Below are 142,988 nucleotides of genomic sequence, written 5' to 3'. Positions count from 1 at the left end.
GCATCATCCTTTTGTATCACACCAATGATTTGTTTGATAACTTAAAAGTCTTAAAATATTTTCTGTGATGGTGGGCTAAACTTGCAAGTCTCCAGTACAGAAGACAAGAGAATTTGAAGTGGTTTAGATGTGAAGTTTTAAGAAGCAAAACTTATACTTTAACAAAACAAAATCTTATGTCAATCAACTTGCTTGCATTGATTCTTATGCCTATATATGAACCATTAAAACTTCTGTGCTTTTATTTTCTGCTTGCTTGGCAAGACACAAATATGCATAGAATAACCTCAGTTGATTTTCTACCACAATCATAATCTAGCCTGGGAATTTCAAAGACTATTGAAAAGCTGGCATAAAATAACACTTGTATACCATCACTTCGTCACAAATATAATCGAGATCCAACATTCATTATGGCAGTATGGCAAAAGGATTATATACCTTCGGTAACAGTAGGCATATGGAGGATGCCATGGCCTGCATCACATCCATTGCTGAACAAATAGCCTCCTTCAAATTCAGTAGATCTATCTGTAGCAAAATACAGTGGTTTCATGTTAATCCCCAGATATGCTAATAGCTAATAGCAATTGAATTACTAAATGTCACTGACTAACTAAAATAATTAAGAAATAAAGCAATAAACAGGAAGAGAAAAGAAAAATACCTTGGCACCACCAAAAACAGGAAGACGTAGGGTGCTGGCCTTTAGCGCTTCGGTCGCTCCTGAGAGGGAACCAGAGTACACCCGATCCAGAATAGCCCAATCTTCCAAATAGATCATCTGAGTAAAATAGTTTCTATTAAGAACTTACTATGAAAGCTGAACATAAAGTCAATGTAACCATATTCACCTTATCTACAACTGCAAGTAAATACCTCAAGCATGTATGAAAAAAGAAAAGGATAGTATGTATACATTTTGGCACAGTTTCAATTTGACAAAAATATTCCCAGTAACCTCTATCAGAGAACAAAACCGCACAAATGAGCAAAGCTAATGTGCCCAGTAATGATACAAATGGACAAGTAACAAAACTATCTACATGAAGCCAAATGCCATGGAATGATTGTTGCTCTATGAAGGAGAAAATGACACAAATATCTAAATAATGGAGAAATGATGAAAAATCATATCAAATCAAAACTAAAAATACAACAGCAAATTCAGCACATGTAGCTAAGGATCATACTTGCTCATTCAGGATGGATAATAGCTTTAAATGTTGCTTCAGCAACTGTAACTTTATTCTTTTGGCTGCAACAGATTCACGTAGTTTCGATGTAGCTACCCAAGCACCATAGAGGCTTTTCTGATACAAGAAAGAATATTAGGAAAAAAATAAATATGTAAAAAAATAAACCAACCAGACAACCAAAATGGAAAACAAAACATAAATTGATAAGTTGTATATAAGATCCTATATATGAATTGATCTTCACAATAATTTAACTCTCAGTCAAAAAGATAAAAAAGGTAACTAAAACTAGAATCATAACAAAATACATTCACTGTCTTTCTCTTAACTTCAAATCAACATGAGACCCAATACAGCCAAAGTTTTAAATAATGTCAACAATATCAAGGACAAGGATGTAACTACAACTGCACTGATGTAACTATGACTGCACTGCGATGTTCGCTACAATTTAAATTAAAACCTTAAATACAACTTCAAAGAGTAATGCACATGCCAGTAGAATATTAATAGCATAACTAACATTAAAATTCAAACCAAATAGCAAAAAATAAATAAACATAGAAATGTTCTCTGCTAAAATGGAACTAAAATCTATTAACTATCTTTCCATTAACATCCATACAATCCACACGAAACTCAACACAAAATCAAAGAGTAACTCCCAAGCAATCACAACATTAATAACATAACATTTAAATACAAAACCAAATTTGAAATTTGAAAAAGAAAATATACCTCAGAATTCAGTGTCTGCACAGAAAGGGAAGCATCTGCTCTAGCGTTCACAAAATGCCATTGCATAAGCCTGTTATGTAGGAGTCTCAATGAATGCGCGTCAATTACCCTGTTCTCTCCAATTTTCCCCCTTGGAACATCAACGGCAAAACTCAAAACAGAAGGCTCATTAACAAATCTACTACTCAAACTACTAGCAACACCGTTTCTTCCACGGCAAGGACTCACACCGCGCGAAGGGGACCTCGGTGATGGCATCCCTAGCTTACTTGGAGAAGCAGGACGAACTGCAGAACGAATTGGCGAACCTTGCAACCGATTATTCAAAATTCCTCGTGGAGACGATGCAGGACTATCGAACACTGATTTTTTCGGCACCAAAAGCTTCGGAGGAACTGTTGATCTGTTTCCAATTCCACCGTTTCTCGAAGATGGATTAGTAGCCTCTTGCAAGAACCTCGCCGGAACAACAATCGCTCGAGCTGATCGTTGCGGTTTTCCACCTCCAAACTCCTGTACTCCAGAAGAACTACCAGAAGTAACACTTTCATTATCAGAAGGAACAAGTTCAGGTTCAATTACCTGCTCAGATCCACCATTTTTGTTGCTTTCTGATCTCAATGTAGCACCATCGTGAGAAACTCGAGGATCCAATAACGAATTCCGCAATGACCTAACCACATTGCTTCCAAATCCATTCGAATTTCTCAACAAAACACCACAATCCAAGCTTCTATTCATGAAATTAGCTTGATTCTGTTGTGATTTCGCCGGCCACCGGTGCTGATCCACTGACCTAGAAATCGAATTTTCTGTTTGATCAGAATTTCCGTTCACTCTTCCTCTTCCAATTGTCGGTGTTGTAACCGTCGCCGGAACCTTCCTCCTCTCCGGTGTACTTTTCCTCAAACTCTGCACCGTCGCTGGCGGCGGTTTCGCTTTACTCACCGGCATCGAAAACGATTCTCCCTGAAACGAAACGGATAAACTCCTCGCCGAAGTAAACAACATTTTCTGAGCAACCGGAGTCTCACCATTAGGCCGAGGAGTACCTTGCCGTTGCCTCTGCCGCTCCGTCGACTGAGATCGTTTCACCGACGGCGTAACTGTCACCGGCGTCGTCAATTTCTGTCTCGTCGAATTCACCGTTCTATTCACCAATGGCGAGTTAGTTCTTTTCGGCGGTGACGAAAACGACGAAGACGAAGACGAAGAAGATGAATACATGTAACGAGAAGTAACTTCTCGTGCTTTCGGTTTTCGTACAATTGCATTGTCCGATTCAGAAGGTAACAACGGTGGCCTCGTTGGTGTTGATGCTCTCTTCGTGTTTTTCGTCGTCGTGGTTGTTGAAATCGCAGTAACCATTTTTTTTTCTTTCAAAAATCTAACACGAAATGTACGAAACGATATTCATCACTAATCACGCTAGAACCATTACCAACCCTAGAAATTTAACGTTGAGAGTAATGTAGCAGAGAAAAAATTGCGAGCGTGATTTTTTGGGTATGAATTAATGAAGAGGTTGAAAAATGAGAGCGAAAATTTGACCGTTACGTTGTTATGAAGGTGTGAAGAGAAGAGTGTAACTGTCGTTCGTATTAGTGTGACTGTGAGAGTCACACGCAGCGTGATTGTGATTGTGATTGTGGTTTTGGATTTGGGAAAAATTAACACCGAAAATGTGAAGGTGGAAGGTGAGGTACCAGAAAGAGTGACGTCAAAATTGCTATACACGTACGCGCGTTGTTGAAGAGAATTAATGCACTCGCCGTGACTTCAGTTCTTCTTCTTTTTCTAGGGCCCAACAAGTTATTAAGGTTGAAGAGAGGGCCTATTAAGTTTTTAATTATTGTAAATCTTAAAGCTATTTTTTTGTCATCAAAGCAAATTTTAATGTGTGTGACTTTTTTATCTGAATATTTGTCATTTTTCGTTGTTTGGTGTTAAGTTGGTGGAGGTAAATTCTCAAAAAAGAAGAAGTTGGAGGAGGTAAATAAAATATGGTGAATAACTATTTACATAGAAATTGAATTTAGATTCTGATAAAGGATTTGTCTTATTGAAAGTTCGATAATCATTTGATTCAGTCACTTGTTTGTATATTTGTCGTTTTCGTTTATATGAAAACTAATGATAAATAAATTTCTGATTATAGATTTAAAGTTAAGACTTTTGTCTATTTCTAACTCATGCGTATGAAAAATTATTTGAGGGATGATGTCAACTTCTTAAATTAATTTAAATTTTTTCGTGAGGATTAGTATCTTTATTCTTTAGTTACATCTTAGTTCGGTTCAATAAGAACATTCGGTATAACTTACGTTAAGGTCATACTAGGTCAATTTTTTAAAAGATCAAACTCAAAGTAAAAGTAAATGTGTTAGAATTTACGGACCTATAGACCTTAAACTTCTTGAGAAAGCTAGGTCTTGTAAAATCTCACTTGGTCGGTCGATCCCTCTATCTCCATTAGAAATGAATTGGAGAAGGGTAGTTTGGTAATTTCAAACACGTTTACGTCATTTTGTTGTGGATTCGTGGGGCTTGAGGCTTGTGCCTTAGTTGACACGCAATTTTTTTATTATGATAGAATAAAAATAAGTGTAGCAAACGATGAAAACGACGTCGAAGAAGAGTGAAGGAGTATAAAGAACAAACCTTGAAGTTGGAAATGGGTTATTTGCGCTTTGCCGAGGGAATGAATCTTCGGTGAGAGACGTTACGCAAACGACACTGCTTGTGAATTTTGTAAAATCGTCGTTTATGAGAAAAAATCAAAAGTAGCCGTTTCGCTTTTGATAATGGATCAATGTGCAAAAGTTAGAATGAACTTCATATTTTTTTTCTCAATAATAATAATACTATAGTCTCCAACATTACTTTATGATTATTAATTGAGTTTTGGAGCTTGCACGATTTTAAGGTTGCTTTGACACTTGTTGATTTTTAACTCTCAAAACTGGCGGTCCGTTTTTTAAATTTAATATTTTATAGGGTCTTTTAACTAGTGTTCTTAGTAGGGATGATAAAAAAATCCATATCTGTGGATATTTGCGGATGAAGGTAGTTAAAATATCCGTTTATTTTATCTATGATATACGGAGCGGATAGCTTAATAGATATCATAGATAAAATAAACGGATATTTTAACTACCCGCTTATTAATGGATATGGATGTAAGTTTAATGGTATCTACATCCGCAAATATCTATACCCTTTATTAAATCGAGTAAATTACGTGAATAACATTAATATATTTTAACTTCCTAAGCAAAAAACCTCGGCACTATGAGTGTTATTAGTTATCACACGACTGTTTAAATATGTATTACAATCCTTTAAAGGAAGTGAAAGTGGTCGGGATTGTTGAAACAAGAAGCTTTGTTTTGTTGAATATGATCATCTTTATTTATGCTTTTGTCAAATAAAAAACTTTATTTTTCTTAAATGTAATGAAATTTATTTATGTTTTTGTTGAGTCAATGATCTTTCTTGTTATTTTATTTTTTAAAAGAATCTTTGTTATTTTTGTAATGTATAGATATTATGTTTTGCAAAAAAGAAAAGAAAATACATGAGAAAGAACTTTTGTTTTTACGTTTCAACTAAAAACAATTAACACATTTTTTTTTATAAATGATATTCATGGATATTTGTATAAACTTGCGGATACCTCAAAATCTTTGGATTACCCACTAAACAACGGATATCCGCATGAATACGGATAGAGGACAAATTTCATATTTATCCAATGGAGCAGACACATATATCACACTATCCGCATCCATAGATATCCATTTACATTCCTAGTTCTCAGAACAATGGTTAAATAATCTATATTTGTGGTTGTGACCACATTGACCACACACAAGAATTGCTCTAAATTTTGACTTTTGAGTAAATAATATTAAATCACTTTTTCTAAAATATTATTTAGTTTAGTTACTTAACCAATGTCACAAAGACACCGGTTAACATTCTCCTATTTTATATAGCCCATATGCTCCGAGAATTGCAAATAACTTTTTTTCTTGACTTTGTGCCAACAATAACATTAGAAGTTTTTTATATATTATACTCCCTCCGGTCCTTGTTATAAGAAACAATTGACTTTTTTGGTTCATAGAATAATTAATGTATCTTGTTATAAATATAGACTAGATACATCACTTACACAATGAACCTAAAAAGTCAACTTTTTCTTATAATAAGGACCGGAGGGAGTATAAAAATAGTATAAGTATTAGTAGAAGTTAAACTAAGCGTGTGTTTGGTTTCCCGTTTGCAACACACAAAATCATGTTTCTACGTTGTCCAATGCATTTTTGTTGTGATTTTTAAAAGTTCTAAATACTGACTTTTACGCTAAAGTGAATTTTTGTCGTGATCTCCATCAATCCTTTTTGCAAACGCAATACCAAACAGACACTAAGTGATAAGTGAGAAAACCAGATAATCCTGATTATCGAATCATATTTGGATTACTTAGAGAATGCAATTGCATTCAATAAGTACTGAAGTGGATATAAAAATTCCCTGTGATTCTCAATTAAAAATATGGCTTTGATAGTTTCGTGCACTTGATAAATTCTTCATTAGAAGCTCTTTCTATTAACAACACAACCAAATATTTACCAAGATTATGTGTCTCCCTAAAACCACACAAATGCCCCAAGTGTTTCTGAGACGCATGATTGACATTCTTAGAGAAAAAAATGTCATTTTCTTCACTACTCGCCTCTTTGTCAGACAATTTGCGAAAAAACTCAAGAATTATATTAACATCAGGTGCAAATCATCGTCAAACATCAGGTGCGGCACCATATGGTCTATCTGTAGTTCGGCATTTTATTCGTAATAACTAACTGATATCTATCTTATCAGTTAGTTATTTTTTCCGAAATGAATTATAAGTAAACATAAATTAAAGTTTATTTTTCTTCAAAAAAATTAAATTAAATTTTTATATTTACAATGAATCAATTTTTTAGTTAAAGAGAAAAATTTAAACAGGAGACAGTTTTTTTATTGGGATTATATAATTATTTTTATGAATACATGTAATTTGGTTGAATTTTGTTTATAGTTTAGGCTTAAATGCGGGTTTAGTCCTCAATTTTTCTAAAACCGCAATTTCGATACTTTTATTTTTAATTGTACAATTTTGATTTCTCAATTTATAAATTTTGACCAATCCATAACTTGACTATACAATTTAACAAGGCGACAATAAATTAGGTGATCTGACATGAAAACAAAACAAGTAATTGTTGAGGTTCTTCAAAAGTAGTGTGTTAAATTGAGTTGAGACCAAACATTTAAAGTCAAAAGAAGTTCAATTAAAGTATAAGGAGTGAGAGTAATCAATTTATTGTCTTGTCGTTAAGGTGTATGGTCAAAATTATGCGTTGTCAAATATTTTAAAATGAGCTACTAAAATCACACAATTAAAAATATGGGGAGTAAAATTGTGATTGAAAAATGATAAATACAGCGAAGAAACCAAACACAAAGAATACGGAATAGCTGCGATTGGCTACCAATCACCACTACCGGGTGATTTTCATAAATTCCAGGAATTAAGTCATTTAATCCGTTTTGTTTCAAACACACGCTCACGAGATTTCACAAAAACTAATTTGGTATCCGGTATATAGCAACAATGCTCTTTCGCTAAAATAGGAGACCAAAACTGCATTTAAGCATATATCTTGTTTAAAAGGGAGTATGTTTCTTCTATCTCCGTGTATGTTATACCACTTTTTGTGTAAGGTTTCGCACAGGGTAAAACGAAGGCCCTACATGGATGTTGGTTATGGGGGTGGGATAGCATGGGAGACACTTAAATTTACAGAAATATTATGGACAGCTAGCTACACATGCATGCATTCACTTTTAACGCAAAAGATATGTAAGAGCTAGCATGTATAATCTTTAGGACCACCCAAAAGCAAACTTCCTTCTTATGCACTCAATTTCATTATGGTTCATATCTTTTCCTTTGTACAAATTGACCAAAATAGAATAAAAAATGCCGAAATTGTTAGGCCGGATGCCATGACTGGGGTTCGAACCCCGGTACCTCCACTTGTGTGTGTGAGTTTATAATGGCTTTGTCATTTCGTCTATCTACCAAAAAAAAAAAGAATAAAAAAATCGTCAAGAAAATAATTTAATTCCCATAAATCATTGTAGATTCTAGTTAATAAAAACTCGTCATTTCCAATTATCTAGTTATAAACGAAAATAAAGAGAAATTGCATATTATTATTTCTATATGTTTGTCATCAATCAAATGTTTTTTTATTAGTGACCTGGGCATGTCAGGGTTATTAAGTATTAATTTGTTTTGGTAAAAAAAAAAAAAGAACTCATTTCAGAAATTAGAATACAATTTGTTTGTGCTGGTTGTAAACTTTTTTTTTTAATTGACAAATGTTAATAGTTAGTTTGTTATATTATATTATATTTTACTCATTCGTCTTAGTTCGAACATGGGATCTCCAACTCATATTCTCTTAGTTCAAACGCAATGCTCTACATTAAGGAAATTAACGCCGATATATTGATGGTCATTTATTGAAATCAAACAATCCATATTTTACTGTAGAAGTTATTTTTTTTAAAATTAAGATATCAATTATAAAATATGAATCATCCGACCATGCATAATCCAATATAACAAATACGTGAATGCAAGAATTTTTCAACTGCAAACAATCCGAGAATTCTTCGTTTCACTGACATTTTTTAAGGTCATAGATAATCACTGACTATTTTTTAAGGTCATAGATAATTGATGTTTTTTTCAATTAGCAAAACTTATTGATCAACATTGTTCTAAGCAAGATATGCAAAGAATACAACAAAAAGAGTACAACCATAATACAATCTCAGAAGGATAATTGACGACTATGAATTTATTATTGATAAAAAAAAAATAAAAATAGGACTGGTGGGTAAAGTTGGTCATTCTCTACCCACAGAGGGCCATCATCTCCATGAGAAGAGTATTAATTTGAGATGAAGACAGCTTTCTAGAATGTTTTGTACAAAATAATCATTTTGTGGATAGAGTAGTGAGAGAACAAGGAAAACAAATCTCCCAAAATAAAAGATATACCTGCGGCTAAGATGGAAAAATGATGGAGAATTTAGCTTTGTTAATTCTAATTCTGTACTAAATTCTAGCTATTTGTCTAATGAGAATTTTTTTTTTTTTGGTACAAGTCTAATGAGAATGTTAATGATGGTGTTATCACTGTTTTATTGCAAATACAACAATCATTGTTTAACATGAATTGCGATTCTATTATGATCTTTATCCCAACAGAAAGAAGGAATAAGGTTTATTTGATATGATTTTGCTAGCTAATCAAAAAGCATCACTTTTTAGGATGCTCCTACATGTAGTGTCTTTGTCATGCACTTCTTTAAGTAGTAGGAATGTACAGCACAGTCTCTTCTAATTTACCACCCATTCACCTAGTTTGGATCCTTTATGCCCAGGGGCCAGGGTTGTCCTAAGGTCCGAATAAGTAGGGTAAGGGCCTTATACCACCCTTTTACTTAATATTCTTAACTGTGTTTTCCCCTCTAAAAAAAATTAAAAGAAAATAATGCCTCTTATATAACTTATGAGTTCTGTGAAAGAGAAAGAAAAAAAACTTATGTTAGAGACATCATAGAGACCATTAGTTCATAACAAGAAAAGTATCTTTAGCTGAAAACACTAACCATGTTGGATGCTTCCAATTGTATTCAACAATTTTTTCTAGAAACAATTATTTGTTTTTTTACCAATACAATTTTTTATTATAAATTTTTACTATATTAATATATATACATATGATAATACCATAAATAATATTTTGCTAAAACAAAGCATAAATATTTTTTTTGACAAGACAATATCATAATGAATAAAATTTGAGGATAATTTTCAAAGACCAACTAGTGTCGTCTATGCGTTCTCTATGACTAACGAAGATTGCACCATTGGTTGGAAATGTCCTCATGAGAGATGTGTTATACTCAATTGTGATGGGGCGTGCAAAGAGAATTTGGAAATTGTGCGGGTTGTGGTGGTCTTCTTCGCGACACTAATGACAGATGACTCAAAGGATTTGTACGCAAGATTGGAGTTTGTGATGCTCTTCATGCAGAAATATGAGGTTTGTATTTAGGTTTGGAGCTAGCTTGAAGTGATGGAATTTCACATCTCTATGTGGAAAGTGATTCAAAATTGCTTATTGACATGGTTACAAATAATTGCAAGACTAATGGGACGACCCCTTCGTTGATTTGACGTATCAGAAATATCTTGGACGTTGAGGTTCATATCATACTTGACGGGAAGACAACAAAATTGATGATTAGCTTGCTAATTTCAGCCTTACCATGAATTCTTGGAATTTTGGAGACCCCTCCTAGTGAGCTTAATAATCTATTCTTTGATGATATTTCTGAGGTTTGCATGCTTAGGAATGTTCGTTTAGTTGTTTTTTTTTTTCTTCTGGACTTTTGACCTCTTTTGTGTGTGTGTGTATATATACATATACTACTCCTCTCACCCTCTTTAATGAGTCCTCTCACCCTCTCACAATAACTACTACTCTCATTTGATACATCCCATATATATATATATATATAAGATTTGCAACTTGCCCTCTTTTGCAAAAAAAAAAAAAAATATACATATAATAATAGCATAAATAATATAATAATATTTTTGACAAGAGAATATCATAATTAAAATAATAAGAATATCATAATTAAAAAATATTTTAGATGTAAAATATAAAATATAAATGGGGACAATATATATATATATATATATATATATATATATATATATATATATATATATATGCACAAAAAAAAAATATACATATGATAATAGCATAAATAATATAATAAGAATATCACAATTAAAAAAATATTTTAGACAAGAGAATATCATAATTAAAATAATAAGAATATCACAATTAAAAAAATATTTTAAATTTGAAATATAAAAAAATATACATATGATAATAGCATAAATAATATAATAAGAATATCACAATTAAAAAAATATTTTAGACAAGAGAATATCATAATTAAAATAATAAGAATATCACAGTTAAAAAAATATTTTAAATTTAAAATATAAAAAATATTTTAAATTTAAAATATAAATGGCCCATTAAAATATAAAATATTATAAAATATATAAAATATAAAATATTATAAAATATAAATGGCCCATTAAAAAATATAAATTTAAAATATAAAATATAAATGGCCCATTAAAATATAAAATATATAAAATATAAAATATTATAAAATATAAATGGCCCATTAAAAAATATAAATGGCCCATGCAGGCCTCAAACCTGCGACCTTCGCGTTATTAGCACGACACTCTAACCAACTGAGCTAATGGGCCATGTATTACTTTATTATTATTTTCAATTACTTATGTTTTTAAAATAATTTTAAATTTGAGATTTATACTATTTTCAATCAATTTTAAATAATCACACTTTGATCGATTTGATTTTGTTAGTACAATCAATTTAATGACTAGAGAATGTCGTATGGATTGGATCATAAGGGGGATGAAATTTCTAAATACTGCCAGCCAACTATGGTATTATCAATTAACAAAAGCAGATAAACTTTCCATAAAGTACTAATATAATTTTCTCCTACACTTATCACCGATTCAAGTATAAATTTTAGTTTAAGCAACACATCACTTTGCCGCTTTCATAAACTTTGTCAGCTTGAAGGCATATCAATATAAAATATGACTAGATTTCTAATTAACGAGAAAGTGAGTAGAATTGACTAGGACAACGAGTTTGAACACATTTTAAGAAAAGGTAGTACAAAATCACAAAAGAAAGAAAAGTGTAATGTTTATGCGGAATAGTGGGTTAAGTGGTCCGTTTAAAGCATGTGTTATGATTAGTTAAAATCAATAACCGAACAACCCGTACATGACTGAAATTACATTATTATTTTAGATAGATTACATGATATGGAAGCATCATCACTTGACAAACACTTCAAACATTGATTTTTAGTCCTTATATATATTCAAAGTAGTTTTTTTTTTTTTTTCCTTTCAGAAAAGATGCAAAGAGCATCACTTCAATAGATAAACAAAAAAGAAGTCCAAGATAGAAAAGGGGGATCAGACTACAACCTTCTCCGTAAGAGATAAACCTAAAACTGAGCATTCCCATCCTATTCTTAATGTACTCCTCCCTGATGAAGGCAGGGATAATATCAGAACAAAACATATCTACAGTTGTCAAAGTTAAACCATAGTTAGCAAGACCATCAGCACAAACATTACTCTCCCTATAAATATGAGAAATATTCAAGTAGCTTTCCATTGACCTTAACGAACTATTCTTTACCACTTAAATTGATGGGTCTAGGGTAAGGGGCAAGACTACTACAATGTAGTGAATTAAATTCGAATCCAATTGCGAAAGACATGTATATTTAGTGTCTGACACGCTTTCAACCGCATTGTTTCAGATTGAGGAATTTTTTTAAAGCAAATATAAATAAATTAAAGGGTTACGAAGCTTCAACAAATGATGCTTTATTTGGTCCCATTGTTAATTTGTTATGAAATGGATAAGATGGCATAGGATAGTTAGGCTTGGAACGACGAGCTCCCTAAAACTTTATATTATATCTTAAGAAGACCAACTCAACAAGACCTATAGAGAAAGAGAAAAGCTAATGATAAAAAGAAAAAAAAGAGGAACATTAAGGTTGAAGTAGATTGATGGTGTTGGGTGGGTCACTCCTCAATTTACCCCAGTGGCTCCACACTAGCTTAATTAAAAAACAAGAAGTGTTTTCATCCCCCAATTTTTCTATAGCTAAATTTATTCTTTTTGGATTAAGTTTTGAGGACATTCACTACAAGAAACCTAGCGATTTATTAGGGCAAAATCCCTGGCAAACGCGTTAAAAGCCCTGACAAAACGACGTTTGATAGGGATTTTGTGAGGGATGAAATCTTTGGCAAAGCAGCTCGTCGCAAAATTAAAGCTAGGAGCTTAACCCCTGAAAAATTTGCGAGGGGCGGATCCCTGGCAAAACCCCTGATAAAACCCCTATCACTTGTTCTAGTTGATTGCATTTGTCATGGACTTTGCGAGGGACATGCCTGTGTCAAACCGTTTTTTTTCATAAAAAAATATTTAAAAATTTAATAAAAAGTTTCATATTAAATAATTTGATTTAAAAATTTGAATTATTTTTTAAATTCATTTATAAAAATTAAAACACAATTAATATTTTATTTCAAAAAAGAATTTTATATATAAAAATATATTTTCACAGCCATAATAATTCTAAAAATAGAAACATAAGTAGCAAGTGTCAAAATAATCTACCATTGCACAAATTAACTTCAACAAAGTAGAAATACAAACCAGTGAAACCACAATAAGATATAAACAATCGGTATAACATCAATCAATCATATATAAAACAAATTACGGATAGTGGAGATATCATAAATATTCAAATCTTCTTATAAGATTACTACAACACAAATATAAGGGGACTATAGGACTCCCTTGGTAAATAACAAATTTTGTTTAATCAGTGAAACCACAATAAGATATAAACAATCGGTATAACATCAATCAATCATATATAAAACAAATTACGGATAGTGGAGATATCATAAATATTCAAATCTTCTTATAAGATTACTACAACACAAATATAAGGGGACTATAGGACTCCCTTGGTAAATAACAAATTTTGTTTAATAATTGAAATAGCTACATGAAAATGAAGAAAATATTAACCCAAAATCCTTGAAAATTCTTGCCTTTGGATGCTTAGTAAATCAAGTGCTTCAATTCTTCGTGAGTATTAGATGATGCTGATATTAATTCAAACTTGAGAAGTTTTGTATATAGTTATCTAATCCTGGTGTGAAAGTAGTTTATGTTTCTCTCATTATTCAAGAATAATACTTAACCAAACATATGCTTCTCAACAAGCAGATAAGAGTCTATGTATTTGTTTGGACTTAGAAGAACAACAATTATCAACCACCAAATCGAAAGTAGATGGTTGAGATTAAAAAATTTCATTTAAACACATGGATCTCTTCCCGGTTTATTGTTTCTCATAAACTCATTTTGCATTTTTATCTCAAATCCACAATCATCTCCAACATGTTTTCACAAAACACTTGAATCACCATTAAAAAATCTAGAGAATAATCTTGCAAACAAATTCAACAAACACCAGACACTTCAAATCCAAAACAACCATTTTCTCATTTCTTCACAAACTTAAACACAAAACTATGTATTTGTTTGTGACATTCAGAATAGAACATTGAGAAAAAGAACAATATCACACATCATAATTGCTACAATCACAAGGGCGATGTTCAAATCAACCATATTGGTTCACCATATTAAAATGGAATTGTGAAATTTCGATTTGGAATTTGCAAACATGTTTTTTCAAATGGAACTATTTGAGTCCGAACATATTCTCTATTTTGTATTGAAACACAATTTCTGCACTCTAATCTTTAGCTTATTCTGAGCTACGAAATTCAACTCATCTAATTTGTAACTTACAATACCTCTTTTTTTTTTTTGGTGTTTACAATACCTCTTTTTTTTTTTTGAGTAAATCACACTTCCCTCCCCTCTTACGTTAAAATATACATTCCCCTCCATTGCAAAGTAAAATTTATACTCCCCTCCCTTATAAGATGCTTGAATTACAACCTCATCTCTAAATAATTAAATATGCACTACACTTTAATCTATTTTAACATAAATAAATATTTTTATGATATAAATTAATTTTGAACCACCATTTAAGAAAAATTAATTCATTTCTTTATAATTTAAATGTCAATGATAATTATATTTAAATATTTTGCTATTGATTTTATAATTTTGAGTATAAAATTAACTTTTAAATAACCATACTTTATTGTCTTTAGTAATTTGTCACATATTTTAATTTTATTTTGGGTTGTTTCATATTTTATAATAGGGTTTAAAACTACATGTTAATGAAATTGTAAATAAAAAATAGCGAAAAATATGTATTCAATTTTTTATTATATTAAAATAGACCCACAATACTATTTTTTTCGAAGTGTGTTAGATTTTTTTTTTTAGATTATTAGAAATAAAAAAATATTGAGGGAGTAAAGTGTAGATTTTAACCTAAGAGGGGAGGGGAATGTAATTTAAGCTTCTCTTAGGGGAGGGGAGTGAAAAAATTTATAATATATTTTGAATAAGAGGGGAGGGGGTGTATATTTTAACATAAGAGGGGAGGAGAGTGTAATTTAAGCATCTTCAAAGGGAGGAGAGTGTAATTTACTCTTTATTTTTTAATTTTTTTTCAATTTTTTTTGTGTGAGTTTTTTTTTTTTGGAAAGAAGCTAACAAAAAGAAAAGAACAAAACAGCTACAAATTAGTTTTGCCATTAAAGTAAGGGCGCGTTTGTTTCAGCTTTAAAAAAAAAATAGATTTTGTGTCAAAAGAATCTAGAGATTTTTTTTTTAGAGATTTTAAAAAAAACCTGAAGTTATTTGTGTTTACCTACTATCCATAAAAATCCATTTTGTTAAAAAAATGAGTTCTAACATGCACATGTGTTATCTCCTTGTTGTTGAAAAAAAATAGATTTTGAGAAAAGCTGATCCTAATAGCTTTTCATTTTAGGGTCAAAATAAATTTTTTTCATAAAATGATTTTTCTAAAAATCCTAAACAAACACTTAAAAATGAAAAAAGTGATTTTTTTAAGGGAAAAAATAGATTTTTTTTGAAAAAAATCTAAAACAAACGGACCCTAATAGATACAAAATAAAGAAAGAAATGGTTAAAAATCAACAGGAAATATCATATTGAGAAAATAAAAAATTAAAAACAGTTTATCTCGTTATGGAACATGAAATTAACAAGAAAAGAGAGAAATATATAGGTCCGTTTGTTTCAGATTTTTTCCAAAAAAAATCCATTTTTTCCCTTAAAAAAATCATTTTTTTCATTTTTAAGTGTTTGTTTAGGATTTTTAGAAAAATCATTTTATCAAAAAAAATCTATTTTGACCCTAAAATGAAAAGCTAGGATTAGCTTTTCTCAAAATCTATTTTTTTAACAATAAGGAGATAACACATCTGCATGTTAGAACTCATTTAAAAAAAAAAAGGATTTTTATGGATAGTAGGCAAACACAAATAACTTCAGATTTTTTTTAAAATCTCTAGAAAAAAATCTCTAAATTCTTTTGACACAAAATCTATTTTTTTAAAAGCTGAAACAAACGCACCCACACATAGATAGATAGATAGATAGATAGCAAAGGTTTTAGGAAAAATAAAGAAATAAAAAAATTGATGAGAACAGAAAAGGAAGCGAAATAGGATTAGAAGGAGAAAGATTGTGGTAATTTTGAAATCAGCAATGATAACTACTAAACACAGAATTTATGGCGATGAAATGAGGGTATTTGTTGATTCATTGGCGATCGGTTCAATTCAATTCCTAAAACCTGAATTGTGTGCTGCTTCTGTTGCGCTGCAATTCAATTCCTAAAACAATGCTTTTTTCCGTCGTGCCGATTTGGATTGCGACGGTCGTATCAGCGGCGTTGAAGCCGTCTCCTTCTTCCAAGGTTCCGGTTTGCCCCAACAAATCCTTGCTCAGGTTTCTCTCTCTCTCTCTCTTTCCTTACTAATCAATCTTAACTTCATTCATTCTTTCATTCACACTAGTGTAATATTAACAGTAGTAGTAGTAGTTATAGACTTATTATTAGTATATAGCTATCTGTCTAAATCAATCGCAAATTCAGATTTTGAAATTCGCAAACAAAAATCAAAGTGGTTTCTTAGGTCGTGAAGAGTTCTACAATGCACCTAAACTTGTCACGGTTGCACAGAACAAGCACGACCTCACTCCTGAAATAGTCTACAGTGCATTGTATGGTACAGCTGCATCTATGATTCCTGCTCCTCAGATCAATTTCCCTGCCACTGTTACTCCCCCGCCATCCGCACCTGTTGGACCATTTCCAAATCAAAACTACTTTCCTGCTGTTGCTGGACTTCGCCCTGCAACTTCCTCCGCCTTGCCTGCTTATGGCAACATGGCTGGAGGAGGACCTCTCCAACGACCACACGTTAGAGGAACTAGTCCTACTGCTTCAACTCAGGAGGAGTTTGGTTTTGCAATTACATCATCTGCTTTAACTGTTGCACCCCCCACATGGCCTACACAATCACAATATCCTACCTCTGTCAATGGTATTGTTGCTTCTGATTCATTTTTCAGAGGAGGGGATTTTTTCTCAGCCACCTCATCTCAGCCCAACCAAGATTCTTCTCCACGAGGATTTTCATCTGCCATTCTTCCTGTATCTGGAGGGAACCAGAGTTCTATTAGGACCACCACCTCTGATTCTTTGCAGAGCTCACTTGCTACTCACTCTGTTCAGCAGAACCAGCATGCCTCCATTCAGGCACCTAATATGCACAGTTTGCCTGGACTTTCAGTCAGATTGCAGGATTCTGCGTCAGGTCAGCCCCAATCTCCGTGGCCAAGAATGACTCAGAAATATATGAATATATTCATGGAAGTAGACAAGGATAGAGATGGGAAAATCACAAGGGAACAGGCGATGGACATGTTTCTTAGTTGGGCATTACCAAGAGGTATATTATCTACTTCATTTCCTTTTGTTTGGACCATGGTTAAAAATTTTGCTCTGTTTTTCTACTTCTCTAGTGTTCTGCTCGTAACTTTCAATGCCTAGCTAATTCACTGATCATTTTTTGCATGCCATGTTTTATGTTTTCCAGAGATTTTGAAGCAGGTCTGGGACCTATCCGATCAAGATAATGATAGCATGCTTTCTCTCAATGAGTTTTGTATTGCATTGCACCTAATGGAGCGACACAGGGAGGGACATGCTCTTCCAGCCGTACTTCCAAATAACATTCTTCTTGATTTACTGACTAGTGATCAACCTGCCAATCTCCTTAGTCCTTTAACTTGGGGAAATCAGTCAGGTTTGTACCGAAGAACTAACTACCATGCTTTTTTGGGTTATTTTGGAAACTATTTTGTTCTATAATTTCTTATCTCTTCCTCCTTTTATCTTCGAAAGGTGTTCAACATCAGCAAGTGATGACTGGATCTGGGGCTCGACATGTCAACCCTACTGCAGGTCGGCCACCAAGGACGGCTGCTGTCCCTCCATCTGACGAAGGACCTCAGAACAAGCAGCAGAAATCCAAAATTCCAGTCATGGAGAAGCATCTCATAAATCAACTGAGTTCAGATGAGCAAACTTCAATTAACTCGAAGTTTCAAGAAGCAACAGAAGCCGATAAGAAGGTAACTACTGTATATTTATCTCTTTGCGACATTACGTTGTGCCTTAAATATGCCAAATTCAATCACTTAATTTTATTATTGGGGTACATTAGGAGGTTCTAGCGCCTTTGTTGAGGATTGAACCTCCCTCTGACAAAATCGCCGTACTCAATCTTAAAAGACTTAGGATAGTGACAGTCAAGCTATAGCCTAGCAGTACCACCTCAATGGATGACATGTTTATTTGTTCATCTTTTTCCGCTAACATAGCTGCTGGTTTTTGTTTTATTCTGATTGTAAATCTCACATATTTACATGTGTTTCCTAAACGGTTTTGCTTATCTATTGGCTAACTGCCAAATACTACTTTGATTGGTTTGAAGTTTCATAGTAAGCAACTCTTTTTGGGGTCATATATGCCATCTACATACTTTGTATGGTCATCTTTTAAAGTTGATTAGTTTGAGGATATGGTGGAACGTCAGTGTAAGTTGTATTTGGTTTCATTAGTTTGAGGATATGGTGGAACATCAGTGTAAGTTGTATTTGGTTTCAATAGGAAGTACGATTGTTCTCTTTATACATTATGCCGCTGACTGAAACTTGCATATGAAAATTGTTAGCTGTTACTTGTATCTATAAAGATTGCATGGAAAGTTCATATTCTAGATTGCAGTTTGTGCAATGTACTGATATAGCTAGTAATTGAAATGTAATTTGGGAGACAGATTGTCTACTATTGGGATTTATTGTACTTGTGAAAGAATGGATCTTGGTCAAAACTTTTACTATGTGATTTGATTTATTGAGCTTTAAGGATGCAAAATGTATGTACCTAGGAACCACTGGCCCAGAAGAGCGATGCCTACGAAATAGATTTCTTCTATTGTGAACCCAGGCTGGACTCTTTTGTGTATTTATACAATAGAATCGTGGATACCTAGAAGAGAAAAATACATAAAAGCTGCCTTTCATGCGCTGCATATGCTTAAAAATGTCGTGTCAATACTCCTTTTTCTTTTATTTTCTTTTTTAAATAAATTTCTAGTTTTCTGCCTGCAAAAGGTTATATACAAGAGCAGATGCGACGATCGTCTTAACGAGACCACAAAAAGGATATATGCTGATAAACATTGCATATATCCTTATTAGACCTATAACGTTAAGTCTTAACTTTTATAATTGGCTCAATATATGAATTCCAGGTAGAGATTCTAGCAAAGAAATATGAAGATAAATATAAGCAAGTTGGAGATGTATCATCCAAGTTGATAACCGAGGAAGCCACATTCCCTGACATACAGGTCCAATAACATATGGCTTATTCTTTAACTCATAGAACATATGCTGACACATTTTTTTTCCCGAATTTTGCATCGCTATATCACATTATTTTATTGTATGTATAGGAAAAAAAATTGAATTATATCTAGGGATTGTCAAGTTGGAACATGATGTAAATACTGATGACACAGTACAGGTGTGTTTGAATATGACCTGTTCTGCACATCCATCATGATTTCTTTTTCCATATCTAATATAGCCAAATACAATTTTCAGGTCCGTGCTGATCAAATCAATTCTATCCTTGATGAACTGGTGAAATCTCTAAATGAACTGTGCAAGAAGTATGGATTACGTGCAAAACCCACGACATTAGTAGAGCTACCTTTTGGTAATTTCAAATTTATAGTTGCTATATCCTTTCAAGCGTTTTCTATTTACTATTCCTTTCAAGTGTTATCAAGTCTTTTCATGTCTTCTACTTTATTATATGATATTTGTTGCATTAGTGTTGTTGATATTTAGTTTGAGGAAGTAGCCTTCAATTGCTGAACTACAGGTTTTGTATCAGCATTAAAACTTTTTGAGCCAGCACAACTTGATATTAGTTGCCTGATCAAGTGGCATGGCATTTAACACATGCAGTTTAATGATTTTCTTATGTAACCTTTGAACTACTTTGCGGCACAATTCTGTATGGAAAGGCTCTATATAATATTATATAACTATTGTTGCTGCTTATCACAAATGTTTTCTCATGGCACTATTTTTTGAAGAGTCCATTTAAAGCAAAATATGATAATGGATTGCGATTGACACTAAATTAGCTATATGGTTCTTCGTAATAGGGACTACTATAATTGTTATCAAATGTTGTATTAGTGATTTGGTTGTATGAAAAGATATGAAACTGGTCGATGTTTCTGAGAATAGTGTACAAGATAAACTACATATTTGATCCAAATAAAAATCCTTTTGCTGCATTTGACATTTTTCTACTTTTATTTTAATTAAGCTCAGAAAACTCTTCCTTGACTACAAATTGACTCTTCATTTTTTGCTAAATGGATCTGCTTTATTGTTTTTCACATGCTACGTTCATTGTTGGCCTCTTGATTCAGTTATCACCTTCTCTTATTTTGCTTGTTTTAGTTGTGTCATGCCATTTCTCTTTGCTTTGATGTACCCTGCTCACGAGTCTCATGAGTCATGTGCTCCCCTCCAATATATTTTTTATATTTAATAATGTAATTGTTACATCATTACTTATATATATACATATATATATATATATATATATATATATATATTGTATTATACGACCTCACTCAAATTAATCCTTTAGGCTGGCAACCTGGTATCCAAGAAGGAGCTGCTGATTGGGATGAGGATTGGGACAAGCTTGAAGATAAAGGTAAACAAAATAACACTAATTAGATCTGATATTCTATTAAATATTAATTACTAAAAACAAAAAACAAATGATATGCAAATTGTGTGGTATCTGCCATAAATTTTGAGGATTTTTTGCAAAAGGATATGAAACCACATTGACATGGACGCTTGGATAATTATCATTTTATCTGGGCGATTAGTTGATATATGACTCTCATATTGGATGACGTAGCACCTATAGTAGAAAAGATGGTGGAAACTGGGCTTAAGTGGTTTGGGCATGTAGAGAGAAGACCTGTAGATGTTTTAGTAAGGAGAGTAGATCAGATGGAGGATAGTCAGATCATTAGAGGCAGAAGTAGAGATTAATGAGTTGGATCGAAATAAGATTTATTATAGAACATTATGGCATAATTTGATCCATGTAGCGAACCCCACTTAGTGAGATAAGGCTTGGTGGTTGTTGTTGCATTTTTGTTTCGATAAGAATATTCTATCACTACTCTTATAATTTAGGCAGCACGGTTTATCTTAAAACAAAACTCGTCTGTGAAGTATTAAAGTGTGCATTTTTTTTTTTTTTTGTTTAGTTCGCTTAGTATATTTTTATTTTTCCTAGCTGTATTTGCCCCTCTCTATTAGGATTGAATGCGTATGTACATGTGATGCACAATTTAAGGCTTTGTCAATTATTATCATCAATTGACATATACATATAAGGAAACAATATGTGGAAGACTGAATTTCAAGCCATGCCTGCTTACTCACGACACATGCATTTTTATCAGCTGAAAATGATAATAATAGAAGACTAAGATCTTTAAGGATATCATTATTCTTATCTATATGCTCAGTTCCTAGCTTTTCTTACTTACCCTGCCTGCATATACACCTCTCTTGCATCTGTAGTTCTGTATTTCTTTTACACACCACTTCGCCAGCTGTTGAACTATACTTTTTTGTGCTATAGTATGTAATCATTTTCTAAGCTTACCTGTTTGTCTAATGTAAGAGTTTGATCATTTTGAATAGTTATATGGTTTAGGAGAAATGATATTATATGATATTGGTGAGATTAAAATTATGGGTAACTGAAATTTCTTTATTTTATGGTCCCTATCCGTTCTCTTTTGGATAATGTTGGAAATATATGGATAATTTCTTGGTTATTTACCATGCTTTCTTTCTTCTAGCAGAATTTGCTCCTGTCAAAGAATACACTCTTGACGTGCAAAGCACCATAGCACCTCCAAAACAAAAGCAACCAAAGGTTGTGAACACAAAAGCTTTGGATATTGACAGTCCAAAATTTGTAGCGTCGCCTAAGAGTGATGATAAGTCAGAAAAACCTCAGACTACAAATGAACAAGGAGTAGGCAACGGATCTGTTTTTAATAAAAGCGATGATGGGTCTGCAAAAAGTGCTCCTAACCGTCCATTTGCAAGCAGTACTATCGGAAGTCCACATAGGGGCTTTGTTCATTCTGACATTCGAAAGACTTCTGGTGAAGATAGCTCACCCCGTAATCAAGATGACACCCAAGAAACCCAAAGGTATGGATTTTAAGATTTGCACACTAGTTTTTCCTAATCATGGTCGAGTTGCTCATTTGGATTTTACTGATCATCTATATTCTCTGTGCCCTTTTGAAGTTTGTGGGGATCATAATGATTGTCATTGCATAAAATGGTGATTATTTGTATTGGAAATGGATCCCCTCCTGCCTTTTATTATCCTGCGAAGTCTCCTTTGCAATTATGTGCCGTTGGATTAATCCAACAGTTTAGTGATAAAAAGAGATAAATGTCATAATCAAAGGAGAGAGAGAGAAGTATCTACAGTTCACTTTCTTCATTTTCATGGGTTTTCTTCTTCACATGTTGTTGTTCTGTTGAGTTTTTTACAGTACAAAAATGGTGATTTCAGTCACCCAAAATACAAATAAATCGAACCAATCTTTACCACTGTCAGACAAAACCTAGAAACAATATCTGAACCATTTTTTCTGTCAACAAAAATAGTAAAGGAAAAGAACAAGAGAGGAGAAACAAGCTGGACATACCTAGAAAACTTAAATAGCCACAAAGTATATTATGAACTGGTTATAGTATGCATTAAAAACTCTTTGACGGATTAGAAAATAGTGTTAGATTAGATTGATGTAACTTTTACAAGCATGTGCATGATATAGAGTTGAGGTTTGGTTGTTATTGTTATGCATGATAAGGAATTTTATTCCCAACTGTTGATTGGAAAGGTTATTTATTTGTTTGAAATTGGTTTTGGTTCACGGTTACCAACATATGCTTCATTTTTTATTTTTTTTGGTATTGGATAGATCTTGTGATCTTGTAAAATAATTGTTTGGTATATAATCTTGCATATGCAGTGATCATGGTGGTGAGAAGTCTGTGTTTTCTGAAGAACGAGTTTTTGATGAACCTAATTGGGGAACCTTCGACACAAATGATGATATCGATTCAGTTTGGGGATTCAATGCCAGTAGCAAAGAGGTATGCAAGCTCTTGCGTGTAAAGTATTGTTTCAGTAAAATCCTTTCTTTTGAAGGACACACATCTATTTAAATTTCTCCTGCTATATTCACTTGTCAGCACCAATGTTGGTGGTTTAATTACTGCATTTCTCCTGCTTTATTGTAACTTGATAGATATATTATTGTAATATTTTGGAAACACTAACCTGATAGTAGTCTAGCACACCACACCTATGTATACCAGTGGTCTAGGAAAAGTCGCCAAACTAGTACCATTACTCAATATGATAAGACTCCTAACAGAAAAATGATAATATGATATTCTAACCTCAAATTGAAGAATTACCAAGGTCTCAGCTTGTTATAAATTTTTGTCAAGAAAAAGCTAGTTACAAATAAACCCACACGACAACAAAAAAAACACAATTTAAAAACTTAGTAACTTTAAGATAACAAAAAATACAATTTTAATAGCCTTCCCAAAAAAGGGCTGTCAAATAATGTTTTCAAAAAAGAGCACTGTTAGAGCCAACACTGTGTCGGATGGTTGGGATGATTCACATGTAGAGGATTTAATCAAAGCATTCATAGCTATTGGCAAAAAGACAATGTTGGACTGATGCTTACCAGGAATAGGTCACCGATCAGATCTGTCAGCACCATGGCTGTCTTATCTAGTTGATTCATAGGCTTGTATGAGTTGAAGACTCTAGTTATCACAGTTGGGTTAACTCGCGGGTTAGAGGGACGATTGAGCAAGTCTACAACAAATCAACTATTTTTGCAAAAATGCCTAAAATGACAGTGGTGCCGTGTTTTTTTTTTTTCCCTTTTCAATTCCACATATGCAGCTGATATCCCAATATTCAATTCCACATATGCAGCTGATATCCCAATACTAGCTAATCTGCAAAGGAGGTGATCGATGTTGTATTGAGTCTCAACTCCTTTTGTAAGGTTCAAGAGACCTCGATAGTTATACACGATACTTATGACTGATACGAATTCATGGTTATTTGGTTTTTAAGAATTAATAGCTGTTATAAGGTTTTATGATTGTGCCTGGTATCAAAGGGTTAAATGCCATTCTCTTATACTCTTAGCAGTCTACTGATTGCTTTTGGAAATTTGCTTATAGTTTTTACAGGAGAGAGAGCTGGATGGAGCTGGAGACAACTATTTCTTTAGTTCTGGAGACCTGGGCCACAACCCCATTAAAACATCTTCACCACAGGCTGGTGATCTCTTCCTGAAGACCAGTGGTTTCAGTTTTGATGATTCTGTTCCAAGCACCCCACTTTTCAGCTCAAGCAGTTCCCCGCAAAGGCCTAGAGACTGGTTGGAGAACACTTTTGACTTTTCAAGATTTGATTCATTTAGCACACACGATAATGTATCTTTACCTGCTCGGGAAGCACAACCACCAGTAAGTTTTGATTCTGTCCGCAGTAGTGCGAATTTTGATCATGGTTTTCTTGCTTTTGATGACTCGGATCTCTTTGGCTCTGGGCCTTTTAGGACTTCATTAGAGAGTCAAACTCCTAGAAAAGGATCTGATAATTGGAGTGCTTTTTAGTTTTGTAACTAACATCTCTTTGTGTTGCGATTAGGTGTAGTTGGTTAGAAATTTGATGTAAATACTTGGTGTGACTAGTTCTATATAAATTCTATTTCGTTATATCAATTTCTATTCTCACAATACTTTGTCGATTTGGAATTCAAAATTGATCTTTTGGTTAGGGAGTGCTAGACATAGGCTTGTTTGTTATTCAAAGGACATGGAATAAGGACATTTGTAGATGTTAGTTGTGAGACATCAAGTTAGGTGTACAATCTCACACACACAAACACAATATTGGAACATATTGCTATTCTATCACCTAACTGATCGAGACATCATAAGAGAGAGGATATAATAGATTTCTCATTATCTACGAGATATCGAGATGTTCGAAAGACGATATGTGAAGGCATAATTGAGATATGAGGAGTTGTAATCGATCAAGGAATGAAATTGGCAGACTAACTAACAAAGCTTAACCCCATCACAACTTTACATCCAATAGTCTTTACCCCCTTTTATAATTTGTCAATCAATCAACCATATGTATAAAACCGTAACTTTTAACACACAAATAGTTGAATGTTCATTGTCCAATTCTCTATGGATCGATAATTATAAATAGTTTGATACTATAAATCGCATTTATTGTGCAACTTTCCAGCTTTCTCTCTTCTACCTTTTTTGTTTGACGCGTTTCTGAGCCTCTTCTCCCCTTTCTTTTATGTCCCTTTGGTAATTTTCTCGGGGAAATTTTGTCCCTTCAAGGAAATAATTGTTCCTTTAGTTTAAGAATGGTCCTAGTATTCCATTTGAGTGGTCATAACACTATTGTCTCTTTGGTTTAAGAATGATCATAATATCATATTGCAGTGGTTCTAGTATTATATTAGTGTGATCATGACATCATACAAGAGTAGTCTTAGTCTCATATTGAAAGATTTTAACATCATATTTCAAGGTGTATTTTTAGAACGAATCATGTAGTTCAATAGGAGTTCGATACAATTATAGTTGTGTCGTTTTATCCCAAAGACGTCGTGGTTGATAATCTACTTGCATAATTATGGATAGAGCTATGAATTGTTTTAAAGAGAGTTGCCTAATCCATGATTCATCCCAATAACCTTTTCGGTTGTTGAAAAATAATTTTTAAGCAACGTTTAATTATTGTTCCAACAAATATCTAAAGTAGACTTCACTCCCCCTTTGGTATTTGTGACCATAATCTATGTCCGTGTAGTTTGGCATTTTATTCGTAGCTTTTTTGTAAATTACATGCAAATATGCAATTATATTTTTACAAATTTACGGATACTTTTTTTGTTGGCAGTGTTCATAAATTTCATCCCCCTTATATATATATATATATATATATATATATATATATATATATATATATATATATATATATATATATTGTACAAGAGGGCAAAATCTCATAAGAAAAAAAAAACTAATCGAACATTTCTAGGCATTTAAGCCTAGGAGATTATCAAAACTAAATTCCAAGAATTCATGGTAAGACTGAAATTAGCAAGCCAATCAGCACTTATGTTAGTGGTGGAAGCTCCATTCTCAGAGGCATACTTTTATGAGTCATGTGCAACCAAAAAGTAGAAACTTTTTCTTAAGTTTTGTGCATTCAATTAATCAAAAGTAAAAATATTAAATTCAAATGCATTAATTACAATTAAATATTTTTACATTTGACTCATTAACTTGTGCCCTAAGGCACAAGTTAACATTTCCCTATTTTTATTGATATTAAAAATGAAAAAATTGTTGACTGTCAAAAAAATGAAAAAATTATTCAATACTTTGAGACCATAAAAATTCATAGGAATCAAAGATTTTGGTATGAATGGCATAAGAGTTTCTTGTTCAATTGGTCCAGCATGAGCATTCTTTGCATCACCTAGCGATGGATCAATTGGATTGTAACCTAACGATGTTCAATTGGTCCTGAATGAGTTTTCGCAACACCTGGTGCATGTTCACCTGAACTGTAATCATCAAGACTTACCCGATTTATAATACTATGAACATTTTCCTGAAAATTCAAGGAAAGGAACCCTTACAAAAATACAATTTCATTAAAAAAAAAAAATACTTGGTTATCTAGTTAATGAAGCACTAACACTTACACGAAACTAGTAATAATTTATGAAATTGAAATAATAGAATGTAACTACATGTGTTGGTATTGATTCAAGAGGAAGAGAATGAATTTTAAAAAACATTCATACCTTCAATTTCCTGCTTTCTGCAATTGGTGTGGTTGTACCAGCCAAATCTGATCAGTTGGCAACAAAAAAGTGTGTTTAGTTGAATATATACATGAAAGTTTCATATAAAATACTTGTATAATTTCAAAACCTTAAGTTTTGAGGGAAATTATCAAGTCTCAACTATGATTGATGTTAGAATCAAACTCGGAATTATGTTTTCAAATGAAATTGCAATCCAATATAGAAGTTACAACTGCAATTGCAGCTGTAACAATATGATGCAGGGACAAAAAAATCTTTACATTGTTGTCAAAATTATAGTACAGATGCCTTTTTTATAATCTTGTCATGAGCCAAGGATTAAGTTTACGTAACTGCCACATTATATCAAGGTTCATTAATGTCTTACATCGGTAGAGATGATCTGAATAAATGTTTATAAATGCGGGCAATTTTTACCTCATAAAGTGATTTTGTTGGGTTGTATTAAACCTAACCATATTTGAATAGACAGGAAATTTGACAAAAATAATACAATGTCATTTTAATATTTAAACCTCTAAAGTGTAGCTAGTACAAAAAACATGATGCAATCCAAATATAAAGAAGTCTCTACAAAAACAATGCAACCTCAATTTCTATGGGAACAAATTTCTTTAATATACTCCCTCCGTTTAAAAATGAGTGTCGCTTTAGCCAATTGCACACATATTAAGGAATGCAATAAAATAGTCAAATGTCATAGCAATTTTACCAAATTATCCTAATAAACTATTGGTTTGTTTTTCAGTAAAGAAAAAATAATACTTTAGAAGTAGTGTAACATAGTATTAATTGAAGGGTACAATTGAAAAGAAAAAGTTGTTATTGCATTGAAAACCAAAAGTGACATTCATTTTGAAACAATTTTTTTTGGCTAAAGCGACACTCATTTTGAAACGGAGGGGGTATTAAGTTCATGTATGCAATTGCATGCATAAGTAACCACGTGATTTGAAAACCATGGCACAAAGCCATGAACAAAAAAGGAATTAATGCATGTAAGAAAAAACATCCAATGCTATTTTTTAACAAAAAAAAAAAACTGGTTCTTATAATAGCACAACAACACATTTTACAAAAAAAAAAAATCATTATTGCAAGAGATTTTCTCAAAATAAATGAATACCAATAAATAATAAAGGGGTAGAAGATTTACCTGGAAATTTAGAGGCGTCTGTGGTATTCAAGAAGCTAAAAAACATAAAAGTTGTCACAACCATCAAGAACAAAGCACAAGAAACCTTCATGGTGTTGGAACTCAAATGAACCCCCTAATGAAAAGGTAGGTAGGTTATTTGAGTCTTTGGTTGCTGGTTCTCGAACCGAGTTTCTCAAAAGAGAGAAACTCTCAACCAAGTGACTTCTCGGAAGACAAGTAGTTTATTTGAAAGCTCTGAGCCCTTATAAAGAAAATACTAGATAATGGTTGGCTCTAAATCTGCTAGGATGAAGAATTAGTTATGCAATTTTAGGAAAAGGGACATAGAGGTTTGTGGATGCGCTGAAAATATGACCAAATATGCTGGTAAAATATAAATATGACCTTTTCTCTGCTTATTTTGACAAAACATCATGCTATATACTCCATGGTAAAGATTTAATTTGGAAAATGCATATCACCCCTGAGATCAGATGCATCACAAACTTGTGTCCTTGTTGGGCAAAACTAAACATGTTATTCAAGAAATAGCAAAGTTAGTCATGTTATTTAAGAAAAACAGGGTAACCACCTATGTTGGAAGATTAAGAAAGTAAAATTAATTTCTTATTGAGAATGCATAAGTTAAATGTGATCAATTATTTTTATTAATAATATGTGTAATTTGGCCAAATTGTGTTTATATTTTATTTTAAAGTGTTAGTTTTGGTTTTCTAAACTTTTGTATTTGAATTTTTCAAATTTCATTTTAAAAGAGAATATCTATCGAAGTTGGTTACTAGGTTGAGTCACGACCAGATCGCTCTCTTTAAAATGTTTTGTGGCATTGTCCAAATTTGCACAATACAGACTATCAATCACGCTGCCTCCAGGATAGAACAAGACCAGCTACAACTGTGCGATTAAATACTAAAATATAGAAATAAGAACAAGAATGGAGAGAAGGAGAGGAAGAGAGAGAAGAATTATATTATTATCTTATGATCTCCAATTAGGTTATATGTGAGCTCTATTTATACAGAAAACAATGACTTGAGAAACAAACATCAATGACTTTGGGAACAAACATAATAGTATATATGACCTAGTAGTATGCTTTTATAATATTTATAACAAAATCTTTATTGTTTGTCTTCATAAGATTATCAATGTGGTGCGACTACTTAAATTCAAGGCTAATGTTAACTTGTGCCCTCAAGGCACGTGTTAAGATACTCATTATAGAAATACACATATCAAAAGGCGTGCATTCAACTTCTTAAAAGTTGTTATATTGTGTTTTCCAATGCAAAATTGCTCTATTTAGGTTGCTTAACATGTGCCCTAAGGGCACAAGTTAACATGACCCTAAATTCAAATTCATTTAATGTACTCCCATTGTCTCTAATTATAAAATCATTTTCAAACTTTTCTTCGTCCCTTAATATATAAGACAGCTTAGTGGGGAGAACTACTTCCCGAACCTCAACATGCATTCCTCCACGGTGATAGAGGTGAGTCTCTGCGACCTCCACCGCGATAATCACATCTTTTAAAACACATAATATTAATTTTACCATTGAAATCAACACAATCAATCATTTCCTTAAAAATCGTACGCAAATTCTAAACGACTATTATTTTGACATTTCCCTAATATATTTTTCTCTTGTACCATCTTCAGAGAGTTATGACATTTAGTTCGTGCTTGGATTGGTGTTTATGGGGCTGACCCGATTAGCACTGATGACCATTTCCTTCAATTTACTCATTCATCAGGGGGTTCGGTCACCAGAAGATCTTTTATGCAACTCATTTGGCTCGTTTGTGTTTGAGTTTTATGGAACAAACGTAATAATAGGCTATTTAGTAACAAGGAAACCCATATGTCTAACCTGTTGGAAAAAGTTAAAATCCCCTCGTATTGGTGGATGAAGGCGGCAATTGTTGTTTATGTTTCAGATGTTCACAGTTGGTTAGTATGACCGCTCGATTGTTTGGGCATTGGCTAACCATGTCGGTTTTCTGTTTGAACTTTGTGAACTTTAGTCGTCTCTTTGGAATGTCTTGTGCTGAGGAGGCAACCCTGTTTGGTGTTAATATATACTCCCTCCGGTCCTATTTACAAGAGAAAGTTGACTTTTTAGATACATTGAACAATGTATGTATCTAGTCAATAACATAAACCAAATACATAAATTATTTAATGTATCTAAAAAGAAAATTGTTTCTTGTAAATAGGACCGGAGGGAGTATTTCATTTTTGCCGATTAAAAAAAATATTCTTCTTTCTTTTTGACAAAAAATTAATTACAAGAAATTTGCATGAAATGATCAAAACTACTTATAATTTGGGAGAAGAATCTTTCAAAAAAAAAAAATAATTTGGGAGAAGAAATATCTTAAAAATCATTACTCCCTCCGTCCCGGAATAACTGACTCATTTTCTAAAAAAAAAGTGTCCCAAAATAACTGACCCATTTCAATTTTCAATACAACTTTCATCATTCCCAATACAATATAACACTAAATAATACTACTTTTATCATTCCCAATACAATATATTCAACTTTCCCCTTTATTTATACACTTTTCTTAATCTGTGTGAAAAACCAAAGTAGGTCAATTATACCGGGACGGAGGTAGTAATTGTTTGTGATTTGTGCTACTACTATTTAGGACAAAAAACGGGATAGTTACATTGGTGGTGATAACGATGATCCGACATTTAAAATAAATTCATCGGTAAACATTTTTTTATCGGAACTATAAAAGTGCAGTAAATGTTTGTATGGTAATTTGTAGTAATAACTTTTCACTTCAGCTAGATGAACATTGGAGGGAATGATGCTAGTAACAAAACGGTAAATTAATGCCTTGAACTTACAAGTATCCAAAGAAAAGAAGGATTAAAAGAAAAGATGAAGAAAAAAAAATCATTGCTGAAGTAGTATTAAAAACAGCATGGAGTAATTTTTTTTAGAGAAAAGTACTTGTAAAAATTAACGAGCATACAATACATTACATACATTGGCCCCTCTATAAGATGCGAAATAACAAATTATCCTGATAATATTGGTTTGAGACTAAAATATGTTACTTTCAAGTCTCATATTCGTGTTAATTTGTGTGAGATACTTTAACTTAAAAAAAAAAAAAAGACAAATAATTAGTAGCACTATATTATTTTTCACAACCATAACACACATGAGAAACCAAAGACAGAATAACCATGAGATATTGTACAACAACCTATGCAAACTAAAGACAACATACACACGGTCTTCACTTTGAGCATGAGAAATGCCACCCAACATACTCTTTTGAAGACTCTTTTTAACCCAACAACAATACATAAAGTGTTAAATAGTGTTCAAACTAATAGTACTACTACATTAGTAGCATCATTATTACAATCTTTAGCATTGCTTCTAGTAGCATAATTAAAGAGAATTAAGAACAAGTTGTTCCTAATTATAATCGTCTTGACCATGACTAGGAGGTGGAGGTTTTGGTATGTATGGATTAAGAGGAGTTCCATGTTCAATTGGTCCTGGATTCACATTCTTTGCACCAGAATCAGGTGATGGATCAATTGGACCGTAATCATCAAGACCTACATCAAGTTTTCTTTTGATACTATGAAAATTTTCCTGAAAATTCAAGGAATGGAACACTTAAATGATACAATTCGACCACAAAAAAATAAAATAATGATTTGGCCGTTTAGTTTATGAAGCACTAACACGCACATGACACAGGTAATAATTTGTGAAATTAAATTAAATATAACTACATGTGTGGGTATTGAATCCAGAGATGAAGAGTATGAATTTTGAAAAACATCCATACCTTCAATTTCCTGCTTACTGCCATTGGTGTTGATTTATCACCACATCTTGTACCAACAAAATCTGAGGTGACATCAAAAAGTTATGCTGAATTGAATATATACATGAAGGGTTCACATAAAATACTTGTACAATTTCAAAACATTCAAGTTTTGAGGGACATAAAAAAAAAATTGGGCACACTCACACAAATGACTTTTTTTTTTATGAGAAAATGATTTAATAATGTGACTATGATTGATGTGAGAATCAATACAATAATAACAAATACCAATGTTTTAAAACGCGATTGCAACTATTGCAAAAATTGTAATCAAATATAGTTGATGCAGAGTCATAAAAAAACCTGAACATTGTTGTCAAAGTTGTGGTAGACAGACACAATTTTTGAAATCTTGGCATGAACCAACTAATTTTTTTGTTAACTAATGAACCAAAGTTTAATCGTAGCTGCAACATGCAACATCAAGGTTTATCATGTGCATGTTTGTATTTGAGTTTGATAAAATTTTAGTCGCCCCGAAGTTTTAAAGTGTTTGTCAAAAACGCATTGACACAAACTCAATGTCAATCTAAAACATACACCAAGTCTCTACGAAAGCTTTAGGACCACAATTTCCGTGGCGACCACGATTTCTTTAATATCACTAGGTTATCACAGCCGTTGCATGCACAAAAACAATTTAAAACCATGACACAAAGCCAATGAAAAATTAATCAATCTAAAAGGAATTAAACAATAGAAGGAAGAACTTGTTAAAAAAAATCTTAAGAGATTGTGAACTGGAAGCTTTCATCACCAATGCATGCACCCTGCTCTTCTCAAAGATAACATGAAAAGAAAAACCATCTAAGCCAAAACAATATTCAAAACATACAATCCTATTTTTGAACCAAAAACAACTTGTTCTTATAATAAAACAACAACACATTTGACAAAAAGTTAAAAGAGGGTCTGAAAATAAATGAATGAATAACAATAAACAATAAGGGATACTAGAAAATTTACCTGGAAACCAAGGGGGAGCTGTGGTACTTTTGAAGCTAAAAAAGGTAAAAGCTGCCACAACCATCAAGAACAAAGTACATAAGCCAGAAACCTTCATGATGTCACTAAACCTTAAAATATCCTCAAAATGACCCTTCTTTCTAAACCCTAAACCAGAAAAAGATACTAAGATGTTCAAGAGAGGAGGAAGACAACGAGGTTCCCCCTAAATAAACAAAAAAGCACTTATGGTATGGTTATGTGTTTTTAGTTTATTTTATGTGTATATTTACCAACTTTTGTTGAGTTGCTTTATTTGTGTCAGGAGTAATAACGTGCTTTGGGGCTCGCATTCCACTACAAATGCATTTAAGACTTGATCAGAAGTGTCTTCATTGTTGTGTCTGCATGATCAATTAACACTTATACAGACAGTCATAGCAATGAATGAGAATGAAACTCCCATGCCACACCCTTAAATACTTGTACTTACCACATTCATTCATATAATTGAGGAACGTGCTCTCTAATCCTACCTTGTTCTCTGTTTATAAACTTCTTTCACACTTTTTACATAGATTTAACAAAGTTGTTAACAAAGAGGAAAGATTAATTTGGATTAAGAGAAGCACAAATGATTTGGACAGTAAGAGCATAAAAAGGAAAGATTTACAACAATAATAATAAATTATTTTTTTATTTTTTTTATTTTTTTATCATTTGTATGCGTTTAAGTCCAAATTTATTTGTGTTTGAGTAGATAGAAGTCTTGCTCTATAATTAATGTGCACTCCCAATGGAAAAAAATAATTGATTTTTGTTTTAATAATGTGTTCAATATTGACTTTAACATGTGCTAATAAAGTTATAAAGGAATAAAAAAAATACACTCTCCATCCCACAATATAATTGATCTATTTCACACGAATTAATAAACAAAATTGTATAAATTGAAGAGAGAATAATACTTTTTGCATCATTGCTTTTATCAAGTAGTATTTGTGTATTAAATAGATTATATAATTAAAAATTGAAAAATGCTAACTAGTTATATAAATTTAAAGTGTCAAGTACTATAATTTTGGAACAACCGTTTTTCTTCATATGTGAATTATTGTAAGTCTGTGATTTTTTTTTTTTTTGTCTTGAAAATAACAATGTTAGACTTTTAAAAATCAAATACATGATTTTCTCCTTGAAAAAAACATGATTTTCAATACAATATTTTTATATTTGATTCTTTAACAAGTGTCTCAAACTTAGAGCTCTTATTAAAATTTGTTTTAAACTTAGATTTATGAAACACTTTTTGCTTTTCTATAAAAATAAACTTTCATACTTCATACTTACAATTAGTTTAAAATTGTTTTGAAAAAATATAGATTTTTTCCTAGAGATTTTTTTAAAAAAAATTAACACTATTTATGTTTGTTTACTACCCTTAAAATATTTTTTTAAAAAAAAGAAATGATTTCTAATAGGTTATACGTTACCTTCTTGTTTTTTTAAATAAATAAAAAACTTCCATACTTCATACTCACAATTAGTTTATTTTTGCTATGTAACCAAAAAAAAAATACTCGCAATTAGTTTAAAATTGTGTTGAAAAATATAGATTTTTTTTAAAAAAAAATTAAAGTTATTTATGTTTTTTTTAATGGAGAGGAAATTAGGTTATTTATGTTTGTTTACTACCCATGAAAATAACTTTTTTTTATTTCAAATAGTTTATACATTACCTCCTTGTTTATTCAAAAAAAAAAAAGATGTTCGGAAAAGCTAATCCTAACAACTTTACATTTTTAGAGTCAAAAATGATTTTTTGATAAAATATTTTCAAAAATCCTAATCAAACACTTAAAAATTAAATAAAGTGATTTTTATATTAATAAAAAGTTTTTTCCCAAAAAAATCTAAAACAAACACCATAAAAATAGCTTTTCGTTTAAAGCAGATTTAGATTATTTTTAAATTCTCATTTTTTTCCTTTCAAACTTGCAACAATCGGGTGAAAATTCCTAAAAGTGACTATTTTGTTTAAAAAGGTTATTTTTTTCATTAAAAAAGTTGTAGCAATAGGACTTGTAGATGTTTTATTTTTACAAGATTGTTTATAATTGAGTATTTATACTCAATGCATTAAAAATTAGAATTTATAAAACAACTAATGATAAAAATATGGGTATTTTGTTGCAAATATATTGAGTAAATATATATCCTAAACTATCCAAGAATGTGAAGTAGTTTTATTTATGTTATATTTGAAATATGTGGGATTACTCTATTTTCAACTACTTTTTATTTGTTAGTTTTTTTTTTTAAACATCTTTTTATTTGTTAGTTAAAATTTAAATTAGTCATATTCTTTTGTCAATAAATTTTACTAAGGCCTTCCAAAAAAATAAATCTTATTAAATTATATGCATCTCACATAATTTTGATTTGAGAACTTTTTTGTGTTAAAATATCATTGTTGGCACAAATGGTTAACATGCTCCATCAAAAAGACGAATCATTCGGGATAAATCAATTTCAATTTGTATGTTAACAATTCTTGATCATATATTTTACTTATCTCCTAACCGAACTTCAAATTATTAGCACCCCTTTCATAGAAACTACAACTTTAACAACAGAAAGAAAAGAAAAAGAAAACAACATAAATGACTCATTGATTTTTTTTTTAAAGGATAAATTACTCATTGATGAACAACATATAAATTGGAATAAATTTTTGTGTTAAAATATCATATTTTATTTGTCCCTAATTATATGATCCTTATGATTGTTTTTAAGGATGATCCTTATGAAATATTTGTTTGTCCCTTAATATAAGATTATTTACAGATTTTGAAATACAATTCATTTTTTTTCTTCCAAATATACCCCTTGTTAATACTATCAATTTACTTTAAATATGAAAAATGACGATTAAATATATTTACATAGAAGGATAATATTTTTTTTTTGAAATAAGGATAATAAGGTCATCATACAGACACAAATTTTACATATTAATCACACTACTAATTTTTATTACTATACATAAATAAAAAGTGTTAAAGAGTTGTGTAAGTAAGTAGGATGAAGCATATTGTGACAAAGATAAGTACGGATTATTAAGGATTTATTGAAGTTTGATTAGAACATTGGAATTGTCCATATTTTCCTTGGGGGGTAATCAGCACTTTGCCAACTTCCTTGCTAAACTTGGCTTCATCAGTGAAGATAAGTTTGAATCTTTTGGAGGCAGATACGTTTATGGTTGGGCTCTTGAGACACTATTAGTAGTTTTGCTCCTCTTTGGTATATTTTGTTTTCTTTTTGTTTGTGTTTTCGTAGTGTATCAAAAACAAACATTTAAAGCCTAGTTCAAAACAACAACTACCAAATAATACCTGATTTAATACCTACATTTGCTAATTGCCAAGTGGATGAATTATGTGGCAATCTCCTAAATTGACACATGATGCCAATTTAATAACGTTGATATGGATTTAAAATAGGTGCTATTCATAGCCAAGTTGATAAAAAAGTGATAATCAAGCCTTAAATAACATCTGACATATATAGGGATCCAAAGGTTAAACAAGTCAACACATTCTAGGTATACAAATTTTACACTCTTTCCACCTATTTTCTGCTCGATTTGTGAGTCTCTACCAGTGTTCTTTCCTCTTTCATTTCAATTGTTTGTCAAATTAACGACATAAACTCGGTTACTCAAATGGCCATTTCTCGAGCTTCCGTACCGGCCAAACAAACACTAAAATGCCAAAAGAACTAGTTTAGTACACTTCAAATAGCTTAGACCTTTTAGTCATGTGGTTAATGGCGTATCGGGTGCTAACAAATGTTTTGATTACCCTAAGAATAAATAAAATGAATTTATGTTCAAAATATAATTTTTAGACTTTCAAGCTCTGTTTGGATTGATGGAAGAGAACATAGCGGAATAGAATCGAACATAATGTAATGGAATGGAATGGAACAGAGCAGTTTCATTCCGTTGTTTGAAAAGTGGATGAAACGGAACATGTTATAATTTTTTTATTTCATTTTTACCCTTATTATCTTTTATCAAAATGATTAAAATGTTATTACTTCTATAACAGCAATTGTCGGAAAAAAAAATTATACCCTAATTTAAATATAACTATAATAATTACCAAAGAAAATCAATATTATATTGAGCCATAGAATTCTATTATTGAAGTATGCCTCCAACCACAAACTTATAGAACTTTTTCATAATTGACTGCAAAGAATTTGGGTAATACTTGGGTGACATTGGAGTGTCAATGTCATGTGATATTGGTCAATTACAATGTCACAAGTGTACAAGAAAACAAAAAAGCATTGTGTGTGAGAGAGAAGAAAACCATTTGTGATATTGTGGTTGGTCGATGTCACATGACATTGGCACCCATTGTTACCCAAATGCTACCCAAAAATTTAGGGAAACGAAAAAAATTTTAAAAAAAAAAAATCACAATCGCAATTAGTTATTGATATATGCAGAAATGATCAGGGAAACGAAAAAACATGAAGCACAGTGTAGAAAATATCTTAATAGTTTGGTTTATCAACAAATGACCATTTGTACTTGTAAGTATTATAGAAAGAAATTGATCTGAATAAGAAAAAACGTAAACACAAGAGGTAGAAGAAGAAATGCTACATTTATGTGAAATAAAAAATTAGGGTAAAAAGATAATCATGTATTTTTTTTTTTTGAGAGAAAGATAATCATGTATTAACAGGTTTCATTCCATCTCATACACCTCAAATTGGGAGGGAAGAAAAATAAGAGAGAATGATGAAATGGGATGGAATGTATTTCATCATGTCCCACTCCATTCCATCCATATTTTAACAATTCAAACAACGAAACCTCATTACATACCCTTCATTCTGCTCCATTCCATTGGATTCCACCAATCCAAACAGAACCTCAAACGGTGAAAAATTAATTTTTAGTAACTTTTAGAATCTTAATGGATGGATAACTAGGTGGAATTTAGCATGGGTAATTCTTAAGGGAGGAGCCTAATTATAGAGCAAAAAGTAAATACCTATATAGAAGGATGGTCAAGGGAGGAGCCTCTTAAAGGTCCAGTTGGACTAGGGCCCATAAAAACAACATTTTCCTGTTCCAAAACATTTCAAAATGTTGTCTAAAATATTTGTTTATTTTAGGCAACATTTTATGTCACAAAAATTAAGAATTTTATTTACCTTTAGTTTCTATTTGCATTTTATAGGAACTATTTTGGAGTACTATAATTATCTTTTTTTGTAAACAAAATTTTAAACAAGGACTATTCTTACAAACTACAATATTATAATTTTATAGAGACTAAACTTAAAAACTCATAATTTTGTAGGGATTAAAAACATATTTAACCTTTTTTTTACACTGATTTATACATTTTACCGATCCTATAAATCAGACATGTCAGTCATACTAATTCTAAAATTCAAACATGAAATCAACACAATTAAAACCTCCAATTTTCATTGAAAATTGTTTTTCCACACTTCACTCAATGCTAAGAAACATCAGAAAATGACAAATTTAACCTCAAATTTCATTGGCGGTTAACTACCCCAAGGCCCAAATCCTTCGTTATCTCAAGGCTAAATCCCAGCAATTTTCGAATTCAAGCATTGATGGGCGTCATTTGTAACGGCCACTCCATCAATCTCCAACGGCTCATCTTCATCGTCTATTAACATAATCCTTCACAACAAAGTAAGATGCACATTCTTTTTAACCAAAACTTCTTAGTTTTTGCTTTCGTAATGACTTGAGCATTAGAGTATTGCACCCACGGACATGTATACACCCATGGACATGTATACACGAGGAATGGTATGGCTATAGCCACACCTAAATTAAAAAAAAAAATCTGACACTAATAGAAATTTCATTTTTAATGACAGAAATTTTGGCCGTTCAAGCATAAAAATTGGTCGCTAATACGTTTAGAGATTGAAATAAAGATTGAATTTTCGGTCTCTCAGATGCATACTATGGAAAATGAGATGATACTCAGAATCAAATGCAAGGACTTGATGTGTCTCCAATTGTATATGATTTCAAAAGCCTCCCCCCAATTGTACTTGAAGAATTAAAATATGAAATATTAGCATCACATCACATCACATTTGATTGAAAGTCGTAAGGCAATTATAGGTTACAAGATTGATACCAGAGGCCAAAGGGACAACATGCAATTAGAAACAGGAAAAGGTTAGTGTAACTGGGAACACTTATTCATTGCGAGTACCTTTTGGGACTAACAATTGAATTTTGAGAAAATGGTTTTCAAAGTATGAGTGTGTGGCCTTATCTAGACACATATTCTGCTTCGTCTAATTGCATTTATGGTTTGTGGAATATGAATGTCTTACTCTATATAGGAATATAGGATGCATCAAAAAAAAAGAAATCGTTTCTGATTGACAAAGATTGCCTGATCTAATTATTGCAACTACAATGGTGGAAATCTTGTGCAACCTCATTATCTTCTAAGGTAGGAATTGTTATACCTGATGCGTTAGTAATATTGATTTGAACGATAACATCAACCACAACTTTAATTAAAAATAACAAGGAAGCAACCGTAACTTCAAATAACGAAGCAACCACAACTTCAAATAACAACAAACCAGATTATGCAAGATGAACTAGAAAGTAAACCTGCAGCAAAATTGAACACGTTCGTATTAACCTGAGGCATCACGAAGACTGTCCTTGAAATTTATCCGCCTCAATGTGCGCAAACTCCTTAGAGTACTTCTCCTAGTTATGGAGGTAACAACACAACAAGAATCACAAATTTTTACCAGGCATATGTTTATCGGAAGTAAAACGGAGGAGAATAAAACAATTTTTTTTGTTTTGTTTTGAGGAACTGTGTATTTTCATGTTCTGTTTCTTGTGTTACTGATTGCAAGAATATATAGTTGTGACCATATTTTTCAAAGAGAAAAATAAGGATGACATGTTACTTGATGAGTTAGTGGTAATTCCCACTTTTAAGAACGAAAGACATGTGCATAATATATTATAGGCCTTAATAGATGCCACATAACTCTTTAACCAAGTAAACAAATTAATCACTTAACACAAAAATAATTTTGAAATAAAAATTGTCAAAAATTACAACAGGAATCACACATGCTGTGATGATACTTTTTACATCAACTCGTTATCATGTAATACAAAGATCAATTAACTTATATATGCATAAGTAAGACTGAACCATCTTGCGAGATTCTCTTCAAGCATTACTCCTGTTTTTAGTAGAATCAAAATCTTAGAGATTGGAGACATCTTTCAAATTGTAGAAGGAGGAAGTTCATGTAGTTTATATAAAATTACTTGATTTAGATTTAAATATACTGATTTCGTTTCATGTAATTGTGTTATGTGACAGAGGAAGTAACAAGTCATTTTGCGATGTGAATTTACATTTAGAGGAAGTAAGACTCTCCGTATAAGGGACCAAAAATTTTAGTCTCACTAGTAATTTGTTCATGGATCCGCCCAGTGGCGGAGCCAAAATAAAAAGTTTGGGTGGACCACTAAAATTAACCGTTGAAAAATTGTTTAAAGTCTCGCAAAATAGATCTATAATTGAATTATTTAAATTTTTCGGGTGGATCACTACACCACTTTGCAGGAATTTGGATCAATCGAAATCTGAAACCGACATAAAATTTGTATAAAATCTCGCAAAATAGATCTATAATTGAATTATTTAAATTTTTCGGGTGGCCACTACACCACTTTGCGGGAATTTGAATCAACCGAAACCTAAAACCGACACAAAATTATATAGAATCTCGCAAAATAGACTTATAATCGTTAATTTTTTAACATCTCCGATATCCACCTGAACGAGACGTCGTTGATCAAGTTCTACAAATCACTCTTATCACTAATGTGGTTGTGAAAGATACACAATGTTGAGTGGCATTAAGACATTCACTGTTCTCCATTCTTTTTATTGTGGACTGGTGTGTGCATCTCATTTCTTCTATAGGAGTCTTGTTTTTCACTTTTTCTTATGTTTTCTTTTCATTTCAGTATTGTATGATCACAGATCTCACGGAACGCCGGCATACGAGACCTCTTTTATGCGCTTTTCCGTTACGGCACGTCGGTGACTCATTCATCCGTGTATTATACAATGGGACCCACACTACCCTACCCAAAACCAAAAGGTTATCCAAAGATAAAGTTGCAACAATTTTTATACTATTTTATTTTTATTTTTTATGTCAGTCTTATTATAAGTAAATAAAAAAATTAAGATCTAAAATCATTTGAATGAAATAATAAAATATCTTTTCAAAAAGTTTATCAAATTAATGTGTTCAAATACATGAATACATCGATGTTGGATGTCTTAAACGAGAGTTTGTCATTTAACGTAAAAAAAAATGGGCCATAATAACTAGTTTTCTAACGAGATAAAAGAATAAAGTAAACTTATTTGAGTTGATCTTCTGACTTAGAGGGATGTATTGGATTAGGATTCTAAGGGATTTTAAAAGACTTTTTAATTATGAAAAAGTCTTGTGTTATTCAATCAAGACTCTTTGCAATTTAAAAAAAGTTTTGTGGTATTCAATCAAGATTCTTTGTCATTTTAAAAAAGTCTTGAGTTATTCAATTAAGACTTTTCATCACTTAAAAAAAGTCTCATGGTATTCAAAATCATTCAAATTTCAAAGGATTGTTTAATAAATTAGATTTTGATGGATTTTGTGAGATTGTCTAGTGAAATTTTAACAAAAAAAAATGTTTCATGAAGACATAAGATTTCTTGGAATTGTTTTTCTTTAAAAGTTTTTACTATCTCTTTCTTATCTCTTCTTCCTTCTCTCTTCTCCTTTCCCTCTCCCCTCTCTTTTCTCCCTCCTCTCTCTCTCTCTCTCTCTCTCTCTCTCTCTCTCTCTATCTCTCCCTTCTCTCTTCGTCTCTCTCTCTCTCTCTCACACTCTCTCTCTCTCTCTCTCTCTCTCTCTCTCTCTCTCTCTCTCTCTCTCTCTCTCTCTTCTCCCTATATATATATATATATATATATCTTCTCCCTCAATCTCCTCTCTTTTCTCCCCTCTCTTCCCCCTCTCTATCTCTCATAAAAGTAAAGTAAAAAATAAGAGTATGTATTCAAAATATTATGATAGAGAGTGTGTTGTAAACTTGTAATCATTTCTTTTCAATAAGTCCTTAAAATTCATAAAATCTTTTGAAATCTTATAAATCCATAAAATCGTTTAAAATCTTATGATGTAAATCCATTGAAATCCAAATTGAAAATCCTGATTGTCTTTTAAAATCATGTAAGTCATTACAATCATACAAAATCTTTTAAAATCTTAGAGACTTTTTTAAGCAAAAATTGTCCTTCTAAATCCTAATCCAATACACCTCCTTAGTTTAAAAGTTGAACCGTGCTTTTCTCATTGTCTCAAATTCGAGCCTCCTTTATATCTATTTTGTGGATTAGTTTGTTTTTTTAATAAAAAAATAAATAAGTAATTAAAAGTAAGTTTCAAAAAATAAATAAACGTTTTATGTTTTTCATTTATTATTTTTTTTGTTTTTGTGATTTGATGGTCTTTGTGTTACATTATTGCCTTTATTCTTTGTATTGATTTCTTATCTCGTGAATGATCATTTGAGTTAGATTAACAAATCAACTTTAATTAATTACTAATTCAATCTAACACATTATTCCATTTTTTTAGGTACATTCCATAATTGAATGTTGAATTTATGTATGTTTTCAACTCTCATTGAATCAATTTGATCATAAAAATAAGATTATTTTTTCTAAAAACAAAATGTGCGTAACTATTCCAAAGCATAAAGCAAAAAACCCCGCAGAATATGCTTTACTCTGTCTATACAGAAAGTTTATCCCTTCCTCTTTTTTCTCACATCTTTTTCTTCTGTTCCTTCCTTCTAATCATTTCCTTCCTAAATTCTCCCTCCACCTTTTAACTCTTCCTTCTCACTTTACATTTCATTTAGATTTTGATTTCACTGACAAAAATAGAAGAAATTCCAAAGTGTTATGGAGCTTAAAACCTTTATGGATCTTTACCTCACTGCAATTATAACACTTCTTGTTTCTTACATCGTTGCAAAACTTGTTTCCTTAGCAACCACCGACACTCAAACAACTACCAAACATCATGTCCACCACCAACCGCTCGGTCCGGTCCTTCAACAATTCACGGCTCAAACACCTCAAACCGAAAGCCGAGTCGGTTTTATTAAACCGGTTCAAGTTACTACAACAACAACAAATATAGAAACAGAACATAACACAACCGATGCTACAGTTGTTTCTGATTCCAACGTCGCCGCCGAGTCGCCACCGACAAACTCAGACGTTGCAGTAGCAGATGCTGAGGTTGAATACTGTTCCAAATTTGTTGAGGAAACCGTTGCAAAAAGTGATGATTCTGTGGAACAGAGGAACGAGGAGTGTGTGGAAGAAATCATTGAAGAAAGCTTAACGGAGAAGTTGGTTTCTGTGAAGGAGGATGAAGAGAAGAGTGATGAAGAATGGGAATGGGAAGGAATAGAGAGAAGTGAGGTGGAGAAGAAGTTTATGGCGGCTACAGAATATGTTGGTGAGAAAGGGTATATTGGTAATTGTGATGATGATTTGGAGATGGAGTTGTATGGACTCCATAAGGTTGCTATGGAAGGACCCTGTCGTGAATCTCAACCTATGCCGCTTAAACTCGCCGCACGTGCGAAATGGTATCAATTTATCAACATTTTTATGTGTTAGAAATTTATGCTTTGTTTAATTGTTTAACTAACCTGCATTGTTGTTGTTTTGAACTATGTTGCTTTGAATATAACAATGCTATATAAATTTAGTAGTACTTAAATATTGTCACATGATTAGGATAATTAGAGAGGATTATTAATAATACGGTGAAGTGAAATGTATGTTAGATGTCATTGTAGTAGTAACTCTTTACCCTGCTTGCATTGATTCTCATTGTGGTATGTTTGGATATGCAGCTTGATTGAGCACTCTATGATATGAAAATTTATGTAGAAGCTGTTTCTATAATTGAATAGGAAATGAGGTTGGATAATTAGCTTAATTGAGCCCTTTTTGTATGAAAACTATGTATAGGGTGTTTCTAGATTTGAGTAGGAAATGAAAGTAGGTTCTGCATAAGTTCAAAACAGCTTATGGTAAAAGCTACTTGAGGGGAAAATATAAAAATAATTCAAAACAACCTTTTTTTAGATAGGCAAATTGTTAGTAATTATGGTTAGTATTTTCCTTCTTCACCAAGGTTCAAACTTTCTTAACGCAAACTCGTTGAGCTACCCCCAATAAGGCAAAACAACTTAGAAATATATCGTAAGACAATTTATAAGTTTTTCCATACACTTATGTATTTATGACATAAGAGAAGCTCAAGTGAGTTCTTCCAAACACCCCCTTTAATCATGTTCATTCATGCAACTTTTATCAAATTTCATACACAATAGAGTTTTCCTTTTAAATAAAGTAAGAAATTGGGCATATCAGGGACCCACCATATGATTGGTTATAGGATCCCTTTCATAGTAAGTCATAGTACTTGGGGAAAGCTGGAAATTCTTACAATCTAATCACTACCAAATTTGTTTAGGTACAAAGATGAAAATTTGTCATTTTATTATTAAGGTTTAGAGGATAAGATTGAATCACAAGCAAGTACATGGAATAAAACCGAATAGGATAAACTAGTCCATAAATAGTAGTTAGGCTATAATGTTATCAAGAATAGTCTCCAAGACCATTGTAAAGCTCAATATTGTCCCGCTAGGTAGCTCGATTGGTGAGCTAAAGGGCGTTGAATGAGATTTAAGGAAGTCCCGTGTTCGATCCCGGAAACTAACATTTCCCCCTCCCTCCAACAATACTAACAACTAACATTTGCCTATAAAAAAAGTAGTAGTCTCTCGGTCGTTCTACGTGATTGGTATTCCTCGAGAAGTAATATACACAAAATATAGACTAATAATGAGCCAATCAATAAAATGAAAACACAGGTATTATTCATGAAAGAAAAAAGGTGTCAAATGAGACATGTAGGTTGGTCCGGTTGGTAAGAATTCAACTCCGATCTCACAAGGAGCTGAGTTTTGAATCTCGCTGCCGATGCGAGGACCTCATTGGGGGTAATATGTAAGTACCTCTATGATCATTCTTTGAGCCTTGAGGCTTTCCCTGATCCTGGGGAAATCCCGGGACCCAACTCGTCTAAAACTTATTCCTACAAAAAAAAAAGGGTGTCAAATGCTCAAACTTGATGAGTAAATGTAAGCAACACATACCGATGTGCTGTACTAGTTGCACGGTATAGCTTGACTGCTAGTTAATAATAACGGGGTTGAGAGCTGCTTTTTATGAATGATCGACAGTACTGATTCCGTTGTGCAAGGAATGCTTGGCAAAAGCTGGGGAACATGAGTCCAGAAGTTGCTATGGAGCGATATATCAGCCTTCTTTCAGATAAAGTTCCGGGATGGATGAAAGATACTTCTGCTGTGAGTTTGTACTCTTGGAAGAGTTTTGTGTTTTAATAACTTAAATTGCATGAGCAATGGAATTGAGGCAATTTTTTTTTGCAGGGAATGACTGAAGCTGAACCCATAGGATCGGAAGTTTCTGAGTCTGCTGCTCCTGATTTGAGCTCAGCTATGTCTCATCAACCAATTATCTTAACTGAAAGGTAGTGCTTTTAACTTATATCATCATACCTCTGATGTGATCAAGGGCATATTTGAACATGGTTTTGTAAATTTGATTTATAATTGTGGTGGTACCGCCGCATCCTAAGGCTCTCCACCTCGGAAGCTAGAGCTTCATTTCGATTCAAAACACGCTCTTAGTTAAAGTTGAGATTGAAGTATATTGATTTATGTTTTGACTGTTTTCACTCTAAAGGTAAGTTGATGTAAATATGAATATGTTTTTTCAATGCGAAAAATACTTTTATATCAATTTTAGTCAAATGAAGTAAAATCAGTTCTCATACGAAGTAGTCAAACATATCAAAAGCATGCTTGTTCAAACTTCAAATTAAAATCAAATTTCATATCTCCCACTGTCATCCAAACATGCACTTACCTTTTTGGTCAATATTGTTAGACTCAAATTTTGCTTGGCTTGTCTTCTCACTCATTTGTATGTCTTATTTTACGGTGTCTGTCTCTTGCAGGGAACTTGTTCAAGAGTCTAGTGCCCAGGAACATATCCCACATACAGTGTCAGATTTGGAAAACAATGTAAGATTTTGAAATCATTCAGAATGATGATACATTCTATGCTGTGTTTCTTTATTTCCTTTTCAATGACGGCTTGCAGTAGAATTTGATGTTTGAAACTAGTAAATAATAATATCATCATTTTAGGAATGAAAATATATTCGATGTTTGCTTCCATGCCATATATTTATATTACCTCCGTCTTCTCGATGTTATGGTTAGAACTTAGAATTAATTCAGTAACTGAAATCGTTAATAAATTGCATACACATAAATTAACTAGTATCGAATTTTTCAGGTTCAGAAATGATGACGTCTCTCTGCTTATACTCTGCGCCATGGGACAGTTTCCTACATTCTTTTCAGCAAAAAGAAGACTGATTCCAAGAATATAAGTTCTTTTCTTATTGAAGAATATAAATTCTTGGGCTGTTTGTTTTCTCCTTTGTTCCTTAAATCAAGTGTTGATTGTGACGTCTTTTTCAGTATAAAACCGTTAAATGTTAATAGATATTTGATGTAGATAAATAAATGCGTGTAAATATGATCTAATGTGCAGTCCAAGGTTAATAATTCCTGTTTGTTAAAACTAATTTACTGTTCTTATGTCACTCCTGTGGCCGTTTTAAATGTTACTATTGCAATGTCCCAATTTGATCAATGAGTTCAATTCAGTTCAATTCAAAGTGTCTAAGGTAATGTCTGGCTTTTCAACAGTACTATATTTTGATTTAACATTTTTGTTTATTTGTAGAGTTGTAGTTTGCTATTGAATACATATGTACTGCATTGAATTGCGTATGTATATACCTCTATCAATGCTTTGCAATATTAAACACTAGTCATAAAAATGGAATATAGTACTACTCCCTCCGTCCCGGAATAACTGACCCATTTTCTAAAAAAAAGTGTCCCAAAATAACTGACTCATTTCAATTTTCAATACAACTTTCATCATTCCCAATACAATATAACACTAAATAATACTACTTTTATCATTCCCAATACAATATATTCCATTTTTCCCTTCATTTATACACTTTTCTTAATCTATGTGAAAAACCAAAGTAGGTCAATTATACCGGGACGGAGGGAGTAACATTTACTTAGAAAATCCAAGCTTGAGCATACACAATAGACAAGTAGAGTGAAAGTTCGACATTGCATTAATGCAAACTACAGGCTAAGGAATAATTTTTATAGGTTCATCTGAACTTGAGTGTAATTGTCAACTCAACAATGCATGTGAAATGGAAAATCAGACCTAGGTTTGGTCTCAGGGACCACTCCAATATAGATCCAAACCATAGAACATAATCAAACTATTGTGCATAGCATTTATTCATCACGTAAGACAGTATCTTTTAGCTCCAGCTCCAATAATGACAAACAGCACAAATTTTGACTTAATTTTGTTTGATTATTTGTTTTCAGTTTTAATTTTTCTAAGAATAGAAATTAGCTTTAGATTTTTGTGATTGCTATTTTAAAAGCTGTCACAACACTATAATTTGCTCTCTTTTTTCCCCTCTATCAAACACTGTAATTTACTCGACAATCTAAGTGTGTGTTTTGATGAGCCGTGAATTTGACAAAATAGTAAAATCACATTGGAAGGTATAGCTTTTGTAAAAATTGGTGTTCTCTGTATTTTTGTCAATATCTCGTCGAATTCAAACACACACTTAATCCAACACTCTTGGTGTAATAGTAGAGCTTGAGTGTTTTTTTTTAGAGAAACTTGAGAACAACTTATGACATATTTAAAAATTGTTTTCAACTTTTTTCTTTAGCTCTTAAGATAGATTACAGAAATAACTTAATATGAAAACAATTTGACTTTATAAGTGTTTAATTATTTTGCTTATTCTAGTAAGTCCTAAATCTAGATATCATGCGAGACTTTAAAACTATTGATCTAGTTATTATAGAGGCTATAAAACTTAAAAAGTATTGCAGTGGAGTTTGACTCTCAACTTGCTTTAAAATTTCTTTAGGGGTTCTCCTTGAATCCTTGTTATGGTGCCATAGCTTGGCCTAAGGTCTTGACATTTTAGAGAAGCCAGCTTAGTGGTTAAATTGTTGGCAGCATATGATACTTCGATGGGTCTCGACTTTTTATTTTTATTTTTATAAGAAGTGCTAGAGTGAAGCAAAGTTAAATCATGCACATGTACCGTACACCAAAAAGATAACAAGAAAAACCATTACAAGAAATTAAAGGGATTGAGCCATCACATGTGGTAGTCAAAAGCAAAGTTATTGTAATTCCCTTTCAACCATCCAAAAGATAGTGCATTTATGTTGTCAAGCAAGTGATGAATATTATCATTTTTGCTCTTGAAAATTATGGCATATCATTCTTTCCATAACACTAAAACTGACGAAACAGAGTAACCATGAAGAAGTCTAACCAATCGAAAACAACAATCCAGATTTGACGGAAAAAGTCACAGGGACGAAAAAAGATGAGCCGCGTCCTCTAGGTTACCACACCCTCCCATACAAGATTGAGAGGTAGCCGGAATCACTTATCACTTGAACAAATTATCATTTGTTGGAAGACGATTGAGAAGAAGATGCAACACAAAAAGATTGACTTTGAGAGGGACATCTTTATGCCAAAATACCAGATTGTCAACTTCAATGTTTTGTTGATGATCGTTGAAGAAAATTATAAGTATTGTTAACCGTGTAATTTTTTGAAGAATGCAAATTCTACCTCCAACTGTCATGAACATTATTCTGCAAAATAATAGAGTTCAACATATCACTACACTCCCTCGCTCGCTCCTCCCCCCACGCCCATCACCTCTTAAACAATTTTCAAGCCTCACCACCCTCACCTAACCTAGATGCTCCTTCTCAACCACCATAGTCATCTTGTTACCAGAAAGCTCAAATAGGTGGTTGAATATATCTTTCAAAGATACTCCTTCCAACAAAGGATCCCACCAAAATAAAATGGAAGTATCATCCCCTAACTCACATAAAATTATCATCAACCCACCTTCCTACATATGTACATGATCAAACATTAGCCCAACTCTTGACTCCCAACAAGAGGGTGTCTCAGCAAATTGTAAGTGAGAGACTGAGATGCCACCTAAGCGGCCGATTAAGTAACTAGTGAAGAGACCAACCTCTATTCTAGATTTCATAAGGGCATTAAGACCTTCAACAACAATTTAAAAAAAAAATGTGACAAATGATTGCCTTATCGAAGTCCTCTTTTAAATTTGAACTCATTAGAGAGGATATTTGACTCTTAAGTTGAGATATTTGATGTTGTTTTTTATTTTTCTTATCCTATTCTACTGAAAAATTATTATTAGAGAGGATATTATAGAAGTTTTGAGATATTATAGAAGCTTTTTTTAGGATATTATAGAAGTTTTTTGAGAGGATATTATAGAAGTTTTTAAAATATATTAAAAAAATTGAATATTTCTAAAAATTATAAAAAAAAATGTCAAAACATTGTTTTAAAAGCATTCTCTCTTGTTAGCTTCCATATTTTCTCTAGCAAAAATACAAATAATCTATAGCCACCTACATGCAAAATAAGATGCCGTTTACTTTGAGAAAATATCTCTATTTTAAAATCATATTAATTTTACTTGCTAACAAAGCTCTAAAGTGTGTTCCTTGCCAAATATGTGTAGTGTTTTGAATTTGAAATTCAATCATTTAATATAATTGATTTTTTCTCCATTTGTGATTGACCTAGTGGTTGACTTGAGATCTTGAAATGTGTTTCTTTCAAGGTCTCATTCTGATTCTCACTACTGTCAATTTCAGTGGATAAGTTCATACATGGCTTTGCTCTGACTTTAAACAGGACCATCCGCAAGATGACGATGGGGTTGATCCCCTCGAATTAATCGGTTCTTAGATCGGATACCAAGTTTTCAAAACAAAAATATATATAATTGATTTTTTTTTATTCTCTTTTTTAGATTGGTTTTTATTTAAATGGATTAACGTATTCACACCCTATTCTTAATTTGTTTCACCAAAAAAGATAATGCTTCGATGGAAAATTCGTATGAGACAAATACTTATGAATTATTTATTATTCATTATTTTTTTTGTCAAGATAGTCCAGTGGGAATTTCATCTTTTTAAGATAGATAAATGAGGTGTCCAGAGTTCGAACTCTGGTCATATACATATATTATGGTACAATGTTGTTCCTATCAACTGAGCAAAACTCACTATGACTATTTAGGGGTGACAAAAAAATCTGTACCCGCGGGTATCCGCGGATAAAATCCGTCATGGGTACGGGTTGGATATTTAAACGGGTATTTAACTACCCGTTACTTTATGGACACGGAGACTAGGGGTGGCAAAACGGAGCCGGCCCGTTGAGCCAGCCCGTTAAACCCGTCATTTTAGGCGGGATGGGGTGAGATTTTGAGCCCATCTCTCTAGTTGGTCTGCCCCTGTTAAGCCTGTTAAAAAAGCAGGCCATAGCGGGGTGGGACGGGCTGGCCCGCAGGCTTATTAAACTTTTTTTTTACTATTAGTGACCGAATTTTTAATTTACATCCTCGGTCTGAGTCAGATTTGCTCTGATTCACTTGGGTTTAAGGTAAGCTTTGTTGCTCATTTATCTTAGTTGTTGTTTGTGTTGAGTGAACTTAGGGTCCGTTTGTTACGGATTAAAATAAAAGTGATTTTGACATAAAATAATTTAGAGATTATTTTTTAGAGATTTTATGAAAAATCAGAATCTATTTTGCGTTTGTTTACCGTATTAAAAATCACTTTTTTTAAAAAATAATTTAGTTTGTTTGGATACATCTATATAAAAGCGATTTTTTTGTTACAAAATTAGTTCAATCTTTAGATCCATATTTTCTCTCTCCTCTAAAAAAATTCTATTTTTTGAGAAGCTGCTCTCAACAGCTTCTCATTTTTTTTTTTTTTGGTTTGAAGTTGTTTTTAGATTTTTTTTAGATTCTGATTTTTTTAAAAATCTATAACAAGCGGATGCAATATTCTTAAAAGTGATTATTTTCTTAAAAAAAGTGATTTTTTCCTTAAAAAAGCTTTAACAAACGGGCTCTTAATGTTTGCGTTGATCTGCTAATTTCTTCCTTTCTTCTTTTTTAAAGCCATGATATGTTACAGTTGGTTTCTTTCTTGTCTTAATTTTTAAAAACAAAGGTTTCTATTTAAATATCCTTAAAATGGGTAAAATTGAACAAATTTTAGTTTAGAGGGACATTGTTCAATGTATGGTGGATTTATTTTGAGATTTGTTTAATGTTAGAGTCTTTATATTGAATTTATTGTTTTTATAATAGCAGCATATTTGTTAATAACAATTGTCAAAAAAATATTTTAAAAAAATAGACGGGTCAGCCCGCCAACCCCGTTAGTCCGCCTTAAGGTGGGACAAAGTGTGAGTTTGAGCCCACCCCCTTCAAGTTGGTCCGCCCCGCCCCACCCCGTTTTTGGCGGGCTAATAGTGGGTTGGGCCTAATATTAGTAAACTTTAATGTTGTTATTTAATTTATGATATATTATATAGAATTAATAATCTGTTTGATTAACACCTATTTGATCATAATTAATTCAAAGATGCATGTGAGATGTTTCTTTCTTGTCACAACGTCTCCTTACTTTTGTATCTTTTTTTAAATTTTTGGTTGATGAAAACACCCGTTGTCTTGTATCAAACGATAGGGTCACCCTCTTGCTATGGTTGCATCATTTGAATTTTGAAGATACTGATGACAAATATAGCATGCAAACGTGAATGTAACTGTTTTTGGGTCGATATGCATATGAAATTAATTCTTTTCAATTATGTTCTGGCGATATATTATAATCCATGCAGTTAAAGCTTTTGTTGGATGTCAATTCTATTAAGAAGAATGAACGTCATCATTCAACCATAGATGACTTTATACAAAGAGTAGTGATATTTTGACAACCATTTTGGTACAACCTTTGAGACAACTTTGTTGTTCTCTCTTCTCATTTGTCAAAAACAATAGAGAGAGAAAAAGGAAGAGAGAGAATAAAAACATAATGTGAGTATGAGAGAGAAAGTTGTATAAAAGTTGTACCAAAATGGTTGTACAAATATCATTTCTCTTATACAAATGGTTCCAAATTGATTTTGTCCTTTTTTTCTGGTGTGAGATTGTGACTTGTTAGCTACCATATATGAAATTAGATTGTGTATTAACTATTAAGTAGACTATCATATCTTAGTTAATCACTGTATCTAATAGGATTAGAAATTTAGAACTACTAAAAAAATAAAATTAGAAAGACAATTTTAACGTTGTGTTTTGATAAAAGACAATTTTACCGTTTCTTGTTTGAAAAAAAGTAATACATTCATATGTTAATGAATCAAGAAAATGTTTTTTCTCTTCAAACTTCTTACTAGTACACCGTAAATTAATTAGAAACCATCATTTATATGACTTTTAAGTTAAATTAAATATGATAAAAGTTAAACTGGTTTTAACGATTGGACAATTACGATGGAATGAAAATGTGAAAAATCTTTACACGGTTAGTATATATGAACTGAATCATACAAATTTTGATTGGTTGGATACATCTACTAAGGGTTAGCTATTTTAAAAAAAATATTTTGTAGTTTGTATGATGAATTCTCTTTTTAATAGGAGTAATGATATTTTGACATCCATTTGATGACAACTTTGTTGACAACCTTATTTTTCTCACTTCTTATTGGTCAAAAACAATGGAGAGAGAAAAAGGAAGAGAGAGAATAACAACATTATGTGAGTATGAGAGAGAAAGTTGTCCAAAAGTTGTCAAAAAGTGGTTGTTAAAATATCATTTCTCTATTTTTTTTAGGGGTAGTTGTACTATATTTGATCATTTAATTGTTAATGATGTGGAATGAGTTTTCTGTCAAAAATGGAAGAAAATATGATTTCCTCAAAGTATAAGTGATACATTTATTATTGGAGAACGAATGCTATGCTGGTACAAGTAGGACCAAGTTGAATTGTTTATCCATGGTCATGAAAATCAAGTCTTGTGAATACAAAAATATTAGTATTAGAATGAGAGATCTTACTAAAACTGATTAATCAAATTTTTTATGATAGAGATTAGTCATAAACAAAATCCAGTATACTTCTCATCTATGACATACTAGTTAGTAACCAAAAATATTACTAGTAATATTCACCTTAAGTCATAGATTTATTGTTTGAAATTTAAGTACTCCTGAAATTTTGTTCCTAGAACAAAGCCATTTTTCTTGATGGATGTGTTATGTGTATGCCTTAGTATAGAGACCTCAACGACAACGACAGGACCGATCCAACACATATTAAAGCCTATGACGAATTTTAAGATGAGGTTCTTTTGAAATTCATAATAGTATTTGAGGAAAATTGGTAGAATACGAGGCCTTTATCAAGTAAACTTTAGATAATATGAGGTATTTTTTTTCAAATATTTTTTGAGGTTTAAGACGATTGCTTTGGTGCTGACTCTACTCAAAACAAAATCTCCTACAACTATTGGCCCCTCTACGAAGAGATATCATAGTTGAAAAAATAATGTGGGGAAAAAGGTCCAAACGTTCCCACTATTATCTCACTCATTAGTGTTTGCTTCTCGAACGATGCTGACCTCCCAATAAATCCAGGATGGTAAATAATTGTCTGAATTTTACTTTACAGAGAATTTGTTGTTAACCTTAATGATTAAAGTGCCTAAACTTTGATTGTATGGTACTCCCTCCGGTCCTATATATAAGAAAAGATTCTTTTTTTAGATAACTTGAATAACTAATGTATCTTGTTTACAATGAAGACTAGATACATTAATTATTAAATGTATCTAAAAAAAGAATCTTCTCTTATATATAAGACCGGAGGGAGTATTTTGCAAAGAGGACCTAACTGTTATTGTTTATTCCAATAATTGGGGACCCAAAGGTATTTTTTTATAGATTTTTTTTTTATGTGAATTGAGTCATAGGGATTTACGGGAGCTAGAGAAAGTCTCAAGGTCCGGAAAGTAGCACTTATAGTAACATTTATATATTATTCATCAACAAGATTCTCACATCAACGATGAAATTTTAACACAATCAAAGTTGAACACGACCCAATGATTTTATTATGTTTTGTAAAGAAGATCTAATTGTTAGAAAAAAGTTTAGAGGAATTGAGTCATGGTGACTCACTAAAAGTCTGGTTGGATTGACGAAGTCTCACCCGACGCACGTTTTCACGTTTTTTTTTCTTAACGCCCATCCAAACACGTACGTAGTATGGAAAAAGTTTCAAGACTCAAAAAGTGCTTAAAGAAATTGTTCGTATAAAGTCTCTTGCGAATAATCCAATAAAGCTAAAGCTCATATTCCTCAAAGACAAGCGTCGTGAAGGTGCACAAAAAGCCTTATGTGTATCGCCGCATAGGATCAATCCCAACCGTCAAAATCTTATCCAACGGCTTTCCAGGATTCACGCCGCAAAACCGAGATGTAGTTATTGACCTCTTCAACTATACAAGGGTGACTCAGCACCACGCAAGATATATTCTCATTCACCCAATTCTCGCACACAATCCACCTCTTTCAAATACTGACTCGAGCATGGAAGTACTAACATGTCTGCATACACATTCTCCTTCGTGGACGAAATTGCTTTTCTCCATGCCGAAACACCATGAACCACCGCGACAACAACCATGCTTACAGAAGAACCACCACCAAATTTCTTTGATCTTCACCACACAAATAAAAGATAATTATATATTATTCACCAACGAATTCTTCACATTACAACAAGATTCAAATTCATATTCTTTTTGGAATCTGAGTTCAATCTTTAACGATTGGACCAACACCAATCTAAGGTTTGCGGACGCAATGGTATCTTTATTTGGATGAGACGTGTTCAAATGAAAGCAGAATAACGCATTACGTAAATTGCTTTTGCCTTCCAATAATTGTAGTAGTTCTTGTTTCAAACCACGACATTGTTCATTTGTTTTCAGACTTGACTTCAAGCCATAACATTATTAAGTATATTAAGTACATAAAGCAAGTTGGTTAACTTATAGTGGTTAGCATTAAGAAATGGTAGGTCCATTCTTCCAGCTATTTGACAGAAATAATGGCATAGCAAACAACTTTACTACTAGTTGGAGAAGCTATCCCTCAAACGTCTCAAATCTCAATTATTGGACCATTTTATTTCTTGTCTATTCAGAAATCTATCTTCTTCTTGTTAACTTTTAACTACTAATGACTATTATGAACAGTGTCTTAGCAACTCTGATTTAACAGTTTATAGGTTACAAATTTACAATCTTGCACAGTTCTTGACGGATATACAGGATGACACAATATGAAACTTGATTATCTTTCCATTTTTGGACAAAGAGAATTTTGCAATTTATTCAATCCAATGAGCATGATTTTAAATTGTGATATTTAGTTGCAATTGCGATTCGCTGCGGCAATATCTTTTGTCTTACAAGAGCACAACATTAGTTCACAATTTTTTCGATTTTGGGAGAAATAAGATATCCCGACAGAAATCATATTACAATGTAATAGATATTCATTTAGTAGAATCAACATCTTTCACAATATATTTTTCTATACACATCGTCCACGAATCAAACTTCTGACCACAATATATAATTTTCACAATATCAATAATTACACGATTTAATTGCAACTACGATTGTGATCACAATTTTTTTAAGGAAAATACGACACAAAGATATCACTGTAGGGCAAGAAATCCCAACTATTTTACTTATATAAAACCTTTTCAACAACTGTTTTTTTAATAAAAAAACCTATGCAGATTGGTAATGTCTCTGTTCTGTTGTTGGATGACCTTATCTTGCTTATATTATAACTATTTAAAAATTTCCAGGAATGAGCTTTTTCTTGAAGACTTCTTTTGAGAGCAAAATGAGTGAATTGTAGGTACAAAATGCATATATAAATAGTATTTGTCTTAGCTTGTCCTTGTTGTTTCTCCTTTACCTAGTTAAATAATTGAAAGAGTCATATAGTCATCATTTCACACGCCCAACATAACCATACTTCTCAAAAAGCAAAAGAATCACTCGTTTTTTTCTCTTTGATTGAGTGCAGTGTACCACTAAATTTTCTTTATCCAAATGGTTCTTAATTCCAAAGAATAATATATGGATGAGATCTTTTTTTTATGTACAATGGCTGTCTAGTCATTCTACATTACTATTTATATAAGACCAAGTGAAGATGCCAACTGAATGAAAAAATAAAGGGTCAATTATTTAAAAATGGTGATAGATTTTGTCTATATATTGTCGTAAATAGCCCTATATTTTTGTAGCAATACCATGGCACCTGAAAATTGCATTCTGTCTCATTGGCTCAGTTTAGATAAATTCTGCAAGTTACTGATAAAATTTCTTCTTAAAGACGTTTAATTTAAGAATGGGAAATATAACATGAGAAGTTTATCCATGCTATAGCATTTTGATTACTTGCTTACTCGTTCAAACCTCTTAATAGGTCCAAAATATGAAATCAGTCACATTAATTCTGCTGGTAAGGTATTAAGGACTACATGACAAATAATTTAAAATGAAATTATTTTTTTCTTTATAAAAAGTAGAAACAAGTACTACAATGATATCCTACCTCCAATTATTTGCAGCCGCATGTATAGTAGTTATCATTAAACATCAAATTTTTTGAAAAAGAAGGCAAAGAAAGTAGCAACACTACTTTACTGGTTGTCCCTCCCAGACATTGACCACCTATAATTGCTCCACTTCAGCAAAAATAAAAAAATCCTTACTTTTTATAATTTGTTACATTTTCCAACTGAAATTAATTGTTTAATGAGCTCTAATTACCGATGAATTGTTCAGAAGAATTCGAGTTGAAACTCTGAATCGATAAAACAAAACAAAATTGTCTTTTCTTAAAAAATCACTATACTATATTTTTTGCTGCTAAAAGAATCTTCATCAATCATACACACTCAACAGTTCCAATCCACAGGTTCCAAATCATCAATAAATACCACACAACACATACATTCTCATATCCCAGAATCAAAACCAAAAAAAGCCATAGACTCAAAACACTGTCTCAATAACAATATCATTCACAGAACTTTGGTGACAACCTAAAGATGCAGATTCTCAAGTCTCTTCAAATTGTTCTGCTGCTAGTATTCTGCAGCAGATACACCACCGCACAAACCAAAACAGCACAAACCAAAAACACATACATAATTCACATGGACAAATCCACCATGCCAGAAACATTCACTGATCACCTTAACTGGTTCGACACATCGCTAAAATCAGTATCAGAAACAGCAGAGATTCTATACACATACAAACACATAGCTCATGGATACTCCACAAGACTAACTAACCAAGAAGCTGAAACACTTTCAAAACAGCCGGGAATTCTCGATGTTATACCTGAACTCAGATACCAACTTCACACAACAAGAACACCACAGTTCCTTGGTTTGCCAAAAACAAACACTCTTTTACCTCACTCTAGACAACAAAGTCAAGTAATTATTGGTATTCTTGACACTGGTATATGGCCAGAGCTAAAAAGCTTAGATGACACAGGACTTGGTCCAATACCAAGTAATTGGAAAGGTGTATGTGAAACCGGTAACAACATGAATTCATCACACTGCAACAGAAAACTCATAGGTGCAAGGTTTTTCTTAAAAGGGTATGAAGCAGCACTTGGTCCAATAGATGAAACAACAGAATCAAGATCAGCTAGAGATGATGATGGACATGGAAGTCACACATTAACAACAGCAGCAGGTTCTGTTGTAGCAGAAGCTAGCTTATTTGGTTTAGCTTCTGGTACAGCAAGAGGCATGGCTACAGAAGCGCGTGTCGCGGCTTACAAAGTGTGCTGGCTTAGCGGTTGTTTCACTTCAGACATAGCCGCTGGAATGGATAAAGCTATAGAAGACGGTGTTAACATCTTATCGATGTCCATCGGTGGGAGCATAATGGATTACTACAGAGACATCATTGCAATTGGTGCTTTCACAGCAATGTCTCATGGAATTCTAGTTTCATCTTCAGCAGGAAATGGTGGACCAAGTGCTGAAAGCTTGTCAAATGTAGCACCATGGATAACAACCGTTGGTGCCGGAACAATTGACCGCGATTTTCCTAGTTATATAACACTTGGAAATGGAAAAACTTACACTGGTGCATCACTTTACAGTGGAAAGCCTTTAACTGATTCATTGCTACCACTTGTTTATGCAGGTAATGTTAGTGATTCCTCAGTTGGGTATCTTTGTATACCTGATTCTTTAACAAGTTCAAAAGTTATAGGTAAAATTGTGATATGTGAAAGAGGTGGAAACTCAAGAGTTGAAAAGGGTCTTGTTGTAAAAAAAGCTGGTGGAATTGGAATGATTTTGGTAAACAATGAAGCATATGGTGAAGAGTTAATTGCTGATTCTCATCTTCTACCAGCAGCAGCATTGGGTCAAAAATCAAGCACTGTTTTAAAAGACTACGTTTTTACTACGAAAAATCCAAGAGCTAAACTTGTTTTTGGGGGCACACACTTACAAGTTCAACCTTCACCAGTGGTAGCAGCATTCAGTTCAAGAGGACCAAATAGTTTAACACCGAAGATTCTTAAACCGGATTTAATAGCTCCCGGTGTAAACATTTTAGCCGGTTGGACTGGTGCGGTTGGTCCAACCGGCTTAGCTCTTGATAAGAGGCACGTGAATTTCAACATTATATCAGGAACATCCATGTCATGTCCTCACGCGAGTGGTTTAGCTGCTATAGTTAAAGGTGCTTACCCCGAATGGAGCCCTGCTGCTATACGGTCAGCACTAATGACCACAGCATACACCTCGTACAAAAACGGACAAACAATTGTAGATGTTGCAACCGGGAAACCAGCTACTCCCTTTGATTTTGGATCAGGTCACGTGGATCCTGTATCTGCCCTTGATCCTGGTCTTGTTTATGACATCAACGTCGATGACTATCTTGGATTTTTCTGTGCCTTAAACTACACTTCGTATCAGATCAAACTTGCTGCGAGGAGAGAGTTTACTTGTGATGCAAGGAAGAAATACAGGGTTGAAGATTTTAACTATCCTTCTTTTGCTGTTGCTTTGGAAACTGCTTCGGGAATTGGTGGTGGTTCTGATAAACCGATAATTGTTGAATACAATAGGGTTCTTACAAACGTGGGAACTCCGGGAACTTATAATGCTTCAGTGGTGTTGTCATCGGTGGATTCTTTGTCGGTGAAGGTTGTGGTGGAACCGGAGACTATTAGTTTTAAGGAGGTGTATGAGAAGAAGGTTTATAAAGTGAGGTTTATTTGTGGCTCAATGCCTTCTGGAACTAAGAGTTTTGGCTATTTGGAATGGAATGATGGGAAGCATAAGGTTGGGAGTCCAATTGCATTTAGTTGGACTTGAGATTTGTGATGTTGTTTATGGGCTAAAACTAACTATTGATGGGCTTTGGAATACTTGCAAATACAACCCATGAAAGTTGCTCTTGTAAAGCTATTATTTTCCTCACCTATGAGTTTCTCGCGTGCCTTAATTGGATTCTAAAATCCAAACTGCATAGGGCGCGCGAGAAATCAATAGGGTGGGAAAATAATGAGTCCTCTTGTAATGCTTTGCTTTTAGGCCCAACAAATTGAGTGGAACAAAGCAGAGGTAAATGGCTTGTGAAAATGTTATGTGTCTCTTTGCTGTTTCTGTTTGTTATTAGGCAAAAGGTTGAAGTGAACACTGATAAGGAATTATAATTCTTGTACATGAACAAAACTGTGTAAATGTGTAATGGCTCATCTTCAGTGTAATAGTTGCTTTGAATTGCGTATTCTATCTTCTCATGCAATTATATAGTCCTATTTTTACTGTGTTATATCCTCTGTTGACTCATCTAACTTTTGCATGATTTGTTACTAGTAAAGAAAAATCAAGTGAGTAAAGCTGACCTTCTGAAAAGAAAGTTATGTATAGCTGACCAAAACTTAATATTTACAAATATATTTTTCTGTATTGGGTTTTAATTGCCTGTACGGATCAAACTTCGAATCAAATGGTTAAATAACTGAATATCTACCAATTTTTCTTAAAAAGAAAAAACATTAATCATAGAAACAAGGATTCAACACCTTATGCCAATATTGCAAGTTGCATTGGTATTGTAAATGAAACATAAATTCTTGTAAATGAAAAACTGCTTATGAGTTGTGATAACGACAGACAGGGCAGTCCCTATGAAATTAAAGGCCCGGCTCTCTTAATATAAATAGGCCCCTAAAAAAATACAATTTTTTTAAAAGAAAAAAAACTATAATATTTTTATTTTATTTAATTTTCTTAGAAATAATTATAATGTTTGTTGTTAGAGCTTTGTGATTTTATACGACAAGTATATGTCAAAAATTATAGGTACTATAAAAAAATTAATATTATACTTTTATTTGTAAGTAAGTAATTAGAAGGAGAAGAGAAAATATTGATGAAATATAGACATCAATTCCAATAAAATTAGCCCAAAAAAGACCCTTCTGGAACAAAATACAACTTAAAAAAATAAATAAAATAAAAATGCCATCCCTGGGAGTTGAACAAATATTGATGAAATGTAGACATCAATTCCAATAAAATTAGCCCAAAAAAGACCCTGCTGGAACAAAATACAACTTAAAAAAATAAATAAAATAAAAATGTCATCCCTAGGAGTTGAAAATATAAATCTGGAACAAAATACAACTTAAAAAAATAAATAAAATAAAAATGCCATCCCTGGGAGTTGAACTGTGGCCACTAAGCATCACTCTACCGAATATACCACTGGGCCACACACTTTTTATTGTCAATACCAATACTACGTTTATATATTATTATTTTCAGAGTATTATATATTAAAAAAAAAAAATTGGGCCCCAAAATTGGGGAGGTCCAGCTCCATTGAGCTGTTTGCACCTCCCCAGGGACGGCCCTGACGACAGAATCATTTATCAATACCTTATCCCTTCAAAAAATTATTATCCAAATCTTATGATTTTTTTTTCCTAAGGCAAATACCTTATGAATTATTAATTGATCAATATTATTATAAAATAATTCTTATATGATAACTAAAAACTCCTCTAAAAAAAACAAAAAAGCTACCATGATTAAAATTAAAATGTAGAATATATATGCTGTCTTTTTCACTCACCCCTAAAACCCGAACCTTCCCCAATTGGCCCTAATGAAAAATACAAAATAGAGCAGGATGATGAGGCAGTACATTATTGACCACATGTGACATTGTGATCATTGATCCATTATTTCCCTTCCACTTGAGAAAATCTCGTTGACTTCAACACCCAATAAATAAACATAAAAATAAAAGGCAAATGTTAACTTGTGCCCCCAAAGGCACATGTTAAGGAACTTACTTATTAAAGAAATTTACACATAAAAAGTCGTGCATTCAACTTCTTAAAAGATACTACCTCCGTCCCTAATTATAAGACCCTTTTGAGAATTTTTTTTGTCCCTTTTTATAAGACCCCTTTGCTATTTCCAACTACATTAATTATTTTTTTACACACATGCCCCTATTTATTATACATCATTTTCTTCAATAAGCAATAAATAACATGTTGAAAACATAAACCAACCCTCTCTCTCAAAGGATAAAATTGTAAAACCAATAGTAATTACAAACATATTTAATACAAATATCCACTATCTTAATTCCCGTTATTTTTTCAAAAGGGTCCTATAATTAGGGACGGAGGTAGTAATATATTATGTTTTCCAATGCAAAGTTGCCCTTTTTGGATTGCTTAACATGTGCCCTTAGGACACAAGTTAATATGACCCAAAATAAAATGGTGGCAAATAAATAAATAAAAACATTAAACAAACAACAACCTTAATCCTATTATACCCGCTTCATTCTCAAAACCAACAAACTAACCAGAACTCTTCTCTCGGATCTATTGATGATTTGATTCCATTTTATTTTTGTTTTCAATTAACGACCCACCAACTTAATGTTATTCAATTTTATCATTCATTGGTGATTTCAACAGAGATTTTCTCAATTAGGGTTTATATTTCGTTCATTATTGTTCTTAATTTTAAGCCAAATTTTCATCAATTTTCAAAATTTCAAGCGACCCATTTTAATTCATGGCGTCAAGTCTTGATCGGTGGGAAAAAGATCCATTTTTTAATGCTGCCGAAGAAGTTCAGGAATCTGCAGATAGGTACCAATTTTCATTCTTATTATTAGATTCTTTCAATTAGCTTTTCTTTTTTATTTAAATTGTTATTTATTTGATTTCGAATAAGAAAATTTTGATATAGAAATTGAATTTTTGGTACTCTGTATTTTTTTATATTTTTTTACTTTGTTGGATATTGAATTCATGAAAATCTTGAGGTTTGAGATTTTGAAGTTCATCTTTGTGCATAAAATTATCATGTGCAATTCACTAATGCTTGAAATTTATGGTTATTATTGATATGTGTTTATTGTATTGTTGAAGGATGGAATCTACATATAGGACATGGATACATGCCACCAAAAATACTTCCAGCATGTGGAACCCTAATGAACTTAGAAGAGATTTACTTACTACCCTTGGCACTGCTAAATGGCAGGTAAATTTTATTCTTGCTGAATGACCTTGCTAAATATGTATGTAGTTTGTTTGAGATATTTGATGAGGATATGGTTTGATTGTTTTTTTGGTGGGATATGCAGTTAGAGGAATTTGAACGCGAAGTTAGGTTAAGTTATAACAGAGACTTGGGCGATGATGCAAGAACTAGGCATCGAGATTTTATCACTGCTATTGAGGAGAAGATAAAAAAAGTTGAGCATGCGTTAGATGAAACGAACCCTCCAGGTAGAAAGGCATCTCAGACATGGGTGGTTTTGGACGAAGGAGAAAAAGACGAGCTTGCTTTGTTTCTTTCGGGAATGCCGGCAGCTGAAAGCAACAACCCACGATTATATAATAAAAATTCAGTTGCATCTGGTGTTGGGGAAGAAAAGGAGGAGGTATCACGTGGGCATCGTAGGGCAGCTAGCGCTAGTGCTGATATTGGTTTTTGGAAAATTTCAGTTTCTGATGATCCGCAGCAGTCTAGTTCCTCCAGCGGTTCTTCTGGTCCAAATCCAATGCATAAGGTGCCAAGTTTATCAGGATTTCTTAGTTCCGTGGAATCAATTTCGAAATTGAAGTGGCCGAGGAATGGTTATAGAAAACTGAAAACAGTGGATCATCATAAAGAAACTGATGGTGCACTAATTCCAATGGCTGAATTGAACAGGGTGAGTCCTTATTCTGCTTTTGTTGTTTTGCTCATCGTTGAAACGTCGTTGTGTGGTTTTTATTGCATTTGTTGAATTACTAACATTGTGTTTCTTTATTTTATTTTTTATTGAAAAAAGGGAAACAATGCATGCTACGAAAGAAGTAAAAGTAGCCTCGATAGTTCTGATGAATGCTATGACAAGCATCTCTATGGATGGTGTGGTGCTATTCAGAGACAGCTTCAAAGATCTCAATACCAAATGCAATACAGTCGGCCTGTTCGAATAATTGTTTCAATTGTTTTTCTCCTTTGCTTGATTGGTAAGTCGGTATTGTAATTTATTCATATACACCGACACACTTGCATTTACTTGCATGTTGTAAAATTTCTTATGAACAACTTACTACTTTAGAAATTGAGGGATTTTGCCTTATTACATTAGCAGTGTCGCCGTTATCTCAAAGGTCTTGTTTATTGTTCTGTTGTTTTTCTCTTTTCCCACTCACTATTCATCCATGCTTTTTCTAAGTTTTTGTACTTCATAACTTTGCAGTAATGTATTGTGGCTTATACTTATTGGTGTCTCTGCAGTTTTAATTACACGTCACACGAGGTAGAAGGAAGATTTACGATATGTGATATATTATCATCAACTTGTAGCTTGCTGCAGCATTAGGATCAGACAAGTTTTATATTCAAGTTCATAAAACCTAGGTTAGTGTCCTATTTCTTAACCTATGTGATAACCATAGGAAGTGTACCATAGAATTTCCTCAATTTTTCGTTGTTTGCTACTCAAAATATTTGCAAATAGCTTTGTTGTACTACATAGTAAGGTGAAGTTGATAAAGGGGAATGACTTATAAAATGTTGTAAACTTGTATACATATCATACATGTCTTTTGCAGCTAGATTTGTGTATCTGTTCCGATTCCAAAGCTGTTAGTTTAGCATGTTCAAATTGAAGATGATGTTTCATTATTCTTTCTGCTCAGCTCTTATTAACGGACTACTTATGCAAGATGAACACTAATGGGGATTGATGTCTATCTACCATCTAATCAACTTATGGACACATTAACTCGCCCAAAAATGATAAGGTGTCAGAATGTACAAAGATAAAAACTGTAGAGAGAAAAAATGATGTGATAAAAGAGGGATAAAGAGAAAGGAGATATGAAGAAAATATAAAAAAACTCAAACTCATTTCTCAACTATAGCAGAGAAGAGAAGACAGAAACGGAAGCATTCCTACAAGAGCACATAACATAATGTAAACATACCAAATAACTAATAGAAGGGAATAACTTAATTCTGTTTTTGAAATTGTTGGGTTGAGCATTTTTAGTTCTTAGAATTATGGTAGTTTCAAAATAATTTCTGAAATTCTTGATTCATATTAGTCGTTTAAAAATAATTTGATGTACTAAATTTTCCTATTCAAAAAGAGTAGCGAGATCAAATATTATGAGTTTTTCATCTTTTCAATGCTTTGTCCTTAGTTGACTTTAATTTCAACAAAATTCAAAGAACAGAGACTCTTACACTGTTACACATTGGTTCTTGCAACAAATATGTGTAGAAGAAAGAGGACAAAGAGATAGATGCTCTGTCCGTCTCTCAAGTTGCTCAAAAGCCTCTCAGGTTTATGAGTTCTTACTCCTATCACACTAATTACGGAGGTTACATCCCGATCGTTGTTTTTAGATCGGGTTGTAACTCTTGATCGATTTATTTTCAAAGGCTTAGTAACTTCGAGGGCGGAAAATATGAAGTGGGAGAATATGTAAATGATGAAATCCATTTGAGTTCTTAAAGTAGTTTACCGTTGCAGCAAAATTTATCACAATTCGCAGTAGTGATATGGTTAATTATGATCTACTGAAAATGAGGTAAGAATCCAATGTCAATTTTAACATTGGGATGCTCTAAGATTTCAAGGACTAAAATATTGATTTACTCCTGGTTCAGAGTCCATACATGATACATCATCACAACATAATCTTGTAAGCTCTTGTCTTGTCTATCCAACTTTCTTTTTAAAACTAAAAATAGCATGCAAAAAGCAATTCTATGAACCAATTTACTTCAACTATGTTAGCAGCAATCATTTGCATTATCTATACAACTTATGAACGAATTCAAAGAATTCCTAAGTTCCAAGAACCCATGTTCCTTTGGTTCTGTTCATACTATCCAGCATGACCTCTACTTTCATCATAACTACCACAACTAACCAGTTGCTAACATCTTCAAGCTTAGTGGTTTAGCTCATTCTCTCTCACGATATCTTCCCACACGTCACTCTTATCCTTCACATTATCTTTCCATCTGAAAAAAGTATTAAATAACTATTTAGTAAGTACATTAACACACTCAGGTGCAACAAATTAAGAATATGAGTCTAATCTAAGTATATCTTGGAAGTATACAGCAAGTAAAGTCAAATGCATAATCAATGGCTCAATAAAAGGCATCACCCTTAATTTTCATTTGTTTGCCAGTTTTGCTATATCATTTAACTTATTAATTTCAATTGATTAATTACTCCTTTTATAATGGTCAAAATACCATGGTTCCCACACGGTTACCTTATTTTGTTAAAAATATTTTTCTCACGCAAAACCAAATTTAATTCATTCACTTTTCATTTAAGGAAATCAATAGTTAGATAAATTGGAGTGGTTTGGAGTCAGTTTTATTCCATCCAAAACAATATCCATCCACAAGAGGAAAATAAAATAATTATTCATAGTTCATACTTACACTATGACAAAATTTACTGCTTCAGTTGTTTTGGTTCTTCTTGTTGTGGGGATTTTGAATGGCTATAGTGCTGAGGGTGCAGGAAGAGGTAATCAACTCGAAAAAGATGACCAATGTTTATGAATCCCAAAAGGTGTTCTCGCCGCCGCCGATGCCAGGTTGTTCGTTGTGGCAAAACATCTGTTTATTTTTTCCTGACGATTGTCCTCCAGGCTACCATCAGCACTGTCCTCCTCAACCTAATAAGGATCTCCAATCCACCACAGCTAAAAGTGGTAATCCCAATATTGAAATCCTTCCGTGATGAGAGATTGTGGCCGTGGTTTTTGTTATTGATATCTATCAATCTATCTATCTATATGTATCAGTTTGTTGTGCGAGCGTGAAAGTGCTATGGTATCAAAATTATATGTTTAAATAACCTTTATCAGGCTTTACTGGTTATGTCCAGTGATGAAAATATATATTATTTGTGTGCTATATGTATTTTGTATTGTCCCATGTTATATGGTTATACAGATATATGCAAATTGAAATAAAATTCACGTGTTTCTTGTGTCTCAGAACATCACAATACGTAGCATCTTTTATTTTTCTTTTCTTGAAGCATATAATGTAACTCAGAAATTACTTAGATGTCATTTGAAGTTTGATTTGTGTCATTTGAAGTTTGATTTGTGTATTTGTTCCAAAGTTGTTTGCCTAGAATATAATATACAAATTTCAATAGTATTTAAGTACTTCATTATTCTTTCCGTCCATTTCTTATTAACCAGCTACTTTAAGCAAGACAAGGACCATGGGAGTAAATGGGGATAGACATGTTTATCTACCATCTTATATGTAATTTAGATGGTTAAAACCACCAATTCACTCTATATAATATAATCTCTTTTGAAAATGAGTAGAGGTGTAAAGAATTTGAGAGAATACCACACAAGAAACATAGAAAATTTGTTCACCAAAGGAAAAATACGACAAACATAGAAATCATAACATTCCTTGCTCAAGAGCAGTGAGCAGTGGTTTTTTCATACATCGACCATGGTATTTATAAAAGAAAGCCACAACATTATTACAGAAAGAGCAAAAACCATAAAACATAGAAAAGTAAAAAAATTGCTCTTTCCACCCCACCATGGGACTTTATTTACCACAATCCAGAGCTGAAATTAATCATCATGGCACAATCTTGTAAGCTTTTGTCTTGTCAATCCAACTAATGAACGAATTCTTAGAATTCCTAAATCCCTGGAATCCATGTTCCTTAGCTTTGTTCATAGAATCCAACACACCCTCCAGTCTCAAACTAAAATCTGCAAACCACCAATCTCCAACTTCTTCAAGCTTGGTGTGCAACAATTCATTTTCCCTCACAATCTCTTCCCACACACCACCCTTATCCTTCATCATCTCCGATAACCTCAACTCCGACCCCTCCTCAAATCCATAATCATCGATCTCAAACCGTTCTGCTAACACCTTCCACAAATGTTTCCACTTGAATACATCGCCATTGGTGCAGTTGAAGGCTTCATTCTTTGCATTAGGATCCACTGCACCCCAAATATGTTGTTCGGCTATTAAATTAGCATCTGAAGCTGATGAATAACACTCCCATGCACCTTTTGAGCCAGGAAACCTTAAAGGAAGACCCTCATGCTTGCAAATTGCGGCGTAAACACAAAGCGTGCCAATGACGTTCATCATGCTGTAAGGTGAAAATCCAAAGATAGGGTGTGGTCGATTAATGAACCATGTCGTTCCTTTTTTCTTACCCACCTGAACAAATGTATTGATATTTATATGATCATATGAGTTTAGTATTTGTTTCGAATTCAAAACTAAACTTATTTGTTTACTTTATATAATCTTTTGTTGTAAAGACATTTTTTTAGAAAGTCTAGTTTGCAATAATTTTATGTACCAACCTCTTCTAGCAAGATATCCTCTTGTGTGTAATAGAAATTGGGTGTGACAAGGCGTGGCACATCCTCCGTGAAGGGGGACTCATGGGCCTTGATCTTACCGATCGTTTCGAAGGATCCTAGGTAGTGCTTAGTTCCTGTTTGAAGGGACACGTGGCAAAGATTCAGAGTATTTGGGATGAGGGCTCGAAGGACGTTCCTTAACATTGAACCGTTAACTTCGCAGTTTTGAGCCTCTGTGGGCATGCTGGTCCACGAGACATAGAAAATATGTGTCACATCAGTTAAGGGAGCGAGCTTCAATTCGACGTCTTTTTGGTCGAAGACATCGCATTGAATGTAGTGAACATACTTATCAGCGTTCCACGTTGGTTGTGGACGGCGAGCCACGCCATAAACCTTCCATGGACCACCTGGTGTGTCGTCAAGAGGAAGAATCTCTGCTAGGCTATTTCCCACAATTCCCGTCACGCCTATAATCAATGCTACATTTTGGAAGCTTTGTGGTGCTTCCTTGAATTCTGTAATCTGCACAGGCACAAGAGAGTGAGTAAAATCTCATTAGTTGAAAATAAAAAATAAAGGGGGAGGATATTGAAAAACATAGAACAATGGTTAAATAACTTGCTTTGCCAGTGCCAGATGCTTTAGCTAACCAGCAGTTCATTTTTTTTTCGTTTCAAAGATAGTGTGATGTTGAATTATGATGTTTGTGTATTATAGTTGACATGCTATTAAAAGCTGTATTGCTTGAGACAGTGAGTGGCATAAGCCCATGACATCCTCGTTTTTATTATATGCGTGACTTAACTAACGCTGCGTGAGTTAACTCACGCTAGTACAACTTGAAATGTACAGTTTGGATTGAAATGTTGAGCCACTCATTTCTTTCATACGGATAGTGTGTGTGCTGACTTGGCTGCAATATATGTATGGCTTTTATGATATCTCATTGGATAGGAACTCCCTGGTTGACCTTTTTCCTATCAATTTCAAAATTCTGCTGCAAAAATATCATTTCTTTAGTTGGTTGTGGTTAATTTCATTATATTACTATACTATTCTAATTAATTACTTGTCACACAGAGATCTAATGTGCTCGCTTGGGAACCTCTTACCTGGAGTACATTCACGAAAACAGCTCAGCATAATTTATTAAGTATCTCAAGACTCAAATAACTTCACCAATGATTATAATCCAACCCCAAGTTGAGTATAATACTCTCGCTCATGATGACAAGAGGTGTGATAGGATTACCATCAAGGTGGATGCAGTATATTGTAATTCAACTATGATACCACGGTTGACATAATTGTAGGAGATAATTTCAAAGAAAGAAAAAACAAACAAGTTTGAGTATTGGCGACTCACGTGGGGGGTAACACCTGCGTGAGTTAACTCATGCGGCGTGACTTAAGTCACGCATGTGTAAAACAACGTAATTTTAAGTCGATTTCTGCTCTTCCCCCCAGCACATTTTGCTCGCGCCCAGCATGATTTCCAAATATGCCCCTGCGTGAGTTAAGTCACGCTGCGTGACTTAACTCACGCACCTTATAAGCTCTGCGTGAGTTAAGTCAAGCACCACAGAGCCTTTGCACGAGTTAACTCACGCAAGTTGGCCGGTGGTCAGAACTGAAGAACAAACGTTTTTTCTCTCACTTTGGTCAGGTTTTTAACATTCAATTTACACGTTTTTAACTACTTTTACACGTTTTTTTTACCACATTTATGGTAGATACAAACTAGGTTATCATTCCTACCTATAAATACCCTCACAAACTTCCTCTTTTCCTCACATTATCTCCTCCCACTCTCTCCCCCTCTTTCTCTTCTTCTTTTTTGCTTCTATAGTCTCTAGGCTCTTTATACCACTTTAGGTATATAGTAGTAGCTCTTGGGGGAAATAGTGGTCAGTCGAGTTGGGGAAAAAGACATCATACCTTGAGGTAAAATTAGGTTTGCTTCCTTTTACTCCCAAATTTTTTTTACCATGGGTAAAAAGAATCATCATGGGGCTATAAAAGGAACCAAATTTAAATTTACCTCAAGGAATCTTGATGTCTTTTTCCCCAACAGGACTGATCACTATTTTCCCCAAGAGCTATTGCTATATACCGAAGAGGGTAAAAATAACTTTTTACCCCAAGAGGGTAAAAAGATAATAAGTAGATTAGTGAATTCAAATAAAATATATGTATTGATTATTGTAATGTTTGAATGATATTAATAAAACGAGAGTTATATTTATTAATTTTGTTTTTTATTTGTATTTATATTTGCATTTATTTTATGTTTATGATTATGTATTGAATAAATAAATATTGAATAAATAAAATTGAATTTATTTTCTAATTTCAAATTTATTTTAAGTGCATAAATAAATTAGAATTTATTTTCTAATTTCGAATTTATTTTAAGTGCATAAATAAATTATAATATAGCAAATAAATAATTTAGAATAAAGTGAACAAATAACTTAGAAAATAAATAATTTAGAATAAAGTGAACAAATAATTTAGAATAAAGTAAATAAAATATTTTAGAATACAGTAAATAAAATAATTTGAAAATAGTAAATAAATTAAAAAAAAAAAAGTAGCCACTCTGCGCCACTTAACTCACGCTACTTAACTTAACTTGCGCATTATTTTACACTTGCGCTAGTTAACTAGCACATGGGCGTTTTGGGCATGGCTGCAGGGCGCGAGTGTTTTGTGCTGGGGGAAGAGCATATTTCTTTTAAGTCATGTTAATTTTACACTTGCGTTAGTTAACTAACGCATGAGTATTTTGGTCAGTTTGACTGAGTGGGAGCGAAACTTGTTGGGAGAAGAGCAGAAATCCTTTATTATCTGCACAAAAAACAACCACGCCTATTTTATTTCAAAATAGGTCAAATATCTCCCGCGGTCCTTTAAGTGATATATTTATAACATATTAGTCCTAAGATTTTTTTGTTACCAATTGGTTTTAAGTTATTTTTTGTTACAAATTGATCATTTAAGTCATAGAATATTTACACTGTCATCCATCTTTTCAGCCAACTTCGTTAAAAAGTGCTTATAGACCATTTAACATGAAGATAGTAGGTTCAGAAGTGCTTATGACATCAAACATGATTACTTATACACATTTTCTCCTTCTTGTTTTTGAATTTCAAGGCTAATTTTACAAATAAATATTTGATTAACAATTTATAAATCAAGTAATCGGTCAATTTTGTTTTGAATCATGACCGAATAACACTCCTATGAGCTCTAGTTTTGAGAGCAATGAATTTGGGCAAACCAACTTAACTTTAAACATCCACATAAACACTTTTTGATTAAGTTTGATGAAATTATAGGATAATGGTGCAAATATTTTATGACTTAATAGACCAATTTATAACAAAAAAAAAAAAACTTATTCTAATATATTTTATTTACTTTATTCTAAATTATTTTATTTACTGTATTCTAAAATAAAATGAACCACATCCGTAACAAAAACTATCATTACAGTAAAAAAAAAATAAAAAATTGTATGTGACACGATATGAAGCCATGAAAAAGGTTTGAATCTGTATGCAAACATAGGAGCCAACAGGATCGTACAAGTTAACAACGGCAACCTTTTTTCTCCTTAACCCTCGGTTTTTAGGAAAATGAAGTTCTGATTATTTGAAATTCAGTCGGAGTGTTAATGAAAAAATCTAAAATTTTGATCGACAAATAATTGCTATGCCACACCATGGTGAAGAAATTAAGAAAATAATTCAACAGTTGGTAGACATATGAAAGAAAAGTTGGTACACTAAGCACCACATTGAACAAAGTTTGAAAATAGTTGACAAGAAGGAAGTTGACGCCGATAAGAGAGTGTAGACGACGTGACGCATATTAAACTGCAAATGGAAGCAGGCAAGATTTATGGTCCGACGAAGATAGTACTAAAAGATTGCTTGTCATACGTTGTAAACAAGGTTGAATTGAATACTTACATTTTGAACCCTAATTGTAAACTGAAAACGAATTCAAGCTATAAGAATATAAGTGTATCTTCCATGCTTATTTTTCTTTAAATTTTAACAATGTAGTCACATTTCAATTCTAAGTTATTTTCCTTTCCATCTTACCTGAAAAGGATGTTCAAAGTTCAGATGACTCGTTCAAACCGATGACTTAAATCAATCTAACATGTATTTACCAGAATTCCATTTAAGTTTGGATCTAACCCAAACCAATCCGTTCGATTTCAAAATGGTTTGGTTTGGATAATGAGTTTGTGATTCCAAACGTGTGAGCTCGGTCTCTTAAAATAAAATTGTGATTTTTATTTTGTGTTATATTGTATATTATTTATTTTGCTCATCATTAGATTGGGTAAACCCTTAATCTGCTTTTGTTCCTCTGCTCATCATCTAGTTGGGTTGACAAGGAAAAACACTGATTTTTACCCAACTTAAACCAAAAGAATTTGATTGGATCGGATAACAAGTTTAACCAAAACCGATCTAACCTGTCTTGTGAAAAACATTACTCGCATATCACCCACTTCATCAAAAATCCAGAAACCAGTAGTCCTCACCATCTTCAAACTTAGTGGGTTGTTGTAATCCATTATCCTTCTCAATCTCTTTCCATCTGCAAAAGGAAAGAAACGACAAATTAGTAATTACATTCACACACTCACTTTGCAAAAAATTAGGAATATAACTATACAAGTCTATGACTTAAAATGTACCAATGCAGAAATATAATGAACAACCACTTGCGGCAAGTGAAGACAGAATGCATAATCAATGAGTCAAAAAAGTTATCACCCTAAAATTTCATTTGTTAGCCAGTTTTGCTATAGCACATAATTAATTCACTTGTAAAATTGATTATTCCTTCTATAATAATCAACTTGGCCAACCTTCATATTTAATACCATGGTTCCCACACGGTTACCCTAATTTGTGAAATATTTTTTTCATGACAAGGCAAAGTTAATTCATTCACTTCTCATTTAAGGAAATCATATAGTTCTATAAATTGGAGTGGTTTGGAGACAATTTTATTCCATTGCAATACAATATCCATCAACAAGAGGAAAATAAAATACTCATTCATACTTGCACTATGGCAAAATCTACTGCTTCACTTGTTTTGGTTCTCCTTGTTGTGGCGATTTTGAATGGCTATAGTGTTGAGGGTGCGGGAAGAGTTAATCAGCTCGAAAAAGATGACCATGTTTACGAATCTCAAAAGTTGATTTCGGCTGAGCCAGATCCGGATCCAGATTGTTCGGGGTTGTATAATATGTGTTTGAATGACCCTAACATGTGTGGCTACTACAGTAGTGTGTGTCCTCTCCCTCCTCTGTCTAGCAAAGATCTCCAATCCACCGCAGCTAAAAATGGTAATCCTACAATTGAAATCCTTCCATGATGAGAGATTGTGGCCATGATTTGTGTGTTATTATTGATATCTATATGTATCAGTTTTTTGTGACTGTGAGTGTGTTATGGTATCAAAATTTTATATTTAAATAACCTTTATCAGGCTTTACTGGTTATGTCCAGTGAAAGATATATATTATTTGTGTGCTATATATTTTGTATTATTGTCCCATGTTATATGCTTATACTGGTATATGCAGATTGAAATAAAATTCACATGTGTTTCTTGTGTCTGAGACCATCACAATACGTAGCATCTTTTATTTTTCCTTGAACCATATTCCTTTTAGTTCCTATATATGTTACAATATGCACGCAGGAAGCTTTAGTGCATCAGGCTGCCCATATATCCCTCTTTTCTTCACAAATTAGGGGTGGGGAAATTAGTGTAACTCAAAAATTACTAATATGTCATTTGCAGTTTGATTTGTGTATTTCTTCCAAAGTTGTTTGTCTAGCATATAATGTACAAATTTCAATAGCTCTTAAGTATTTCATTATTCTTTCTGTCCATTTCATATTAACCAACTACTTTAAGCAAGATAAGGAGTAAATGGGGATATACGTCATGTATATCTACCATCTTATATATTTTTTGAAACGGCAAAATATTATTAACGCCATCCTCGCAAGACGCAACGGATGGACGAAAGGAGAGTACTAAAGGCGCCGCAATAATTTAGTTTTTGTTTTTGGCAGAATAATTTAGATAGATAAAACCACCAATTCACTTTCATATGATATAAAACTCTTGAAAATGAGCAGAGGTGTAAAGAAGTTAAGAGAATTAAGAACTAGTGAAAGTGAGAAAATTACCAACAGGTGAACATTATTACAGAAAGAGCAAAAACCATAAAACATAGAAAAGTAAAAAAAATTGCTCTTTCCACCCCACCATGGGACTTTATTTAGCACAATCCAGAGCTGAGAGCTCAAATTAATCATCATGGCACAATCTTGTAAGCTTTAGTCATATCTATCCAACTTATGAATGAATTCATAGAATTCCTAAATCCTAAGAAACCATGTTCTTTAGCCTTGTTCATACTATCCAACACACCCTCCAGTCTAAACATAAAATCTGCAAACCACCAATCTCCAACTTCTTCAAGCTTGGTGTGCAACAATTCATTCTCCCTCACAATCTCTTCCCACACACCACCCTTATCCTTCATCATCTCCGACAACCTCAATTCCGACCCCTCCTCAAATCCATAATCATCGATCTCAAACCGTTCTGCTAACACCTTCCACAAATGTTTCCACTTGAAAACATCACCATTACTACAGTTGAATGCTTCATTCTTTGCATTAGGATCCACTGCACCCCAAATATGTTGTTCGGCTATTAAATTAGCATCTGAAGCTGTAGAATAACACTCCCATGCACCTTTTGTGCCAGGAAACCTTAAAGGAAGACCCTCATGCTTGCAAATTGCGGCGTAAACACAAAGCGTGCCAATGAGGTTAAATACGCTGTAAGGTGAAAATCCAAAGATAACACGTGGTCGATTAATGAACCATGTCATTCCTTTTTTCTTAACCACCTGAATAAAAATATAATTCATCTGATTATATACATAATGTATGCTGTGATACTAATTCTATTATGTGCAGTTCTAATTGCATGTGTATGATGAGTGACGTATTTTATTGAGAATAATTTGTTTGTTTAGTTTAATCTACCAACCTCTTCTAGCAAGATATCCTCTTGTGTGTGATAGAAATTCGATGTGACAAGGCGTGGCACATCCTCCGTGAAAGGGGACTCATGGGGCTTGATCTTACCGATTACTTCGAAAGATCCAAGGTAGTGCTTAGTTCCCGTCTGAAGGGACACATGACAAAGATTCAGAGCATTTGGAATGAGGGCTCGAAGGACATTCCTTAGCATTGAACCGTTTACTTGGCAGTTTTGAGCCTCTGTGGGCATGCTGGTCCACGAGACATAGAAAATATGTGTCACGTCAGTTAAGGGCGCAAGCTTCAATTCGACGTCTTTTTGGTCAGAGACATCGCATTGAATGTAGTGAACATGCTTATCAGCGTTCCACGTTGGTTGTGGACGGCGAGCCACGCCATAAACCTTCCATGGACCACCTGGAATGTCGTCAAGGGGAAGAATCTCTGCTAGGTTATTTCCCACAATTCCCGTCACGCCTATAATCAATGCTACATTTTGGAAGCTTCGTGGTGCTTCCTTGAATTCTGTAATCTGCACAGGCACAAGAGAGTGAGTAAAATCTCATTAGTTGAAAATAAAAATTAAAAGGGGGAGGATATTGAAAAACATAGAACAATGGTTAAATAACTTGCTTTGCCAGTGCCAGATGCTTTAGCTAACCACCAGTTCATTTTTTTTTCGTTTCAAAGATAGTGTGATGTTGAATTATGATGTTTGTGTATTATAAGTGACATGCTATTAAAAGCTGTATTCCTTGAGACAGTGATTCCCATTATGCCATAAGCCCATGACATCCTCGTTTTTATTATATTAATATTATTTCGGAAATGCCGACGAGTGCCCCTGGGGAACTCATGACCTTAAAAGTAAGTCTTCATAAAAGTTTATGTATTCAATGTATCGGAAATTGTGATATATGACTTTTTTATAAGAATTTTTTCTTAATGTAAAATGTTTAAAGAGTGTCTCGGATGCACTCGTTAACAAAACAACTATTATTTTCACTATTGCTATTCAGTTTAAGGGTCGCTTACCCTGGTCCAATTGTCCACCCTTACTATTGGACTGGCTCAAAAAGATCCACATCCACTTTATTATCTACACAATAAACAACCACGTCTACTTTATTTCAAAATAAAATGAACCACATCCATAACAAAAACTATCATTGTACTAAAAAAAGTGTATGTGACACACAATATGAAGCCATGAAAAAGGTTTGAATCTGTATGCAAACAGAGGGGCCAACAAGATCGTACGAGTTAACAACGCCAACCTTTTTTTCTCTCTTACCCCCGGTTTTCAGGAAAATGAAGTTCTGATGATTTGAAATTCAGTCGGAGTGTTAATGAAAAAATCTAAAATTTGGATCGACAAATAATTGCTATGCCACACCATGGTGAAGAAATTAAGAAAATAATTCAACAGTTGGTAGACATATGAAAGAAAAGTTGGTACACATTGAACAAAGTTTGAAAATAATTGACAAGAAGGAAGTTGACACCGATAAGAGTGTAGACGACGCATATTAAACTGCAAATGGAAGCAAACAAGATTTATGGTCCAACGAAGATAGTACTAAAAGATTGCTTGTCATATGTTGTAAAGAAGGTTGAATACTTACATTTTGAACCCTAATCGTAAACTGAAAATGAATTCAAGCTATAAGAATATAAGTGTATCTTCCATGCTTATTTTTCTTTAAATTTCAACAATGTAGTCACATTTCAATTCTAAGTTATTTTCTTTTCCGTCTTCGTTTCTTAGCAAATTTTGTTAGGTTCTGAGGGGAATCATGTGGTTCCCTATTTGTGACCGGATTCAATTCTTTGATTGATAGTGAAGGAGTTGCTCTTCTTGGAGAAGTAGTCCATCTTTTTGGGACTGAACTCCGTAATCAATCTTGTACTCACAATTCTCTTCATCTCTTTCTTGTTAATTTCTGCTATGTCAATTAGGGCTCCCTTGCATTTAATTTTTGCATGTTTCTGTTTCAGCTAGAAAATATGTTTCTGCATACTCTGTTACTGCATTGCTGCGTTTATGCATTAACGCAGATAACACATTTCTGGTGTGAACGTTTCCGCTGCTGTGTTTTTGTTTCTGCGCTTTCTGCTAAATCTGGATAATCGCATTTTGTGAGTGTTTCTGCATTGCGCGCTGTTCTGAAGTGTTCTTGTTCAGGTTAAAAACGTGAAAATCAATATTTGTCCTTAAAATTGTAAAGGTTGATCAATTTAATCTCTCACATGTATTAAATAACAAATTAGTCTATTTAATTAATAAACAAATTTTGTTCCTCCGTCAAAATATCTCTATAGTAGCAATCTAATGAAAGACATACATATCGACTTGAATAGTCTTTTGCAACATCTTTTAAAATATAGTGTTAAACTTAGAAAGAAAGAAAAAACTACTAAATTGATTGATGTTGTCAAATTTAAAGGTCTAAATTGCTATTTCACAAATTTGAGGGACTAACACCTCTGGACTGAAACTTCATATTATTGTCCTTTTAGAATAAAAATTAATTACAAAAAATAATGGATTGCGTAGGTTTTTTCTGCCTTCAAGTAGTGTGTTATTCCCTTAAAAAATTCCATAAAACAAACTACAACATTATTACAAAAGAGCAAACACCAAGAAAATAGAACAGTAAATAATAACTCTTCCCACCTCATCATGGGACTTATTGGACCTAAGTTTTTTGTTTTTAAATGTACCGGTTAGTAAAACTTTAAGTTTATATCAAACTTAGTTTAAATATTTGCTTTGTGAGAGTGTGGTTGTATTGGGGAATTGGGGTGAGAGTGGTTTACACAAGGGTCGTGGTTTTTTCTCCAGTTTTAAAGTTTTCACATTATATTCTTGTGTTATGATTGTGTTTATTTTTCTTCTTCAACTATGTTATTTCCTTACAAGTAACAAGCACCTCATTGTCAATATTTGGTCAAAGTCTGACTAGAGGACTATGAATTCAGAAAGGGGGCAAAGTAGGGGGCCGAAATCGCACATTTGAAACTAAGGAGTTAATATTACACAATTGATAAACCATGAGGGTTGGAAACTACAATTAAGCATTTTACTCATCGGTGAATTGAGTGAACCCATAATATGCTTTTGTTGTTTGGTCATCATCTAGTTAGATTAGTTTGGAGTTGATTGAAATATACTGGTTTTCAACCCAACTAAAACCAATAAAATTTGATTAAATCGGGTAACGACTTTAACCAAAATGGAACCACTCATTATAAAATCCGCAAACCAATAGTCTGCAACCTATTCAAGCTTAGTGGGATTTAACCCATTAGCCCTCACAATCTCTTCACCCACCCTTATCCTTCACAATCTCTTTCCAATATGAAAAAAAAGAAAGAAACAACAAATTAATAATTACATTCACACACTCACTTGCAACAAATTAAGAATACAAGTCTATGACTAGAAAATATATCAGTGCAGAAATAGAATCATCAACCACTTCAGTGTGGCTTGGAGGCATGCAGCAAGCGAAGACAAAATGCATAATCAATGAGTCAAAAAAGTTATCACACTAAAATTTCATTTGTTAGCCAGTTTTGCTATAGTATTTAATTAATTCACCTGTCTTAATTAATTATTCCTTCTATAATAATCAATTGGTCAACCTTCATATTTAACACCATGGTTCCCACACGGTTACCCTAATTTTGTGAAAATATTTTTCCCATGCAAAGGCAAAGTTAATTCATTCACTTCTCATTTAAGGAAATCATGTAGTTCTATAAATTGGAGTGGTTTGGAGTCGATTTTATTCCATGCAAAACAAATATCCATCGACAAGAGGAAAATAAAATAATCATTCATACATACAATATGGCAAAAATTACTGCTCTACTTATTTTGATTCTCCTTGTTGTGGTGATTTTGAATGGCTATAGTGCTGAGAGTGCAGGAAGAGTTAATCAGCTCGAAAAAGATGACCATGTTTATGAATCTCAAAAGTTGATTTCGACTGAGCCGGGTCTGGGTCCAGATTGTTCATTGTTGTATAATATGTGTTTGAATGATCCTCCTAACTGGTGTCCCATCTACCGTAGTTTGTGTCCTCTCGCTCCTAAGTCTAGCAAAGATCTTCGATCCACCGCAGCTAAAAATGGTAATCCTGCAATTGAAATCCTTCCATGATGAGAGATTGTGGCCATGCTTTGTGTGTTATTATTGATATATTTATATATATATATATATATATATATATATATATATATATATATATATATCATTTTGTGAGTGTGTGAAAGTATTATATGATATATAAAAATTATATAGCTAAATAACTCTATCGGCCTTTACTGGTTGTGCCTTATCTAAGATATATATAACTAGCTAGCTTCTATGTGCTATGCATTTTGTATCATTGTGCCATGTTATATGGTTATATTATATATATGCAGATTGAAATAAAATTCACATGTGTGTCTTGTGTCTCGGAGCATAACAATACTTATAGCAAAATTGTTTATTTTTTCTTGAAGCATATTCCTTTTAGTTCACATGCATAATATGAACTCAAATCATTTGAAAATGAGCAGAGGTGTCAATGAGTCGTAAAGAAGTTAAAAAAAATTAAGAAATTGAGAAAGTGGATTTTTTTTTTTTCGAAATGCTAGATACTGCTGGAAGCCATTTCGTGAGGAGTTGTGCTAAATGGTGCGACACACCACATGCACGAATGGAGCACGAATTGTTAAAACACGTTATGCATGAATTTTATTTAGCTTGTGTGAATTTTTTAAAATAAAATAAATAAATAAAAATCAATGTATCGGACAAAAATACAATATCCCACCTCCATGATCTCCACTCCTGATCTCATCTTTTGTCACAAACTGCCACCACCGCACCGCTTCAGCTAGTGCAACCCATCACCTCAGTGAACTCAATTAATCAATAGCTTCTTTCTTTCACTAGTTAGTTGATTTGCAAACAAAATTAGTTGGATGCTTCAATTTTTGCCAATGGATTGATTTTTTGTTTGTTTATGTTTTAATAATCATGTGTGAACAGGGTGTATTTGTGTCAGCGATGATATTATCTACCTCAACATGCCAAAACATCATATGATAAGTCATATTATATGTTAAAAGTACTGGATGCTATATCGCTTGAATCAAAGGCAAGAAGAGAGTATGGAATATTGCATATTTTCTGTGTCAAAGGCATTCGTGTGCTTTACGCGAATTTTTCTTTCGCACAAAAAAGCATTTTCCTTTCGTGAGTGGTTCCCAAATTTGTTGTCAAGTTAATAGCCATTGGATTTCATATTAATTTGACTGCTTCATAATAAAATATAGAAAATAAAAACCTGACCCCATGTTTTGCAGCCTCCATTGGCTGGATTGCAAATCGTGATTCCTTCACTATAAACACCTTCGGGATATAAAGTATTGCTCTTTTTTTTTTAGCAATAGGTGATAAGAACATATCATCTTGCCATGACCTCAATTATGTGAGAGGTCTACAATGCTACATCATTTTCAAGCGATAAAGAGAAATGTAAAAAGGAGGATGTATCAAATTAATATGATAGAAAAGAAATATAAAAATAACTATAATATGTTAGTACATAACGCACATAGAAACTACAACTTTCCCTACTCTAAGAGTGTGTTTGGATGAGGTAATTTGGAAATTTTAAAGAATTTAAAATTCTAGGCAATTTACCTCTAAGTATTTGAATTCCCTCGTAACATTACATTTCCTCAACATTACATTACATTCCCCTATCCAAACAATGGAATAATTCACCTCAAAGTATTTGAATTCTCTCATAACATTACATTCCCTCAAAACATTCCTTCATCCAAACACACTCTAAGTGTTTATTGATCACAACATTCCTCATCTTAAACTTTTTTCATACAAAAGCCACAACATTATTACAAAGGAGCAAACACCATAAACATAGAAAAGTAAAATATAACTCTTCCTACCCACTTTATTTACCACAACAAAAAGTTTATGACAATTCAAAACCCAAACTATCATGGCACAATCTTGTAAGCTTTTGTCTTGTCAATCCAACTAATGAACGAATTCTTAGAATTCCTAAATCCTAAGAATCCATGTTCCTTAGCCTTGTTCATACTATCCAACACACCCTCCACTCTCAACATAAAATCAGCAAACCACCAATCTCCAACCTCTTCAAGCTTTGTGTGCAATAACCCATTCTCCCTCACAATTTCTTCCCACACCCCACTCTTATTCTTCATCATCTCCGACAACCTTAACTCTGACCCCTCCTCAAATCCATAATCATCGATCTCAAACCGTTCTGCTAACACCTTCCACAAATGTTTCCATTTGAAAACATCACCATTGCTGCAGTTGAAGGCTTCATTCTTTGCATTAGGATCCACTGCACCCCAAATATGTTGTTCGGCTATTAAATTAGCATCTGAAGCTGTCGAATAACACTCCCATGCACCTTTTGTGCCAGGAAACCTTAAAGGAAGACCCTCATGCTTGCAAATTGCGGCGTAAACACAAAGCGTGCCAATGACGTTCATCATGCTGTAAGGTGAAAATCCAAAGATAACTTGTGGTCGATTAATGAACCATGTCGTTCCTTTTTTCTTACCCACCTGAATAAAATAGTTGAACAAATAATTGATTTAATTATATAACAATATAATGCCAGTTATATTAATTGTTGCTTAGGTGACTAAATCTAAATATAAGCTCCAAGATTAATTTAACCAACCAAATATTATTCCAAGCCTATTGTACAATTTCAACAAGTTAGAAACAGATTGGAAAAAGGTTTAATTGATTTGAGATTTCAACTATTTGTTTAGTATAGTATGTCTTTTAAATTCAATACTAAACTTGATCTGTTTGCTTGATATAATTTTGTCTTTGGACTTTATTTTTCATAAAGACTAATTAACTTATCTTAAAATCTAGGTTGCGATAACTTCAAATAATTATTCTTATAGGGCTAATTCAAGAGAATTATATTGGTTAAAGCTCAAGTATTGCATTGAAGAAATATAGATTTGAAAATTGTTTATAAAGATTGACATATTTTCCCCTGCAAGCCGATTATATAAGAATGAGTTAGATGCACTATTAAAATATAATCACTATATTATCAGGCATGCCTAATGCTTTATTAACAAAATTCCCACAAAAAAATGTATTTAACAAAGATAATTTAATGGAAAGTATAATAGCATTAGTTCTAAAACTTATGATGTGTAATTCTAAGAGCAGCTTTAGCCCTAGTTGCTTATACATAAACAACTTTGCTTATTTTTTGTGTGTTGGGGCTTGATTACTTAGCATAGTTAATTGCTTAAAATTAAGCAATGTACTTTATTTCAGCAACATACAAAGAAGATTCCATATTATTAGAAAAGCAAAATTTCAAGTTCAATGTCATCTAAAATGAAAGAAAAAAAGTGTACAAATGTGAGCTTCTTAGGGTATTTTGTATATTACCATTGAAATAAAAAGCTAATGAATTATTTAAGGATTGTTTATGGATGATGTGAAATTGTAAGTCTTACCCACTTAGTGGGGTAAAACTCAGTTGTTGTTGTTGTTGTTGTTATTGCATACAATTATCACTGAGAATAATGTGTAATGAACTAACCTCTTCGAACAAGATATCCTCTAATGTATAATAGAAATTGGGTGTGTCGAGGCGTGGCACATCCTCTATGAAGGGAGACTCGTGAGGTTTGATCTTACCGATCATTTCAAAGGGTCCTACATAGTGCTTGGCACCAGTCTGAAGAGACACATGGCAAAGATTTGGAGCATTTGGGATTAGGGCTTGAAGGACGTTCCTCAACATGACACCATTCACCTCGCAATTTTGAGCCTCTGTGGGCCTGCTGGTCCACGAGACATAGAATATATGGGTCACGTCTGTTAAAGGGGATAGCTTCAATTCAACATCGTTTTGGTTGGAAACATCACACTGAATATAGTGAACAGGGTTATCAACATTCCACATTGGTCGTGGACGGCGAGCCACACCATAAACCTTCCATGGACCACCTGGTGTATCTTTGAGAGGTAGGATCTCTGCTAGACTATTTCCCACAATTCCTGTCACGCCTATAATCAATGCTACATTTTGGACATTTCGTGGTGCTTCCTCGAATTTTGTGATCTGTACTTGCATGAATGAATGAATTCACATTAGTTGAAAAGAAAAAATAATAGAGGATAATTATGAAACATCGTTTTGGTATGTATTCATTTATAGATTTATTTTTAGGCTTGATTTTTCATTTTCTGAAAATCTGGTATGACATGTTAGTCACTTAAAAGTCTAATCATATGAACATATTTTCCTTCAAAAAATATGAACATATTTAAATAAGTAATTTGATATGTTTGGTGTTTAGGTGAGATTGTTAGAATCATAGTGAGCCACTGTTATTTTGTAAAGTTACACTCTATTTTAAAAAAATTATGGTGGATCACTGTAATTCCGTCAAACTCACATGAATCTAAACATACGCCAAATCAGTTGTCCTGTGATTATTGTTAGTAATCATGGAATCTCAGGGATAAAGGTCATAGTGATCAGCTAGAAAGAGAGCATAAGAGTATTTATGTGGGAGATATCCATAGAGACTCATAGTATGATGAATTAGATTGATAAAAGATATTGAATGAGTACAATAAAGTGAGGTATTTATAGAGTAACTAGGAGTAACTAACTCCCTAACTAACTAACCTACTAACTCTAGTTTACCTATCAACTAACTATAGTTGATTACTCATACTGAAATAATTATGTTAAGACCTCAAAGATTTTGTAAAAAAAACACGGGTCTAACCCAACCCTTGCAAAATCAATCTGTAAGCGTAAAATGTATTAGACTTAACTTTTTTTTTCGCTCAGAGCCCAGTGTTTATTCGTCATTCATAATAGATATATCAAATTCATTGGCATTATAAGGGAAGGAAAAAAAGGGGAGATGAGGAAATTAAAATGAAAAACATAGAACAAATTTAGTTCGATGGTGTATGACGATCGTAAGAACTTGCCTTGCCAGGACCACCAGTTGCTCTAGCCAACCACCAGTTCATTTTTTTTCTCACTATATACTATGTCTGTGATGCTATTAAGATTTGTGATGCTAATACAAGGATGTATGTGTTGCTTGAAAGAATGAATCCTATTTATATTTATTTCTGTGTGTGAGTGTGTGGCACTAGGGTTGAGAGAAGAATGGCATACATGCATGCATGCTTTGAATGATTTTCACCAGATGACAAAAGCAAATACGTAGTTTATGTGGACAACATACCATTGACAACATTCATATCTATGCAAATATTTTTTTTTATATGTGATTCTGTTTTTTTATTAAAGTTCTCTCACAGATTCACGCTAATAGTTTTCAAATTTACCACGTCTAATAATTTTCAACCCATTATAAAGGCGGCTATGAATATTATTAGCTTGAAGGGAAGAAAATGTTGTTTCAAGTTGAACCAAGAGAAATGGACGCTTTTACTTTTTTAGTAATATTTATTTATCCAATTTCCATTGAAAAACATAATAACATACTATAGAAGATGAGATTTAATAATATATCTGAGCCGGACTATGAACCAAGATTCAACGAAACCAAAATTCAACGAATTTGGTGATATTATTCAAACAGACAATTTGATATGATTGTTTCTTGTACCATCGGGAGACTTGGAATGACCATGCTAATTTTGATGGACTAGTTTAACTTTAAAAAAAATATGGTTGTTTTTTTTTTGTTGGTCAAACAGCCTAGTGGAAGCTCACACAATTAAATGTGAAGAAGTGGGGTGTCTGAGGTTCGAACCCCGACCCTGCATAAAATATGCATTGTCCCTACCAACTGAGCTTAAGCTCATGAGGACTCTCTTTTTCTAACAAAGTTAATATGATCAAGTCTTCTTCTTTATATTGTTTGAAAAAATATTAAGAGGAAAAGAATAGAAAATTGTAGAAGAAAATATGTTAACTGGAGTTGCGTTTTGGAGGAAAACAGAGGCGGATACTATCATTACTAGAAAAAAGTTTAAATGTTTGGTAAAGAAAAAAGTTTAAATAACGGCAACAATTTAGAAATAAAAAAAAAATGCAATATTGGTCCCTAAGTGTTAGAGAATTTTTTTTTTGTCCTCCATGAGCTCGAAACTTGGACACCACCAAAAAAAAAAAACCGAGACTTTTTTTTTGGAAATGAAGTGTTAGAGATGTTAACATTAGTGATTGATTTTATTTTTTTCCGTTTTAAATTTCGTTATTTCCACTTTTTGTAGTAATCATTTCTAAATATAGTATCTAAATTTCAATATTTGATGGCAGCAAATGTGTGCATCTAGTCTAAGATTATAAGAGAATGTTCAAGTAATTGATGGAATTGGCACAGACGAGAGCATTCTAGTAAGTGAAATCCATTGTTTTGGATGGGAAGATTATCCGGAAGAAATTACTGTGTTGGATGGCTCTGGCCATTAATCTAGCTTTGGTCCAAAACACACCAAATATTTACTCTTTTCTCATACTTTTTATTTTTTAATAAATAAAAAAGGCTTTGAATTCTACCAAAAAATAAAGTTTGGAAAATTGGGATGCTGGATGGTCTGCCTAAACATGGACTTAGAGGAAACCTACCTACTTGCAAAAGCTATAAAGCTAATCATCAATACCAAACATACTCACTTACATTCAAAGACTTTTCAACTTATTTGAATAATTTTCTAAAATAGTAACTTGTAAATAAACACTTAATAAATTTCTTTAAAATTTCCCTCAAAAATTTCTTTACAATTATTTATTAAATTTACAAAATAAAGCCTTAATCAAAGAGAGTGAACATCTCAAGCATGTTGAAAGCCTCATGATTCATATTCGGTGTTAGCGGCGCACATGGGACATAAGGGACAGACTAATTATTATATCCAACGGCACGAGGAAAAAACTATCATCAACATTACAAGAAATGTCATAAGCTCATAATAGATTTAAATTTGAATAGTTTTCTTTTCCTAATAAAAAAAATAAGAAAAATATAGTTCTAATCTAACAGTGCACAAAAGCATAAAGATCCTAGTTCTGTGAACAATTTAGCTCCTACTTACTCTGGCTACTTGGTTTACAATTCATAATAAAAACTAGCATTATATACATTCAAATATTCTTCAACAGTTTTATCAAAGATGGAGAATTTTCCTGAAATTACCATCACCAAACCAATATTAGTGCCTTGAAACCAAAGCCAAAATTTTCCAGCAACGAAAACTAGGTTATACTGATCTAGTGATCTTGAAACATCATGGTAGAATGCTTTCGCAATTCACATATTAAGAAACATCAACAGGAGTTATAACTTATAAAACAATCAGCAGATTCCCAATTTCACACTATAGGAAAAGATGTGGAAAAAACATTAACCTTGATGTACATAATCGTCCACCAAAAACCTAGAGTAATAGAAATCATTTTTCAGAATCTGTAAGATTGTAACTGATCAGTTCTATTTACAAATTTGATGAACCCTGCTGCAATCTTTACCGTTTTACCTGCAGTAATTTGTCATCCCGTGAACCAAATGGCCCTTAAATAAAGCTACAACAATTAGGCTAATTCAGAAACTTGGTCTTTGCTAAACATCCACTGTCCAGTTAATGTTATTCGTATTGCTTTCGTGTGATTTTTGGAACTGCGCAACTTTGGCCTGGTATGCAGCAGTAGCCGCAGCGCTCTTTACCCTCTGACCATGAGGAAGCTCAGAAGCTTCACTTATAGAAGCAAATCGCAGCTCTGATGGAGGAATGAAACAGTCTATGGAAAGGCCAGGGACATTGAACGCAACCTCCTCAATCGTCCATGCTTCTTCCATCCTGGTTTTAGTATGGCTCATTGCTGTTTCTCCAAACCTGAAAAGTGTCACTACAGATCGACCCGAGTGAGCAATCATAATCCCTTCAACAGGCCTGTAGTCGTCAAGAAATGAATTTATCGTGGTCTCCCAATAAACTGCATCGCCTCCATTGTTCTGAATGCGGGTCAAATGGGAATCTTCCAAATGGACAAGAAGTCCTGTTTTCTGACTAAAGTATCCGAACAAAACGTGCCTTATGATCTCTGCTGGACCTTCGCTCCTGGCTTTTAATGTCGACGGATCTGCACAAAGCTTGAGGATGAAACAATCCTCTTCATTTATCTTCTTCTCCCCAATGCATCTTGCATTGATAAACATGCTAGCAGTAGTTCTTGGATCAAGACCCTATACATAGAAACAAGTCTAAATTATAATTCAACAAGTCTAAATTGATAAACATGGTAGCAGTTGTTCTTGGGTCATATCATTGAGCAATTAATTGAACAAAAGATTACTAATGACAGATTATTTATTTATAAGATGAACGAAGCCCAATATCCCTTAACAAACTATAACAGAAATAAAACTAACTTATGAATGATAAGGAGAAAAGGTTATCAAGAAACTACTACTTATCTAATAACAAGAGGCATATATGTTAATTTAGGAGTGAACATCACAGTTAAAAATTCACCTGAAGCGCGCGTCGAAGAGGCCTCACCGGCCCTTTTGCAGCATGTGCACCAAGCCAAGGTGTGTGGCGCCACACGAGCTTCCCATTGCAACCAGCATGAACTTTACTACCACCAAGAGCAAGCTCCACATACCACATATCCGGATTCATCTGCCACAAGACAAATCCACCAGACTCTGCAGCTTTGGAGGAATTCCGGCTACGGGTGACTTTGTTAGCAGTCTCAAACTCGGAGGCTATCATCCTCACCTTTCCCATGGCATAAGCATTGTTAATTGAATTTTGAATCTTCAAACCACCCGAAGAGGCAATGTATTGCTGCAATATGTACTGAGCAGAAGAAGTTTCCTGCAACAACAGCAAATTATATCACCACAACACTACATTGCATTACTCATACCAAATGTAGAAAAAGAGAAACCATTATAGCATCAAAAGTAACTAACACAAATCCCAATATCCCTCTTCCCCTCCCCAGTTCTATCTCTCCTGCACACACCCGAATATCATCCAATAGACCATGAGAGCACAAAACCCAACTTGGATCCTTTGCAGTATCTCCAGCCAAATTTCGGTATCGGGAGTTGGATTAATCTAACGACCCAATGTGTATATCTTGGCTGTTAGATTAATCCAACAACCGAGGTTTGGCTGACAAGATACAGAAAATCAGAGTAGCACAAAACCACAAACCATGTATTAAACACGAATACAATTAATTTTAACATGTTTGGGTGATGCGTGAAGAATTTGATTTTGCCTACAGAGTTAATTCTAACTTGAAGCTAGGATTATAGCTTTGGACTCCAAACATGATTTTCACACTCAAATTTATCGTTCAAATCACTTTTACATGAACCTTTCTAAACATAAATCACATCACATTCAATTCGCTTTTTCACTAAAATCATTTCATTTAACAATTTTTGACATCCAGAACCAAACACACACATAGTATAGCAAAACAGAACACTTTTTTGCAGATTTTTCAATTGCATTTAAGCAACTTCACCTAGTCTTGCCAAGTTACTCAAAAGTCAAAACCCCATTAATTTCCTAGCTACCAATCAAAACACAGAACAAAAAAAACAGAAAAAGGAAACAAATTAATAAAGAACCTATGATGTTTCACCTAATTAGCCTATTAGATTTTCAAACATAACAACATAAACAAAACTGTGACATCATAGATAAACAACTTAATCAATTGATTTAGCTTAAGTGGTTAATGAGATCCCTTAGCACGAATCATTCGAGACAACCCGAGAACCTGAGTTCGATTAATGTGTTGAACAATTATTGATCAAGCTTTCATAACTCCCTCTGGTCTCAAATATAAACAAAGATTCTAATTTCATATTCATTGAATAATTGATCTATCTGACTTATAAATATAAGTTATTCGATGAAACTAAAAAAATAATTTTTGCTTATATTTGAGACCAGAGAATAACAGATTCCCTGATAACCGGAGGATTAACAGGAAAAAAATAAAGTGAGTGAGAGATAGAAAAACTAACAATGGGAATGTCTTTGATGCTGAGATGAGGAAAAGGATCAGTAGTACAAACATGAACAGGTGCAAGAGGAGCACCCAAAACACCAAGAAGCAATCTCAGATCAGATTTTTTGGATGCTGAAGAAGAAGAAGAACTCGAAGAAGAAACGGAAGGTGCTCTAGCTAATTGACCCTTCATCCAATGACCCCATTTTCCTTCACCTCTGTTACCAACATCTTCACCGTCGGTTCCATCAGGACCTTCTTTCAACGGTGATAAAGCTTCTACCGGTCTTAAACTTCCCGATCTCGTCATAAACAACTCCGGCGGAATACCTTGGTTTTTTCTCCGGCGACGGAGAAGTCCTGACATAGGAGAAGCACTTCTCGCCGGAGATTTTGCACGTGACCTCGCCGGTGAAAGTCCTCTTACTACTTCGTCTTTAAGGGATGAAAAGAAGCCTTGTTTTCGCTCCATTTTACAACTTTGCCACTGTGGAGAGAGAGAAAGGGAAAGAGAGTGTGTGTGAAATTGAAGATTGCTGTTGTTGTGTTGAAACGGAAATTGGTTTGTTACAACAAATGAAACGTTAAGCAAAGTGCAAAGTGAGTTGTTGTTGTTAGTTTGTTTGGGACAGAAATGTATTGCCGCCAGACAGGTTAACTGTGGTCTATACACTACTGCTCTACCAACGTTGCTTCTTCCTTTCTTCCTATCTTATATAACTACTATTTCTTTTTCATCAAAAAAGATTTAAGAAAATAAATACTTCCTCGTCTCAAATTATAAGGAAAAAAAATCATATTTATTAAGAAAATTAAAACATAAGAATTTGGATTATGGTTTTTTGTGTTTTTTTTTGAAAAAAGTTTTATAGGAAAATGTAAAAACAATTTTCATTGGCTATTGGTTATGGAAAAAATGAAAGAGAGAGAAAATTGAATGTAATTTGCATTTAATTTTATGAGAATAAACAAAAGTTTTGTTTGGAAAAGAGATTTTTTTTAAAAAAAGATTAAATAGGATAAAAGTTTGTCTTTTTTACTTATATTTTGGGACAAAGAAAATGATTTTTTTTTGCTTATATTATGGGACAGAGGGAGTATCTAGTTAACAAATGCTCTCAAACACTTTTACAATTTTAAAATAAGAAAAATTATTATGGTATCAAAAAAAATTATAAAAAAAATCAAATATCTTAATTTTTAATATGTTGAATACATTAATTAAAATTCCTAAAGGTGTCTAGAGCATTCGTTAGTATTTTTATTTATTTGTCGAAACTTGTAAAGTACATTCATAATTAAAAAAATTGATGTCCTCGTGAGCTTAGCTCAGTTGGTAAAGACAGTGCATAATATATGCAAGATCCGAGATTCAAACCTCGGCCACCACAAAAAAATAATGATTATTTTAAAAAAAAAAAAAAAAGATGTTGTAGTGGTTTGGTTTCTAGTGATACACTTTGATGAGCACGGTTCGACTCCTATATCCATCCATTTTTTCCTAAAAAAAAAATTGATTGTTTTTAAAAGTGACTTATAGTTTCTTTTTTTTTTGGAAAATAATTTATATCATTTCATGAAACATTAAATTAGTAATAAATGCTGGAATCTCATCAAAGATACGAAAGTTATGAAGAAATGTGATTGTCTTAGCTAACGGAAACCTCATTTGTTTGAGTTCTAATAGACTTAACATGAGAGTTTGTTAAAAATAACTCGTAGATTCTTGTAGACATGATTAGTGATAGTTGCAAGTTTAGTGGGACTATTTTTAGGTTGGTTCGGCGTATTTGAAAGTTTTTTAAGTTGAGTTGGACTGTCCAAGTTAACCCTATAACGTGTGAAGGTAACATACGTGCAGATTGGCTTGCTAATTTTAACATTTCGATGGATTTTATGAATTTTAATATTTTGGAGACCCCTTTTAATGAGTTTTAGAGTCTTTTATTTGATTATCTTTTTTAGCTTCCATAAGTAGGAACATCATGTTAGTTTTTTAATTTCTTTTTACATTAGGATTTGTTCTTGTACCAAAAAAATTGATTGTTTTAATTTTATTTTATTTTGTTTCCATTTTTTCTAATTTAAATAATGGCATCTTTCAATTTTTAAATTGCAGCAGAGTTAAAACTTTTAAAAGAATTTAGCCGTTTAAGTAGGGTTTTTTTTTTTACAATGTTTTTGCAGTTTTTAAATAATACTCCCTCCGTTTCAAAATACATGTCCAATTTTTGCAATGTGCACTATTCACATGACTTACTTTGACCATATTTTTTAACTAATCTATAAATACAAATATTAGCATGTAAGATGTTGTTTGATTTGTCTCGACCAATATTTTCAAAATATTAAATTTTTATAATTTTTTACTTTAGATAATTAAAGATATTAACAGTCAAAATTGTGCATTGGCATGTGTGAAGTGGTTGACTTGGACATGTATTTTAAAACGGATGGAGTAATTGTATTTGAAGCTTTTTTTAGTGGCCGAGGTTTGAACATTAAGAAGTGTGAAATTTAAAGTTCAAATTTGTAGATCAATGTCTATAAAGCTACAACCCAGTTGCAATTGCACTATTTTAAAAACTTTAACTTAATTAATTATGTATCTCTTTTTTCGGTGGCTTGTTGTTTAGGGGAATGGATATGGAGTACACGACTACAGTAGTGAGGAAAAAATTAAGGAAACGGATTGGGCATATGGGAAGCAGATGGAGGACCACGAAAATTGATTGGTAAGGTGATCTTTTTATGATATACATTTTGGAATTCTCTCAAAAAAATTCTTTCAAGATCAGAAAATAGAAATGAGTGCATTTTATGAATACACATTTTATAAAAGAATAATATTATACTTTTTAGTTTACTTAATTTATGTATTTAGAAAATAGATTCTCTCAAAACAACAATATTATACTATTTAGTTTCCTTCGTCTCATTTTTCTTTGAGAAGATTTCCTTCGTCTCATATTAAACACTACAAACAATTGACTATTTCATGCAGCAAAATTTTTTATTTTAATATCTATTAATAAAAATTATAAAATGTTAACGTTTTAAAAATATTTACGAGACAAGTCCGATAAAAACATCTTGTATCTTATTATTTGTCTTTAAACTAATATGAAAATGGACTAACAAGGATCATCATTTGAAAAAAGATAATACTTTAAATTAATCGGTGCAAACCCATGATGACAGACATCTTCAAAACATCACCTACCACGGCATGCGCTTCAAAATTATAGTTGCCTACAAATTAATATGTGTTTATTAACTAATAGCTTCTTTTTATATGGCTACATAAAAATATGTGTCAACTAAGTATATTTATATTATATTTTGAATAAAAGAGAATATTATTAGTGTCTAAACAAACTTGTTGTATATGCGAACATATCTCAATTAATATAATAGACATTTTATAATTATATTGTGATAGTGGTTCGAACCTCAGATTATCTATTTATTTATTTATTTTTAAAAGTGAAATTCTAGTCATGTTACCTGATAAAAAATAATCTAAACCGTCTCAAATCCATTAGAAATTTGGAAACGATACAATTGGGGTGTAGTGTTTATGGTTGTCGTTGGGCCTCTAAATCAGCCAAATGAGTCACCCAGTAGTCGATTTTCATTCGCAAACTCGATTACTCTCACACAACTATAGAAATTTGAATTCGTACTCAGATCACACATCAGATCTAACAATTTTGGTATTTTTGTTCTTTGATCTAAGATTTGTGAACTAGTATCAACATATTTTGAGGTTCAATCAGAGTTTTCTTTAGAATGTATATAATAGTTCATTTACGTTTTTGAAAATGGCAAAAAAGTTATATAGATCAATATGTTCAAACTTTAAATCGGTGGCACTTAAACTTATTTTTTTGTTAAATAGTTTTGTAGCTAAAATTTCACCTTTTAAAGTGAATAAACCAGGTATCTAGTTTATATTCATACCACTAATAAAAAGAAGGGAAATGCTAACCGGGGCACTGGTTAAAGATATGAAAAAGGAAATTATATAGTAGTTAATGCATTGAAATTGTGTAATTAATTTATAATAAAGTCAAAAACAGTTTCCTTTTATGGTAATAATTCTCTTTTATGGTATGTTTAACCAGTGCCCGAAGGCACCGGTTTGCAGGACCCTAAAAAGAATACATAAGTTTTTTAAGGAAGTCTATTTTCAATATACTTAAATTAAAAGCAAATATATTAATTATGATCCAGTCTATGTTAATTCTCCTTTATTGGACTTGTAAAAAAAAACATCATTTATCTACTTAAAAAAACTCTCATTTGTTAGTCCTAAATTTAAATAGCAGCAAATGCCAGATATCCAAAAGAAATTATATTTGTGCAACAATTCATAAGATAACTTTTAGGACAATATTTTTTCTCCTTTTTTTTGAAACAAAAACAACATAGAGAGAATTAGAAATATAGATTGAGTAAAAACACAATGTTTATACGGGAGAGAATTGTCTTAAAAGTAGTTTCAAAAATAACTCTACAAATATATTTTTCAATATCCAATTAATCATATCAATAAAAATGTGTCGGTTTTGACCTAATAATTTACATTTGTCTGATTTGATATATTAATATTAGGTCTAAAATGTGTTAACTTGATTTTTCTTTTCCATGTACAAATTTGGATAAATTTGCTCCTTTTAACCGGTTCAAGCCATGTCGAAGTCATGTAACCATCAACCATTCACCAATTCACCAACTGCATCGAAATTACGTAGTTAGGTATTGGTAGGTCACTGAGCTATGTTAAGAAAACGTAAACCGAAGATATATTTCCTCATCTAGAGATAAAGATCATAGATTGATCCTTTTTTTTCTTGAATAACAGTAACTGGTCATTGAAAAATCGAATATATAGATTTTAATATTTTACAACTTGCAGCCACGAGGGAAAATGAAACTTAATTGAATAATAAACAAGTAAGTATCCAATTACGATATGACAACAACTTGATGCTAGATCAATTCCACTTTTTTCATATTAAAAGATGAACTTTTTATTCGTGTAGATACAGGGATATATAGAAAACAAATAGATGAATCACTTTCAAACAATAGAAATTGATAGACAAGGATGAGGAGCTCATTTGATTGAGTTAAAGAAATTAAAAACTCAATGTTTGGATCCTAACAACAACAAAAAATACTAGTTTAACAAATAACAATATACTACGTATTTGTCATTTCACACACTTAATTGAGAAGTGAAGATCTATGGGATTAAACTACTCCCTCCGGTCTCAAATGTAAGAAACTTTTCACTTTTTAGATTCATTCAATAAATGATGTATATGGTCTATAGACCATATACATCATTTATTGAATGAATCTAAAAAGTGAAAAGTTTCTTACATTTGAGACCGGAGGGAGTACCTTCTTTGTATGTTAAATTGTCCATACAACTACAATATTTATATGTAAAGTTTTGTTTGCGAATCTTAAGGGAAAAGAATGAGAGCGTTTTGGGTAAGAAAAAAAAACAGAAGTAAGTGAAAGAAACCGAGGAAATTGGGAATGAAGAGTTTTGAGAGGGTTTGTTTTTCTTTGTAACATAAAATCTAACATAAAACTATCCTCATGTCATTTGGTAGAACTCAAAAATTGTATTGGAGGAGAGCTTTAAAAATTTTATATTAATTATTCAAAATTAATAAATGTTGTTATAATATTCTTAAAATAAAAAATACATTAATCATAAATATTAACTTATCATTATCTAAAAATATATTCTTTGAAAAAATATAAAAGATTTATCTACGTTCCTATATATTCACACCCTCAAAATCCTTCTATTTTCGTTTCCTCCAAACTCTTAAACAAAGTCTAAGAGACCATCCATGGGTCAATATACATCATGATAATAAATATTACTATAGTATATTATTTGAACTTTGAAGGCAAAGGTTGCAGTCAATCTTGGAGTTGGAGGTAAGGTGGTAGGGGTGGGGCCTGAATAAAACCCTAGTTGTAGATGTATTGAGTCTTGACCAACCAAATTTGCATTTTGGGTATATAGGACGTTCACTTCACACCACACCACACCACACCACCCACTATTACCAAAGATTTTGCTTTTTTCCAAGCACTTCTCCTAATCACGTCGCTCATCACGGAGGGATACCCCTATCTGTTTTCCCATTGTCGTTTTGTAACAAACAATCTTGTAGCATTCAAAATAAAATACAAGCATGGGCGTTTTTACCACCCGGCTAGCCCGGGCACACGCCCGGGCTCAACCCATACCTTCTTTGTATCGCTAAAAGAAATTTACAAGAAATTTGACTTATAGTGACAGCCAAAATCCGTCACTATAGGGCAAATTTCCGTAGCTAAATCTATCTGTCAGTGACAAATGGTTGTCATTGCATGTTTTCCACTTTTACCTACGGACAAAACGTAGTTAATTCTAAGAAGACTATTTTAAAAACATTATGGACTTCTACCTACGGTTTCGGTGTCACTAAAACTTATCATTGTTTTATTTATTTTTATTATATTTTCTATTCTACTATAAATTCTAAAAATGAATAATTCATAAAATTACCACTAAAATTAGTTTAATCAATATAATAAAATATTATAATCAATATCATTGGAATTTGAAATTGATTACTATAATCAATTTTTAGAAATAAATTATTGAAGTGACTTAACTAAAATAATTCTCCTTAACTATGAACTATTATACCATTCACCCAAGCCAATACTCGAGACTCACAAAAATTCTTAATACTCACATAAATTAAAATCTATATATACTCCATTGCTCATTTAATTTATGGCAACAAAATTTATGGCAAAAGTTGGAAGTCCACCAGTTTTCAAACCATGTCAATGAGCTAGTAAAATAATCTTATAAGCCCGCGAGAAATAATTGTTTTCAACAAGATCAACGATGTGTGGTTCAATGACTTGATGATATGTTACACCGAGCGGGTGATATTCAAGTCACATGTTGATATTCTTCGAACATTCACCGCAAAGAGGTTTCAGAAAGGACATTTACCTCCTAATTTTATTTAGCACATTATTGACAGGTTATGTTTCATCTCTTTTGTTTCAAACTGTACTTTTATCGACAAAATGACGAGCCTATTTTATTTTGATTTATGACTATTTATATATTATGTCACATGTGAATTTGCGGTCAAAATTTTGCCCAGGCTCGATAAAATTTCTGGCTTCGCCACTGAATACAAGTATAAGGTGGCGTTTAATTTGGGACAGTTAAGTTGTTTCCCATGATGGGAAAATAAGCTTTTCACTAACACGTGGCAGTTGCCACCGGTAATTTTCCCACGTGGTCCCACTTCTGTTTTATTTTCTGTACATGATAAAAACCATTCACCCACGAAATGCAAAGCAAGTGACACTCTACGCGCTTAAAACTTGGAAGCTTCTGCCTTCTACTTACAAAATCAAATCAAATAATTCATTTCAATTTTTCTTTGCCTTTACATCATCGTGATGCATCAAGAAATAAGGACAACTATAAAAGTATTTTGTATGGCTTGTGGTTGATTTTCTAAATCCACCCTTTTAGTTTTATTTGTCGTGTGAGGCTTGATTGTGACAGGATGTTGGGTTTATGTCATACCTGGGAAGTGTTTCTTCACAAACTATTGAGTTCATTGCTATTTTTCTTCCAGATTCATTTGTTTCAAAGATATCAATGGGTTGTCACAGCAAAGCCCCTTATATGCGATTAATAAGAAATGATTTAATATTACTTCTGAGATTTGTTCAATTATTGAAGTTCTTTCTCATTCTAGTATGCTTCTTGTTCACAGATGTCATTGTTTGTTTGTTTGTACTTTTCCTTTGAAGAAAATTCTGAAAGAATTTATCCCCATTTTTAGTGGATCTGGATAAGCTGTAGTTTATGTGGTTGTGTTCACAAGCGATGATGAACTTTGAGACTGCATCTCTTAACCTCCTGTTTTTTGGATTTATTTTTCATAAAAATAAAAAGAGGAAAATAAAGAGAAAGAAAGTAATTTCATAGAGAGAAGTGAGTGCACGTTCCTGATGGGCGTGTTTAAATGAAATAAACAACTTGCATTTTCCATTAAAATAGTGTAATTGTGGGGTCTCAAGTGGTAGGTATCCCTTCCTTAATCTCAATCAATCTCAACCATTAAATAAAATAATCAATATATCAATGGTGGATAGTTGAACTGCACCAGCATGGGAAAGAACTTTGCTTTCCCAAATTAAACGCCACCCAAGTATAAAATCACCTTTATATTAATTTTACTTGAAATACTATTAAATATTAAATGTTTAAATACTTTAGACGAAATTTGAACTTTAATTTGCTGGGTTGTGAAAAATCTGTCTCTTTTGTTAATTACAGCTTAAAATATTTTAAAAAAAAAGAAGTCCTCTTCTATTAGACCTAATTCATATGGTCATGGATCACTCTCCACTTTCTTAACTATACTATAAACATAATAAATTGAGTTCTTTTTAGGTTATCCTCAAAAAATAAATTTCATTTATACATACTATTACTTCAAGCGGGAGATGGACAAAGTGTGTCAGCCTATCTTCATTTTCTTACTTCACTTCATTTTAAATATATTTTATTATTTTCGAGTTATAAATATTGTATATATTTAAATTTAAAACTGGATTGGATTGTTAATGATAAATTTGAACATAAAAGTTTATGACGATATAGTCGGTTGATAGTTAACTTTTAAGTTGTCACTATATACCAATATAGATAAAATATTGCATTATTTAGTATGTATGGTGAGTTATATGCTTTTAAAAATATTAAATAATATGATAACTAGATATGTTTTTGCTGGATCACATAGACTTGCAAGGCTATCCATGTTTGGAAGTGATAACTGCAAGTTATGTTTTTTTTTTTCTCCAGGAAATTAAACTAAGAATTCGTAAATCAAATATTTTAATTACTCTCTTCCTTTGTAGTAAAGTAATCAGCTGTGAAACACTTAGCCACATCTCTCGTGAGGGAAATCATTGTGCGTATTTTTTGGCCTAGCTCGGTGTCTCGTTGAACATTGACCTCATTCGTCACGATTCTCCATTAGCGGATCTCCTAATTCTCCTCCAAAGTGATGTTGGAACTTTTTATTTGAGACATTAGCACTCGGTTTGTTTTTCTCTTTTTGCTGTTTTCTTGTTTAATCTCGCCTTTGTAACAAAAAAATAATATTGAGAGTTGGGTATTTTTTTCTAAATTTCAAAAGTTTTGGGGTAAGAGTATAAATCTATAAAGAAATGTGGTTCAAAATGACCATTTTAACATTTTGGATCAGATTTAGACTTTAGAAAAGCTTAGAAACCAATTTGTAAAACCTAAAAAAGCATGAGACCAATTTGTAAAATTTGAAAGAAAAAAAAATATACAAAGACCAATATATAAAAAAATTTGAAAAATTAGGGACCGATATATAAAAAATTAGGGACCAATCTATAAAATTTCTATCAAATTATTGAGCTTATTATGATGCAAGGTATGCTCAAATGAGTAACGAACAGTGATGAGTGGGAGTTTAAAGTGATGTGTTTTAGTGTGACGCAACATTTTATGACTTATACAACCTTGTCGATTGTGTTTTTTTACTGAGAATAACCTTGTTGGCTTTAGTAACTGTATAATCCTGGTTGGCTTATACAACCTTTGTTGGCTTTTTTTTTTTTGGTTGAGAATAACCTCGTTGGCTTCAGTAACTGTGTAAACCTTTTTTTTTGGTAGTGAGTAACTGTGTAATCCTTTGTTATATGGTTAGGGTACATAATATATGGTTAGGCTTAAGGTCACACCAAGTATATTTTTTTTGAGGGAAGGTCACACCAAGTATATGAGAGCAAGGTCAGAGCTAGGGGGCATGCAGTGAACATGACCACCTCTATATTTTAACTTTTTTATAGACTATTTAGAGGTAGGAAATATGAAGTCTCTCCCTCGATATGTAACTGGTTTTAGTGACAATGGAATTAAACAATTTTTTCTTTTTCCATTGCAATTATTATACTCCCTCCGTCCCATATTACTTGACCTAGTTGACTCTGTCACGTATGCCAATGCACAATTTTAAACTTAAATTTCTTTAATAATCTAGTAGAAAAAATTACGAAAATTTGATATTTTGAAAATATTAGTCGAGACGAATCTAACAACATCTTACATGCTATATTTTGTTTTTCTACTAGATTATTAAAGAAATTTAAGTTTAAAATTGTGCATTGGCATACGTGACAGAGTCAACTAGGTCAAGTAATATGGGACGGAGGGAGTATAGTATAAGACCAAGCTGGAGAATGAAATTATATTGTTTTTATAATTGTGTCTTCTACGTATTTTTACTCATTTTTTCAACTAAAAATAGGTCAATATAAAAATGAGGGCAACACCCCTCAATCATTACAAGGCAAAAGAAAACGTGTTCGAACAACACTAGCCTAACATGAGATCTAAATTAATATAAATTTTCATCGAACCCTTCATGATTCTTGTACGTCATTCGTTTTACTCATTTGATCTTTGGTCAGATTGTACAATCGAAAACTTAAAAACATGCTTCGGATTATAAAATCTGAACAATGATGTATTAAGCCAACCTCAAACTCCTTCTATTATTTCTCCATTTTCGTATTTTACTCTAAAATACTTCTAAACCCCCTCAAATATGAAAATTGCTGCATTGTGTCATATTTCAAATCAAGTTGCTCGAATTCATCCCTTTTGAGAGTTTACCCACTACAAAACAAGATGTTATTTTGCATTTTCTCAAACATTTAGTGTTTTATTTGCGTTTTTCTGACTACTAGTTATGTTTGAATTTTAGAATCCAAAACATCTCTTTAGTATTTCGGCATCTAAAATCCGAAATAGGCTCTAATTCACAGTCTCAGGGTGATATTGAGATTCCATAATCACATGAAAATAACTCCAAGAACAAGGCAAACTAGAGATAGCTCCCGGTATAGCGGACTCATGAATAAGGAGGAAATTTTTTTTGGGGGGCCTTAGAGATATGGGGGGTTAAAATGAAAAAAAAAAATCAGGAACCAATTTAAGCTCATAAGCTCAAACCCAGTATAAGCAAGCCAGAGGCGAGCCCACTTTATGCTTGTTGTGATTAATATGGGCTGTGGTTCAACCAAAAGTTCATTAAAAGATTTATAGGTTTCTTTTTCCACCCTCTAACCTTTTCGCAAACCCTATTTGAATTATAAAATCCTAAATTATGGAACGTTTTGGAGGAATTTTAACGTGTTTTACACTTTTGATTATATAATCCAAAATTCATAAGGCGCACGAGAAACCAGTAGAATATGAAGGAAAAAAAAATGGTGTAAGATTTGTGCCTTTTTATGACCTTATTTTTCGTAAAGATGATGCTTATGTTCCAACATAATTTGGTTCCTTCGTCGCTGTTTTTGAATATTAACATAGGAAGTAGTATTAAAATGTAACATTACGAAGAAGTTTGTATATGATGCTAGCGAAAGACATCATATCTGATATGGAGTGATTTGGATTCTCTCCATTGAAAAATCTCTCAAGTTTTCTCATTTTCAATCTCCACCCTTAAAATACAATAACCATTTTTCTTTATAATCTAATTGTCACTTTCTCTCATGTTTAATGGTTGAGATTCCACTTGAGAAAATTTGAGAAAATTTTCAATGGAAAGAATCCAAATCCGATATGGAGGAGATCTATAATAAATTTATACTTAGGTTTGAGTTTAACCTTTTAAAAAGTTTGATATAATCTATAAGTATCCTTAAAAAAAGACTAATCCATATTACCATCTTTAATTAAGTAATTTGATCTATCGTTAAATAGACTAGCAAACCAATTGATTGATGAAGTTATCCTTCATTTTAAAATTTAACATGATATTTTATATAATTTATACGACATTAAACGATGTCATATTTTAATTTTAATTTATAATAATCCATTTAAATATATAAAAAATTTAATGTAAACTAACATGTTTAAATTACTGAAAATTTTAGCAAATATAGTTTAACACAAAATCAAATAATAAAAAAATATTTATTCCAATAAGTAAGTCTGATAAGTCTAAAATATAATTTAATACAAAACAAAGAAATCTTTTAGACTTTTTTTTCCTTAAAAAAAAAAGTCTAAAAGAATTATTTGTTTTGTTTGTAATATAATCTCTTGTGTTAAATAGATTTCTAAAATTCTAAACATTCTCAATTTCAAAGTTGGTATGATTTAACTTGAACTTGACATAGGGTAAACTGTATCGGTCGATCTAGCCTATTCTCAATTCTATCAACTTAATTGAAAAAAGTGTGTATTTATTAAGTAAGTACTCACGTTAAAATATTATAAATGATATATTTGTATAAGCATGTCCCAGTCATCAATATGTATGTCCTTTTTTCTCCTCAAAATGGACTCAAAATCTCAGATCCTCAAGATAAGATCCACCCTATATTAGACTTGGTTTTAATTTGACTGCATGCAAGTTGGAAAATTTCTTACCAATTTCACTGGAAAGAAACAAATGGGGTATATTTGGTGATGGAGGTATCTACAGAAGAATAGGGACAAACCTTACCTTTGTACCTAGTCCACCGACAACATATCACGTGAATTTGCAGATTTAATGGCCAACTCTAGATATATAAGGTACAAATGAACTGAACTGCTACCGTCTCTTTTGGTGGAAGTGGAACCATCTTCTTTCTTCCATGACAATCGAGACTATTCAAATGTGGAAATCTTCTTGTCACACCAAGCCCTACGCCCCTACCACACTGTGACACCAATTACTACTTTATTATTACTGTTATATTACATGCACATGCTGGCATATACAAAGAATGAGAGATCTAGGGCAGGTGTCAAGTTGCCAGATTTTAACTTGGGGGGACTTGTTATACCTTAATTTTGGACCTAAAAATACTAACTCAATTCTTCTTTTCTTGCATTTTAAGTCATTTGAACTGTCTTTGATCAATGACATCTTTCTCCGCATTTTATTTCAATGTTATTTGCAAAATTCACATGCAGGGGTATTTTAGTCATTTCCTATGTCAAATTTCTCTCAGTCTTTCAAAATTTTGTTTGAGTCCTTTCAAGTAGTGTGAATAAGTCTCTGTTTCATTCTATGTCAAAATCCATTTTAAAAAAATTGCATTTGAAGTCATTTTTTTGAGTCAGTTTTGCCCCTAGGGGCATTTTAGTCATTTCAAGTGTTAAAACTCTGTTTAAACCCTCAAAATTGCCTCTGAGTCCTTTAATTTTGCTTGTATGAGTCTTTGATTCAATCTCTGTCAAAAATCCATTTTTTTAACTGCATCTGAGTCTTTTTTTAGTCGTTTTGAGCCCCAGGGGCATTTTGGTCATTTCACACGAAATTTCGGCAGAGAGGTACTTTAAAGTACCTCATTTAAGCCATTGGTTCGTTTTAGTCCGTTTTGTCAATTTTAACCGTTCCACTTTACGTTCAGTCAAATTATCATTTTTTATTTTCAATTTTATTTTTAGTTTTTTTTTTCTAAGTCCAAAGTGTCCAATATTGCATTTCAATCCCTTAAGTCACCTTATTTTCTTTTTAGGTCCTTGTCTTTATTCGTTTTTTAAGTCAAACTTTTTAAATCTTTTGGTCAATTACACTTTAGTCCAGATTTCTTAACAATTTTGCAGGATGGTCCCTCAAAGTCCAGAAATTGCACAAAGGTCCTTAAAGCAAAATTTCAGTCCAGTTCGAATTAGTTACAAGTCCAGAACAGGTGGCAAGCTTTCATTGGCCACCGAGGCCACTTGGCAGCCTATAAAAGGAGCCAATTCATCAATGCAGTGACAGAAGCAATCACAAAGTGCCAACTCAATAAACACGTTTCCCTCATTCTCTCTCTTCTCTCCAGAATCAAAATCCTAACTAACTCCAGAAATTTCCAAGAACATGAAGAACACGTAAACCCTAACCGATTCCAGAACTTCAAAATTCATCAAGATTCATAGCAATTTCAACAATACAAGGTGTAATTCAGCAATCATTGTGCAAAATCAGTTCAAATTAACATGAATTCTCAGAGATTCATCACGAATCTTCATCATTGAATTCATACCTTCGCAATCCAAGCACAACGTGCGATCACGAGGGATTTTGTGAGACAAGAAGAAGAGGAATCGAAGTGAGATTCAAATCAGTGAAGAAAAAGAAGGGAATACCGATTTATTTTCGGTTTCCAACTCACCAGAAAGCTTTCACAAGGATCTTTGTTCGAATCTCCATTTTAATCCAGGTATATTCACAAGAATCTTCTCGTTTACACTTTAAATCATCATCGAAGATTCCAGATTGAAAACAAACGGTGAATCGAAGTGAAAACTTCGAAGAAATCAAAAAATTCGAAACGAAACCCTAATTTGAAAAATCATGGAGATTCACCGTTCGTTTTTCAAATACGAGTTCAATTTCGTAACCAGAGAAGAAAATAGAGCATGTTAGGGTTTCGTTTCATGAATTTCGAAAACATGAAAAACCGAATGATTCAATCCTAGATCTGCTCCGATCTGAATTTGTTTCCAAGAAAACGTTTCCAAAATCATGAAGAGGAGAGAAAGAGCTTTAAGAAGATGTACTTAGTTCTCAGATCGGAGAAGGTTGAAACTCCGACGCGGCGGCGCCACCGTGGGCCACCACGTCGGAGAAGGAAGGTCTCATCGGAGAAGAGAGAGTTTGCAGACTCTCTCTCTCTAGTTTCTTTTTAGTGAGAGAAAAGGAATGGGGAAATGGAGGAGGAACCGGTTCAAGGCCTTATATAGGCCACTGAACCGGTTCGACCCATGGTTTAACCCATGGTCTGCTCCATGACCCAGGCCCTCTCTCCCTGAGCCCAACTTCCATGCCTGTATGTTCGTTTTGCTTTTCGTACCCCCTATCCTGCATGCTTCTTGTTGTTTTTTTTGCTGTTTGCACCCTTTCCAGTCCAATTTCTTCACAAAAAAGTTTCTAAATTTTTCTAATGTGTTCTTAATATTTTTCTCAACATTTTTGTGACCTTTTTTGTGCTAAAGCCTGTGTGAAAATATTTGAAGCATTTTTTCCTTATTTTTGTTAGAATTAATAATTTTCTTGCACTTTTTAGTCCAAGAAACCTTTAAAAAATTCCTAAAAAATTCACATAGGCTTTTTGATATTTTTGTAGCATTTTGTGATAATTTTCACATGTTAAAATTGGTAAAAAAAAATATAAGGTGTTATTTTTCTTGCTTTTTTTGTCATATTTTGTGCTAAAAATAAGTGAAACTTTGCTTGATTTCAATCCAAATTGCTTGATGAATTTTGGTGACCTATGCCACTTGATTCCACAGAAGTTTAGCCACTGTTTGTGCTTGATTTTACTGCATGTATGGGAATATTGATGGATTACTTAGTTTACAAGTTACTTGTGTAAATAAATAATGTAAATATGCTCAAAATTTGTTTTAAAATGCCAAGTAAATCATGTTGCCTTAATTCCCATTCCAAGACTTGTTTCTAAACCTTTAAAAATGCATTGGAATGTGAGAATTATAGGTCATATGGTTCTTGCATTCTATGAATAAATTTTAGCCATATTTGCACTCATTTTGCCCTTATTTTCTATCCTTTATATTCTAGCATTTCTCTTACATCATTTCCTTTTGATATTGTCATGTCCTACTAACCCCTTTCATTTCATGTTCCATCATTTCATAAGCATCTTCATTCCATCCCATATTCATCTCTATTTCTTCTTGCAATTTAATTTGTACCAAAGTTAGAATGTAAACACTTAGGAAGTTTTGTAATATTCTTCTTATGCTTTTAATTTCTTGGCAAAGAGGCCATAGAATGTATCTAGGGTATGGTGTAAAGGACAATGGACTCTAATGATGTACACCGACACAAACACCGACACATGCACACACACCACTTTAGGTAAATAGCTAGAATATGCATGTTTAGATGTATGTTTAGGATTGTATGTTTAGATGAATGCCTAGGATTTATACTTAGAAAAAAATCAACTTTCCGAAAACTTGAACAAACTTCACTCAAACTATTTTCTAAATAAACCTTGGGATCCAACATCCCATTGTATTTTCCTTTTTCATTTTCTTAATCAAATTCCAATGAAAATAATCATGTTTAGACCATATTTTGCAAATGACTAATTCAACCTCACTTTTTTACAATCCCATGCCTTTAAGGCCTCTTTCTATTCTTCAAACTCCAATTTTCAAACTTAAAATCAACCAACAAAAACAAAAACGTTTTTTGGAAGAGAACTACGGTGGATTTGATCCCTTAAACGGGTACGTAGGCAAGGAACAAAATTCCTTCAATTCAACTAAAATAAAAAACATTCTTCTCCCTCCAATTCTTCATTTAGCAAACTTTAGGTGTAAATAACATTTCAAAATAGCATTTAAAAATAAAGCGCGCGCGTAGAAATTAAAGATGGTTCCTATAGGTTACTATAGTCGTTATGGGTGCCTAACACCTTCCCGTAACGAAAACAACTCCCGGACCTCGATTCTCAAGGGTTTTGCTTACTTTTTCCCTTCCCAAGAAAAAATGAGATATCACCGGTTAGAAAGGTTCAAACGTAATCAATGTTTGACACCCGAAAACCAAGATAAAACAGGACTTATTCTAGAACATCAACAATTCATCACGTATGTTATTTTTAGTGTAACATGTTATGATCGTTTAATGTTTGTTTGTTTCTCTAATGACAACTTTTGATTTTGAACTAATAGATTTTATAAAAGGGAAAATAGGCACTTTGGTCCTTGAATGAGTGACGAGTAATCATAATAGTCCCTCAATGTATTGAAATAGTAAAATAGTCCTTGATTGTGCACTTTGTTAGTCAAAATAGTCCTTGATATTAAAATATTTCGTTAATATTGTCATATGAGTCCTTCAATAGACTTACTTATTGTCATATTAGTCCTTATACGTATTTACTTATTGTCATTTTAGTCCTTATATCAAAAGTGTTATTGTGAGTATTAAGGGGTTATTTAAGCTTTAGGGACTATTTTGACTAACAAAGTGGACAATCAGGGACTATTTTGGAATTTTGATACATTGAAGGACTACACATTCAAGGACCAAAGTGACTATTATCCCTTTTATAAAATTTAATTTTAATTGGTTTAAAAATAATAATAATTAAAAGTGAGTTGAATACAATGAAGTTTATGCATATGTTTAAATACATTTGTGTAAAAGTTGTTAAAACCTCTAAATTCTACCTTTCTGGAGAGACTAGAAACTAAATGTGGAAATAAAATCTGTGAATTAGAATGAATTCGGAAAGCAAAATCAATTTTTATTATGTTTGGACACAAGTTGTCATATTTAGTTAGTGTTCGATTCTCAGGTGATAAGATTGATTATGCATAAATTTGAATGTATTATAGAATAAAAAGCTTGAATTTCTAATTTTAAGTTAGAATCAATTTTGGAGAGAAAGCCAATTCTACTTGAGAGCAACCAAAAGGTCATTCACGTAAGAATTGTACTTGACCGCAATTTTTTTTTACATGCATGAAGTGTATATGTATCTGAATGTGTTTGGTGTGTTGATGTAGAACTGGATCATCCGATAGATATCTTGCTCTTACTTTATCACAATATACATAAATAGCTTTTGTAACATGATAGTGTATAGTTCTAAAAGTAAGTTTCTAATCCGACAATTATTTAAATACTACATTAACTACGCCTCGGTGTTTGGCCTCTCCACTTGATCGAGATCAATGTATGTTGCCTTTTCGCTGACCAGGAGATCGAACTATCACCAAAATGTACACAATAACTAGAGATAGATCTTCTTGCATATGGACATCCGTCCAATCTGCGTTTGTATAATAAGAGGAGCTTAGTGAGGGAGGAGGGAGACACGTGGAGGCCGAACTCAATAGTGACATGAATGTAATGAATGATCTGTTCTAATACAGGTGGATGCATGAATGTGTTTTTGTCCGAACTATCGTGTTTTTTACCACGTCCAACTCTTCGTCTCATATAACATCGTTGTTTTTACAAGTGCACGATAAAAAAATTTCCTCGATTAAACATTTCTTTTGTACTCCATATTAATCAGTGCACTTGAGACTTTTCTCTATTCCAACCACCTCATCGAGTCTATGTATTAATTAAAGAGCTAAGGCAATAGTTTTGCCATAGGACAATGATATCAACGCCCTCCAAAATTATTTAGTACATGATGTTACATTTCTTTATTGTGGGGGAGGAAAGAAAGGAAAAAAAATGAATTTTAAAGGAAGTAGTGTAATGTGTAACAGTGTACAATAATATATTGTTGTTAGCTGTATGCCCCAGCAATGAATGACTAACTAATTACTTATCAAATTATCAAATATGAATCTGAATTTAATTGCTGTTTGAAAATTTTGAGAGGGAACTTCTTACATACGATTAAAAATAGTTATGCCAATATTACCTTAAACTTCTTTTTTTGAGAGGGAACTTTTTTTCCATCTTATATTCATATATAGATGGACAAAATATAGAGGAGAGTGTGATCATGATGTGAGCTTGTGAGGGACCAGAGAAGAAAGCCACGTAAACAAACAGAGTTTTTGGTGCTATGAACAACTCATACAATGCAATGAATATGGCAATTTGACAATATCAATATGCAAATGCTGATGCAACGTTTCATCTTGATCAATATATATAGGGGACAAACGACAATTAAATTCGAGTATGGATCAATAAAGCCATAAAGTACGTACGCGGCTTCCGCACATAATACCACAATACCAAACCCACTATCCAGCTGTCTCCTTGCTTGCAATTTTGAGATGCCAATAGATTTCACAAACCAAAGCTAAAAGACTCATAAATTGACTCAATAACCTTGAATTTGGTTTAACTGGGGTCCGGAGATTCAACATTCACGTAGTCGAGATACAGGTGACCGTTTGATTAAAATGAACGATTTACAAAATTGTTGATTATAATATAATTTTAAAAAATTGAGTTTGAATCTGAATCGTCCAATCTTAATCAAATCACCACCGATATTCTAGAGTGCGCGAATGTGCGAAATCCTTAAAATTAGAGGGGAGCATGATCCAATTCCCTTTAGTTATACCTTCCCACCTTTTGACCTACCCATTTTGTACTATAAATAATCTCACTCACACAATTCAACCACATAAGCCTCAAACTTCCTTAGTGAGTTTCCCTTCCTCTGCTCTAGTGAGTGCCACTTTCATATAACTTAACATAGTTCATCTAAAACTTTTCTCTCTATTCTACACTTTGGCAGCAAGATGAAGCCAGCATTTGCAGCTATGTTACTTGTGTGTCTTATCCTTAGCTCATTTATGTTCGAAATGTCCATTGCTGGTACTGGTATGTCATAAGCTCAATTAGTGGTTGTATTACTCTATTAGTAATAGTTAATACTTAATTATACACTACTCATTTAAATCTTGGATGGATAGTTTAAGATTTTTGTACAATGATTAAAAAATTATTTAATTTGTACCAAAATTCCTTTTTATAATTATTTTCTAGATAGGATTTTCAAATGGAATTTTTTTAATGGATAATTTTGTAAATTTGGTATAATTTTACTTTGTTAACAAACAAATCGAAAAAATACACACACACACATAAACGAAAGACAAGCGAGCAACAAATGTGTAATTAGATTGCATAATTTTTTAAGTAATTTATAATTAGGTCTCATAATTTATAGAGACCCAGAGATAAATTATTTAAAAGGTTAACAATCTAATTCAAATTATCTAAAAATTTGTGAGGGATCTAATTATAAACTATTTAAAAGTTTAGGGGCTTGATTAAAAGTTCATGATCTAATTAAATATTCTTGACAAATTCAATGACTTCATTACTTCATTTTTTTTTTTTCTCCTTTCATTCAACGACCTATAAAAAATTCATAAATACTATAGTTCATATAGCTAAAGATCAGCTAGTATATTTTTATATGTTACTACTTTTATTTTGGACATATAGATTCAACAATTGATGATATAATATATGAATCAGATTCAGGCCGTTTCTGTTCCTCCAAATGTGGGCAGAGGTGCTCTAAAGCTGGGATGAAGGACAGATGCATGAAGTTTTGTGGGATATGTTGCGGTAAATGTAAGTGTGTGCCATCAGGAACTTATGGGAACAAACATGAGTGCCCTTGCTATAGGGACATGAAGAACTCCAAGGGAAAGCCAAAATGCCCTTAATTAATTTCTTCACCATACTCTATATATACAACTTTGTTCCACTACTGTCCTGCATGTATGATGTATATATCTCTATCTTATGAGATATATATGCACTCTTCTTAGCTGATTAATCTTTGTGTCATATAGTATTGTGAAAGATAATTGGTATGCTGAGAATGGGAATAAATCAGGGTCCTCTATAATGCCCTTTTGTGTAATGTGTTAATCAGGCTTTATGGTTTTTTTTTTTTAGTTTATAAAATAAATAAATACTTTGATTCTCATGATTGTATCTGTTTGTAATGTAAACTTTTAATTTCTTAATATTAAATAAACAAATTTTCCTTTTAGGCTGTTTGATGGTATCTTTGACAGCAAGCATTTTGTTGAATTGCTGTATTTTCTATACTTGGGTGTGATTTTTTTTTTTTTGAATAAATACTTGGGTGTGATTTAATCCTATTTTATTCTTTGAACATTAAAGTTCCATCATTATTCAGCAGTTGCTGGTTTGAATATGAAGTAAATTTTATACACTATTATATCCACACATAATTATGCACCTCTAATCTTGTTAGAGGAAGGTTAGGCTTTGTTGGAAACAACAGAATTTGTCAATGAACTCCTCTGATCTTTCAAGTTTGGAAGTGATAAAATATTGACATGTATATTGCTTGCTGCCATAAATAAAACGAACTCAATGTCATAATCATAATCTAACTATTGACTATATGTGATCCTCATACATCAACCTGCATATTTGTAAGCATAACCAGTAACCATAATTCTAAATTGAGATTACGGCCTAGAGACATTGTGGACAATTATATCGCGGAAAAATGCATCCAATACGGCTAAAATTGCAATTACCGTGCCGTTTTACAGACCTCTAAAACTTATATATTATACAGGAATATAAACCTAACTGTTGAATAATATGTTTACTCTAGAATAATCTTTTTACTCTATTAATAAGTCTCCGGCATACAGGACAAACTTTGTTCGTAGGGGTGGCACTTTGATCTGCCAAATTAGAGTTGCCCTCCTCATTCATAATCCTGCACAAAAGCACTCTAATCAGAATCTCATATAATTCCAATTTTAATGCATGTTTGGACTGACATCGAGTTTAGTAAAATCATTGCAACGCTATCATTTCATTGAAACTCCAAATTGACATCAAGTTAAGTAAAATCACTGCGGCGCTATCATTTCATGGTAAATTCAAACATAGATTTAGTGCATACCTTTGTGCACAGTCATAGCAAGTGGCACAATGACCACAAGGAACAAAGAAACAGTTGCGTTGTTCATCATAACAAATTATACATAATTTTTCATCATATAACTCCTCTGACCCATCTGAATCTGATTCTTCCTTTCCATGAAAAATGTTTGTTCCATATGTTACTGGATTAGGCTGCATCAGAGGTTCGGTTTCAGTAACTTCTCGCGCATCAACGACGTTGTGAATTTCACCATAATCAGGTCCAAGGCATTTCAATATCATAAAAATCACAATCATGAAAAGTCCTTCAAAATGAAAAAGGTAAAAGTCACATATAGATATTAAAAAAAAAAAAATGTAACATAGGAAACGAAGTTTTCATAAAATAATAATAGTTTAATTTAAGGTACCTAAAAGGATTACGTACGAAAAAACACGAGCCATGAAAGAAATTTCAACAAACCATGCATCATCATCATCATTTCCCTGTAATCAATTCATAGGAACCATAATGAATATACATTGAAAAAAAATATACAAAAAGATGATATGAATTATAGCAATAATTAGTTAGTCTTACATTTTTTGGTGCTGTTAGAACTAAATAATATGTGATAGGGAAAAAAAGGTCAAGTTTGCACGATCCATTCCGAGTAGAGCACTTATTCGTGGCTTTCGAAGTATCATATATCTTTGCAGAAACATTGATATGCAAAGTCAAGATTATGCTCCTAGCATTCATGTTTAAAATCCCAATTTGGTACCTATCATCTTCCTCAACAATGTATTCAGATTGTTTACCTGCCAATTGTAGTAATTATTAACAGAACATAATTTCAACACAAATTTTCCAATGTTATTAAAAGATTATGTTAATATCACTTTTTTCATAACCATATGTTTAGAAATTTATCTAAGTCAGCTGTTATCGCAATTTGAGTTGCGACATCAATGTTTTTATTGTTAACGCAACTATGCAGTTGTGATTGAGGCCATATTTTACCGCTTTCTACAACAAAGTTATACATTGCAAAGCAATCACTATTTAAAATCTTGGCCATAACGGTACAGAATCATATACTGAATTGTACATCGAATAAGACTGTAAACTACTTATCTTCGAGCATGAGCACTTGAGAGACTGTTTGTTACAACTTATAAAAACAGTTTAAGACATGTTTGTAAGCTTTCTAAGATAGCTTATCAAAACAACTTATAGCTTATAAGAAAACAATTTGACTATATTTTATCTTTTGTCATGGAAATAGCTTATAATAAGCACCTATACGTGATAAGTATAAGCTGAAAATTAAGTTGTTTATCCGAATGTGACCTATATACATTTGATCAGCATTGAAAATGAAAAGTGGCATGCTAAATGTTAATGCAAAGAGTCTAACAGTATTAGCTTTGGAATCAGCTTACCATTGTTAGGCTCTAGTTTTTCAAACCTTTTTTCTCCTGTGAAACAAGAATGAATCTTTCATCAGAAAAATGAAATTCTTGAAAAATAACATAATAAAAAGAAAACCAAGATTACAAAGAAATAATAACCTTTAATCACTATCCCTTCAAGCTTATTTAAACTGCTAGCTTCTGCTTCCCACCTCAAACAAATAGTGGAACCTTCATTTAACCACAAAGAAATTCCCTATACATGAAAAATAATCAAATTAATATCTTCATAGGCTTTAAGACAACATTAGAGTAAAAAAAAAAATGTTTCCTACCTTGCGACTATATGCTTCAACAACTAAAAACTTTGATGTAGTCCAATTTATTTCGGAATTTAACTCGGGTTTCTCATTGAAAGCATAAAGATGAATATCATTATTAGTATTGGTATACTCATTTGTCACTTCAATTTGTTCCACAAAAAGCGAACGTGATTGTATCAAACGTGATGAGCTTGGACCAAGAATCAAACGAGAATCGCCATAGAATCCATATAAAAGACTAGTTGAAACTGCAAAAGCAATTAAAATGAAAGAAGAATAAATAAAAAGAAAAGAAAAAATGTGACAATGTTTAAGAAAGATGATGAATAGTGTACATGCCACACAAATAAATGGTGAATGTAGCAATAAAGAACGCCATAGTTTCTTGCCATCCAATAGAGTGAGACTGTGTTTGAATTGGAACCATTGAGGATTGGTATGTTGAAGGATTAGACAATGGTAACCATAGTGACCTTTGCATTGAGATGAAATTTTATTTTCTTTGTTGTGAATTTTCTTGCATAACAATATAAGACCTTGAGTGTGTATATGTTGGAGGGAAGAAAATAATAGATTGAAGAAGACTTGTAGTTGAGATAAGAATTAGAATTGGAATTAGAATTAGAAGTGTTTGTTCGGTTGTTAGTTACTAGCTAGCTTTCTATGTTTAACAAACAGCCAACTGTTTTAATGTGAGAATATGGGTGGGTATTTGACTGACAAGTATATACTTTCATGTGTTAAATAGCATGAAATGAAATATTATGCAACAAGTTAGTAAGAATGGAAAGGAAACTAACCTTAGTTAATTTAATTTTACTGTTTTTATTTTTTGAGCTGGTTTTTAGTAATTAGAATATTTTTCATTAAATAAAGAGTAGTACGTATTTGTTTTTTTTTTTTTTAAGAAGAAGAAGAGTACATATTTGAATTGGTTATTGAAAAGAAAAAAAACACATAAATATGTGTGGTCGTTAGAGAGAGAGAAATAAATACCAATTTGATTCTCAAAAATCTCACATACCAATCAAGATAAAATGAGTCATAATGATAAAAGACTAATTATATTGGTATATAGATAAAGTGACAAAGACCATATGATACTTACACAAAGAACTACGCGATGTTAGATCTAAACTCGGATGAAAATATCTGATCTAATAATATTAGTATTGTCAATCGAACAAGATCTTAGGAACCATAAAAATACTAATTTAACCTACTTTAAAATTCATAGGACCATCAGAAACCCACACAAAGAACTACGAGATGCTAGATTTGAATTCGGATGAAAATATATATCGGTATTGTCAACCGGACAATATCTTAAGAACCATAGAAATATAATTTAACCTACTTTAAAGTACTTAGATGGATAAATTGGCATTTCTTATAAAAAAAAAAAAAAAAAGGGTTCTAGAGTGCCCAATTGATCCTTTAATCTTACTTAAATTAACTTTTAATTTAATTTAAATACCAATTTGTTAGCTAAGATTCCAAATGCTTGCTCCCAAGTTCTATTACTTTTTGGAAGAAAAAAAAGTATCATTTTTTTTACCAAAGCAAACTTAATTTATTGCGACCATCCTAAACTTGAAAAAATAAGTTTAACATAAGGTCCCAAAATATATTAAAAAAAAAATATGGATTGACTAAGCCAAAAATACAGTGCTTAAATGCTTAGTTATTTGTGGGTCCATTTTAAATTTATCAAGTGATATTATTAAAGGGAGATTAAGGGTCTGTTTGGTTTGGCTTTTCAGAAGCAATTCTAGCCAAAAAGCAATTATAAGCAGTTCCAAAAGCAATTCTAGCCAAAAACAACATGTTTGGTTTGGCTTTTCAGATTGCTTTTATCCTCCAAAAGCAATTCTCCATGAAGCTACAAATCCTAGCTTCTAGCTTTTCTAGAATCAATTATAAACAGTAAATTGTATATTTTATTATTACAACCTTTTATTTTCCTTTATTGCCCTTTATCAATTCTCCTTCTTTATCAATTCTCCTTTAGCTATGTCTATTTTAGTAATTATACATTCAAAAGCAATTTTGATCAAAATCATCCAAACAACATTCAGTTTGTTTAATCAATTCTACATAATTGTATCCAAACATAAATCAATTCTCTCAGAATCAATTCTGTCAGAATCAATTCTATCAGAATCAATTATGTCAGAATCAATTATATTCAAAGCTGAACCAAACAGACACTAAATCCCTAATTTGCAACAATGACATTGTAGCAACGTATAACAAAATAGAAATGCACATGGGTGAAAGGCAAAGTTGCAACAGAAGCTTAAAGAGAAAGAAGAAAAAGGGTTCCAACATCAGTTTTGTAGGCGAGCACGACTCACGTGTTGTTATTCTATTTGTTGTTTCATTATTTTATCATCTAGTGTTGCCGCGAGAAAATGCATTTGGTAATGGAAAAGTGAAAGAAAAAAAAAATTGAGCGTTATATTTAACATAACCACAAAACGAAGCAATAGATAAATTTGTTTGTAAATGAGTAGAAGAGTCTTCAAATAATGATGGATTTATCATAGAAGAAGATAGTCTAGAACAATCTAATGAACATTTGAATGATTACAATCTCATTAATGGCAACGATAGTGTTCTTGATGGGTCAAATGTTGATGAAGACAACGATGACCACTTCATCCCTTCTTTGGATATCTATGATCCTATAAATAAGAATAATATTGATGCTAAAACCAAACATTTTAATTAAAAAATGGTCTATTGTGAATTGAATCTCACATTTTCTATTGACAAACTATATGGGCATTTTACATATTCTTATTTTTTTCAAAAAGTTGAGCAACGAAGAGACTTTTGAAAGAAAAAGATTGAATAATGAACGACCTATTGCTTCTTTTTTTCGTTAACCCACTTGGGTTGGTTTTGTAGCGTTGGTTTGGGACCTTAGAGTGTGATCCTCCTTAAAATCTCAAGATCAATTCTCTCTGGTATCAATTTGGGTGAGCTAGTTTAACTTCTTAAAAAAATATTGTTTTTGTTGTAAATTGTCCACTTCTCAAAATATCGGTCACGTTAGTCTTTTACCAAATGATACAGTGAGAAACTCAAAGAACATGAGAATAATGTTGAGCATACTACTAATATTGAAAAACGATTTGTGATCGCCAGTGTCACAAGAATGGTTGGCTATTCTAGCCATTTTATGTACTGAGAAGGATATGATAGAACATAATGACATAGACACAGTTATTAGTGACTTTGCATCCAAAATTGCTAGTAGAATTGTTTTGTATGAACATCTGGATATTAAATAGAAAATTTAATATTTTTTGTATAAAGTCTGATGTTTTTATTAGATGATTTCTTAATGTAATAATAACTATCATTTTAAAGCAAATTATTTACACAGGAATTCAAATTTGATATATTACTACGTATTAGTTAAAATCCGAATGGTAAATTCATTCTTTGGCCACTAAAATCTAATAACATACCTGGATATGTTAACGTGTGGATACTATTGTACGGTCACAAGATCAAATTTATCGTGCTTGGACACAATCACGTTGGGAGACACCTTTTTTCCTTTTCAAAATGTTATTATTATTTTAATTATTAAGAGAATTTTCGCATTGTATACGTGCTTAAGCATTATAGATTAGGTCTTGTGATCATACATGAATACCTCGATAATATGTCCACTGATATATAGATTTCATGGATGATATGGCAATAATACGTACATTTTTTTAAGGAAATATGATTACATCTTGATTAGCTTCTAAACAATCTATAATACATGTCTTTTTCCTTCTATTTTGACTATTTTCTAAAAGTTAATATTACATGAAAGGGCTACATATTATGTCTTACTATATCATCAAAGTTCCGTCCCAAGCGTCAAAATATCAAAGATTTGAAAAATGAAGGACCAAAATATGATATTTAAACAAAAGGACCGAATGATATTAAGGGTGACCTTATGCGATATGTTTTTTAATCTCATCGAAATGGGAAGTTGACGAAAGGCATTGATAGCACTCTTATAGCTCTTATCCTTAGGGTTGAACGTCCTCAATGTTTGACAAATTTCAGGCCGATCTCTTTGCCGGAGAGCTTGTATAAGGTGCTAGCTAAAGTGCTGGCCAAAAGACTTCGCATTGTTATGGAAAGTGTTATATCGAAATCTATATAAGCTTTTAATCAGGGTAGATAGATCCTTTATGGTATTGGGATATCAAATGAGTTGGTGGAGGATGTTAGGCATCTAATAAAAAGAAATGTTATTATTTAAGGTTGACTTTGAGAGGGCTTTTGATTGGGTTGATTGGCAATATCATGATTTTGTCATGAATAAAATGAATCTCCCAACTTTATGGCAAAAGTGGATTATGGAATGTGTCAATATTGCTTCAACTTTAGTTGTAGCGAATGGGTGCCCAACCAATGAGTTCAAATTTAAAAGAGGACTTCATCAAGGTGGTCCTCTTTCACCTTTTCTCTTTTTGATCGATGTTGAAGGCCTTAATGTTATAATGCACGCTTTAATGGAGGTCAGTCTTTATACGGGTTATGGACAAGGTTAGCTGAACAGATAATGTCTCGATCTCCCACTTACAATTTGTTGATGATACATTGTTAGTGGGAATCAAAAGTTAGGCGAATATCAGAGCATTAAAAGCTTTGCTTATCCTTTTTAGGCAACTTTGGGTCTTAAGGTCAATTTTCATAAGAGTATGTTAATCAGTGTCAACGTTCTTGGTTGACAGAGGGGCTGCTTCAACATTTAATTACAAAATGAGTTGTTTACCTTATGTTGGGAAGTCTCGATGAATTAGTTAATATATTCTATTTTATAGGTGAAAAGATAGTTTTCATTATTGTTCTTACAAAACCTACCTTGTTTAACCCTTTATAAATCAAACAAAAAAGAGAAATCAAACAATCAGACTCAAGTGATTAGTGAACTCTATAAAATGACGATTTTGTTTTAAGAATGTTTGATTCTTGGTGACAACTTTTTGATCAAGTAATCAAACTTCATATTATTATGACCCATTTATTTAAAAATTGAAAGTTTAACCAAAAAAAAATCAATCGAAAGAGAGGAAGAGTGCAGGTTTGCATAAGACATACAAAAGATAAAAAATTCAACTGCAGGAAGAAAAAAAAAAGATGGAAGTAGAGAGAATCCAACAAACGAAATCTCGAAAGCATTGTTGTATTAGTATCTTTGTAAAGAAAATTAGAGGAAACATATCCAAGTTCACATCGGAAGGATACAAATAGTTTAAAGAAAGAAACAAAGGGAAGTAGGGAATCCAAGAAACAAAACTAGTTTTAATATCCATCGATATTGAAATAATTTTCTGCATCCCTAGTCATATATAATGCACACTTTGGATCCTACTCCCTCCGTTTTTAAATATAAGCAAAATTCATTTTTTAGGTTCATTTATTTAATGATGTATGTGGTCTATAATATGAGCTACATACATCATTAAATGAATGAGCCTAAAAAGTGAATTTTGTTTATATTAAAAAACGGAGGAAGTATAAATTTTGTTAATTATCCAGAAAAAAACAAATTAGGAAAAACCATGCTTATTCGTATAATATTATAAACTTTGGACACTTATTAATCACTATCAATTATCACGATTCTAATTGGCTTTACGATTTTTTATTTTATTTTAATTGTGAGGGCCATGACTGACCTCCTCTCACCTCACTAAGATCCGCCCTGTTTGTATTTATTTAGAGTTTAGTTGTATGTATTGATCACAATCACAATACTGGTAAGAGAAACAATTTATTATCATAATTTTTGCCAAACAAGTAAATGAAAAAGTAGTCATGTGTGTATAACTTGGTTGACATTGAGGTTTGTGTCTAGATGAATCGGAGTTTGAACTTTGAACTCGTCACTTATTCTTTTTAAAAGATGAATTTTTAGTTATAGATTATCTGACCAAAATAAAAAAAAAACGAAAAATACTTTTGTGATTGTATCAAATAATTTAGTGACTTAAAATCCCGTTTCTAAGATAAACAAGTGATAAATTCGATGTTCAAATCCGATATCTACAATATCCATTTCAACTAAGCTAACTCACATAAACAAGAAGCATATTTTTAATTTATGAATTACTAGTTCTTTCAAACAAATACATGAATTACTAGTAGTTCTCATCGACATCTACAATGTCTATTTCAACTAAGTTAAATTTTGAATAAGATTCACCAACTACTAGTAGTTCTCAAAATAATTTACTAGTACTTTTTAAAAAATATAAAAGTTTTTTTCATTTTCCGTTATATTTTCAAGCCTAAAATACCTTCTTTTTCCATCCCTCCAAACTCCTAAAGGAAGTTTTAAAATCATTTTTTTTTATCTCTTTCATTTGTTCTTGGCATTTTCCTTCCCGAGCAAGTTTCTCAAGTTAAAATCTAGCCGCAACACTTATAGGAGATTGGTAATTAATGAGAGTCAAAAAGAAAAAGAAAACTGAAAAGTAGCATTAATCATTGACACACCCACCCGCTTATTTTCCGGACCCACCCGTTTAGAAATCCTTCTCCAAAACCAAATTCCGAATTCTCAAAACACCAAAAAACAAGGCGGGAACACCGGCACCTGAAAATTTTCGAAACCACGCGCTTCCGCTATAGAAACAAATTTAACAAAAATTTCAAACCACTTTTCCGCTCAAAAAAGATAATAAAAACTTAAAATAAAACCCTCTCATTCTCTCACTCTTCTTCATTCATTCATTCACTTTTCATTCTTCTTCACTATGGAACCAAAGAGCGTTAACCCCACGCGCCGCCCTCAACGTGAAGCAAAGAAAAAAGCCGTAGCTGCACTATGTGAACAACAACGCAAACGAAAACGTGTTCCTCTCGGTGAAATAACAAACGACGTAATCACAAACGCAAACGATGTCGTTTTACCAACGCAGAAAAAACGAAACGTTGCTACTTCATCAAACTCCGATGAAACTCCGGTACCGGAGAAATTGGAGAAATTCGAAGATCCTCAGTTATGTGAAACTTATGTTTCTGATATTTACGATTATCTTCGTAACATGGAGGTAATTTGATTTACTTAATTTAACTTCAAATTTCAATTAGGGTTTTGGTTTTCCCTAATTTGGGGCTTTTTGCTTAATTTAGGGTTTTTTTGTTTTTGTTTTTGTTTGTTTTTAGGTTGATTCTAGTAAGAGGCCATTGTGTGATTATATACAGAAAGTTCAAAGGGATGTTAACGCGAGTATGAGGGGTGTTCTTGTGGATTGGTTGGTTGAAGTTGCTGAAGAATACAAGCTTGTTTCCGATACGCTTTATTTTTCGGTTTCTTATATTGATCGGTTTTTGTCGTTGAATGATTTAACTAGACAGAAGTTGCAATTACTCGGTGTTGCTTCGATGTTGGTTGCTTCGTAAGTTTGTTTTTGTTTGTTGTTTTGATTTGTACTTTTGTATTGATGAATAAATACCTAATTTGGTCCCTCCCAATTTGTTTGCACCCAAATTAAAATAACACTCACATTGGTTTGTTGCATTCTATAATGGTGGTTAAATTAGTTCCTCTATTAATTTTGACCCATTTTAACAGAGATTACTCTTATGAAAATGTCAGGAATTAATCTGGTATATTGGACTATAAACAAATTGTGAGGAGCCAAGATGCGATTTTAGTCTATATTGTTTATTTATTATTTATGCTTATTGATTTTTTATTTGTTTTGGATGTAGAAAATATGAAGAGATTAAGCCACCTGAGGTTGAGGACTTTTGTTACATTACGGACAATACATACTCCAAGGAAGAGGTGAATCTTGTAGTTTAAGTTTTTTGTTTGTGTTGTTGAATGTTTGTTTGGTTTTGGATCTTGCTGATTTTGGATGGTATTGTTTTGGTATTTTGTTTGATTAAAGGTTTTGACCATGGAGGCTGATATTTTGAAGTCATTGAAGTTTGAATTGGGTGGTCCTACAATAAAGACATTCCTAAGGCATGTGTGTTTTATTGATTATGTTTCTTTGTATGTTGAATGGAATTGTTTTTGAATGTTAGCTCACTTTTCATTTTTTCTTTTTCTGTTTGCAGAAGATTCATCACTAAAGTTGGTCTAGAGGGTGTTGATGTAAGTTATCTCATTCTTCAACCCATCTCATAGTAGTTATAGGTTATGACATGGATTCGGTGATTATGTGTGCTTATGTTCAACTTTTAGTAGTGTGGGACTTTTGGTTACTTTTGCTATTGTGTGTGCTTATGTCTTTATGACATTGATTATTCTCTCTTATCAAATAGTATCATCTAAGATAGGGAGATTGTTTGTGAAAATAAGAGATGTTGTATATAAATAGAAAGAGAATTAGAGTGGGTTTTGTCATGTCATTTGGAGAAATAGTTGAACTTTGAGCTTTTGGGAGGGTCTGAGATGGGAATTGAACCTTCTGGATAGTTCATTCAATACTAATTCATGAAAATCAAATTCCTATCTTGTTCTGCAGACTAACAAAACCCATGCAACCTTACTAACTTTTTTAAGAATACCTCTGCTGCATATCTGGTGGCAAAGAGATGTTTCAACCCTAAATTTTTTGTCAAATGTGGCCAATCTAGCTAGTAGCCACTTTCACAAAGAAAGTATCTTTGGTTTGTGCTATAGGAAGTTTCAAATCTAGTTATCCAGAAGTTTGAAATCAATTTTACTTGGATTATTATTTATTACTCAAAATGTTGCAGGCAAACCCATTTCCGTTTATGTGTGCCAAATCTGGAGACTTTGGTTTGTTTAATACTTTTATCTCTTTTGTGCAGGCTTCTGAGTTGCAGTTTGAGTTCCTTTGCTCTTACCTTGCTGAGCTCAGTTTGTTGGATTATAATTGTGTGAAGTTCTTGCCTTCTATGGTGGCTGCATCAGTTGTATTTCTTGCTCGTTTTATGTTAAGCCCGAAGACTCATCCTTGGGTAATGTTTTAATTCATGTACAATCTATATTTGGTATTTGACTTTGACACAGTTACTAAAATATTTCCATTTGATTACAGAATTCAGCCATCTATGAATTCACCAGATATAAACCTGCAGACTTGAAGGAATGTGTTCTAAATATACATGACTTGTACCTTGGTAGGAAAGGCGGCTCTTTGCAAGCTGTGAGAGATAAATACAAACAGCATAAGGTGATATTCCTGCACGCTTATTGTCAATCCTTTTTTACCAAACAAACTTAATTTGTCCTACCTTGGCCCAAGCTTTTTAAACAATTGAGTTATTTATTTCATTACACTTGTCACATCTGATGCATTTATGCTGATTCCATTTGTTGTTTTGGTCACAGTTCAAATGCGTGGCAACAACACCCTCTCCCCCGGAGATATCTCTTTCTTTTTTTGAATTTAGAGGGGCTGATCCTTAGTCAACCACGTCTTGATTTTTCTTGCTGTGGCTCTTTAGTTTCAACTACTGGCAGTGGCATGGACAAAACGGTCTCCTAACTTGAAGATTGAAGTGATTTGCTAATGCTGATTGAGGGTTTTGCCATGAAATACTATGGCATTTAATGTATCAATTGTTGATTGATGGGTATGCCTTGAAATATAGTTCCTATTAGTTTGAATTAGGTTTTCTTTTTAACAGTTTAGAAATCTCTTTGCAAGTGTTAGTTCAAGGAAATTTGATTCTTTTTGTGTACAGAAAACTGCTATAGGTTTTCAACGTAATTTTCCATTCTATGATGTTCTAGCTCTGATCTGCAGAAATCAAAATTTTGTCATAAAAAATGCTGGGTTGGTGACATCATCTCAGCCTGTTAAGTTGGTTATTTTTTTCTTCTTTTGCCTCAATTTCACAACCAGTGAAATATCCGTTATGGCAAAGGTCATGTTTTAAAATAGAATATGTTAACTGAGAAATGATATTTATACAATTATTTTGGACGATTTTTGGGACAACTTTCACTCATACTCTCATTATGTTCTTGCTTTCTATTGTTCTTCTCCCAAAAGAAGAGGGAAGAAAAGGTACTCCCAATCTCAAAAGTTGTTCCAAAATGATAGAACAAATATAATTTATCATGTTAAACTGGCATGGTCTAGAAGATCATTGTGAGCTCAAGCCAATATTTCGTAGTAAGTTGTTCCATAACTCAAGCTGTGCAGTTTAAACATTATTTAAAGTCTGTTGCTGAGAGCAGTGGCCCTCTTAGCAATGTAAGTTTATTGGGGCTGGGCGATTGTGGGGGAGGATGGTCATGTTATGTGTCAATACTTTCCTGTAATTTGCTATGCAATGCTAACACTTTATATAGGAACAAGATTAAGAAGAAATTATGTCTTTTCAATAAGGTAAATACAATGCTGTTTTAACAGCTCTTGCTACTGCGCTTGATTACCTGCTACTCTCTGTCTCAAAATAATTGACCTACTTGGTCATTTTACACATTAAAAAAGATGTATAAATGAAAGAGAGAATAACATTTTTAAACAAGTATCTTCATCATGTATTAGTCTATTTAAATGAAAACTACATAAAAAATTGAATTGGAAGTGATGAAAGTAGAGGTATTGAAAATTTAAAAGGTCAATTATTTTGAGGGGTGGAATTCGGTAAAGAGTAGTGATATTTGAATAACCATTTGAGACAACTTTTATGACAACTTCTTTTTTCTCTTTTCATTGGTCAAAAACAATGGAGAGAGAAAAAAATAGTGAGAGAATAAATGATAGAGAAAGTTGTCAAAAATTTGTCATAAAATAGCTGTACAAATATCATTTCTCTTCTGTAAAAATTAATGTTTCAGGAATCCTGAGTGTTTTGTTAGGTGTCTGTTTATTAAATTTCAATGGGCTCTAAATTATGGTAACACATAAACAAATATCCAACATGTAACTATCATTTTCCTAAAAAAAAAAAAGAAATGTTATTTGAACAACCACTTTTAAAGACAACTTATTTGACAACTAAATATACAAAGAAATGTAAGGATTGACACAAAAATCAAAGCAATGGAGATAGAAAGTAAGAATACAACATGAGTATGAGAGAGAAAATTGTCACAAACGTTATCACAAAATGGCTGTTCAAATATCATTTCTTTCTCATAAGTGGTTTCAATTAGTCAAGAGTAGAATATTACAAGCAAGGTATGCTATAATTTATATCCTATTGATTATATGAAAGTATTATATTAATTTGAAATTAGCTTAGTAGCTATTATAATTAGGGTCTAATTCATGATTGCGGCATTCTTTTTTGTTGCTAAAGTCGCCATTGTTGTTTATCTCCATCATTACCATAAACGTTGCCTCAGAAAACTGCAAAAATATAATAGCATTAGATTAAGTTGATTGATTAATCAAACTAATATGCAATACTAGTTCAACCCATGATATGTAAAAGGAGCTAAATGCTTTACTACATTTTAATAGAACTGATTTCAAAAAAATTTACGAGAAAATAAACAATATAGAAAAGGCGAGGTTAAAAATTAATTTATTTTTGGATAATAAAAAAACAATATACAAATGACTTTAATTATACAAAGTAATTATAAACAAATAAAAAGTTGACTCATTTTTTGAGATGTAATTAGTTTTCTGTGTGATCTCAACAATGTTGTTTAACTTTCTAAATTATAGTCACAATTAATCGTAACTCTTAACTTTCTATTTGTGTAGAGTCTGGGGCTTCACCATTTGTGTGATTGGGGTTTGAGACTTTTATGGCGGACAGTCAACCCTCAAAGCCGCGTCAAACAAAGTGACCAAACATGAGAAAACGTGTTTTGACAATTAATATGTTTTTATACCATTTGTATTTGATACTTTTGGTTTTCAAGCACCAGATACTATTGCGCCGCTAAACATGAGAAAACATGCATATTAATATTATGCTTCCTAGATCCATTAATGTTGTGTTTACAATGATTAGTTTTGCCCTCCAAAAATGTTTAGCTGCGCATATTATTGTTTGCTTGCCTTCCATTCATGGGTTATATATATATATATATATATATATATATATATATATATATATATATATATATATATATATATATAACAAACTATAAATTACTAGTGTGTTAACCCGTGCAATGCGCGGGTGATAGACTATTATTTTCAATCTCAAATTGTTTTATATTTTTTATTTATCGATGAAAATTATTTATCCCGTAAATCTTTAAATATGTCCGTATTTTTTTTTGCCGCAATTACGACAAATATGTGACCTATTTTTAGTGATATATATATATATATATCGCGTGTTTTTACGCATGAATGAAAAATATATTTATGAACGAAAATTATTAACAAATGCACTTACTATATCTAAAATGTTTTCAAGAACTTTGACTCCCCTGGGTCCCCAAGATGATTCATTAGTTCCATCCGTGCTTCAAGACATGGATCAAAGAGTTCCAGGTATGGAACCGTTGTGCATTCACCAGAGCCATCTTGGGTATGCCTAAAAAGTAAATGGTGAAGTTTTAGTGCATAATATCAACATGATATTATTCGTTTTATTTTTTTTGTTCAAGTTCATTTTAACACAATTCCTAATTTGTCTTCCTGGGACCTATGACATTTTGCATCTTATTTTTGTGCATAGTTGTGGTTTTAAAAGTTTACTCCATATTTTTCAATTTGCACAAATATGTTCGCTGCATAATTGAAATTTCTTTTAGATAGATTTTTGTTCGAAAGTTGGAACACTATATTTTCATCCAAAATCGCATAATATATTCATAATTCATAATATATATGTATAGATGGATGGAACATGTAAAAATTAAGCCATAAATTCTTACTTCAAATAGTCAAATTCATTATATCCACCGTTGGAATGAAGCGAGCTATTCAGTTCCATTGATGCAAGATCAAATCTCTGTAAATATATAAGTGAAATTAAGTTTACAAATTTTGTGTGATGTCCAAAGACATAAAACAAATTGACATTTTATTAAGTTAAATAATGCTAGCAACGTACACTTTTCAACATGCTCTCTTTGGTTGGTTTAACAATCAAGAACGACAAATCAACAAGGAATAATCAACTTCATATTCTTAAAGTTGTTCATACACAAGTATAAAGTGGATAATGTTAATTTTAATGATTCTAGATAGTCATAGAGGATATTTTTGTTACAACTTTTTTCTTAAAGTGACCTATAGTTAATTATGTATAATAATATCAAACATTCAAGCTATGCATATATGTCATTTGATATTTCCAGTAAAGCTTTTTAAAATTGGATCATATAAAACCATAAGCTAATTTACCTTGTCTAAGTTTGAATGTACATTGATCCACCTTCCATAGTCCATATTAAGCATCTCAGTATTTGTAAAGCATTCAAATCCATTCGTATAACCACTAACTGCACACACAACATTATTCAAAGAAACTTTAGCCAAGACTTTTTCTTCATTCAATCCAGGTGAAGAAAAAAAAATCAAGATATCACACATGTCATACCCAAAACAAAACCATTTCCATCACAAAAAAAAAAAAAACCTCACCTCTCAATTGTACTTGCGAAGTGTATAAGGCAATAGAGCTCATAGGTGGAAAATATTTGATTGCACTCTCAGGCTGAAATGACCGGATAACTGTCTTCTCTATATTTGTACATTCAAACATTGTTGTACCATGATCTTTGACAATCTGAATTTCCATTGATGCCTTCATTTTTTGCATAACATAAATAAATAAATAAAAAATCCAATAGTGATATGGACAACATGACTAATGGTAGATATACAACATAAACTAATTGTGATTTGAGGTATCAAATGTTAAGAGTGCTTCCAAATGATGATTATGACTCTGTTATCACTTGGATAGTGGTACATTTGTTTTTACATTTAATAAATGTAGTTCTATGGAATTGATTTGGTTTTAATTGGATTTGAAGTGAGTTATATTTGGCTTATTTATTTCTTAAAACTTTGAAAGGAAGTTTTATGCAAATATTAGTGTTAAACTTGTAATGCAGTACAAAAGCTATTTCTTTTACCACTTCTAGTATAAAAGGAGATTGAAAGAAAAATCAACTTTTCAAACAATAACTAAATATTAATTTTTGAAGGAAAATAATAACTCAGCATGTAGTGTACTAGTGTGGCATGTGAGGTACACATCCCAGGATTTCAAATAGTAGCAAGAATCTATGAATGAAGAGAATTTTAAAATTTTTATAGTTGCTCATGTATAGTCTTATGTTGTCAATATGTATGAAGATCATAAAACAATTTCAGCATGCCAACATTATACATGAGCATACAAAAGATGGTGATACATAGTTGAATGACATGATTAAATTTTTGTCGGTATCAATGATAAATAAATTGTACCAGTTTTTGTTCGTGGTAACCATTCATCTGCGAATATGTTTTTTGAAAAGCTTTTAGTTCTTCACTTCTCTGGACCGATTAGAAAAATGCACTAATGTTAGTTGAATATAAATAGGATTAATTTATACTATTTAAAATATTTTATTCGTCGACATTAACAACCTGTACTATGGTGTATAAATTCTTGAACGAAGCACTGACATTGTCTCCCTTCTTCTCTAAACATGGATGTTCCTCTATATAACCCTTTATCTTGCTCTCATTAGAAGCACCATTTACATTGTCTAGAAACGGAAGGTCTTGGTTTTTCTTGCCAAGAGTCAATTCCAATAGTTTCTTATGTATACGGTTTTTCTCACCTTCGTTTACCTTCTTCTTAATTGGGTGGGTATGCACTGGTTGAGCAAGGCGATCTAGAAAACAAGTAAATCAATTCATTTTTATCCATACTTGAATCAATAAAATGTGTGGTTCATGTATTTCTAATGCTTTACCTTTCTTCAAAGTTTCACACGATGGAAGAGATGGACACGCCGATCTCCAATTCAGATTATATCGTGGTACAGGTGTACCAGGAGCTATTGCCGCAGAAGCAAGTAAAAACATTAGCTTGTTTGTCTGACTACGGTCTAGTTCAAACCTAAAATGGTTATTATCATAGTAGTTCCCGACAATTGCTTGTCTAAACTTATCTTCAGATAACGGACGACACTGAAGTCCAACACGAACTTTGACCTTAAATATCAATAACACCAGGGCATTAATCTTAATAAGCCTTATATGAATCACCATCATATGATTTATAGCTTAGTATGTATCTAGACAACAATTAGCATATGTACCTGTGCAGGATATTGTGTTTCATTGGAATAATCATCATTAATCCAAGCATAAGGGTCTATATACATCTTTCCCATGCTAGATGCCTCAAAAATTCCATGTAGCTTCCTATCAGTGTAGTTGAATAGAAACAAGGGTAACCCAGGATCAATGTTCTTCACATAGGAAAAATGTCGAGCTGGTAAGCCTATTTAAATAAATAAAAAAAAGACCTATTAGTTACTAATAAATGATCATATATCCCATAGTAAATGATGAGTTATCACAATATAATTCCTAAAAGTAAGAATTTCATTTGTAAAACAATTACTAAAATGAGTAATTTTTGCAGCAGAACAATGTCAATTTTCTTTTTCAGAGTATCATTGTAGTGGCAAAAATTAATTTTAGCTGAATTGATTAAATTATGTTTAAATATTTTGAATCAAAATTGATTTCGCGTGTGTATGTATATGTCAATAAATTTGAGAATTGATTCTATGTTACTAGAGAAGCCAAAAATATTAACTTTAAAGTATAATTGATTTTGAAACTAGAATCAATTATGAACCAGAATCCACTGCTATAGTGAAACGACACAGTTTTCAATTATGACTATTTGATCTTTATTGGCATATGGTACTATTATAATTTAATCAAACCATCTAATGACCTAAATAAAAATTGTGTTGTATTTTACACCACCAAATCCATTTCCAACAATTTGTGGTCAAAACATGTTTAACTAACTCAAACGTGATTCTAATATGTACAAGCATATAAAGAGATATAGGTTAATAGCAATTAGCCTATTACATGTGCTACCATAAAAGCAATCAAATGAAAAAAAAACTAACCAAATAGTTGTTTAGATAGACATTCTTTCATTGTACTTCTTGTGCATCCAAATATGACCCCTCCAAGTTGATTCTTCCTCAAATTTCTAACACATAAAGACCCACTCATTGGGTTTTGAGAGATAGGAATAGTCCTTTTGGCATGAAAAGTTTGCGTTTTCCTTTCTGTCCTCATCCTAGCACAAGAGGAGAAAGTTTATTTCATTATACAAACTAAACTATGACAAAAAGAGAGCACAAAGAAATGTGTAAGATTAATTTTCTAACAAATGTAAAAGTACTTAAATAGTTCAAGACATTAAAACCTAAATTCAATATATATTTTAATAATTAGAACATTATAAAGACAATGGAAGTATATTGGGGTAAATGATTGAATATTAGTCAAATAAATTTAAGGGTTAAATATGTTTTTGGTCCCTATAAATATGTCAACTTTTCGTTTTAGTCCCTCTAAAATTTTCCTTCAACTTTTAGTCCCCATAAAATTTTCAATCTTCACTTTTGGTCCCTCTTTTAAAGTAAACTCATATGTAGAATTCATATTTTTTAATAAAATTTTCCTGAAAAATTCAAAATATTATAAGAATCACTCCAAAAAAATTTTAGAATTTTTTAACAAAACATGAATTTAATATGAATTTTTATATTTTTTACGGTTAAAAATTCATATTTAATTTGTGTTTTGTTAAAAAATTCTAATTTTTTTAAGGAAATTGTTTTAGAATATTTTACACATTTCTGCACAATTTCATTAAAAAATACATAAATTAAGTTGAAAATAGGGACCAAAAGTAGTGATTGAAAATTTTATAGGGACCAAAAGTTGAAGGAAAATTTTAGAGGGACTAAAACGAAAAGTTGACATATTTATAGGGACCAAAAATATATTTAACCCTAAATTTAATGGAGGATCAATTAAAATTGACATCACATCAATTCTTGAAGTTTAGCATGTCTGACACCAATTGCAAAAACTATAACATTTATTTATTTTTTTGAAAAAAAAAACAGAACATTAAAAAACTTGACACAAATTAGTCCTAAAAAATAGAACATTAAAATTATATTCCTAATAACTCTCTTCCAGTCCCTTGTTCATAAAACATAAGAAATTATGATACATTGTACTCACTCCAACATATGATCATATAAAACTAAAAAAATAAAAAATAAGAGAAACCCGACACAAAGTGAAAAAGACTCTGCGTACTCCTTAGTTCCTACATATGTTTTCCAGCATACAAATAAATATAATAATGATAAAAAAGAGAGCAAAATATATGAGATAAAAAGAAAGGTACTTCTCGAAAGTGTTTGTAAAGAAATGTTAACAAAGAAACCCCAACAAAGTGCTAAATGTGAGGAAATATGTATAACACAAATTGCTCATACCTTTTCTACTTATATATTGAGTATGAGTATCTCATAATTTGTACATTTTTTTACACAAACTCATAATATTTTCATCTTTTTTACACAACCTCATAAAATTTGTACATGTGATCACATTTTGTGTGAGTGTTACAATTTTTTTATAAAAAAAAACACGCCTCTTGATGGTGAGACACAGAAGTCATGCAATGAGTCAATTCTTAACATTTCATCTGTAACAACTATCTACTTTGCATACTATTTATGATCGACATGGATTTGCCATTTCCATTTGAAATATCATTTTCATGTTGTTATACAACAAAACGTTTATGAATTGATACTAACGGTAATGCATGACCTTTTTATGTCAAGAAAAAACAAATATCATACAATTGATTATCAGTTAAATATCCTCCCAAATTTCAGTTAATGGACTTTTATAACAAAAAATGAAAGAGTATAAAATACTTTTACGTCAAAAAAAAAAATGAAGGTCTTCAGGCTAAATATAAACATTTTTTTTGTTTATATTTAACTACTTTTTGTTTTGTTTTGAGGGGAATTAACTAACTACTTGATTAGCAACGTAAAACAATATGAAATATCGCGATCTTCTAAATGCAAGCAGATTGGACCTTCAATGTTTTCAGATTACATTGTTCTTTTTTATATTTTTAGAAATTACATGCCTTATAACCTGTCACATACAGTATTTTTTTTAGGGACAGTCACATACAGTTATAATATTTTTTTGAAATATAATATTTAATACAGTTATAATATTTAAGTATCATGTTAAGTTTTAAAATATATTTTAATCCCATTGACATATTAGTTCATTAGTATATTTAAATATGTGTCATATCACTTAATTAAAGACATTAATAAGAAGTTATTGTGAGTTGATAAAGACGTTGTATTATATATAAAGATGTCAGAATTTGAGCTCGGGATTCCCTTTTTATATTCATCTCAAAATGGTGGAATTCTAGTGTCTGGACTACTTAAGTTTAGTCAATGTAATAGTCCAATATTAGTTTTTCTTACCGTGTTATTGGTACGAAGTTTTCACCATGGTTTAATAATGACTAATCTTATTCGAATAACTTACATGGGGTACACGATGTGGATTATCATCTCCCAAATGAAATTTTTTCATATACAATAGAGAGTCAATGATCAAACTCCTTACAATTTACTTAAGGGATCAAAATCTTTTACCACTTAAATCAATCTATTGTTCGTAGAGTTGTTCTTCTAACCGTTTATATACTTTTGATAAGTCATGCCAATAATAGCTTAACTCATATGAAAATTTATCAAAAAATTGTCATTAATAGGTTTTCGATCAATTTGATTTTGTCATTTTTGTTGGCATTTTATCATTTTGATCAATTTTTGTATTGTAAGTTTGTTCGCAATTTTTTTTATCAATTTTAATGACGTTAAAGTTTTGTTTGTCTTTGACACTTATTATAGCGATTTCAATGAATGAATATATTTTTTAAGTAAACGATTGATAAAAATACATTTTTATTCCATCGTTAGTATATAAATAAATGTCTCACTAACAAGTGCTTTAAGTACTTCAAAAAACTAAAGCAAATGTCTTAATGAACTTAAGATAAAACTTAAAATTAGATATCTGATTTAATATTTTGAATTTTAAACATTATTCTTATAAACAAATGCGATAAATAAACAATGATATTTAGACATTTTAATTTTTTTAACATTCATTCGACACATAGGGTTCATTTTTAATGATAAATATTAGTATATTAATAATCTTTTTTTCCTTGTCAGATTCGAACCTTGACCCATGAACTATTTTAACTATTTAGCTCAATCATGGAACTCAACAAATCAGATAACAATAGAAATGAAAACTATGTCCTTCACTAAACCATGGGTAACTTTTTTTATCCAAAATACAAGCTATGGAAAATACTAAAATGTCCTTTTTTTATTTTTCAACTCTCTCTTCCCCCCTCTCCCCGTTCAGTTTTGTTATATACATTGTATTGTTTTGTTTTGTTATCATGTATGGTTCTATCCATTATTTTATGTTTTGTAAATTGAACACACTTTTCATAATTTCATCTTTCTCTCCTTATTATATCATATCTTTTTTTTTTGTCAAATAGTCTAGTTGCTAGAATTCACCTTATAAGGTGAATAAGTGGGGTGTCTGGGGTTCGAACTCCAGCCCCTGCATATAATAATGCATTGTCCTACCAACTGAGCTATGCTCACGGGACTATATCATATCTATTATCTCAATCTTTGTTTTTATTTTTCTCTTATAAAATGTATTCATTTATCTTTTTTTAAATCATAGTTCAATTGATAAAAATACTAAAATTATAAAGTCAAACGTCATTATCAAAGTTTGAACCACAACCTCTTCTCACCGTATGTGTGAGTTTTCAATATGTGAGTTTTCATAGAGAGAATGCTAACCATTGCCCTTGGAGCATTGATTAAAATACTAAAATAAGTAAATTTGCATCGAAAGTAGTGTAATTATTGCTAAGAAAAAGGTAAAGACTTGTATTTCTAAGATAGAGTTTCTTTTTATAAAATCCTTAACAATTGCCCTTAGGGCACTGGTTAGTGAGACCCTTATTTATTTATTAAGTGTATAGTAAACATTTTTTTATAGATAAACATGGGCACGTTGTTTTTGGAGAAAAAAAAGAAGAAGAACACCACTTGTCACGGAAACACACGAGAAAACAAAAGTGTATAATGCCCTGCGGGTTTTTAATGTTAAGAGTAATGATATTTTGACATCCATTTGATGACAACTTTGTTGACAATTTTGTTTTTCTCACTTCTTATTGATCAAAAACAATGGAGAGAGAAAAAGGAAGAGAGAGGATAACAACATCATGTGAGTATGAGAGAGAAAGTTGTCCAAAAGTTGTCAAAAAGTGGTTGTCAAAATATCATTTCTCTAATGTTAAATATCCACAATCAAGCCATTTCTTCAGGCATTTGGTAGACACCCATTAGTTGATTAGTCTCACGCATGACATGACCACTCAAAAACGTCTACTTTAAGCAAGCCTTCCTTACATTATTTATTTACTACTTATTTCCAAGATTTTAGTTAATGTTGAGTTGTTAAGAAGAAGTTGAGTTTAACCGAAATAAATTTTGACCAAATTTTACTTACTTCTCGTGTGAACGTTAGATTATCAATGAACTTTTTCAGTAATAACTTGAAGAATAAGATTGAAACTATTATATTTACTTTATTTCTTATTGTTTTGATCTCAAGTACAACAATGTGTTTATGAAATATTATCCGTTTTGAGTTGTGTAAAATTTTCACGGTTTTATCATTTGTAAAAGGTGTTTCACCGGATCATGCTAACCCGTGTTCCAAACAATAGTTAAGGTAGTAAAAAAAACAAGTTTTAGGTTGAAAACAACACTTTTTACACCACCTTTTGAAAAATTGATCACACAAATTCTAATGCAATACTACTATATTTATTTCCTTAACCGATGTCCGATGACATTGATTGGCATTTCCCTATTCGCAATGGTAGGACACAATAAACAAACTAAACTTTAAAAAGTTTCTGCAACATAGGAGAGTGGTGCATTTGCATGCCAATGACCCATGCAATGGGTAAAAAAATATCTGTAAAATATAAAGTCCTTGAAAGAATGAGAGAGCAATTATGGATGATGGCTGAGCTGAGACAACGACATGTTAGGGTGTTACCCATAGCAAAACCAAAACCCAAAAAATGAAAAAGCTGAAAGCAAAAGATACTCGGAAGTTGAAGACTAGAACTTACTCATTTTTAGGTAACAATCTGTTTGATGACTGGGTCCTGCAGCTAGCATAAATAGCTATAGTAAGCAAAACTTGTTACCTTTACAAATCAGACAAGTAATGCCAGGACAAAGAAATAAAGAAAAGCACATGAGCCAAAATCTGAAGACATACATTGGCCATAAATTGATCTTGGAATGGCCCTTGTTTTGGGGAGACTAAAAGCTAGAATAAAGTCATACATTGATCAGCAACAGATCATAGAAAGAAAAAATAAAAACAAATTAACAATATTTTCTTCTGTATTTAATTTTCATAGGTTCACTCTATTAGAGGTATAGTAAGTATTAAGTACTAAGGTAAACAACTATTTTGATATCATACTTAGTCTCTAAATACATCAAAATTATTAATACATCCACACTCTTTTAAAAGTTAATTATTTTGGACTTTGAATCTCTTTTTAAGTAGTTAATTTAATTTTTAAATGTGTCTTTTTGTTGGTCAATTGAATCCATAAAAATACTAACAAAAAGAAAATATGGATGTTTTTAAAATATTTAGAAGTTACAATGACAATATCTCACATATTTAGGGATCAAAATGATAGTTTGCTCATACATATGGTCACGTAGAGTCGGATTTTGAAACTTGATTTGTTACATTTTGGAAAAAAAGCAATCTCTTCTTCTAGATCCAATCTTTAGTTACGCGGAATTATGAATTTAGTGTATGTTTGATCAGCAGAAAGTTGGTTAAAACTCATTCTAATAAAATTGATTGTAAAGGTGAGGACTATTCACTCTTTATAAACATATTTTTAAAAATTATCTCCTCAAATGTGAGACTACTATTAACACATCATTTCATTCTCAGGATCGGGCATTTGAAGCGTTATCCGAATGACCTATTAGCTCAACGAATCTAGACAAATTCTAAAACCAATCTAAGTGTTTACATTATGTTTAACTAAACATCATAAAATTGACTTGTAAAGTGATGACAATCCGCCACTTATGAACACGTTGTTGTGATCTTTATCTCATTCAACGTGTGACTTTTAACACAATCAATTCAAACATTCACTTAGTACAATAATTGTACTTAAAATAAAAGAATTTCAATCACATTAGTTAGTTTAAATCAGCCAATTGAGTCTCTAAAATTGTTTACACATACTAAATATAAAATTTTCTATAGTTTCAGAGCTTCCTATAATTTTTGGTTCCCATAAAAACAAAAGGTTCTCGTGAAACACAGAGAATAAATTAAAGCAAAAGTAAGAAAAAAAAAGCCCTCTCGTGAGATGTGTCCCTTGTTTGCAGTGATGTGCATAATGAAAAACACTGCATCACCTTTTTCCTTCTACACTGCTCAAACAAAACAAACAAACAAAGCCTATTAGCTTTCTCATCTGCTTTCATATACATCATCAAGTGCTTCTTTGTCTTTAATTCATCCAACTTTATATATGTATGCATTGCATTTGTGTTACCACCTCATCAAGGTAACAAAAAACATGCACTTTCATAAGTGTTCATTTGTTGGGGGGTTGAAGAAGGTAATGTTTTTTGTTTTGCTTATTACTTTCTTAGTATGTGGAGAAAATCAAGAGTCTTCAGTTGTTGAGCCACAGAAGAAACATAGTCAAATGCAGCATCAACATCAGCCTACACCTCAACCATTTGATGTTTATATGTCACAGATGAGGAGAGTTCCTAATACTTCAGACCCTCTTCACAATCGTTGAGTTGTTCATGCTTTGCTTATTTATAATGTGAGTCAAGTTTGATAAATGAGCAACTTTGATCAATGTGTAGACTTTGACTAGAGAGGTATTGTAAAATTCTTTGATGAATTTTGTCAACTATGAATTCTTGAAAGTTAAGCAATATGGTGGCTACTTAGCATGTTTGTTAGTTAGCAATTAGCATTTTAATATCTCCTATATATATGCAATATGTAAATTTGGAACTTATAGTAGTGAAGTAAATGGTTAATGTTTACAATGTCTTTTGTTTTTTGTTGACCAAATGTTTCTTTTATTCCTTTGTCTCTATCTATTCTAAATTTCTTATTTAACTTGCCAAGGAATTTTCATGTTAGAATATTTTCAAAATAAAAACCATATCAAAATGTTGAACCGTGAAAGGACACAATCTATGATGTAGATATTTAAGGGTTTGATCGTGAGTTGAACCATGATCCGGAAGTTTTGTCGGATGAATGTATAGTTCAATTTTTTCTAAACGATAACAAGAATCAAAAAGCACATATAGAATAAAAATAGTTTGACCGGTCCTATAGGATCCATCTTTTTCTCGTGTAGGATATGATACATAATCATTGATTTTGCTGAGTTTATGTGCGAGTAATTGGTTACACGTCAATTATAAATCATTGATGTTGCTGAGTTTATGTGTGAGTGATTGGTCACACGTCAATTATAAATTTACTATATGTATGTTAAATATATAGTATAAAAAATAAAATGTTAGATGTAACGATAAGTTCTCCCCATACCTAATGTCTTGAAGTTTTTTGAGGAGCGAATGTTCCTCTTGTGGCAGTGGCACTGAATCATTAATCTGTTATCGTTCCATGTTATCCCCTGTCAGTGAGTAAGTTACCAATTTCATTGGAGATGTTGCAACTCCATTAACCAATCAATGTATTTGTTACTCTTCATAATTAACCAATCAATGTATTTGTTACTCTTCATAGATCAAATGTTATAGGACACCACAATTATGTAATTTATTCTTTAATTTTTGTGTGCAAATATCATATAATTGAATAAATATTTATCGTGTTTGTAATTTTCTTTTACTTTTCGTGTGTGAGTTTATTTAATTACTAAAATTTAAACATTTAAACTGAAGCAACAGTTTCGTATCACACGAGTTGCAGTGGGGCATCTAACTGTAGTTGCATGCTCGAATATAATAGCAGACGATATGAAAGAATAGATAGAGTGACAAAAAGAGAACGAAAGTAAAAGAAATTGAAGTACAACTCAATAGTGATTCGCTTTACTGAACTCTTGATGTAGCTACTATCTAGTTAGTGTTGCTAACACTCAATAACGTATGCAAAAGTGCTACTACTAGTACTATACTTTTGGTTGCCATAGAGATAGAGTACATTTATGAGTTGGAAATCAGTTCAGAATACTCTCTCAATATAGGTAAACTTTTTACATGATTGGTTGATGAAAATTGCAACACCTACAATGAATTCAAACAATAATGAATCTAGAATTTATATGCAAAGCAAACAAACGAGCAATCCAATGATTCGGTTCAAATTGACTTACGTTTGGGAGAGACAATATCTCTTCGATTCATATCAATGAGTATTTACAAGAGATATCTTACAGGAAATTAGCTTTCAGAGTTCAAGATGAACAATCTGTAATTTCTACATTTTTCCTTTCTCTCTAACCTCAATGATTTTCACTCAATAATACATTAGAAGTTTTTTGAATCCTTTCCCTAATGATTCATAGTTACCCAAGGTGTTTACTATGTGTTTCCTAACACAATAAAGTTGTCAAAAAACTCTCAACACTGAAACACTAAGTTGCGTGTTCGCTCTTTTTTGGCTGAAAAATTAAAAAATCACAAGGATATTTCACGTCTATCAAAAACTCACATTTGTAGCTTTGAAAAATTCAAGTTGAAATTGTATTGGGACGCTAGAAAAGTTGTGTTTCGGAGTCCAGAAAGTGCCAAAGATAACAACATATTAATGCTCCATGACCACAAGAGAGAGAGACACCGCCCTCCATCAAAAATCTTTAGGCATGAAGTATGTGAATCACATCTTATATATATTGAACATTTTGTCAATTCATAGTCGATTTGAAACTAGTCACTCAAACTTTCCACTCAAGTGTGAATATCTAACATCACTATACTTGATCCAACACTATAATCCCACTTCCGCTTGCATACCAAATCGAATAATGGCTATAATACTACTTGTTGAGGGAGTTCGAGGGAGCGACATGAGCAACAATTGACCAATGCTAACAATTCACTTTATAAAGTAAAATGAAATAATATTAACCGTGTGCAAATGAGTTAATAATTGGTTAAGATCTCAATCTTTGTTTTTTTTACTTTACTAACCGCTTACTTTTTTTTGTCAAGATATGAAATTCACCCATTTAAGATGAATAACGGAATATTTTTAGATTCAAACCTTAACCCTTACATACTTTAACATCCATACCAATTAAGATATGATCATAGATTAGGGACACTAACCACTTACTTTATAGGAGCCAAATTCAATACAATGATAAATTCGAACTCCAGTTGTGTACAGTAAACAAATAAAATTGAATTTGAGAAGAAAATTGTGATGTAATTTAGATTTTTAAGCAACAAAAAAGGTAGACCGTCCCATTCTATAGATCTTACTTTATAAGGCAACTCTCATACTTTTCATTAACGAAATAAAAAATAAATAAATATCAAACCGTTACGCTTCCCTCTTTCTATACAAAAACTCAAAAAGAGAAAAATCCCAATTCATTTCAAATTCACCTCACAATGTCCGACCCGGAAGCCAAACCCGAACAAGACTCCTCCCTCGCTCCACCTCCCTCTACGGAGGCTCCACCGCAACAACCAAATTTCACCGGAAACTACTCCATATGGCCTCCCGCACAACGCACTCGCGACGCCGTCAAAAACCGTTTGATCGAAACACTTTCCACTCCCTCAGTCCTCACCAAACGCTACGGCACAATGTCCGCTGACGAAGCTTCCGCCGCCGCTAGCCAGATCGAGGACGAAGCTTTCTCCGTCGCCGATGCTTCCACTTCCACGGGCAACGATAGCGTTACGATTCTTGAGGTTTACTCGAAGGAGATCAGTAAGCGCATGATCGAAACCGTTAAAGCTAAATCTCGTCTCGCTGATGACGGTAACGCCTCCGTCGGAGCTCCTTCCTCTGCCGCTGATTCCCCCGCTGTTTTGAATCTTGATTGATCATTCTGTTAATTTTAGCATTTTAGGGTTTGCTTGTTAAAGAATTGGTATTACTGTTATGGTTTGATTCTGATGTTGCTAATTTTCGTTTTATCTGCATTGTTTAGAAATTGGTGGAATCAGAGGATGTAGAGTTATACTCTGAGTATCCAATTTGTGTGTGAAATATGATATTGTTTTAACTTCATAGCTTTTTGTGTCTTATTTTGTTCTGCATTTGTTGCATTCAAATCAAAAGTATATAGAGACAGTAGAATGTAGATGACTATTATTAGAGTTAGTAATTTAAATATAGTTTACTTAGTATTTATTTAGCTAAGAAACACGGACACTCCTCTCGAATTAGGCATGCCCTGGTGTCGAATAGGCATCTGACACCGACATGGGACCGACATATATAATTATATTTAATTATGTGATTTTCTCAAATTAATATCGGCGCTGGCGTGTCAATGTCCGTGTCTGTATTCATGCTTCATAGGTATTTAACTACAATGAGTTGTTTGAAAGTTGTTTGTGAGTTAAGCAAAGTTGTTAGGTAGTTAACTCCTTTCGGTTATTTTGGTTAACTATATATATTAGGGATAGATCTCATTGATAATTCGGTTCAGTTTTAGTGTGAAATGAGAAGTATGAAATATCAAGTAGAAGCAGAATTGAAGGAGAAAAAAGAATATTTTGTACTTGTTATTTCACTTTAAAACTGAACTGAATGATAGTATGATACAATGGGATCAATTCCTTGTATATATATAGAGTTAAATTGATTGAAAGGAGTTAACTACCTAACAACTTTGGTTAACTCATGAGCAACTTTGTAACTAATTGACTGTCCGTTAATTAGAAGTTTAGGTAGGTTTGCTCCTGGAGGCTCACGAATAAAAGTTTAGGTGAGTTTGGTCGTTGAGGCTCACTAGAACCATGATCAATTCTTTTCTGTGCTTATTGATTATATTAAAACTATTGAGAATTAGATATTTTCTGAAGATTTTATTTTATTTTTTAAAAAATGTTGTCTTCATTATTGTTTTTGATTTCTGATGAGCATGAGAGAGTGTAGATAGCTTATAAGAATTAGTAATTTAAATCTAGTTTAGCTAGTCTAGTCTTTAACTACAAACAATTAGCTAGAAAATTGTTGTGTTAAGTAAAGTTGTATAGTTAACTCTTTTCAAATAGTAGGGATTGATCCCATTGTATTAGTCCGTTGAGTTTTACTGTGAAAAGAGAAGTACGAAATACCAAGTAGTAGCAGAATAGAGAAAGAAAGAGAGAGAAAATAACATTTTGCATTTCTTATTTCACAGTAAAACTCAACTGAATGCTACGGTGCTTAGTGATTATGATATTTCCTTTTTCATGCTAATAGATTTGTCTTCTATTTTGACAAAATTATAATTCCTTTCTAGCTTAAAGGAGCTGTTAATTCATGAAAATATGTAAAAATTTCAAAGGGATTGTATGAAAACAATTGAGAATTAGATATTTTGGAAAAGATTTTTTTGAAGTGTTGTTCTCATTATTTCATTATTGTAAATTATTTCTTATGAGTATGGGAGAGTGTGGATGGTTTATAAGAGTTATTAATTTAATTATAGTTTTGTTAGTCTTTAAGTACAATTAAGTAGTTAGAAAGTTGTTGAGTTAAGCAATGTTGATAGGGAGTTAACTCCTTTCAGTTATTTGGGCTAACTATATATATGTATTAGACATTGATTACATTGTTTAGGTCAGCTAAGTTTTACTGTTAAATGAGAAGTATGAAATATCAAATAAAAGCAGAATCGAGAGATAGAAAAGAACATTGTGTATTTCTTATTTCACTGTGAAACTCAACTAAATACTTCAGTGCTTAGTGATTTTGAAATCTCCTTTTCTGTACCAACTGATTTGTCTTCTGTAGACTAAATTTGAATTCCTTTCTAGCTTATAGGAGATTAGCTTATATGATAATATGGAAAAATTTATAATTAAATATTTCCAAAAACGTTTTTTTTTTTCTTTTTCTAATAGTGTTGTCATCATTGTTATATCATTGTAGATGATTTCTTATGAGCATGAGAGAGTAGGTGACTTATAAGAGTTGGTAATTTAAATCTAGTTTAGTTAGTCTTTAACTACAATTAAGTAGTTAAAAAGTAAGTAGTTAGAAAGTTGTTCGTGTTAAGCAAAGTTGTTAGGTAGTTAACTTCCTTTCTGTTATTTGAGCTAACTATATATATTAGGCATTGATCCCATTATATCAGTCACTCGTGTTTTACTCTGAATTGAGAAGTATGAAATATCACGTAGAAGCAGAACTAAGAGAGAGAAAGGAACATTTTGTACTTCTCATTTTGCAGTAAAACTCAACTGAGTACTTCGGTACTTAGTGATGTTGATTTCTCCTTTTCTGCGCCAATTGATTTGTCTTCTATTTTAGACCAAATTTGAAATCCTTTCTAGCTTACAGGAGCTGTGAATTTATGAAAATATGTGAAAATTTGAAAGAGGTTGTAAGGGAAAAAAAAGTAATTTTAAACTTGAGAAGAATCATAGAGTAATAAAGTAATTTTCAACATTCGGGTACAAGTATAAGTATGGGTTCAGAGTGGCTACCTATATCTCTTTTACCGTCCCATATCCATGTTTTGAAATTAGAGAAAACCCTGACGCATACTCAAACCCAGTCAAATCAGGGAAAACCAATCAAATTGAAGTGTGCTCGAGCGGGTATCTGCAGATATGGGTTTTGCTGTCAAGCCTATTTCCAATATTGCTTCATAATACGACCTTTTTACCAAGCACGTAATTCCTTGTTTATGTATTTATAAGGCATGGACCATTGCATAATCATGATGGTTGATCAATATTGCTTAACATTATTGTAACACCAATCTTAAGATATAAATTTTGGCTCAACAATCATAAAGAATTAATGGTAATAAAAAATTCTAGAGCTTGAATATCATTATGACTATTAATATTTCCATCCAATGTATTTGAACTATCAACACTTGAGTATGTTTTTCTCTCACTAGGAACAATATTAACCATCCTTTTTGGCTCAAAAGTGTTTAAGAAACTTAACAACTTTTATAAATAAGATAGACTTAAATATGTTATTCGTCCCTGCAAATAGGGGTCGCTTAAAATTTCGTCCCTGCAATCGCTAATCCTTTTTTTTTGCCCCTGCAAAGTTTAATCAGTTAAAAATTCGTCCCTTGACCCAGTTAATGACTGCCACGTCATCAAAATTACCATAATGGCATGGGAATTGACGAAAATACCCCTGGGCTAAATTTTTTTTTTCCTTCAAAAAAAAATTTTTTTTCAAAATTTTGAAAATTCTTTTTTAAATTAAAAAAATCTGAAAAAATAATTAAAAGTAAAAAAAAAAAATTCGGAAAAAAACTGTTAAAATTAAAACTGAAAAATTTTCTGGAAAAAATCGTAAAAAAAATTCGGGAAAAAACTGAATTTTTTTTTTGAAGAAAAAAAAACAAAAAAAAATAAGCCAGGGGTATTTTCGTCAATTCCCATGCCATTTTGTTAATTTGATGACGTGGCAGTCATTAACTTGGTCAAGGGACGAATTTTTAACTGATTAAACTTTGCAGGGGCAAAAAAAAAGGATTAGCGATTGCAGGGATGAAATTTTAAGCGACCCCTATTTGCAGGGACGAATAACATATTTAAGCCAATAAGATAAGATAAGATGTACTTGGACTATCAACAAT

General features: G+C 32.3%; 14 protein-coding genes, 1 long non-coding RNA gene, 1 other non-coding gene and 1 pseudogene across 27 annotated transcripts in view; 7 read left to right on the top strand and 10 right to left on the bottom strand.

The window, feature by feature from the left end:
- Positions 1 to 4,772, bottom strand: part of LOC146952103 (QWRF motif-containing protein 2-like) — a 5,850-nt gene extending 1,078 nt beyond the window's left edge. The window contains exons 1-4 of the mRNA XM_085741082.1: positions 1,938 to 4,772; positions 1,194 to 1,313; positions 668 to 784; positions 442 to 531 (exon numbers count right to left, since the gene is read on the bottom strand). Coding sequence (XP_085597208.1) covers positions 442 to 531; positions 668 to 784; positions 1,194 to 1,313; positions 1,938 to 3,305 — 1,695 coding nt within the window. The 5' untranslated portion in view covers positions 3,306 to 4,772. The remainder of the gene's footprint in view (positions 1 to 441; positions 532 to 667; positions 785 to 1,193; positions 1,314 to 1,937) is intronic.
- Positions 4,773 to 11,296: 6,524 nt separating this feature from the next.
- TRNAI-AAU (transfer RNA isoleucine (anticodon AAU)) lies at positions 11,297 to 11,370 on the bottom strand. Its single transcript has one exon. It is a non-coding gene; the product is annotated as a tRNA-Ile (tRNA).
- Positions 11,371 to 16,329: 4,959 nt separating this feature from the next.
- On the top strand, positions 16,330 to 25,201 carry LOC146952101 (uncharacterized). Of its 5 annotated transcripts, XM_085741081.1 has the most exons (12): positions 16,330 to 16,657; positions 16,806 to 17,664; positions 17,812 to 18,021; positions 18,120 to 18,349; positions 19,394 to 19,461; positions 19,530 to 19,631; positions 19,736 to 19,808; positions 19,889 to 20,003; positions 20,958 to 21,026; positions 22,201 to 22,561; positions 23,398 to 23,521; positions 24,650 to 25,201. In XM_085741081.1, exons 2-12 carry the CDS (start codon positions 16,953 to 16,955, stop codon positions 25,076 to 25,078), a joined length of 2,493 nt encoding a protein of 830 aa, XP_085597207.1. In that variant the 5' UTR covers positions 16,330 to 16,657; positions 16,806 to 16,952; the 3' UTR covers positions 25,079 to 25,201. The 5 variants fall into 5 exon arrangements, with proteins under 5 accessions (XP_085597207.1, XP_085597204.1, XP_085597205.1 ...); XM_085741078.1 differs by lacking the exons at positions 19,394 to 19,461; positions 19,736 to 19,808 and having other exon boundaries at positions 16,846 to 17,664; positions 19,534 to 19,632; positions 22,204 to 22,561; positions 24,641 to 25,201; XM_085741079.1 differs by lacking the exons at positions 19,394 to 19,461; positions 19,736 to 19,808 and having other exon boundaries at positions 19,534 to 19,632; positions 22,204 to 22,561.
- Positions 25,202 to 26,729: 1,528 nt separating this feature from the next.
- Positions 26,730 to 28,698, bottom strand: LOC146952100 (uncharacterized). Its single transcript, XR_015024973.1, has 3 exons — positions 28,493 to 28,698; positions 27,313 to 27,359; positions 26,730 to 27,116 (listed from the first exon to the last, which is right to left on the bottom strand). It is a non-coding gene; the product is annotated as an uncharacterized LOC146952100 (long non-coding RNA).
- Positions 28,699 to 31,634: 2,936 nt separating this feature from the next.
- On the bottom strand, positions 31,635 to 33,762 carry LOC146952099 (Glycosyl hydrolase family 35 protein). Its single transcript, XM_085741076.1, has 3 exons — positions 33,335 to 33,762; positions 32,327 to 32,388; positions 31,635 to 32,127 (listed from the first exon to the last, which is right to left on the bottom strand). Exons 1-3 carry the CDS (start codon positions 33,429 to 33,431, stop codon positions 31,945 to 31,947), a joined length of 342 nt encoding a protein of 113 aa, XP_085597202.1. The 5' UTR covers positions 33,432 to 33,762; the 3' UTR covers positions 31,635 to 31,944.
- Positions 33,763 to 43,272: 9,510 nt separating this feature from the next.
- On the top strand, positions 43,273 to 47,305 carry ACBP3 (acyl-CoA-binding domain 3). Its single transcript, XM_085741075.1, has 5 exons — positions 43,273 to 44,108; positions 45,800 to 45,905; positions 45,990 to 46,090; positions 46,580 to 46,646; positions 46,924 to 47,305. Exons 1-5 carry the CDS (start codon positions 43,411 to 43,413, stop codon positions 46,933 to 46,935), a joined length of 984 nt encoding a protein of 327 aa, XP_085597201.1. The 5' UTR covers positions 43,273 to 43,410; the 3' UTR covers positions 46,936 to 47,305.
- Positions 47,306 to 57,879: 10,574 nt separating this feature from the next.
- On the top strand, positions 57,880 to 60,560 carry LOC146952097 (subtilisin-like protease SBT1.7 pseudogene; annotated as a pseudogene).
- A 2,009-nt stretch (positions 60,561 to 62,569) lies between these two features.
- On the top strand, positions 62,570 to 70,916 carry LOC146952095 (uncharacterized). Of its 5 annotated transcripts, none has more exons than XR_015024972.1 (6): positions 62,570 to 62,910; positions 63,193 to 63,307; positions 63,411 to 63,983; positions 64,104 to 64,287; positions 64,559 to 64,681; positions 69,748 to 70,916. XR_015024972.1 is itself a non-coding variant. In XM_085741073.1 (5 exons), exons 1-5 carry the CDS (start codon positions 62,834 to 62,836, stop codon positions 64,582 to 64,584), a joined length of 975 nt encoding a protein of 324 aa, XP_085597199.1. In that variant the 5' UTR covers positions 62,570 to 62,833; the 3' UTR covers positions 64,585 to 64,751. The 5 variants fall into 5 exon arrangements, 1 of the variants encoding a protein (XP_085597199.1); XR_015024969.1 differs by lacking the exon at positions 69,748 to 70,916 and adding an exon at positions 66,816 to 67,301; XR_015024970.1 differs by lacking the exon at positions 69,748 to 70,916 and adding an exon at positions 64,963 to 65,455.
- On the bottom strand, positions 67,707 to 69,369 carry LOC146952096 (3-oxo-Delta(4,5)-steroid 5-beta-reductase-like). The gene is made up of 3 exons (XM_085741071.1): positions 69,290 to 69,369; positions 68,665 to 69,189; positions 67,707 to 68,515 (listed from the first exon to the last, which is right to left on the bottom strand). Exons 1-3 carry the CDS (start codon positions 69,326 to 69,328, stop codon positions 67,913 to 67,915), a joined length of 1,167 nt encoding a protein of 388 aa, XP_085597197.1. The 5' UTR covers positions 69,329 to 69,369; the 3' UTR covers positions 67,707 to 67,912.
- A 4,044-nt stretch (positions 70,917 to 74,960) lies between the features above and the next one.
- On the bottom strand, positions 74,961 to 76,551 carry LOC146952094 (3-oxo-Delta(4,5)-steroid 5-beta-reductase-like). The gene is made up of 3 exons (XM_085741072.1): positions 76,407 to 76,551; positions 75,781 to 76,305; positions 74,961 to 75,637 (listed from the first exon to the last, which is right to left on the bottom strand). The coding sequence occupies exons 1-3, from the start codon at positions 76,443 to 76,445 to the stop codon at positions 75,035 to 75,037; spliced, it is 1,167 nt and encodes a 388-aa protein (XP_085597198.1). The 5' UTR covers positions 76,446 to 76,551; the 3' UTR covers positions 74,961 to 75,034.
- A 4,786-nt stretch (positions 76,552 to 81,337) lies between these two features.
- LOC146952093 (3-oxo-Delta(4,5)-steroid 5-beta-reductase-like) lies at positions 81,338 to 84,934 on the bottom strand. Of its 2 annotated transcripts, XR_015024968.1 has the most exons (4): positions 84,826 to 84,934; positions 83,414 to 83,938; positions 81,623 to 82,400; positions 81,338 to 81,407 (listed from the first exon to the last, which is right to left on the bottom strand). XR_015024968.1 is itself a non-coding variant. In XM_085741070.1 (3 exons), the coding sequence occupies exons 1-3, from the start codon at positions 84,865 to 84,867 to the stop codon at positions 81,798 to 81,800; spliced, it is 1,170 nt and encodes a 389-aa protein (XP_085597196.1). In that variant the 5' UTR covers positions 84,868 to 84,934; the 3' UTR covers positions 81,338 to 81,797. The 2 variants fall into 2 exon arrangements, 1 of the variants encoding a protein (XP_085597196.1); XM_085741070.1 differs by having other exon boundaries at positions 81,338 to 82,400.
- A 2,168-nt stretch (positions 84,935 to 87,102) lies between these two features.
- Positions 87,103 to 90,539, bottom strand: LOC146952092 (uncharacterized). Its single transcript, XM_085741069.1, has 3 exons — positions 89,865 to 90,539; positions 88,345 to 88,692; positions 87,103 to 88,055 (listed from the first exon to the last, which is right to left on the bottom strand). Exons 1-3 carry the CDS (start codon positions 90,318 to 90,320, stop codon positions 87,432 to 87,434), a joined length of 1,428 nt encoding a protein of 475 aa, XP_085597195.1. The 5' UTR covers positions 90,321 to 90,539; the 3' UTR covers positions 87,103 to 87,431.
- An 18,543-nt stretch (positions 90,540 to 109,082) lies between these two features.
- On the top strand, positions 109,083 to 110,473 carry LOC146952091 (peamaclein-like). Its single transcript, XM_085741068.1, has 2 exons — positions 109,083 to 109,284; positions 109,948 to 110,473. The coding sequence occupies exons 1-2, from the start codon at positions 109,203 to 109,205 to the stop codon at positions 110,139 to 110,141; spliced, it is 276 nt and encodes a 91-aa protein (XP_085597194.1). The 5' UTR covers positions 109,083 to 109,202; the 3' UTR covers positions 110,142 to 110,473.
- A 298-nt stretch (positions 110,474 to 110,771) lies between these two features.
- LOC146952090 (RING/U-box superfamily protein) lies at positions 110,772 to 113,783 on the bottom strand. Its single transcript, XM_085741067.1, has 8 exons — positions 113,409 to 113,783; positions 113,082 to 113,317; positions 112,906 to 113,002; positions 112,777 to 112,812; positions 111,932 to 112,152; positions 111,762 to 111,837; positions 111,371 to 111,656; positions 110,772 to 111,181 (listed from the first exon to the last, which is right to left on the bottom strand). Exons 1-8 carry the CDS (start codon positions 113,548 to 113,550, stop codon positions 111,070 to 111,072), a joined length of 1,206 nt encoding a protein of 401 aa, XP_085597193.1. The 5' UTR covers positions 113,551 to 113,783; the 3' UTR covers positions 110,772 to 111,069.
- Positions 113,784 to 119,819: 6,036 nt separating this feature from the next.
- LOC146952089 (putative cyclin-A3-1) lies at positions 119,820 to 122,892 on the top strand. The gene is made up of 8 exons (XM_085741066.1): positions 119,820 to 120,148; positions 120,264 to 120,496; positions 120,813 to 120,888; positions 120,995 to 121,071; positions 121,167 to 121,203; positions 121,887 to 122,036; positions 122,117 to 122,251; positions 122,410 to 122,892. Exons 1-8 carry the CDS (start codon positions 119,852 to 119,854, stop codon positions 122,485 to 122,487), a joined length of 1,083 nt encoding a protein of 360 aa, XP_085597192.1. The 5' UTR covers positions 119,820 to 119,851; the 3' UTR covers positions 122,488 to 122,892.
- A 1,228-nt stretch (positions 122,893 to 124,120) lies between these two features.
- Positions 124,121 to 130,466, bottom strand: LOC146952088 (uncharacterized). Of its 3 annotated transcripts, XM_085741065.1 has the most exons (12): positions 130,404 to 130,466; positions 129,100 to 129,275; positions 128,266 to 128,450; positions 127,918 to 128,158; positions 127,783 to 127,836; positions 127,586 to 127,659; positions 127,424 to 127,492; positions 126,590 to 126,752; positions 126,350 to 126,447; positions 125,878 to 125,954; positions 125,394 to 125,534; positions 124,121 to 124,384 (listed from the first exon to the last, which is right to left on the bottom strand). In XM_085741065.1, the coding sequence occupies exons 2-11, from the start codon at positions 129,272 to 129,274 to the stop codon at positions 125,399 to 125,401; spliced, it is 1,272 nt and encodes a 423-aa protein (XP_085597191.1). In that variant the 5' UTR covers position 129,275; positions 130,404 to 130,466; the 3' UTR covers positions 124,121 to 124,384; positions 125,394 to 125,398. The 3 variants fall into 3 exon arrangements, with proteins under 3 accessions (XP_085597191.1, XP_085597189.1, XP_085597190.1); XM_085741063.1 differs by having other exon boundaries at positions 127,586 to 127,836; XM_085741064.1 differs by lacking the exon at positions 125,394 to 125,534 and having other exon boundaries at positions 127,586 to 127,836.
- Positions 130,467 to 138,768: 8,302 nt separating this feature from the next.
- On the top strand, positions 138,769 to 139,470 carry LOC146952087 (MFP1 attachment factor 1-like). The gene has a single exon (XM_085757992.1). The coding sequence runs from the start codon at positions 138,829 to 138,831 to the stop codon at positions 139,267 to 139,269; it is 441 nt and encodes a 146-aa protein (XP_085614118.1). The 5' UTR covers positions 138,769 to 138,828; the 3' UTR covers positions 139,270 to 139,470.
- The last annotated feature ends 3,518 nt before the right edge of the window (positions 139,471 to 142,988 follow it).

Source organism: Medicago sativa, chromosome 1, assembly GCF_051527215.1.
Source record: "Medicago sativa cultivar Bolivia chromosome 1, Bolivia_mono, whole genome shotgun sequence".
NCBI classification, from domain to species: domain Eukaryota; kingdom Viridiplantae; phylum Streptophyta; class Magnoliopsida; order Fabales; family Fabaceae; genus Medicago; species Medicago sativa.
Note: the sequence above shows the minus strand (reverse complement) of the source record. Positions and strands in the feature narration are given on the sequence as shown.

Bases quoted from the DNA above. Each gene is read 5' to 3' on its own strand.
- LOC146952101 (XM_085741081.1), top strand. From the start codon at position 16,953: ATGATTCCTGCTCCTCAGATCAATTTCCCTGCCACTGTTACTCCCCCG. The intron at 17,665-17,811 runs GTATATTATCTA...TATGTTTTCCAG, and splicing joins TAGTTGGGCATTACCAAGAG to AGATTTTGAAGCAGGTCTGG. The intron at 22,562-23,397 runs GTATGGATTTTA...TTGCATATGCAG, and splicing joins GACACCCAAGAAACCCAAAG to TGATCATGGTGGTGAGAAGT.
- LOC146952099 (XM_085741076.1), bottom strand. From the start codon at position 33,431: ATGAAGGTTTCTGGCTTATGTACTTTGTTCTTGATGGTTGTGGCAGCT. The intron at 32,389-33,334 runs GTAAATTTTCTA...ATGTCACCTCAG, and splicing joins AGCTCCCCCTTGGTTTCCAG to ATTTTGTTGGTACAAGATGT. The intron at 32,128-32,326 runs GTATGGATGTTT...TTGAATTTTCAG, and splicing joins CAGTAAGCAGGAAATTGAAG to GAAAATTTTCATAGTATCAA.
- ACBP3 (XM_085741075.1), top strand. From the start codon at position 43,411: ATGGAGCTTAAAACCTTTATGGATCTTTACCTCACTGCAATTATAACA. The intron at 44,109-45,799 runs GTATCAATTTAT...CCGTTGTGCAAG, and splicing joins CTCGCCGCACGTGCGAAATG to GAATGCTTGGCAAAAGCTGG. The intron at 45,906-45,989 runs GTGAGTTTGTAC...TTTTTTTTGCAG, and splicing joins GGATGAAAGATACTTCTGCT to GGAATGACTGAAGCTGAACC.
- LOC146952095 (XM_085741073.1), top strand. From the start codon at position 62,834: ATGGCGTCAAGTCTTGATCGGTGGGAAAAAGATCCATTTTTTAATGCT. The intron at 62,911-63,192 runs GTACCAATTTTC...GTATTGTTGAAG, and splicing joins GTTCAGGAATCTGCAGATAG to GATGGAATCTACATATAGGA. The intron at 63,308-63,410 runs GTAAATTTTATT...TGGGATATGCAG, and splicing joins TTGGCACTGCTAAATGGCAG to TTAGAGGAATTTGAACGCGA.
- LOC146952096 (XM_085741071.1), bottom strand. From the start codon at position 69,328: ATGAACTGCTGGTTAGCTAAAGCATCTGGCACTGGCAAA. The intron at 69,190-69,289 runs GCAAGTTATTTA...GTGCCTGTGCAG, and splicing joins AAGCATCTGGCACTGGCAAA to ATTACAGAATTCAAGGAAGC. The intron at 68,516-68,664 runs GTTGGTACATAA...ACATTTGTTCAG, and splicing joins AGGATATCTTGCTAGAAGAG to GTGGGTAAGAAAAAAGGAAC.
- LOC146952094 (XM_085741072.1), bottom strand. From the start codon at position 76,445: ATGAACTGGTGGTTAGCTAAAGCATCTGGCACTGGCAAA. The intron at 76,306-76,406 runs GCAAGTTATTTA...GTGCCTGTGCAG, and splicing joins AAGCATCTGGCACTGGCAAA to ATTACAGAATTCAAGGAAGC. The intron at 75,638-75,780 runs GTTGGTAGATTA...ATTTTTATTCAG, and splicing joins AGGATATCTTGCTAGAAGAG to GTGGTTAAGAAAAAAGGAAT.
- LOC146952093 (XM_085741070.1), bottom strand. From the start codon at position 84,867: ATGAACTGGTGGTTGGCTAGAGCAACTGGTGGTCCTGGCAAG. The intron at 83,939-84,825 runs GCAAGTTCTTAC...ATGCAAGTACAG, and splicing joins CAACTGGTGGTCCTGGCAAG to ATCACAAAATTCGAGGAAGC. The intron at 82,401-83,413 runs GTTAGTTCATTA...TATTTTATTCAG, and splicing joins AGGATATCTTGTTCGAAGAG to GTGGGTAAGAAAAAAGGAAC.
- LOC146952092 (XM_085741069.1), bottom strand. From the start codon at position 90,320: ATGGAGCGAAAACAAGGCTTCTTTTCATCCCTTAAAGACGAAGTAGTA. The intron at 88,693-89,864 runs GTTAGTTTTTCT...CTGTTGTTGCAG, and splicing joins GCATCAAAGACATTCCCATT to GAAACTTCTTCTGCTCAGTA. The intron at 88,056-88,344 runs GTGAATTTTTAA...TTCTATGTATAG, and splicing joins CTCTTCGACGCGCGCTTCAG to GGTCTTGATCCAAGAACTAC.
- LOC146952091 (XM_085741068.1), top strand. From the start codon at position 109,203: ATGAAGCCAGCATTTGCAGCTATGTTACTTGTGTGTCTTATCCTTAGC. The intron at 109,285-109,947 runs GTATGTCATAAG...TATATGAATCAG, and splicing joins AATGTCCATTGCTGGTACTG to ATTCAGGCCGTTTCTGTTCC.
- LOC146952090 (XM_085741067.1), bottom strand. From the start codon at position 113,550: ATGCAAAGGTCACTATGGTTACCATTGTCTAATCCTTCAACATACCAA. The intron at 113,003-113,081 runs GTAGGAAACATT...TTTCATGTATAG, and splicing joins TTGAAGCATATAGTCGCAAG to GGAATTTCTTTGTGGTTAAA. The intron at 111,657-111,761 runs GTACCTTAAATT...TTCATTTTGAAG, and splicing joins TTCGTACGTAATCCTTTTAG to GACTTTTCATGATTGTGATT.
- LOC146952089 (XM_085741066.1), top strand. From the start codon at position 119,852: ATGGAACCAAAGAGCGTTAACCCCACGCGCCGCCCTCAACGTGAAGCA. The intron at 120,149-120,263 runs GTAATTTGATTT...GTTTGTTTTTAG, and splicing joins ATTATCTTCGTAACATGGAG to GTTGATTCTAGTAAGAGGCC. The intron at 120,889-120,994 runs GTGAATCTTGTA...GTTTGATTAAAG, and splicing joins ATACATACTCCAAGGAAGAG to GTTTTGACCATGGAGGCTGA.
- LOC146952088 (XM_085741063.1), bottom strand. From the start codon at position 129,274: ATGAGGACAGAAAGGAAAACGCAAACTTTTCATGCCAAAAGGACTATT. The intron at 127,837-127,917 runs GTAAAGCATTAG...CTTGTTTTCTAG, and splicing joins GTGTGAAACTTTGAAGAAAG to ATCGCCTTGCTCAACCAGTG. The intron at 126,448-126,589 runs GTGAGGTTTTTT...TTGTGTGTGCAG, and splicing joins TTCGCAAGTACAATTGAGAG to TTAGTGGTTATACGAATGGA.
- LOC146952087 (XM_085757992.1), top strand. From the start codon at position 138,829: ATGTCCGACCCGGAAGCCAAACCCGAACAAGACTCCTCCCTCGCTCCA.